Below are 126,685 nucleotides of genomic sequence, written 5' to 3'. Positions count from 1 at the left end.
ACTTATGTAAATGTCATATTTCAGTTTTATTTTTCACAAAATTAAAAAAATTCTAAAAACCTGTTTTTTGCTTTGTCATTATGGGGTATTATGTGCAGAATGATGGAGGGGGAAAAAACTATTTACTCCATTTTTAGAAAAAGGCTGTAAGGTAACAAAATGTGGAAAAAGTCAAGGGGTCTGAATACTTTCCGAATGCATTGGAACTATTTCTTCAGCTGTTTTTAAATGTACAGCGACAGAATTCAGAACATGGGCCTTTATTACAGTATTCTCCTTTCTAAGACAGTCGAAAGGCTACATGTGCACCACCAAGTCAGAACATTAGGCTAAGTTATGGACCAAATTATTAGGGTGAGGCACTTGGGCTACTAACAGCTTACCACACAACATAGACTAAATATTACTTTCTTAGCTACAATATACATATCTCCCTGGCATATTGCATAATTTATGCAGCAGCATACAGTAAATCTTTGGACTCACCTTGTTGTGCTACAGTATGCTCACATGAACAGGAAGGTTGGGCGGTGGTCCTTCGTGGGCAAATTTTGTCATCAAAGTCTGCCATTCTCTGCATTTATGATGCTTTCAATGCAACTGTGAAAGGTTGAATCATGACGTCAGTGATCTTCAGTTCGGAGTTCGAGAAAGAGGCCGAGTTCTCGTCTTGCAATTCCGAGTAGGATGACCGTTTAAAACTCAATTTCCGAGCCTCCCGGGTGGGAGTGCTAGCTGTGCCACTAGCTGTGCCACCAGAGATTCTGGGTTTGAGCCCAGGCTCTGTCACAGCTGGCCGAGACCGGGAGGTCCATGGGGCGATGCACAATTGGCCTAGCGTCGTCCGGGTTAGGGAGGGTTTGGCTGGCAGGGATATCCTTGTTTCATTGTGCACTAGTGACTCCTGTGGCAGGCTGGGTGCAGTGCATGGTGTCAAGAAGCAGTGTGGCTAGGTTGGGTTGTGTTTCGGAGGATGTATGGCTCTTGACCTTTCCCTCTTTCTAGTCCGTACGGGAGTTGCAGCGATGAGACAAGACTGTAACTACTACCATTGAACACCATGATATTGGGGAGAAAAAAGGAATTAAAAAAAATGTAATTTCCCAGCTGGAGCTAGTTTTTTTCCAAGTTCCCAGTTCTCTTGAACTCACTGAAGTCTGAGATTTTCCAGTTCCTAGTTTCCCGTTGTTTTGAGTGTGGCAGAAGTCATGCTGGATTGACAGTGTGGCCAATGTTGAATGTTTATCCCTTTAAGCTTGGAAAACAGACCCTTACACGTAGACCTGTACCACACACACAAACGCCACTGAATAGCAGGCTAGTGATTGCTGTTAGCCACTGATTCCTTCAAAACCACTCATTGTTGAATTTGCGAGTTCCAACTTGTGCAATGTTTATGTCCAATGGCCGATGAGCACCGCTACGTTATATTTATAATTTCTCTTCATTATTTCTCTTCATATGACAAGGATGAAAAGGATTTGCCAGTAGATTGACAACTTGATTCATGATGACTGCTAGCTTGCTAGCTAATATTTTGAAAATATGATGTTGACATGATCAGTCCAATCAAACCTACTGTAGATATAACGTGATTTCACGTCATTTTATCTGTGACCAATGACCTTGAGCCTTCTTGGATGGGCACTTCTAATGTAACTCTATGGCAGCACCCAAGGGGCTTGAATTTTCAAACTCTCCCTGTAGATTTTGCGTTGACGTAGTGTCCCCATGAGTGACAGAACACTGAGCCAACTAGAGAACATTACCATCCCCTACGCTCCATATTTTCTGCTGGCTACCCCACCACTACAGAAAGCATTGAGCTAGGCTGAAACACTTGCATTTTGGAGCTGCCTTACTCAAGAAAGCAAAAAGGTTTGTATGCAGCTTTATTAACTCAATAATATATATAATTTTTACATTGTTTGCAAAATTATATATGCCTAAATCACGTGAAACTTTCTCTTTGAGTTGGTTAAGGTAAAGTGATTTTGAAATAAAATGTACAATGTTTGCCATTAGTGTACACATTCAAGAGACAACACTGTGACACCTAAGGATACTCCCCAGCTCCTGGTTGGTCCTCTCCACCTGCCAGTTGGACTGAGGCTGGAACCCGGACGTGAGGCTGACCGTGGCCCCCATATTCTGATAGAAGGCTTTCCAAACCCGTAACGTGAATTTTATGCTCTCCATAACCACAACGTCCTCCGGAAGGCCATAGTGCCGGAAAACCTGCTGGAACCGTGCCCTTCAGTGACCTGGAGAGCTGTAGGGAGACCAGAGTCTGTCCACAACAACCATAACAGTGGTGAAACCATCAGACGGGGGAAGATCAGTAACAAAAATCTATGGACAGATGTGACCAAGGCCGCTGAGGCACGGGAAGGGGAAGTAGTTTCCCTGCTGGAGCGTGCCGGGGAGATTTGGATTGAGTACATATGGAGCATGAGTTGACATAGTGGGCGACGTCCTGCACCAAGCTGGGCCACCAGTACTTCTCTGAGAGGGATTGGATGGTGTGAAACCCAGGTCAACAGCCAATCTCTCACCTCCTTGGGGATGTAGATGCGCTCCGGAGGGCAGGTAGCAGGAGCAGGTTCCCTCTCCAGAGCCTGGCGTACGTCCACATATACATCCCAAAACATGGGGCCAACGATACAGAAGGACCAATTGATGAGCTGGTAGGCACTCAACCGGCGTGGAACCACAGGGTACGGGGAAGCAGGTCCGCTGCCATCCTGGTCCTCAGGCTGTGATTTTCCTGCTCGACCATAAGATGGTGGGGTTGTGATGTTGGAGCCACGGGAGGCAGAGGATTACCTTGTGTATGGGGGCGGTGGTAATGAAGAAGGGAAGGCTTTCCTGGTGCATGGGTCCCATGGTGAGGGTGAGTGGTGAGGTGATGTGCGTAATTGTGCCGGATCCCAATGGTTGTGTTTACAGGGGGCCGCCCCTCTGCTCTAGTGGACCCCAGGTTAGGGCGCACCAGACACCGCTGAAGCGCCATAAACCTCTCATAGGAACCCAGCTCCTCCTCTCTCCCAGATGGCCATAGCCTACTCCAACGGCCGTACAGTCAGCAGGAAAATGACCGTGGCAACCTTGGACCTCTCGGTGGTGGGTCTCCCGTGTGATAGGCGAAATAGAGGAAGCACTGGAGTAGGAAGCCATGGCATTTCGATGAAGTGGCGTCATATTTCTCCGGAAAGGACAGTTGGGTATCGCTGACCTGGGCGGGCAGCTGGATAGGCTGGGGGACTAGCTCCTAGTGACAACCCGTGGTAGGAGGCCTTCTGATAGGGGTATGGAGAGCCTCTCGGGTGGTGTCGAGGCAGTGGAGGACGAGGAGGACCTCCTCCATGGCCATACCAGTTTCGCCAGCTGGTCGTGGTGTTGATGGAGTAGATGACCTTGTTTGTTAACTGTCTGGAAGAGGGTTGAATCTTCTGCTGCTTCCATATTTTGAGGTGTTATTCTATAGTCAGGAAGCAGGTGCAGAGGGTGAGTTTAATACGGAACAGATACAAAATAACAAACATGGGAAGAGTACTGAACCTTGATAGAACACCAATAACACCTAAGGTTTGATGAGATGACAACTAAGGGCCAAATAACAGGGGAGTAATCAGGGTAGGGATAAAGTCCAGGCATAATGGTGGTTGCCAGGTGTGCGTAAAGATGGGTTGCCAGGACCGGTGGTTAGCAAACCGGTGACGTCGAGCACCGGCGGTGGAGCGGGAGTAGACGTGACACATATAATGTAGGAGCTAGAGACTGAAGTGCAAGTTAAGCACATTGATTAATAAGTTAAGCCATTAGTTAAGCCAGTATGATTGGTAACACTTTACAATGAGGGTACATGAATTAAAATGTCACGTTCTGACCTTTATTTCCTTTGTTTTGTATTTATTTAGTATGGTCAGGGTGTGAGTTGGGGTGGGCAGTCTATGTTTGTTTTTCTAGTTTGTTATATCTCTATGTTTCGGCCTAGTATGGTTCTCAATCAGAGGCAGGTGTCATTAGTTGTCTCTGATTGAGAATCATACTTAGGTAGCCTGGGTTTCACTGTTTGTTTGTGGGTGATTGTCTATGTTGATTGCTTGTGTCATCACAGTTCTCATTTAGCTTCATGGTCGTTATTTGTTTATTGTTTTGTATAGTGTGTTTCAGTGTTCAGTGTTTTCTTTATTAAATTTCATCATGAACACATACCACGCCGCATTTTGGTCCTCCGATCCTTCTCGCCCGTGACATAAAATGATTTAATGCATTAGTTTAACATTAATTCACTTTGAATAATAATTGTATGCATATTTACTAAGCTATCAGCAAATACAATAATCAATGATTGATAAAATCTGTACAATTAAACTAAATGGAATCGAAAATAGAATCTACGTAATCCCCAAAAGTAATTATTTATCACGAGAGAGCCATAAACCATAACTAGAAATGGTGCAAACCCCAAGAAAGGTTCAAATCTCACCTTCCTGGTAAAAATAGTTAGAAATTGCTGAGGTGTAGTCAATTTTGATGACTCAAACTCAAGTGCACAGTACAAACATTATACAAATATGATACAAATATAAAATATTTTGTATGATGTATTTCCTATTCAACAAAACTGTATGAATAAGACTTGAAATTACTTATACACTTTCTGAATATAGTATAAACAAATTATAAAATGAATGTCACCTTCCTTTTTACTGTAAAATACATATCTGTATGTTTAGTTAGAGAAAATGTGCTTATTTTGTAGAGGTCTCTCTAAAGGTCTCTCTCTTGATCAAAACACTTGACTACATTGCTGTAAACATCTCACAGAGCTCTCTCTTTCATCTCACATGTATCTTGCCCCTCTATGACAAACAGAAAGTGTTTTTTTAAATGAATTATTTTAGATTGCTGTCTATAACTCGACCTCTGAATGTGCTACAGGGACGAAGCCACTCTCTCCTGCTATCATGTAAGGTTTCATTTCACATTTCCATTCACATGCATTTTAAGTAGCTGTGACATAGGGTTCAGCCAGGAGTTGATGGACAGTCGGAAGATCAAATGAAATAGTAGGAGGGACATCCCAGCTGTGCTGTCAGAATTCACATCCTGCTTCACAGAGGCAAAAGAGACACAGAATAAAACAGACATCTACAGTTCAAACATACTTTGAAAATCAAGGATTAAAGTCACATTGTTGTATTGATTTACAAAGTGATGACATAATGGTGATAATTAATTTATCATATATTTAATCATTAGTTGGAAAACAGGGAAATGAAGATATTCACACTTTACTAACATGAACAACAACAGATTAGGCAGCACAGAGGTCAGCACAAATGAGGAAGTTCTCTCTGCAGACATCAAACATCTTAACCACATGTGCGGGGGAGGAGAATATGAGGACATTCACAAGAGAACCTTGTTCCCCCAATTATACAGTATGTCACCTCTGAGATGGGGCAGTATCAAAAACCTATGTGTTGGTGCTGTACATGTCCAATATACTGAATAATGTAAAACCAAATAATAACTCACCCATGAACTCTTATTATGAGTTGCAAGTGAGGTTTATACAGTACCAGTCAAAAGTGTGGTTTTTCTTTATTTGTACTATTGTCTACATTGTAGAATAATAGTGAAGACACCAAAACTATGAAATAATCATGAAGGAACCAAAAAAGTGTCAAAAATATTATCTTAAAGACAACCTTAACTTTGTTGACTGTAATGACATAAGTGTATGTACATTTCCGACTTCAACTGTATATACCTATATAAACTATTACTGCCCATTTTAATATGATTCAACAAGAATAAGATAAAAACTGAAGTCTGAGGTACAAAACGTAGAAACAATCTAAACAGTTTTGAAACGAAGTCAAGACTTGATTGAGCAGAGAATTCCACTCACTTGTCGCGCAAACATAGGTGAGATTCTACAGTCGTGGCCAAAAGTTTTGAGAATGACACAAATATTAATTTTCACAAAGTCTGCTGTCTCAGTTTGTTTGATGGCATTTTGCATATACTCCAGAACATTATGAAGAGTGATCAGATGAATTTCAATTCATTGCAAAGTCCCTCATTGCCATGCAAATTCACTGAATCCTCCAAAAACATTTCCACTGCATTTCAGCCCTGCCACAAAAGGACCAGCTGACATCATGTCAGTGATTCTCTCATTAACACAGGTGTGAGTGTTGACGAGGACAAGTCTGGAGATCGCTCTGTCATGCTGATTGAGTTCAAATAACAGACTGGAAGCTTCAAAAGGAGGGTGGTGCTTGGAATCATGGTTCTTCCTCTGTCAACCATTGTTACCTGCAAGGAAACACGTGCCGTCATCATTGCTTTGCACAAAAAGAGCTTCACAGGCAAGGATATTGCTGCCAGTAAGATTGCACCTAAATCAACCATTTATCGGATCATCAAGAACTTAAATTTAAGGAGAGCGGTTCAGTTGTTGTGAAGAACGCTTCAGGGCGCCTAAGAAAGTCCAGCAGGCACCAGGGCCGTCTCCTAAAGTTGATTCAGCAGCAGGATCAGGGCACCACCAGTACAGAGCTTGCTCAGGAATGGCAGCAGGCAGGTGTGAGTGGATCTGCACGTACAGTGAGGCGAAGACTTTTGGAGGATGGCCTGGTGTCAAGAAGGGTAGCAAAGAAGCCACTTCTCTCCAGGAAAAACATCAGAGACAGACTGATATTCTGCAAAAGGTACAGGGATTGGACTGCTGAGGACTGGGGTAAAGTAATTTTCTCTGATGAATCCCCTTTCCGATTGTTTGTGGCATCCGGAAAAAAGCTTGTCCGGAGAAGACAAGGTGAGCACTACCATCAGTCCTGTGTCATGCCAACTGTAAAGCATCCTGAGACCATTCATGTGTGGGGTTGCTTCTCAGCCAAGGAAGTGGGCTCACTCCTAAGAACACAGCCATTGAATAAAGAATGGTACCCCCCCAACACATCCTCTGAGAGCAACTTCTCCCAACCATCCAGGAACAGTTTGGTGACGGACAATGCCTTTTCCAGCATGATGGAGCACCTTGCCATAAGGCAAAAGCGATAACTAAGTGGCTCGGGGAACAAAACATCGATATTTTGGGTCCATGGCGGGGAAACTCCCCAGACCTTAAGCCCATTGAGAACTTGTGGTCAATCCTCAAGTGGCGGGTGGACAAACAAAACCCCACAAATTCTGACAAACTCCAAGCATTGATTATGCAAGAATTATGCACACGATCTTGAGTGTGTTTTTTATACATTTGTATTTCTGCTTTTCAGTGTTGTTTCTAGACCAAGGTCAATTGAACACAAGAATGTTGTATTTTAAAATAATTTTAAGATTAGCTACAGTAATAGGGACAACAAAAACTAGAGATGACTGAATGCCTACAGTACACTTCTTCTATGGTGATGTATCAAGAATATTCAAAAGGTAGGCAATTCAATATTGTGTTGTAGGATTTGACTCAGCTTCAAAGTTCAAATGGATTTAAGTCTGATTAGTGTCACCTTACCCACCACATGTGTAATACATGCTGCTTTGTAGTAACCTGAGAGGTCACACTATTCATTGTTAGATTACCAAGTTAGTAAAATGGAGCCTACACCTTCAGAATGTATTCATACCCCTTGACTTATACCACATTTTGTTAAGTTACAGCCTTATTCTAAAATGTATTGAATTGTTTTTTCCCCTCATCAATCCACACACATTACCCAATAATGACAAAGTGAAAAAATGTTTTTCGAAAATGTTTTAAATTGAATGAAAATTAAATACAAAAATATCTACACCCCTGAGTCAATACATGTTAGAATCACCTGTGACAGTGATTACAGCTGAGTCTTCCTGGGTAAGTACAATATTGTACATTATTCTTTAAAATAATATTCAAACTCTGACAAGTTGGTTGTTGATCATTGCTAGACATCCATTTTCAAGCCATGCCATAGATTTTCAAGCTGATTTAAATCCAAACTGTAACTAGGCCACTCAGACACACTCACTGCCGTCTTGGTGAGCATCTCCCATTTATATTTGGCCTTGTGTTTTAGATTATTGTCCTGCTGAGAGGTGAATTTGTCTCCCAGTGTCTGTTGGAAAGCAGTCTGAACCAGGTTTTGCTCTGGGATTCTGCCTGTGCTTCACTCTATTATTTTTATTCTAAAAAACTACCTACTGTAGTTCTTGCTGATGACAAGCATACTCATAACATGATGCTGCCCTCACCATGCTTGAAAATATGAAGAGTGGTGCTTAATGATGTGTTGTGTTAGATTTGCCCCAAACATAGCTCTTGGTATTCAGGACATAAAGTTCATTTCATTGTCACATGTTTTGCAGTTTTACTTTCATGCCTTATTGCAAACAGGATGCATGTTTCTGGAATTTTTTTTATTCTTTATAGGCTTTGTTTTTTAACTCTGTCATTTAGGTTCGTATTGTGGAGTTACTACAATGTTGTTGATCCATCCTCAGTTTTCTCCTATCACAGCCATTAAACTCTGTAACTGTTTTAAAGTTACCATTGGCCTCATGGTGAAATCTCCGGCAACTGAGTGAGGAAGGACGCCTATGTCTTCGTAGTGACTGGTGGTACAATTAGGTGCCCTTCTTTGCGAGGCATTGGAAAACCTCCTTGGTCTTTTTTTGTTCAATCTGTGTTTGAAATTCACTGCTCGAATGAGTGACCTCACAGATGCCAGCAGCATACCAGCCTGCATCCCACTGAAGTTGGAGAGCCAGTAGAAGGCACTCTTTCCTCCAGTCTAAAAATATATCCCAATGTCCCAGGACAGTGACTAGGCACCATTTTGCTGTGTAGGGTGCAGTCTTTCAGATGGGATGTTAAAACAGGTGTGGTCTTTAAATATCCTATGGTAGGGGTGTTAACCCTGGTGTCCTGGCTAAATTCCCAATTTGTCCCTCATACCATTATGGCCAGCTAATCATCCCCAACTTGCAATTGGCTCATTCCTCTCCCCTGGTTGTTGTTGTAAATGAGAATGTGTTCTCAGTCAACTTACCGGGTTAAATACAATTCAACAGATAATTGTATGTGTGGGGTACAGAGATGATGAAGACATAAAAGAAATAATCCATGCACTTGTTATGCACATTTTCATTCCTGAACGTATTTAGTCTTGCTACAACAAAGGAGTTGAATACATATTGACTCAAGACATACCAGCTTTTCGTTTTTTATTCATTTGATAAAATATTCTAAAAACATAATTCCACTTTGACATGAGGTATTGTGTGTGTAGGCCAGTGACATCTCAATTGAATTATTTTTAAATTCAGGCTGTAACACAATAAAATGTGGACAAGGCACTGTATTACAGAGAATTAGAAGACTCGCTATAGAGGAACTGCTGGGGTGTTTTGTTCTGGGGAGATGTATAGGCTTCTGCTATTTTCAAGTCTCTTCAGAGATCCTCGATCAGGTTATACTGTAGTACGGATAGTTACAACTTCACAATAAAAGGTAACCAAGACTCTTAAATAATACTTAGTTTATAGTGCATATAAAGTTCACACAAGCAGTATTAGTACTCTCTCACCTAATATAAATTAATAACATTGGCGAGTGTCCTTCATTCTCATCCTGTTTTAGGAGATGTCACCTGGACAAAGTTACACGCCCAAACGGAGAAAATACAAAATTCGACATTCCAAACATACGGTTCTTTGAATTCAAGTCATGTTGCTTTTTGTTAGGCTATTGGTCTATTGACGGGTTGTATGTGTTGATTTATACAGTGATGACAAATGGTATAGGTAGGCCTAGCTGGAGGGGGGAAAATCAAGATTATACCTCTCTCAACGTGATCTACCATCACAAAAAATCATGAATCAATGGGGTTGTACATAGTGTGATTGTACTTTGTAGTGCAAATGGCAAAGTTCTTTCTGCAGACATCAAACAGCTCTACCACATGGGCAGGGAAGAAGAATATGAGAACATTCACATGAGAATATTGGTTCCCTTATTATACGGTCCACAAACACAAGAAGGGTCTCTCTCTGTCACCTCTAAGATGGGACAGGACAGTATCAAGAACCTTGGTCTTGCTCCCTAGAATCATAGGTTTTGGAAAGTGTTCAGACCCCGGGATCTTTTTCACATTTTGTTACGTTACAGCTTTATTCTAAAATTGATAAAATAGTTTTTTTCCACCATCAATCTACACACAACACCCCATAATGACACAAGTATTTAGACATTTTTGCAAATTTATAAAATAAAATTAAAAAAAAACACTGAAATATCAGATTTACATAAGTATTCAGACCCTTTATTCAGTACTTTGTTGAAGCAACTTTGGCAGCGATTACAGCCTCAGGTCTTCTTGGGTACGACGCTACAAGCTTTGACACCTGTATTTGGTGAGTTTCTCCCATTCTTTTCTGCAGATGCTCTCAAGCTCTGTCAGGTAGGATGGGGAATATTGCTGTACAGCTATTTTCAGGTCTCTCCAGAGATGTTCGATCGGGTTCAAGTCCGGGCTCTGGCTGGGCCACTCAAGGACATTCAAAGACTTGTCCTGAAGCTACTCCTGCATCGTCTTGGCTGTGAACTTAGGGTCATTGTCCTGTTGGAAGGTGAGCCTTCGACCCAGCTCTGGAGCAGGTTTTCATCAAGGATCTCTCTGGACTTTGCTCTGTTAATCTTTTCCTCGATCCTGACTAGTCTCCCAATCCCTACCGCTGAAAAACTTAGGGATGGGATGGTGCCAGGTTTCCTCCAGACGTGACACTTGGTATTCAGGCCAAAGAGTTCAATCTTGGTTTCATCAGACCAGAGAATCTTGTTTCTCATGGTGAGAGTCCTTTAGGAGATGTGTCAGAGTGACAAGTGGATTCTTGGTCACCTCCCTGACCAAAGTCCTTCTCCCCCAATTGCTCAGTTTGGCAGGGTGGCCAGCTCTAGGAAGAGTCTTAATGGTTCCAAACTTTTTCCATTTAAGAATGATGGCCACTGTTCTTGGGGACCTTCAATGCTGCAGACGTTTTTTGGAACCCTTCCCCAGATATGTGCCACAATCCTGTCTCGGAGCTCTACGGACAATTCCTTCGACCTCATGGTTTGGTTTTTGCTCTGACATACACTGTCAACTGTGGGACCTTATAGACAGGTGTGTGCCTTTCCAAATCATCAAAGATGATCAATGGAAACAGGATGCACCTAAGCTCAATTTCGAGTCTCATAGCAAAGGGTCTTTCTGGGGGTTCAAAATGTGGAAAAAGGGAATGGGTCTGAATACTTTCTGAATGGACTTCGTCTGTCCTAGTTCGCTCCTTAATGTCTTAATCTAAATTACAGATTGTTTCTTATTCGATCGTCGTCCCCTTATGCCATAGTTTGTACATCTCAATTGTCAGAAGAAACCACATTTGTTTAAGCAAGTCAGCAATGTTTTTTTTAAAGGCAGTAAATGAGGCTGAATGAACTGTTTCGCTGCCAGACAAGGCTCCCTTAATAGCCAGGTGTAGCAGTGATAAGGTGTTGGGACTGCTTTATGTAGGCCCTAACAGTTTGTCACCGTTATAGTGCTATTTATGTATTGTTTAGTGGCTTTGCTGGCATGCATCTAAAAAAAACATGCTACATGCTATAATCACCACTGACCATGTATGAGGCTCCATTTCACCATCTTGGTAATCTAATAATGAATAGTGATCTCTCAGACTACTGTAAAGCAGCATGTAAATGTGGTGCGTATGGAGACACTAATAAATCCCTTTAATATACCTACTTTAAAGCTTTGTGTCAAACCTCAAATGACAATTCTTTATTTTCTACCTTTTGAATATTCATGATACACCACTAGAGAAGTGAACAGTAGGCATTCTGGCATCTTATTTTTCTAGCCCCTGAACTACTGTAGGTAAGACAACAAAGCTTCTTAATAAATATACTGCTGAAAAAAAAAATTTTTACTTTATTAATTCAATGGTTTGGATAGACACACACAATAATTTTCTCTCAAATGACTAGCCTAGATACAGCACTGTTAAGCAGAAATATACATGTACAAAACACACAGGATGATGTACAGGTGTAGGGTCTTCCTTTTATCACTCGTTGCTGAGAATTTTCCTGCACTGCAAAATGGAGATATGTTTCATGATTTACAAAAAATAATTGAAAACCCACACTAAACACACACACTTAATATTGTACTTTTCATGTAGCCTAAATTTGGCCAGGTAACAGCTTAACCACCTATCAAGCAACATATGATTGAAGGACTAAAGTTCAAATCCTGTTGCTATAACAATACTATGCAAATTAAGATCCAACACCTGTAGCCTACTGAGAAGTGAAGAGGCGTGAACTGAATATATCTGACAAGTTTTTCATTAGACTGTTTTACACCATAGCATAAAAAGCATTAAATTATATGCACAAAGAAAGATGTGAATATCAGCAGTAATCTCCTGTAAACCAGTCATAATACAGTTTCTCCTCACTTCTTATCAATGCCAGCAAAAAAATGATTGTTGTTCAGAGACATATTTAGGAACCTTTGAGTTTCTTAAAGATACTGTTTCACAAGGGGGGTTTTGTCTCACATATTCTTCTCTGAGTCTTATTACAGTTGACATCCAACCAACTCTTGACGTCTTTAGTACCACCCGGTTCCCCCATTCTAACACAGTCTTCACCGTCGGGATTCTCTCCTTTCCAGTCATCTGGCTCCCGGTCACCAAGCCAGAATCTATGGATTGAAGGATGATAATTCATAAGAGGTATGATCACAATAAGTTTTAATCTAGGGTGATTGTATTATGATATTGATTTAAACATGCATTCAAACCTTGTGCTTAGAGATGAATTGTCCACCCATAACCACTCATTCTCGTTTATACTGTCCGTCAGCCCAATCCAGAACTTGTCTTCAGGCTCCGTACTTATTTTTGTACCACTTTTCTGATCTAAGAACGTCTTCACCAGAAACATTGTTTGAAGACTTATGTCAAGATTTATTTTCATTTGTATGTTAGTAGAGGAAAGGAAAAATGTGCATCAAAACTACAGAGAGAATCAATAATAGAGTCATACCTGCTCCTCTAGGCTCCCTATGATGACAAGGTGTCCCCCCCTGGTGATACACTCATCCCGACTCTGAGCCCAGGTCAGTTTATCAGGGGAGAAGTAATAGCACTTCCCCCCATAATACTCCCAGCCTTCAGCACAGTTCATAGGCTGAGGACAGTCATTATTCCCTGTGGAGAGAACCAATAACCCAATGCCATTGTCAGTGCCCCGTGCACTACTCATCTCTATGCCTACCTATAGTCAAATGTCTTTTGTTTTTGTGTTACTGATAGTGTACAATCCATGTGTATATGAGACTGTATACTGCATGATCATCTCACAACTATTCAAGAATGCTATATTGTTGCATCAATGAATAAGGAGGGACTAAAACAGACTGCCCCTGAAGTTGACAACTTGATTTGAAGTAGTTTTGAGTTTAACTCAGGATTGCTATCTGAAACAGGTTTTTATCTTGGGTCATAATACAACCTACTACATCTATGAGTAAACACATTCCCTCATAGTATAATCTCCCCTGTGTTTGTAGGGCAAGAGGGTGGAGTTCTCTCCTTTCTCAATTCTTCATTTTGTTGCCAAACTGTTGTGAATAAAGATAATTATGCTTTTCGCAGGTTGAAGTTTATTGCCATGAATCCTGCCCTGAAGGCAGAACTGAGCGACTCCCGCTAGATGGGCCTCACAATGATTATGAAAACAAGAATGAGCTGTTTGGTCTTCATTTACGGTTTGGGCTAGCAGTGTGGTTAAGATTAGGGTTAGGTTTAAAATCAGATTTTATGACTGTGGCTGTGCCAGCTGATGACCACGCTGCAGAGCTGCCTCCAGGGCAAGATTCATGACAATAAATGCCAACCTGCATCGTTTTCACAGCGTGACATTGGAATCCATACTTTTTGGAATTAACCAACAATAACAAAAGCAGCACCTTTTTTCTAATATTTTATAAGGATGAACATTTCAATGGAAAGGCTGTATTAGTGGCAGACAGCACAATTTAATTGGAGGGTCATATCTGTGTCACTCACCTGCACGTTCCTTCTCCTGAAGATCTTTGTTCTTGTCTTGCAGTTCTTGAAGCTCTCTCTCTTTGATCATTAAAGCTAGTTGCCAAAAGATAACAACTCTGACTCAAGTTCCCTACATCCAGCTACATATAAACAACAGTTACATTAGAAAACCGATGTGAACATTTTCTTTGTGTGAACTAAACTCACCTGAGGTAAAAGCTTTTTCCAAACCTGTAAGATTTCGATTGTAAGCCGCTTGCAGAATTTGGAGCTCTGTGTTTTTGGTTGGCAGGTTGCTGATATCTGATTGCAAAAAGACATACATTTTAAATTGTAGGAATCTGACCCCAACATTCTTCTGCATAATAATGTAATATTAGTTGATTGTGAAAAGTATTACAAATAGCTATTCATTTCATTCACCAACATTTTTATATTGTATCAGTTATGTTGTCACAGAAATTAGACAATGACCTGGCATAAAACATTTATCCATTTGAAGCAGCACTGTGGGGATTTTCCAGCTCTTGCGCTAAAAAATGTGCCTAGATATTTCTCTATATTCATAGCTCTGGACAAGAGCCTCTATGAATCTGTCTCCAATATAGAGTCTGCTTTAGACTAGCCACCTCCACTATCTAGGTCACTCACACAGGAACCGAAGTCCAATGACCGTCCCCATCAGAAGAAAACAGAGAGTCACCAGGACCACTTTGACAGGGTCACATCCACCTGCTCTGACCTTTAACCCCTCCTGAGAATCAGGGTCACCAGCTGAGGAGACAGAGAGAATGAATTAAACTGACATATAAGACTCGCTACTTCATTTTATTGTATGTGAGACATGAACTCATCAAACATGAAGAAAACGTACAGCTGTGGGTGTTTCTCAAAATGCATACTACCGTACTCAGAGCACGCAAATTGGAACACGGGATGGTCAGAGAATGATTCCAAATCAAAGTAAGCAAAACGGAGCATTTAGGACACTTCAAATGTGTTCTCTGTTTTTACATACTTTGAAGCATCCATCGATACAAGCGTCAGAAAGTATGCAACAACATACCACAACATTTTTTGAGCTGAAGCGAGGGAAAATACACTCCGGCTAAATCATTCTGAGTCGACAAGTAATCCTTAGTGGGCGGAGAGGCGGTCGGGGTGTTGGGCGAAGGCCACGGTGGGGAAGATGGTGTAGAGGCGGTCGGGGTGTTGGGTGAAGGCCACGGTGGGGAAGATGGTGTAGAGGCGGTCGAGGTGTTGGGCGAAGGCCACGGTGGGGAAGATGGTGTAGAGGCGGTCGGGGTGTTGGGTGAAGGCCACGGTGGGGAAGATGGTGTAGAGGCGGTCGGGGTGTTGGGCGAAGGCCACGGTGGGGAAGATGGTGTAGAGGCGGTCGGGGTGTTGGGTGAAGGCCACGGTGGGGAAGATGGTGTAGAGGCGGTCGGGGTGTTGGGTGAAGGCCACGGTGGGGAAGATGGTGTAGAGGCGGTCGGGGTGTTGGGTGAAGGCCACGGTGGGGAAGATGGTGTAGAGGCGGTCGGGGTGTTGGGTGAAGGCCACGGTGGGGAAGATGGTGTAGAGGCGGTCGGGGTGTTGGGCGAAGGCCACGGTGGGGAAGATGGCAGAAAAGGAAATACTGAAGAAAGTGCAGCATATTATGAATAAACATGGAGTGGGGGATTACACAGGTCTTCTGAAAGATCTGGTGAAGGAGAAGATGGACAAGATAAAAAGGAGAGTTATGTAAGATTTTTTTTGTGAATATGGAATGAGGATTGCACAGAAGTTTTGGAAGAGCTTGAGGAGGAACTGGGACAGGAGGAGTGTGAGGATGAATTAAATGTGGCGGCAGGTGCAGTGATGACTGCTGCATATATGTTGAGTGTAGAGGGAAGTAGTGGTGAGGAAGGTGGGCGTCAAGTGCAAAAACAGGGATACGTGCTCCAGTAGTTCTGAGATGGAACTTGTTGAGTGAGGTACCTGTGGCGAAGATTGTCCCAAGGCTGATTTTGGCCCAGTTGGGGTGAGACATTTATTTAACTAGGCAAGTCCATTAAGAACGAATTCTTATTCACATTGACAGCCTACACCCGCTAAACCCTAACCAGGATGACACTGGGCCAATTGTGCGCCACCCTACGGGTCTCCTGATCACAGCCAGTTATGATACAGCCCGGAATTGAACCAGGGTCTGTAGTGACACCTCTAGCACTGATGCAGTGCCTTACACCTCTACGCCACTCGGGAGCCCGAAGGAAATGGATCCTTGTTGTTTGGTTGATCCACATGTGGTGTCAGGTTGGGTGGAGGAGAGGTTGGGAGCAGGGCTCCGTTCAAAGGAGTGATAACGAGAGAGGCATTAAGTGTTGAGGAGGAGCAGTTGAAATTGAAGATTCCCAGTGTCTGTGACACCTGCCACTTGATGAGACGTTGATACGGTGGGCAAACCGGAGAAGACATTATCTGTCATGCTGAGTTTTGATGCAGAGTCGTTACCAGATAAGGTCAAGCAGAAATGCAGCAGAAATTAATCGAAAGTCAGAAAATAGTTGTAGTGGCAGCGGCAGAGAAGTACCTGGGATTGCTCACCTGCTCTTTCTATGACATACTTACCAGGTGAAAGCTATGATCCCTTAATGATGTCACTTGTTAAATCCACCAATCAGTGTTGGTGAAGGGGAGGAGACAGGTTAAAGAAGGATTTTTAAGCCTTGAGACATTTGTGACATGGATTGTGTATGTGTGCCATTCAAAGGGTGAATGGGCAAGACAAAATATTTAAGTGCCTTTGAACGGGGTATGGTAGGTGCCAGGCACAATGGTTTGAGTGTGTCAAGAACTGTAGCACTGCTGGGTTTTTCAAGCTCAAGTTTCTTGCGTGTATCAAGAATGGCCCACCACCCAAATGACATTCAGCCAACTTGACACTAGATTTGTAGTCAACATGGGCCAGCATCCCTGTGGACATTTCGACACCTTGTAGAATCCATGTACCGACAAATTGAGGCAGTTCTGAAGGCAAAAGGGGGTGCAGCTCAATATTAGGTAGTTGTTCTTAATGTTTTGTACACTCAGTGTATGACTCGTAGGAACAAGGAACATGGTTTGACGAAAATGCTAAAAATACGTAGGAAACTTACTCATTGTTTTGCCGAGCTTGCACTGACTTCATCTGACCCACACAATCCCACGCATGCCCCTACACACACACACACACACACACATACCATTAGTGTCGGTAGATGGCTGGTTGCGTCCGGCTTTGGGAATTGAGATTTCAGAGTGCGTGGCATCATTCACTGTGGATGCTGTTGCTGAAATGTAACCATGAAAGTGTGAGTACAAGACAACTCCTCTCATCACATTGGCTGTTCCTGAACCAGCATTTTTAATACTCAGTTTATTTATTTTTAATTTTAGCACTTTGGTCCTGTTTTCACAAGAATGCGGTAAAAAAAATTACAAACTCAAAACAGATCATGAAAAAGTCTGTTTCAAAACTTTAAGCACATTTTCAAATGACAAAGTTCAACACACAAAACCACACAGTAACCTTTTCACCAAACCTGATCACGGTTTCATCTAGAAATACCTTTCATATAAAGTTATTGCCTTTCACAATGCAATGCTCACAATGCTTTTCAGTTGATTCTCTTCATTTGTTCAAATACATTCAACCATCACTTAATCCAACTGAGCTTAATGGTTAACCACTTAACCGTTTGGTAAATCTATGAATTTTAAACTGATTTGTCCACTATTTATGTATTTTGAGAAGTACAAAAATAAAGTGTGTTTGTAAAGTATAAACATCTAAATGACATGTATGATGCATGATAACCATCCATAATGACTACTAGTTGTTGCTAATTGATTTCAACATGGAGCAGGAAAGACCGCAAGGTAAAGGTGGAAATCAAAGAGCTCGTGGACAAGGGGCCTGTTAAGAGAGGTGGGCCTGGGCCCCATCAAAGAGGTCAAAGAGTTGGGCATGGGCCCCGTCAAAGAGGTGGACATCAGAGAGAGGGAGGCAGGGAACTGTTGTGTCTAATGAAATCAGGGCCATCGTTGTTGAACATGTGATAAACGGAGGCCTTACCATGGCAGAGGCTGACAGATTAGTTCACCCCAATCTGAAAAGATCAACTGTCAATTTGATCCTGAGAAAATGTCATCAAGAAAAGCGGTAAGTCTGGAGGACATGCACTATGCTTTACATCTACAGTAAATGACGTATTGTAATGCATGTACATTTACCAAACATGTTACAAGAGGCTTACAGTATGATCTATTGACAGTAGACTCTGTTCTACCCTCAGAATGGACAGAAGACCCCATGGTGGTGGCCGTGTGCTGACCAGAAGGAGTGGACAGTGGTGGAAATGGTGAGGGCCAGGAATGACATACGGCTGTCCAAAATAAAGCAGGCCATTGAGGAGAACGATGACACTGTTGCCAATGTGACATCCATCAGCCTACCAACAATGGCCCACCTTTTGAAGAGGCACAAGGTATCTATGAAACACATTTACCTGATGCCTTTTGAGAGAAACAACGACCGGGTGAAACAACTGCAGGCCACGTATGTTCAGGTACAGCACTATATACTGTATTACTGTGACTATTTGATGCACATGCTACATCACATTATCATATTGTAACTATACTGTAAAAATAACTAACCAAAATATAGTTTAGAGGGTGATGGTGCTTGATGCTGCTGTGAACCATCACAAATATATATTTGTTGATGAAGTGGGCTTCAACCTGGCCAAAACTCAGAGCCGTGGGTGGAAACTTATCGTCCAATGGGCAACCGTCCAAGGGCCTGGACAATGTGGGATAAACATCTCAATGTACACAGCTATTTCTGAGGATGGTGTGGCAGGATATAGGGCATTACTTGGATCCTACAACGCTGCACATCTCATTGTGTTTCTCAATGAAATTGAGTAGGCCTGTCAATGTGAACCATGCAATACTTATCTGTCCATCATCTTCTCCTTCACCAGATCTTTCAGCAGACCTGTGTAATCCCCCACTCCATGTTTATTCATAATATGCTGCACTTTCTTCCGTATTTCCATTTCTGCCATCTTCCCCACCGTGGCCTTCGCCCAACACCTCGACAAACTCTACACCATCTTCCCCACCGTGGCCTTCGCCCAACACCCTGACCGCCTCTCCGCCCACTAAGGATTACTTGTCGACTCAGAATGATTTAGCCGGAGTGTATTTTCCCTCGCTTCAGCTCAAAAAATGTTGTGGTATGTTGTTGCATACTTTCTGACGCTTGCATCGATGGATGCTTCAAAGTATGTACAAACAGAACCACCCTGCAGAGGTGGTTCAGGCATGGTTTTGGGCCCATCCCCAATTCGTGGCCCTATACTCTTCTTTCCTCAACCCTATTTGAGGAATCTTTTTCAGCATGGAGGTGGAGGCTGTACGATCGCCATCCCTATGAGCGTGCCATAGAATTTCTGTCAATTTTGTTGGGTCATTTAAGTGGATTGCCTAATATGAAAACCGTGTAATCTATAGGACTGTAGCATTTTACTTTCAGCACTTTAAGGATGATTTGAAACACGTATCTTGCATTGTTTTCTATTGGATTAACTGGTAGTTAAAATGACTAAATATAAAATATATTATGTTATGGTGATTAAACCAATGTTCATTACATTTCACAATAAACATATGTTGAATCAATGGTTGTGTGGTGAGAGATGTTTTACAATCCAAATGAATGCACAATGACAGGTTGAGTGAACGACTGGCTGAGTTACAAGTGTGACCAGTTGACAGTTTTGTACTAAGACTTGTGAAAATGCACCAGATACTTGTGAAAATGTGACCAAAGCGACAAAGTAAAACTGTAATGTAAAATGATCAGCACAGATCACTGATAAGGCATGGAGTATTGCATGCAAACCAGCTAACAAATATGTTTCCTGCAAACCCTTTGAATTGTAGTCTCTAAAATCTCTGTGATGCCAGTCATTTTTGTCCTCGCGAACATGTTTTGAAATAGGGTATCAATATGTGTAGTCAAATAAAGTCAGTTAAAGGGGCCATCTGGGTATTTTTTTGGTAAACTGCTGGGGGATGGGGCTGGAGGAATGTAACCACTCTCAAGTTCATAGACGGAGCTATGGGAGCGAGGACGGACCATCCATGACCATGAGATACAAATGATCATTTTAACCATGATTTAAAGCCAAACGGTGTTTGTTTACAATTACGTTGTATATAAACACCGTAAAACAAGCTTACATTTGTTCTGATGGGGTAATACAGTTGAACTAAGCTGATGAGGCGTTTATAAGTAATATTATTCAAGAATCAATGGCTATATAGCATTCATTTCAAAAATGGATCCTAGATTGCCCCTTAAAGATTATAGATATATATTGGCAGATAGAGGAAGCTTTTTGTTAAACATTCTGCACACCCTGAGCATACAGCATGATTATAAAAATAGATTTTAGTTTAGAACTTACCACCATCTTTTCCTTCAGTCTTTTGGTGCTTTTTGAACTTCACATCAGCGTAGACTATTCCTTCAGACATACTGATCTAAACACTCATACCAGACACTTATTACATCAGCCCAACTAGACACTTATTTTATATGACTGTGTGTTGAGAAAAAAAAACAGTTGCTCAATGACAGGACTTCTCTTTTCTCTTTGCGGCATTAATTTAATTAACCAACTAAATTCAGCTATTACTACAAGTACTAATTCATAAGTGGTAAAGACCCAACACCTTGTATTCCACACTGGAACTCACCAAGCTGCTGAAAGGCGTTATTGTTGTAAACCTACCATAACAGCAAGTGGTACACACAGCTGATAGAGCTTTCTTGTCTGACACTGAATTGGCGCTATAACTTTTCTCATCTATTGTTATTTCTCTGGTAGACAATCACACTCCTTTTAAACGCCTTAGAGTTCAAAATAGAACAAATAATTTGTTCCCTATAGAACTTTCAGATCTCATTATGATGAGAAATCAGGCCTGGGCCAAGGCTCGATTAACTGACTCCGTAACTGATTGGCAGTGTTTCGGGCTATTGTGAAATGCTGTAGATGTACTTCCTCAATGAAGAAAGATAACTCAAGCTACTTTCTAATTTCTATTTCGGAGTCTGCTGGTGATCCGTCAACATTTAGGAAAATAGTTAATGCGCTAAAGCGTGGAAATTCCTCTCATTTCCCTGCCTAAGCAAGTTGTGTCAGACTTTCTTTAAAGATAAAATCATGGTTAAAAGCCTGGGTAAAAGACTTGCTGGCACGAATGACCAGTTCCTGAAGGAAATTGAAGAACGGCGTGAAGTTCCGTAACCAATTTAAGGAAAATAGATTTAAAGGGAAACGCGTAGCTCTCGTCGTCGATAAACTGTATATTGATAACCAGATGTGCAGAGACAGACTACCCCATGGCTATTTAAAAAATTACAACGTTCTCAAAGGCGGCAAATAAGGAAACACAGAATTCTAGCCCGGTTATGGATTGTAATAGAAAAGCTTTTTTTTGTTTTTGTATCTTCAAAAATAACTCATTTCATGATGGAACAGTATTTTAAAATAAATTATACATCTAATTCATTTATTGTCCTATCGTGAGGAACTAAATGTTAAAAAATAAATTATACATCTCATTTATGATCCTATATTGATGGAACAGTCCACAACCCTATACCCTAGACACCCACCTGAACGACCCAGATACTAAGAAGTCCCCATCTGTTATATGGGCCTGCTGTTCACGGCCTGTATGCAGCGAAACGCGGTTAGAGAACTAGAGCAGCAACGCCCCCTCAAGGTTCTGAGCCTGCCTGCAAGGGTTGGTCCTGCAAAGCCAAAGCCCCCTTAAGGGTGAGCATAATATAAAAGGAAATTCTCAAAAGCTGCTAATGAGAACCTTGACGACCTTGTACCTAGCCGGTGGGGGGGGATTCCGGTGGGGTGCCCCCACCCAGGCAATGGCAGTGCTGGCAACACATGCTGCAGTAACCCCAGGGGGGAGGGCGTGCATATTATTGTGGCCATGGTGGCCCACAATCAAATGTCTGACTGCACAGAGCTTCTTGGGAATATCGTCAATACAGGGGACCATGTTGTGGGTGTTTCAGGGGGTACATCTGACCATGGTTAATAAAATCTCCCCATAGTTTTTGCACAGTTTCACAGGCCTTCTCATACAGCTGCAACTGTATATGCATTCGTAAATCAAGACCTTTCTTGAGTTGGGCTCTGGGATGGTGCAACTGTTGAGAATGTGAGTCTATGGTTGTTTGGGGGAAAAGGGGTTGAGTGTGTATGAGTGTGTATCCCACAACTGTTGCGAGGGAGTTAAAGAAGTTAGGATGATTCACAATAATTGTTTGCTAATATAATAATTGCTTGCCATAATGTCATTTTTGTAATGGTGAGAGGTAACAACCCTTTGCATAAATGGCCTACAGTACTACAAATATTAATAGTTCATTATGGAAAAGATAAATAAGATTTAAAATATATGGCTCCATATAATGCGAGGTGAGGGAAATGCATTTTACGGTTGGGGGGGGGGTATTTAGTATAGCCAGTTAGAATTGTAATGGCTTAGCAGATGACAAAAGAATATCAGTATTTACCTGGTATAAGGGCACAGGGAGGCAGATGGTTTGAGTCTCTGATATTTATAATCCAAGGGGCAGGCAAGAGATGATAAACAAGGTCAGAGTCCAGGAGGTACAGAGTGGCAGGCAGGCTCGAGGTCAGGGCAGGAAGTATGGTCAGGCAGGCAGGTTCAGAGCCAAGGCAGGCAAGGGAAAAAACCAGGAGGACTAGCAAATGAAAGATAAGAAAAAGCAGGCGCACAGAAAAACCCACTGGTTGACTTGACAAAAAATAGAAATAAATATGTTATTGGACAATCAACAGATATGGCTTATTAACCTATACAGTCCAAATAATGATGGTCCAAGCTTCTTTTATCAACTCTACAAGCAACACTAGACTAATATTATGGTGGGGGATTTTAATACGGTTTTAAATACCTCTATGGACCGTAAAGGAAATCACACTACAAACTATCACCCTCATGCAATTAAGGAAATCATGAAAGTCAAGGATATATTGGAATTAGTGGATATACCCTGCTTTAATACCCTGACCTAGTGAGATATACATGGCGGAGGCTTAATCAAGCTAGTCCTCTTGATTATTTTCTTATATCATTCTATCCGGCACCAAACGTTTTTAAAAGTGTTGATAGGGGACAGAATGCGGTGGGATCATCATATAATTGGCATATTGGAGGCCTCTTACGTATATTACTCTTACAGAATTTACACATGGGTGAGGATATTGGAAACGTAATCAAAGCCTACTGGACGATAACTTGTTTATAACTAGGACAGAAAAATTTACAACTGACTTTTTCCGACAGAACATAGCAGATCCCCTTATTGTATGGGACACTTTTAAATGTGCCTTTAGAAGCCATGCAATTCATCTATAAAACAAAAGCAATTTAGATCAAAATAATCCATATTAACAAAGGAAATTGAAGGACTAACAGTACAGTTAGACAGCAATAAAAACTGTACCATAGAGGCTCAGAATAAGTTGGGGGAAAAAAAGAAATGGAGGAACTCATTCAAGAAAGATCCAGTGTAATACATTATAAAAATAAAGCAAACTGGTTGGAATGTGGAAAAATGCAACAAATTATTTTTCAATCTTCAACATAGAAATGCTACCAAACAAAATGCATAGAAACTTGTTACAAATGATGAAGTTATGCATGATTCACCAAATTATATTTTGAAAGCGGAAGTATTTTAAGAATATGTTTTTGTTTCAGTCTCCTCCATCTCCACTAACTGAAGCTAATTGTATGGATGTTTTTCCTATTATAAATGTAAAATTAACATCTGTACAGAAAGACTCATGTGAAGGCCAAATTACAGAGGAACTTCTTGATGCAATTAAAGCCTTTAAGGTTGGGAAAACTCCAGGGTTGGATGGCATACCAGTGGAGGTATAACAAACTTGTTTTGATATACTCAGACAACCATTGTTAGCATGTTTTAATCTACCATTTATATAGGAGTGGTTATCAGACACGCAACAAGACGTCTGATTTCATTATTACTGAAACAGCATCAAGTGATATATATTAAGATCCAGTCCATAAAAAAAAATTGGAGGCCTCTTACACTTCAGTGTTGCGTTGCAAAAATTCTAGCTAAATGCTTGGCTTATAGAATTAAAAAAGGTATTGTCAGACATTCATCCTAGTCAGACAGTTTTTTTTACATGGATGATACATTGGAGATATAAGACAAGTACTGTAAACAATGGAATACTATGAAATATCGGGGAGACCAGGCCTGATTTTCATAGCTGATTTTGAAAAGGCTTTTGATCAAGTACAACTGGAGTTTATATATAAATACCTGGAATATTTCAATTTTGGAGAATCTCTTATAAAATGGGTTAAAGTTATGTATAGTAACCCTAGGTGTAAAATAGTCAATAATGGCTATCTCATAAAGTTTTAAACTCTCTAGAGGAGTAAAACAAGGTTGTCCACTATCGGTATATCTTTTAATTATTGCCAACAAAATGGTAACTGTTAAAATTAGATCCAACAATAATATTAAGGGATTAGAAATCCGTGGCTTAAAACCAAAAGGTGTCATAGTACGCTGATGATTGTTTTCTTTTAAGCAATTGGAATCCCTCCACAGCCTCATAGAGGTTCTAGATACTTTTGCTAACCTCTCTGGTGTACTATATTACGTATTGGCTCACTAAAAAATGCAACATTTACATTACTGTGTAGTTTACCAATAAAAATGGTCTGACGGGGATATGGACATACTCGGTATACAAGAAATGATCTCACTCCAATACATTTTTATAGAAAGTTAACAAAAGATTGCTACCATGGAAAGGAAAATACCTGTCTATTTGTGTGTGTGGGGGGGGGGGGGGGGGGGGGGAAATCACCCTAATTAACTCTTTATTCATGTCAGTTACCTATTTGCTTATGGTTTTGCCTACACCTAGTGACCTGCTTTCTCAATTATATGAACAAAAAACAATTTTATTTGGAATGGGAAGTCAGAAAATTAAAAGGGCCTATTTATATAATGAATAGGAATTTGGAGGGCAGAAATGTTTAAATATCAAAGCATTAGACCTCTTACTAAAGGCATCAGTCATACAAAAGTTATACTTAAATCCGAAATGGTTCTCTAGTAAATTGGTAGGAATGTATCACCCCATGTTCAAGAATGGCCTTTTCCCTTTATTCAGATTACAATTGCTCACTTATGGTTGTTTGAAAACAAAATAATCTCCAATATACCGTAATTTTTTAAACAAGCCATAGAAAGTTGGTTTCATCTTTCAGTTTAATCCACCTGAAAAGACAGAACAAATTATACAACAAATAGTGGTTAAACTCAGATATACTAATTGATTAAAAAAAAACATATTTTTTTGTAAATTATACCATAAATAGGACTGGTGGAGTTGTATCACACATGCAGCTAACACAGACATATGGAAATGTCTGCTCTACCCAAAATCACAACCAACTAATTGCAGCATTACCACAAAAATGGAAGAGGCAAGTAGAAGGGGGAAAAGTAAGGAACCTGTCTGTTGGCCCTGCATTAAAGTAGCAGCAATCGACTGACATCCAACATTTCTAAATTTGAGGATTACCACATTAAACCGATGGTTGAGAATCACCCATTTTATGTTAAAGACACTAGTCACATGATCTCATTGATAGAGGGCTTAGGAAGGATACCAGAGGACGCTCTGCTGTCCACTTTTGATGTGGAGAGCTTGTACACTAACATCCCACACACTGGAGGCTTGCAGGTGCTGCAGAACTTCCTTCAGCAGAGAGACTCTATCCTTGCTCCATCCATCTTACTGAACTGGTATTATCCAATAACTACTTTGTCTTTGAGTCAGACTTTATCCTTCAAATTCAGGGTGTAGAAATGGCTCCCCCCTCCCAACTATGCAAACCTGTATGTGGGACAATTTGAAGAAGCATTCCTTTCTAAAAACAGAGACGCACCCCTTACTTTCTAAAATACTCATATGGAAGAGATACTGTACATAGATGATGTCTTTGTGCTCTGGGAAGGAAGTCAGCAGGAACTAAATGAATTCCAAACTACTAAACAAGAGCTCTGAATACCTCAAATTCACCATGCAGACTGATGAGAGAAAAATAAACTACCTGGACCTATGGATCATCAAAGAGAATGATGGATTACACACAAAGTCCACAGATCGCAATACCTTGCTATGTGCGCATAGTATGCATCCCCTTCCCCTCAAGAATGGTCTACCATATAGCCAGTTATGCAGGGTTAAAATAATCTGTGGCCACCAGACAGATTTTGACAGCAATGCTAAAAAAATGACAGATAAATTCAAAGGATAAAACTCTTGAAGCTGCAATGATGAAAATATCTCAAAAACCATGAGAGGAATTACTAAAAACTCAACTTAAGAAGGACGGTTACGTTGTTTTGCACTAAGTACACCGAGGGTTCAGAGAAAATGAAATTAATCCTGAAAAAGCACCGGCATATTCTGCAATCAGACAACAAAAAAATAAAGATAAAAAAAATATTTAAAAAAAACGCACACCTCTTCAAGGAACCCCCACTATCAACGTGGTCACAATATTGTAGATAGCTTGGTGAGATCTGACATGCCCCCTGAGCCCACTCAGACACTCTTGACACCTAACCCAAATGGGAACTACAGATATGGCTCATGCAATAGCATAATTAAAACATATTTCTTCAGACACACACACATACAGGTCGAGAATAATAAAAAAATAATAATAATAAAAAAAAACACTGTTAGGGATATCATCTCATGCAAGACCAAGGGAGTAATCTATCTCATCACCTGTTCATGTGGAAAAGCCTACGTACGACAAACGAAAAGACGATTAAAACTACGCATAGCTGAACACCACAGCTCAATCAGGTGTAAGAACATTGACAATCCAGTAGCAGCTCACTTTGTTGAAGCTAACTATCCAATTTCCTCCCTCAAATACACAGGCATTGAGCATGTTGCTCTACCAAGGAGAGGAGGTAACATCGAGATCCTACGACTACAAAGGGAGTCTTACTAGATATCCTATCCAAAAACATTGACCCCTAGTGGTCTGTATGTTGACTTTGAGCGCAGGCCCTTAGGAACAAATCTTTCTTTTCATGGGCAACGGTCACGAGAATTTTCAATCCCAATGATAATTACGAACAATCAATAGCTTTGACTAATCCCCGAGGTTTGTAAGACCATGGGTATAATAATAATTAGGCAAAGACTCAGCTTATGCAAAAGTCTAGTACAGTTTATTCAGAGAACGTTCTAAAGTCAAGAATACAAAAACATCCATTTTATAGCTGTGCACATACTTCCACACAAACAGTAGGTATCCTACACACATACTTCCACACAAACAGTAGGTATCCTACGCACATACATACACACAAACAGTAGGCATCCTATGTACATACTTCCACACAAACAGTAGATATCCTACGCACATACTTCCACACAAACAGTAGGTATCCTACGCACATACACACACACAAACAGTAGGTGAGTTGTATCCTTCTCCATAGTTCTCACCACTGTGTATCACTTCCCAGCCGACAGTTCCATTCCCCCAAGATTAGGGAGACCTTGAGAAGTACTCCCTGTCCTCTCCCAAGTCTCTCGGAGGCCTAGCCAGGTCGGTCCAAACACAGTTTTAGTTGTTCGGTATTTTACTAGGCACACACAAGTTCAAATCCTAAACTACACCTTGCTCAGACATTCTGTGTTTTTCCACTATACATTGTTTAACCTAATTCTGACTAAAACTACACAGATTATAATTTTATGATTCTAATCAATTTCATACAGTTATAAGGTTTCAGAGTGGAATTATTTTATCATTATCTTTCAACATATACATTATTTTATCAGCAACCTTAGCTAGTTAACATTAACCTTCTACATCTAGCTATTGCACTTCCATCCTCTAAAGCCAGGGCCACAACAATGTATTAATTAATGGTTGGATCAGATTCCCTGTTATAATCATTGGCCAGTACGGTGAATTAAGTAAAACCACAAGTCCAAATCCCTGTCTCCATCCATGGCTTACTTAGGAAAGGGACAATTTTAGCTAGTTAGCCACCGGAGGATAACAACACAACCAGATGCAACAATTTTTTGTCAATGACGTCTGCTCTCAATGGAATTTGATAGGAGTGAAGCTAAATCCAAGCTGGCTTCGGTTGACACTTGTTTTTTGGTGCGCCAGGACCATTCACAGTTGAGGGTGCTCATTTTAGCTCAACACTGATTGACCATTTTTTTTAAATATTTATTTTATCAAGGGAGGCCAGATGCTCGCTGCCTTCCCTTGCCTTCAATTATACGAGCCTCAACAATGTCATACTCGTTTGGACCAGACAGCATCAGATAGTTGGCCTGCACATAGAGACAGAGGGGCACTGTTTCACGGTCGGATGCTTTCTCCTGTGAGATACATTCAGCGTCTTGCGAATTGAAGGAAAATGTATTATTTTATGTGAAGCCTGGCTTCCCTTGGCATCCATGAATACACACCACTGCTTCTGGAAGGTTCTCCCATCTCCACAGAGGAACTCTGTCAGAGTGACCATCAGTGTTCTTGGTCAACTCCATGACCAAGGCCCTTCTCCCCCAATTGCTCAGTTTGGACAGGTGGCCAGCTCTAGAAAGAGTCTTGGTGGTTCTAAACTTCTTCCATTTAAGAATGATGGAGGCCATTGTGTTTTTGGGGAGCTTCAATGCTGCAGACATGTTTTGGTACCTTTCCCCAAATCCGTGCCTCGACACAATCCTGTCTCGGAGCTCTACCAACAATTCCTTCTTGGCTTGGTTTTGGTTTTAGCGCTGACATGCATTGTCAACTGAGAGACCTTATATAGAAAGGTGTGTGCCTTTCAAAATCATGTCCAATCAATTGAATTGACCATAAGTGGACTCCAATCAAGTTGTAGAAACATCTCAAGAATGATCAATGGAAACAGGATGCACCTGAGCTCAATTACTTAACAAAATGTGGAAAAGAGGAAGGGGTCTGAATTCTTTCCGAATGCACTGTATGTCAAACCAAATAATAAATCCCCTTTAGGTTGGTGGTAGTCTAATTCATCATATGAATTATCTGTCTCCTCAGCTGGTGACCCTGATTCCCAACATCAAGTGGGGTCAAAGGTCAGAGCATGTGGATGGGACTCTGTGAAAGTGGTTCCGGCGACTCTCGGTGTTCTTCTGATGCGTGCCGCCATTGTTCTGAGAATTGTCTGTGAGCATTGACCCTTCGGGAGGAGCTGGCTAGTGAGATGTAGAGAATTGACAAGTGAGCACTATTTTATCACAGGAGCTTCATGGGACAAAATATTGTCATTTATTTCCTAAAATAAGTGCTTTTGACAATGCATCTGGATGTAGAGAAAATGGGCCAAGCTCCTGTATATTTCTGATGGACTGTATGTATTTTTGCAACTAGCTTTAACTATCAATAATGGTGAGCCACAAGATACGCAAGCCGAGAACAGAGCTCTAAAAGAATCTCAAAGACTTCATGTAAAATCTAACAGCAGGTGAGCAATCAGCGTTCTATACAAGTATGCTCTGCTATGGTAAACAAATAGTATTGTCTGTCATCAATAGAGCATTTCAATTGAACTCAGTGGCATTTTCATTCCTAAAGTGTATTAGAAAACGGTGCTACCATGTTATGGCCTTAACCGCTTCAGTGTTTTGAGGAAATGGTGATTTCACACTGTACAAATGAAGAGAAAAGGGGAAGGTACTTTATTGCTTCATTCTCCACCCGTTTGAAATCAAATGAAGAATTGAGAATTCTACCCATTTGCTGCACAAACACGGGTGAGTGAGATTCTAGTACGCACAAATGTTTCATATTTCCATGTTATATTCCCTTTTGATATGGGCCTTTCCACAATATATTGATTCAGGAAACTGAAACTAACATTTAGGGGTATTTAATTTCCCAATCACACAGGGAGTGAACATCATCGGAAATGTGCGGTTGGCTGGGAAAGTACCATTTCTTCTTTATTGACAGTGGCCTGGACTCATAGTCGTGATAACTGTGTCTTTATGTGGGGGGAGGGGTCTGTTCATCGCAAACAGGACAAGTATGACTTGACAGACCATGTAATACAGGACAGTAGTCCAATATAGCCCATTTCACTACAGCCTCAAAGGGGCGTAACATTGTATGAGAGCTCTGCTCAAGAATCCCGGTGGTTTGAATCTGTATTTCAGCACCATATTCTCAAGCCTCATATCTATATTTATGATAGAGGGGTTTGTGACTGCCCATAGTGTACAAGGTAACATGTGAGCTATGCGAAAATCATGATACTGTACATTTTCTACAATCATTCAAGGAACCATTGCATGTTTTCTACTTAAAACATAGTAGCATTCAGAAATTGTTTTTTTAAAGACATTTTTAGATGAGCAAGTTGGTGCTGGATTGGGTTAACAGATGAACAAGAGGGAGCGTGGTTATAGGTGGACAACACATCCCAAGCTCCAAATAAAAGGACAGAATATTGTAGTGATTCATTCACTTTAGATGTAAACTATAAAGCATGATCATTCAGTCACAATGCTTCAATTAAAGTATATTGTGAAGTTTTTACATGACCCCCCCCCCAAAACAAATGGAAATCAAAAGGTTTATCCAAACAATGTAGTTTGTTTGAGGACATGGATCGTATGAATTGTCATTCCTCTGATTATGCGTTACCCAGCCTTCTACTCTAGCTTCCAGTGGGGTAATCATGAGCCTGATATGTGGAGAGGAGTCCAAAGACAATATCCCAATGGTGAAGACTGTGCTAGAATGGGAGAAAAGTACCTCGTAAGTTGGAAATACCCAAGAGTTGGTTTGATGTCAGCTGGGTTTTACCAGACAGACAAAATGTGACTGTCAAGCGCATGACACAGTATCTTTATAAAACTCCCGTGTCTTGAAATGTGCTCATAAAGCCAAAGTACATTTCAAGTACCAAAGTATCAAGCACTTATTTTCTTCCTAACATTGATAAATGAGGAGTTAAGGGGTTTCTGAGCTGATTACTGACGTCTTGGTGTATGTGAAGTTTTACACTTACTGTTTTATACCCTGCTAGGGTGTGAATCTAGCCACCTTCAACTGGCAAACAGAATTGATCAGAGATCTTCACGCCTAAAACATATGACCACAAGAAATGTATTATTTTAAAACAATCTGGAATTAACTGGATAAATAAGTCTTCAAAAACTAAACGTTAGTTTTTCGGCATTTATTTAAAAATAATATTTGGATACAAAAGTTTCTCAGAACAAAGTCGAAGAGACGCACCTCTGAGAACCATTAATGGGGGGCACTTAATGTAAAATTGCTCGTCTTTGCAGATAAACTGTCAATATGGCCTCAAACTACAGCATACTCATTTCTAATTCCACTTTGAGGATTCAGGGTTCACTCCTTATTCCTGATATCACACCAAATCACAAGTGTTTGGATATTCTACATAGGGAAACACAGGATGACAATGCCCCCCCCCCCCCCCCAAAACAACAGTACACATGCGTTCTTGTGTATGCATGTGGGAGCACTAATGTGTCAAAGCATTTTGGCAAATGACTCCAAATATAACGCAATAGACAATTAAATGGCATGGGTCTGCCTCCCACCAATTTTAGTAGGCAATGGACTTGGACAACACTATTGACAGCTAGTTATATCCCTCGGCGTTTGGTCAATGTTCTCATTCCCGTAAACAACAGCAAACACCAGAAATAGTCATATATCCTTTAACATACAAAATCACTAAAACAACGTTGTTGACATCTGTAATATTAAAAAAAAAAACATTTTCAAAGCGTCCTCATATTTGTAGTGATCCCAGAAATAAGAACTCTGCATTAGAAAGGACTTGGTCAGATTGACTTATGCTCCATGTGATAGGCAACTTCTTAAAAGCGTCTTCCCAATCAGAGTACATATTGATTAGGGCTGGAGAGCATTGCATCGTATTGTGAAGTGAAAGAACTTGAAAAGATCTTGTTAACCAAACTCATTTCTTTCTATGACCACAATTATGCTCACCAGGGTTGGGGTCAAGTCCATTTCAATTCAGGAAGTACACTAAAATTCAAAGTCTCTTTAATGCTTTTCAATTGGTAACATGTTGAATGGGAGTTTGGTTCACTTTCTTAATTGACTGGAATGTAAATGGTATTGACCCCAACCACGCTCACAAATGCAGTAATGTGATTCTTCTTAAAGTGATTCCTTCTGTTTACTCCACTTGATTTTGAAAGACCAGACAGCATGAACAGGGTCTCTCTTCAGTCCCAGTTGTGTGTTTGAGCGTCAGTTCATAATTGCGTTTACACACATTCCCTATACATTTTGTGTACACGACACATTCTCAGTCCATACCTTGGACACCATGTGCGAACACACAACTCTTCACACATGGCTGGAGTCCTTACGGATCAACACGTAGTTTGTGTGTGTGTGTGTGTGTGTGTATGTATGCAAACAAGAGCTTCTAACTGTGTGTGTGTGTGTGGGCACCATTCCTCATAGTCAATCAGTCTCGTCACTGTCTTGGTCAGGGGTCCACTCAGGGTCCTTGGATTGGGGCTTGTTTCTTTGGGGGTCTCCCAAATGGATCTCCCTGACGGTGAGGATGCGAGTCAGCATGGTGTCCAGGGTGTGGTCATCCAGGCCCTGGGAGGAGAACCACATGGGGCTGTTGGGGACGCACGAGCGCTCCGGGAGCAGGAAGAACACGTTGGTGCGCTGCTTTACCGAGTCCGAACTGGAGGAGAGAAGAGGGCGAGGAGGAGAGCTCTGTGTTAGAGGGGGCTAGTTTTTAAATGAGATGAGGAAAGATTTCAGAAAAGCACTTTCAAGAACAAGATATTAGGTTATGGTACTTGGTTAGATTGTCCTGCAGAATGGGGAGAATAAAGGCATGCATTATTTGTGTCACTCACCACTTGGAGAGGTAGAACTCGTACAATCGGACAGGACAGCGGAGGGGATTCTCACTGTTCTCCATCATCTCCAGCACCTCCTCTTTCTCCTCGTCCTCCCTCTTCCTCTTCGCTGCCACACCGTCTGCATCAGCTACACAAACACAGGTCCATGATTACATCGGAATCAAATGTGATCTATATTGTACTTTCTCCATTAGCAAAAACAGCAGCTCACACTCAAGGCTCAATGTTTCTAGCTTGCTAAATAAATAGCTAGCTACATAAATAGATAGCCCAAAGGTGTCAAACTCAATCAGGCCGTATTGGAAAAACAACAACAACGAATTTGCGGACCAGACAACCTATTTGTTTTGACCAACAACAACAAACTGCGACAAACTGGCCATGGTTTTATTAGGAAAAAATACACGTCTCTTTATAATGTCCACTCATGTACATAGGATGTTGTATATAGCATTTCAACAGATTCAAACTAAAAGAGATAAATAGTATTTGTCCAGCCTTTGCTGCTATGCTTGCAAATGCGCATAATATGCTTAAAGTAGCCACCCTTTGCCTTGATGACAGCTTTGCACACTCTTGGCATTCTCTCAACCAGATTGCATTTCAATTAACAGGTGTGCCTTGTTAAAAGTTCATTTATGAAACTTAATGCGTTTGAACCAATTAGTTGTGTTTTGACAAGGTAGGGGTGGTATAAAGAAGATAGCCCTATTTGATAAAATACCAAGTCCATATTATGACAAGAACAGCTCAAATAAGCAAAGGGAAACGACAGACCATTACTTTAATACATGGTCAGTCAATGCGGAACATTTCAAGTACTTAACGTTTCTTCTAGGTGCAGTCGCAAAAACCATCAAGCGCTATGATGAAACTGGCTCTCATGAGAACAGCCACACTAAAGGAAGACTCAGAGTTGCCTCTGCTACAGAGGATAAGTTCATTAGTTACCAGCCTCCAAAATTTTAGCCCAAATAAATGCTTCAGAGTTGAATTAACAGACACATCTCAACATCAACTGTTCAGACACTGCGTGAATCAGGCCTTCATGGTCGAATTGCTGCAAAGAAACCACTACTAAAGGACACCAATAAGAAGAAGAAACTTGCTTGGGCCAAGAAACACGAGCAATGGACATTAGACCGGTCAGATGAGTCCAAATATGAGATTATTGGTTCCAACCACCGTGTCTTTGTGAGATGCAGAGTAGGTGAACGGATGATCTCCGCATGTGTGGTTTCCACCGTGAAGCATGGAGGAGGAGGTGTGATGGTGCTTTGCTGGTGACGCTGTTGGTGATTTATTTAGAATTCAAGGCACACTTAACCAGCATGGCTACCACTGCATTCTGCAGCGATACGCCAGCCCATCTGGTTTGCGCTTAGTGGGACTATATTTGTTTTTCAACAGGACAATGACCAAACACACCTCCAGGCTGTGTAAGGGCCATTTGACCAAGAAGGAGAGCGATCGAGTGCTGCATCAGATTACCTGGCCTCCAATATCACCCAAGCTCAACCCAATTGAAATGGTTTGGGATGAGTTGGACCGCAGAGTGAAGGAAAAGCAACCAACAAGTGCTCAGCATATGTGGGAACTCCTTCTAGACTGTTGGAAAAGCATTCCAGGTGAAGCTGGTAGAGAATGCCAAGAGTGTGCAAAAGGTTGGCTACTTTGAAGAATCTCAAATATAAAATATTTTGAGATTTGTTTAACTCTTGGTTACTACATGATTCCCATATGTGTTATTTCATCGTTTTGATGTCGTCACTATTATTCTACAATGTAGAAAACAGTAAAAATAAAGAAAAACCCTGCAATGAGTAGGTGTCCAAACTTTCGTACAGCAAAACGGATAACACCACCGCGTTCGTGAGAGTCTCATCTTTCCATAAAGGGGTAGTTGTACGTTCGGACGCTACAGAAGTTTTTGTGAGAAGACCGATTTTCGGGATGTCTCATGGTCTGACAAAAACCTCTCTAGCTCTGTCCACAGATGCAGAAGTGCGACAGATGGATGGATGTGAGACGCATCCTATGCAAAAAATGAGATCTCTCGCTTATTTTTTTAAATTATTATTATGCCAATTAGATTAGTTGGCAAAACCAAATTGCTGTTTTTGTAACAGTCCTAACGCATCCTGCACGTTCTGTGAGCATCAGAGGGGAATTCCAGAGAATCTTAGCTTAGCCCAAACGATTCAAACGCAAGAGTGAAATTCATAGAAGACAATAAATGTCACATGCCACATTGGCTTCAGAAACTGCCAGAGACCCAGAGACCTGTTATCACAGATAGTTTGAATCTAGCCATTCTCTTCTACCATTCCTTGCAGGAAAAGTAGCAGGATTTTGTCTGTGATTTTGAATCAATCTAGAGAACTGAATCTGAACGCATCTGAGAAATTTAAAATTAAACTTTCGAAAACTTGAAATTAGTTTATGAACTTGATACAGAATATATAAGTAGTATATTTGAAAATGTAATTACATATACATTTTATGCACTATTCATCTAATTCATTTTCAAATCGTGAAATACAAGGTACATTTATGAATTCAATGATTCAATTTGTGCGTTTAAAATAAAAAAACATATTGAATTCAAATACAGTTTCTGTTGCAACTGAACTTGCTCCATAGAGCGAAGGAGAATAGGCAAAGCACCTGCTGTCTCAGTTGCGAGGTCCTTCTTCGGGATGGGCGGGTAGAAGCGCAGGAAGTTGGACTTGGTGTTGTCGTGGATGGACTTAGTGCAGCGCATGACGTGGGCGAAGGAGAGCTGGCGGTGCTGGGCCACCGTCTTGAACTGGAAGAACTTGGTGCAGAAGAAGAGCAGCGTGTTGAGCAGCACGATGGGAGAGTAGGCCCCCAGCTGTTTACAGTCCCACAGGTACTCCTCCTCCACCCGCGAGTGCAGGTAGCCTGGGAGAGAGAGGTTCCAACATTAAAGCCCTTTCAATAAGCATACTAATAAACACAGACCACAAACCCAACGCCCTCAAATACATGAAAGGAACACAAGAGAGGGGGAGAACGTGAGTTAAGGTGAAGGATGACAGACGACAAGTGGGAGGTCATTCACAACAGTGGAGTAAGCAAAAGGCCTTATTACAACCTTTGAGTTATACACGGTGTGTTTGTGCAGTCTTACCACTGGCAGTTATGGTAGGTTTGAAGTCTTTCAGCAGCTTGGTGATCTCCAGGGTGAACTTGCCATAGAAGAGATCAGTGAATATGTTCTCCATGCGCCCATTCTGAAATAAGTACTGCAGAAGGAGAGGCAATCAACAGAATGATATTATCAGAAGTGAGTGTTTGAATGTGTGTGTGTGTGTGTGTGTCCTACCTGCTGGACGCCGAGGCAGAGATAGAAAAGACTGTCCTGGCTGTAGGACTCGCCGTTGGGTCGTTTAACTTCACAAATAAACCGACAGAGACCGTAGCTCAGCTCTGCTGTTGTGCACTTCAAAACATCCTCCTTTATCTCCATTGGCCGCGCTGTAACAGGGGGAACAGAACGTTATTCACTGTACAGAGTTATATGATTCCCGTAAGCAATTAAGGAGGCAGGTTTAATCCTAGAAAGAGGCAGTAAATTAAGAAGCAAAGCAACAAAATGTGTGATATCAGGGTTTTCAGGAAATTAACAGTTATAATATAGTCATGTTTGCCTGTGCGCGAGTGTGATATGGTCAGGGCAGTGGGTTGGGTGTTCGTGCATGCACATGTGTATCAGTGAGCAGACCCACAGCCAAATCGAGGCTTCTCCAGGTCAGGCTGGGTCTTGCTCCATTGGACCCATCTCTTCCAGGCGTCCACCCCGTACATGTGCTGCAGTTTGGGGGGCTCGCCGGGCACCACGTCACTCTTGGCCGCAGCCAGCGAAGGCACTGCTGACGCAGTCTCTGCTGCTCTCGACTTACGCTTCTGTGGGGTCAAGGGAGGGAGAGCAAGAGAGCGAGAGAGAGACACACCCACAGACAAAATATTTACAAAGCATTTTAAAAAAGGAGCACTGCTGGGAGTTGAAATATGGAAATAAATGGCTGAAGGCGCTCTTTGAAAAAGGTCTTATTTAAACTACCGTTTTGGGCTCGTACCTTTTTCTTCTGTGGCAAGCCATCCCGAGCTTTCCTTCTGGCTCTTCGTCGTGGAGGAGAAGGAGGTGGACTGGGACTTCTATCCCTCTCCTGATCCCGCCAATGGGCCATCAGCTCCAGGGTTTCTGACAAAACCGATGCAGATATTTGAAAACAAACTGACGACAATGAGAGCGAGGCCAGCTGAATTGTAGTGTGTTGAATGAAAGAAGCGTTTGACTTACTGCTGCTTGTTACATGTTGAAAACATAACAGGACAGAACAACACAGAGCTAGAAGCCATTCACTATAAAGTCTCAATATGTTTTGACCATATAATTACCTTAAAATAAAAGATTGACAGCCTTCAACCAGAGTATAAGTATTCTACAAGTTATAACTTATACAAGTTATACTTCAGGAAAAAAAGTCTAAAAACTCTTAACAGATAAACATGGCTCAAATCAGGAATCCCTAATAACTGTGGAGGTGTAAAAGTCAAGCATCACTCACGGACTGGGAAGTCAGCCTCTATGTCCATGATGGGGGGTGGGGGGGTGGCGGGGACATTGATGTCCACGATGGGTCGGAGCGTCTCGTGGGCGTAGGGTCGACTGTGCCGCGATGAGACGCCAGGGGTGGGGGGTGGCTCGTCATCCCAAGTGGTGAGGAAGTTGCTCAGTTCGTCTGTGTCCAGGTCTCCACTGTAGGTGCTGACCTGGTCTGGTCCCCGGAGAGAGAAAAAAACAAAAGCATTTAAGTTATGGGACAGTCATAATGCAGAATTCAAATTAATAATAGCTTTTTATACTCTCATAAATTGCATTTAAAAGAGACTTGGTGGAAGAGCAAAGAAACAAGCTCTCAAAGCTGTAGCTTGGCCTATGAAGCCATAGAGAGGGTCTCACAGGTTCAAAGACAGTGCTTACTGTTTGTAACTCTGATTACCAAAATAGCTTAAACACCTCCAATTATATAAGGCTACGCAACAGAACATGTTTCGCAAGTCCAGGTTATCCCTTTCATGTTTTCTTCCATTTGGCGCCTAATGAACATGACCCAGAACTCATTCCAATCCCTGTCTCCCTCCCCTGGTTACCGTCTTGTACTACTGGGGCTGGAGGCCTTTCAGGGGGTCGCTCAGGGGACTTCTCCCTCCCCTCATCAGCCACCATCTCAGCCATGAGGATGAGGTCGGCCTCGAAAGGGTCAGAGGGGATCTTTTCCTTGATGTCCTGGATAGTCTCCACAATGCGCTCTGCGTTATCCAGGGTCACCGGCAGAAACATGGGCACGGGCAGCTGGAAACAGGACAAATAAAGGATTATTTTCTGTATTTTACCTTAATTTAAATAGGCAAGTCAGTTAAGAACTAATTCTTATTTTCAATAACGTCCTAGGAACAGTGGGTTAACTAATGACGAATCCCCCAACCTTGTCAGCTGGCGGATTCGAACATGCAACCTTTCGGTTACTAGTCCAACGCTCCAACCACTAGGCTACCCTGCCGCCCCATGGAGGCTATGAGGGATGTAATTATTTGTTCATGTTGCTATTCTGGTCTGCAAGAGCATGTACCAGCCAACCACTATTCAATGGTAGTTGGTTTCAAATTAGTCCAGAGCACACAGCTCTTAAAGAGAATTTGAGGAGAAATCTGTGTGACTATGTGACTGACCGAGGTGAAGGGTAGGTAGTGCTAGATGTGGGGTGTTAACATACCGGGATGGGAAGTCCAACAGGCTGGGGGGTGTACTGGGTGTACAGGTTCATGGGGACTGGGACATACACTGGAACTGGGACAGGCACTATGATCACCTTGGGGAAATCATCATCTGTGGACCAACAAACAATTTCAAGATAAATAGAGTAGAAATAGAGAGTCTCTGAATATCTATATACAGGCTACACGTGTGCGTGTGTATTCAATGGCCTGTATCATAAAGCATTCATTTTTATCATGCATTTTAATAACACTTTTTTTATTTTATTTTTTATAAATGCTTGTTTTGTTTTACAACCATTTGAAAGGGGGAGGTGCCTTAAGCCTTTTGTTTGACCTTTCCCGCATGTGTTATTTTTGTATTGTATTTTCTTGTACAAATAAATACAAATATAAAGAATAAAAAACTGTGTGGTATAAAGGCTACATGCGTGTATGATATTGTACCTGTCTGGCACCCTGTGGTAGTGAAGTTGGGTTTACACATGATGCCCTTGTTCTGGACCATGGGTTTGCAGAGCAGGGCCTTGTTCTTCTGAGCCCTGGGTGGAGGTGCCCGGGGGGCCTGTGTCTGGGTGCTGGCCTGCCACACAATGAAGACAGACCGTTAAGTAACCTTAGGCCAAACCTAATTTATGCTCATTCAAGGGTTTTTCATAATTTTTTACTATTTTCTACATTGTAGAATAATAGTGTCAGACATCAAAACTATGAAATAACACATGGAGTAATGTAGTAACCAAAAAAAGTGATCAACAAATCAAAATATATTTCAGATTCTTTAAATTAGCCACCCTTTGCCTTGTCAAAAGCTTTGTACACTCTTGGCATTCTCTCAACCAGCTTCACCTGGAATGCTTTTCCAACAGTCTAGAAGGAGTTCCCACATATGCTGAGCACTTGTTGGATGCTTTTCCTTCACACTGCGGTCCAACTCATCCCAAACCATCTCAATTGGGTTGTGGTCGGGTGATTGTGGAGGCCAGGTCATCTGATGCAGCACTCAATCACTCTCCTTCTTGGTCAAATGGCCCTTACACAGCCTGGAGATGTGTTGGGTCATTGTCCTGTTGAAAAACAAATATAGTCCCACTAAGCACAAACCAGATGGAATGGCGTATCGCTGCAGAATGCTGTGCTAGCCATGCTGGTTAAGTGTACCTTGAATTCTAAATAAATCAGTGTCCCCAGCAAAGCACCATCACACCACCTCCTCCATGCTTCACAGTGGGAACCACACATGCAGAGATCATCCGTTCACCTACTCTGCGTCTCACAACGACAAGGCGGTTGGAAGCAAAACATTCTTACAAAAGGAATGATTTCCACTGGTCTAATGTCCATTGCTCCTGTTTCTTGGCACAAGCAAGTCTCCTCTTCTTATTGGTGTCCTGTAGGAGTGGTTTCTTTGCAGTAATTCGACCATGGAGGCCTGATTCACGCAGTCTCCTCTGAACAGTTGATGTTGAGATGTGTCTTACTTCAACTCCTAGAAGCATTTATTTGGGATGAAAATTCTGAGTCTGGTAACTCTAATGAACTTATCTTCTGCAGCAGAGGTAACTCTGGGTCTTCCTTTAGTGTGGCGGTCCTCATGAGAGCCAGTCATCATAGCACTTGATGGTTTTTGTGATTGCACTTGAAGAAACTAAGAATTCTTGAAATGTTCCACATTGACTGACCATGTCTTAAAGTAATGATGGACTGTCGTTTCTCTTTGCTTATTTGAGCTCTTCTTGCCAAAATATAGACTTGGTATTTTACCAAATAGGGCTATCTTCTGTATACCACCCCTACCTTGTCAAAACACAACTGATTGGCTAAAACGCATAAAAAAACTAATCAAGGCAAAGGGTGGCTACTTTGAAGAATCTAAAATATTTTGTTTTGATGTCATCACTATTATTCTACAATGTAGAAAATATAAATAGTAAAAATCAAGAAAAACCTGTCATGAGTAGGTGTTTCAACTTTTGACTGATACTGTAAATCTGGCGGTTTAGAGCGACATAAGTGGATAAGTGCATAAGAGGAATCCAAGACCGCTCTCAAGACAGGCCTGGTTGTAGCTAGATATGTTTGAGTCACGTCAGGGACAAGTGTTGCATTTTAGCTAACCCTTTTCCTAACCTTAACCTAATTATCCTGACCTGCCAATTTAATTCTCCTAACTTTTAATGAAAAGTCACTTCTGCTCATCCAAACTGGCAGACCTGCCATGTGAGCAGTCTGAGTATCCACAACCTCGATAGTGCGCTCTCCGTGCGAGAAGCCAAAGCAACTGCTCCGTTTGGCTGCTGCTCAGCGCTCACGAGACAGCTGCCTGCACAGTGCCACACACAGCTGATGACAACCACATTACGAGAATTTGGTAATCAAGGCAGCCCTTCTACTTAGCCAGAGTCGGATGAACTCATGATATGGACATTTGTGTCTGTCTCCACGTGCATCGGAGGTAAAGTCAAAGGGTAAAGTAGTGACTAGCTACAACTGGAGCAAGGCACAGAAGACTGGATGGAAGGGGAGGGGGAAATGACCTTGTAACATATATAGATTTGTATTTTATTTTCTTAACTATATTAGCCTAGACAGTTTTTTTTTTTTTACAGAATGCTCCACACATTCCATATTTCTACAACCTATGTTTATAACTATTCCAGTACTGCCCGCTCCTGTGGACTGTCGATCCTGTCCTGAACTTGATTCTAGAACTTCACTCCCATCCCTGCCGGAATCCCGTGAGGTCAAATAGATTTCAGTTCCCCTGCATTAAAGTCAAATTAAGTGGAAGTTACAATTCAGCCCCATACGCATAATACATAAACATATAGACAAAAGAACACATATGCACAACTTACATTTCCAACATACTTCACATGTCTGCTGGGAACAGTCCCTGTCATGAAGCAACAGAGCACGAGTCAGTAGAAAAACACCACAGGCCTGCTAAGTAGATCATTTTTCAATCTAAATCAGCTATACTTAACCTGTAGCTTAATGGACGTCAACAGGCTATGCTATTAGCAACGACAACTCAAACCTACTCAAAGAGATGATTAAGGATGGTTTAACCCCTCTGTGGTTGAACCCCTCTGTGGTTGAACTTGATAGTGTTTAAGGCCTGTGTGTATTGAGTAACTGATAACTGTGTGTGTGTGTATACCTTGCAGGGAAGTGTTGGCGTAGTTGGGCTGGCCAGTGGGGGAGCTGGCTAGTGAGATTACATTGGCGATGACCGGATCAGACACACTCGTAGCAGTGGTAGTATTGGAGGGGGATGGAGCGATTGAGATGGCCACTAGAAGGATGTGTGGAAGAGAAAGAAAGAGAATGAGATAAATGTTGCAGTCATTATTATACAGTGCCTATGGAAAGTCTACACGCCAATTGGATTTCCTCACATTTTATTACATTTAGTTACAAAGTAGGATTAAAATGTATTTCATTGTCATTTTTTGTCAGCGATCTACACAAAATACTTTGTCAAAGCGAAATAAAAATTCTAACATTTTTTAAGAAAATAATTTGATGAAAAATAAAACACAATACCTTGATTAGACAAGTATTCGCCCCCCTGAGTAAATACATGTTAGAAACACCTTTGGCTAAGATTACAGCTGTGAGTCTTCTTGGGGGGACAGAGGAAGGGGTAGTCAACCCCTATAATTTCACAGAGTGAGTCCTTATAACTTATGTCAATTGTTAAGCCAAATTTGACTTCTGAACAAATTTAGGCTTGACTAAGCAAAGAGGGTGAATACTTATGCAACAACTATATATTTTAGTTATTTAATATTTATTATTTTAAAAATAAAACTCATATTTTTTAACTTTGACATTATGGAGTATTTTGTGTAGATCAATGACGAAAAATGACAATTAAAAATATTTCATTAACACTTTAATGCAACAAAACGTGATAAAAATTCAAGGGGGTGTAGACTGGCTTTACTGTGATATACAGCGGATGTAGACTAGTCAGAACAGAAAGTTGCAGTTGAGTTTAATTCTATACTTTTACATAGTTGTGATAAAACAAAGAAATTATCTTCTTACACAATCTCAAGTAATTATTATTTTACCACAAATTGTTAAAGGGACTCCAAGTCTTTATGACAATTTGTGTACCTCTCAAGCATGAGCTTTGACAGGCAACATAATGACATGTAATAACCCATGATGACACATTACAATGTCCTATAACACACTACATAAATCCTACCCTTTTGTCCCTGGGGTTTGCCCTGGTTCTGGGTCTGCAGGCTGCAGAAGTCGAGCAGACACTGGAGGTTGCAGAAGTGCTTCACCTCGCCCAGCATCGGCAGGGTCTCAATCAGCTTCCCCTGGCGCTCGCACGCGTCACACTTAGCCACCTGAGTGAGGAGACAAGCATGATGTAGAAATACCAGATAGAGCATATCTCGTAGAATAAGAACTCACATAGCAGCTATTGCACTTGCCACACTGGATGTAACATTTAATTCACTCATAAAATGAAAGTGGTTTCCTATCCCCACCTTTCTCCCTCCTGCACTAATATGAGAGAACTGTACAGTAATCAAAGCAGAATGTATTTTCTAGAAAAGTAAGTATTTTCAGATCAGTGTTAAAGACGAAAAAGACATGCACAGGAGACGAGTCCTAAGTATTGAGCCTCATTGAGCCCTAGGTGTCTTGCTCATTTCCTTAGCGTGGTTCCTTCTCTTACCTGGCAGAAGAGCAGGGTGTAGTGGGACTTGCACTCGTCCGAGCAGAAGTCCTCCAGCTTTCCCCCGTACTGGCCTGTGACGGCCTTCTGCGCAGTGGAGGCGCAGTAGGCACAGATTTTGCAGTGTTTCCCCCAGCGCTTGGTCAGGTCGTGCTTGTAGAGCAGCTTACAGCCTGGGTATGGAGGAGAGAAGGGAGAAAGACAGGGAAGTTGAGCTTTGTACACCAAGTCAAAATTCTTATCAGTTCGACTATGATGATCACAATAGTCTTTCAAATGAAAAAAGTCATGCTTATTACTGATAGCCATGACATGACTAGGGAATCGCCAGGGACCTCACAATACAATATCACGATACTTAGGTGCAGATACGATATGCATTGCGATTCTCACGATTCTGTATGTATTGCGATTTGATACTGTGATTTCATTGCGATTCGATGTTCCAAATATATTGCTCACTATACTATGTCTGCTGCAGAGAGACCAGAGAAAGCATGAGAACATTTGTTTTGATCAGTCACGGAGAAGAAAAAAAAGAAGAGAAAGTGTTGAAAACACCTTGGCTCAACTTAAAAAGATGGACAACGAGCTATAGGATGAAAAACAGTTTTGGCGCAGGTACAGCCGACTAGTGCTAGCTAACGCTACTTGGGGGGAAAAAAAATATATATATATAAATACATCTCTGTTATGATCGGTATGGTCTTTTTTTGCCATCTGTCGGTGCTATCAACCACTCAACGCTCCCACCGCTCTAGGTCCCCACTCTCTGCTCGCCTTGTCACGCTCCGCTTCATGACACAGGTTCAACACAGTCAGACTGCAACACCTCAAGGGGCTATAGTCTTCCAAATAAAGACTTCCAAATAAATAATACCCATTTCTGACAGACATAAGTCGTGATGATAAAAGTAGAAAAAAGGTGATTTGTTGGGGCTGTCAACTTATTTCATGTTATGATGGCAAAGGAAACCAATAAATAAATAAAAATGTTATACCTTGAGGCAGCAGACCTATTAAAACCATTTCCTGCTGTCAAATTAATAAATCGCCCTCTAGTGGCTTCAAAAACTTTTTTTTTTAAATTAAACCTGCAGAAAATCTGGTGTTTCAATGTCGAACGGGTTTGTTATATTTCAGTCTTCTGTGATGTATATAAAGTGTAATATTGGGATGCAAACTCAAAATGGAATTCATATAAACTCTATATCTGACATGGTACAGGTGTCTCCTTTTTTTAAGCACTTAACCATGTGTGTGAGGTGTTTGTTTTGTTTAAGACTTACCAAGAAACACTGTGACACTGACTTAGCCCACTGCAGTAAAAGGTTAAAGACCATGTTTTCAATCACCCTCCTAACCTTCGCTGCAGAAGGTGTAGTCCCTCTTATTGATTCTCTTGACCTCCTTGGCTGGCTTCTCAATCTTGCAGTACTCGCAGCGTGCCATCTCGTAGTTGATCTTCCTGTACTCCTCAGAGCAATTTACCGAACAGAGGAATACCATCTTATCCTGTAGGGTTGCGCAGACACACATTCAATCAATTCTATAGCAGTTTTAACAGGGAGTTGTGTCTACCTAAATAGAGTGGAGGTGTGTTTGTGAGGGAGTTCAACAAAATGGACAAAGAGGGAAAGGCAAAGAGGAAAGAGAGAGTCAGAATGAGAGATGGGATAGAGGCAGAGAAAGAAAACACCATTTAAGTACCTTGAACTGAATGAGCTCGGGCTTGGAGGAGAAGAGGCGGTGGCACTGGAAGCAGGGCAGACGGGTCCCTTGGGATACCTTGTCCCTGGTCTGGGCCGCGGGCGGAGCTGTGGACCCTGTGCTGGGGGCCACATTAATCTGGCTCTGGGAGTTGCTCTTATTGAACTGATCCTACAGGTCCCAGAAACATAACATTGTGGTGTCAGTGCAGGACAACAAAGAGTAGAGTGCAGGGTAAAAGAGGTGTAAAATATCAAAAGTGTTCGAGCCGCAGTGAATGATTAAATTGCCGTCTTTTCAATATTTATATTCTAATTCAAATGAGCTAATGGATTAACCCAGAGGTGGTGTTACCTGAAAGGTGACGACACAGTTCATGGTGCAGAAGTTCCGGATGGAGCCGTCCGACATGGCCAGGTGGAAGGAGGGCACCACCTTTTGACCACAGGTGTTGCATTCTACCCGAGCACCTGGGTTGAAATGAAGGAAGGAGAGTGACTTATGAATGAGTGCGTGAAACAAAGAGTGTGTAAGTGAGTGAATAAATGATAGAGAGTGAATGAGTGTGTGTTTGTGACAGTGAGGTATGTTGCTGAGGTGGTTAGCCTAACTATACCCGAGGAGCTGACAGTCTGTACTTTGTGGGCTGTAACACAGCCAGTAGAGCAGAACATCTCCAGCTTGCCCTCAGAGTCGGCGCTGTCGACCATATCCACCGGTGAGCGGAAGTTGCGGCACATAGTACATGCCACAGGCTTCTTAGCTTTCTGAAAAACCAGACCGAACACAAAAGGGAGTGAGGGTGACTGCTTTTGCTTGCTTCAACTTACAGGTAGATGGTTCTTACGTACTGGAGGAGAAGATCCAAGGTCCCTCCCTCGGACCTCCTCTGAGTTTTGAGAGCAATTGAGAAAACAAGAGAGGTGGAAAGCAAGGATTTCGCTTTTTCTGACTGCGTGAACTGCATCTCAGGGATCCCATTCTTACCTGTTTGAAGGTGGCGACACAGCCGTCGCTGCAGAAGGTCTTATTGACCCCCTGCACGACCAGCACGGTGACCTTGCCGTAGCAGTAGTTGTTGCAGCTCTGGCAGCTGTTCATGGACAGCTTGTTGGTGGAGCGGAAGCGTGTGAAGCACACCTCGCTGCACAGCTTGTGCATACTGCCCTGGAAGATCACCTCGTGTTTACTCTGTGGGGGAAAAGAACAAGGAGCAGATGTTGAGACGAGACGCCAATGGAAGAGGTGCAGGAAAAAGACGAAAGGCAAAAGTACAGTTTTATACTTAATTATGTCAAGTATGTCTCTGTGGCGTCGGCCCACTATAAAAGTGTAATTCATCCAAAATGTTCACTTCCTTGTCAGCTCTGACATCAATTTTATATTGCCAATTTTGATACTTCAGGCGACTCCCACACTGAAATGCGCAAAGATCTTAAGCCCCTTACAACGCAGGCCTTCTTGCACATGCTGCACTTGACGGCCCCTGTCATGGTGGACAGGGAGGAGGAGAGAGTGGAGACGGCAGAGTTCCTCTTGAAGTTGAAGGAGGAGAGGCAGGTCTGGCTACAGAAGTCCTTCACTGTGCCCATGGTGTCCACAGGAGTTGTGATCACGTCCTTGGGGTTAGCAATCTCCCTGGGGGGGGGGGGGGGTGGTGATAAGCTCATTAAAACATAATTTATACACAATACATTAAAGCTTGGCAATGTCAGAAGTCTTTTATCTTATCTTTATTCATTATCTGCATACGCCATCGGCACGACAACAGCAGGACTCACTTGAGGCAGTAGTGGCAGGGTTTCTTGGCTGGGCCAGTCATCTTGACGGGCGGGGGGCTGTAGGAGGTGAGGCAGGACGTGGAGCAGAAGAGGTCCGAGGAGCCCTTCCTCTGGTAGGCCGTCTGGCCCTTCAGCAGCACCTTCTTACAGGCCGAGCAGGCCACCCGCATAGCCATGGGGATCAGCGGAGGGATGGAGGAAGAGGCTGGGGCAGGTATTACAGTCTTAGGCAGGGCAGCCACTGGCGTGGATACGGCTAATAGTGGAGAGAGGGATGGCGAGGATGGGTGGAGATTGAGGGAAGGGGGGGGGAGAAATGCATAACCTGTAAGGTGGTAGTCAGTCATCTTTTGCTCCTGGAGAGCTTGCGGTAGACTATAAAAATACACTCCAAAGCCCAGGGACATTTCTGGCATTGGAAATAATTGGGCGGGCTTGCATAATCTTTTTTTTTTTTTATACATATTGGGGATGTTAAAAACGCTTTCAGTGTAAACGACTGATACCAGAAATAAAAGCATGTAGAATAGATAATGGCCCTATATATTTTTATAACAATCTTTGAGAACTAACAATTACCAAAATAAGAGCTAGAAAGTGAAGGAGAATTTAAAATAACAAATACAATTTATTTAGCAGTATTCATTTTTGTTATTATGTTTGAGAAAAAGAACACAGCATTAGCCATGGCAAAATGCATAGAATTGTAGGAAATTAGATTTAAAACTGCAAAGTTCTCACATCCATGGCAGAATATGTATATTCACAAGAAATTAGCTTTCTCCCATGGAGAAAATTGTAGAATTGCAGGAAATGTAATAAAAAATTAAACAATCTACACCGCCAAGATAATGGCCTTTAAAATGTTCTCCTGAATTCAGCTGCGTCTACAGGCTGACCTCACCCATTGGCGCTCCCCCTGTCACGCCCACCACCTAAACCCCTTTCTGATTCAGAAAAGAAATCTGCAGCTAGGTTAAGACATAGCTTAGGGCTTGACCGACCACTAATGGGTCCTGTTGTGTACAAATATTAAAGTCCCCTGCTCACCGTTCGTAGTTGGGCAGCCGCCCACAGAGAAGACGTTGCTGATTTTCAACTCCTGTAAATAACAACGGTGACATACATTTAACATGCACACAGGATTTGGGATTAAAACACACACACACACAGCTTAAACTATACGCATTGATATCAACTAGAGGTCGACCGATTAATCGGAATGGCCGATTTCAAGTTTTCATAACAATCGGAAATCTGTATTTTTGGGCGCCGATTATCGTTTTTTTGTAATTATTATTCTTTTTTATACCTTTATTTAACTAGGCAAGTCAGTTAAGAACACATTCTTATTTTCAATGACTGCCTAGGAACTGTGGGTTAACTGCCATGTTCAGGGGCAGAACGACAGATTTTCACCTTGACAGCTCAGGGGTTCCAATCTAGCACTGCACTCCACGAGTAGCCTACCTGTTACGCGAATGCAGTAGAAGCCAGGGTAAAATGCTAGCTAGCATTAAACTTATCTTATATAAAACAATCAATCATAATCACTATAACTACTAATCCAGTTTAGCAGGCAATATTAACCAGGTGAAATTGTGTAATTTCTCTTGCGTTCATTGCACGCAGAGTCAGGGTATATGCAACCGTTTGGGCTGCCTGGCTCATTGCAAACTAATTTGCCAGAATTGTACGTAATTATGACATACATTGAAGGTTGTGCAATGTAACAAGAATATTTAGACTTAGGGATGCCACCCGTTAGATAAAATACAGAACGGTTCCGTATTTCACTGAAATAATTAACGTTTTGTTTTCGAAATGATAGTTTCCGGATTCTATCATATTAATGACCAAAGGCTCGTATTTCTGTGTGTTATTATGTTATAATTATATCTGATTTGATAGAGCAGTCTGACTGAGCAGCAGCAGGCCCGTAATCATTCATTCAAACAGCACTTTCGTGCGTTTTGCCAGCAGCTCTTCGCAAGCACAGCGCTGTTTATGACTTCAAGCCTATCAGCCTAATGGCTGGTGTAACCAATGTGAAATGGCTAGCTAGTTAGCTGGGTGTGCGCTAATACTGTTTCAAACGTCACTCGCTTTTAGATTTGGAGTAGTTATTCCCCTTGCGCTGCAAGGGCCGCGGCTTTTGTGGAGCGATGGGTAACGATGCTTCGAGTGTGACTGTTGTCGATGTGTTCCTGGTTCGAGCCCAGGTAGGGGCGAGGAGGGGGACGGAAGCTATACTGTTACACTGGCAATACTATAGTGCCTATAAGAACATCCAATAGTCAAAGGTATATGAAATACAAATGGTATAGAAATAGTCCTATAAATACTATATTAACTACAACCTAAAACCTCTTACCTTGGAATATTGAAGTCTCATGTTAAAAGGAACTGCCAACTTTCATATGTTCTCATGTTCTGAGCAAGGAACTTAAACGTGAGCTTTTTTACATGGCACATATTTTACATGGCACACATTACTTTCTTCTCCAACACTTTGTTTTTGCATTATTTAAACAAAAATTGAACATTCATTATTTATTTGAGGCTAAATTGATTTTTATTGATGTTTTATATTAAGTTAAAATAAGTGTTAATTCAGTATTGTTGTAATTGTCATTATTACAAATTTAAAATAAAAATTGTCAGATTAATCGGTATCGGCTTTTTTGGTCCTCCAATAATCGGTACCGGCGTTGAAAAATCATAATCGGTCGACCTCTAATTTCAACGGACGACTTCCATGTAACTCACAACAGAAATGTCCAGTTAAGACTTGGCCGTTGCTGAGGACCAGTGAGTTTAGAGATGCCGTACCTCTGCTGCGTCTGGTTCATCCTTGACGCCCTCTGAGAGGACTGCTGGAGCCAGGGCCTGATCATACTCCTCGTCCACGGGCTCATCCTTCACCTTGACCATGGAGATGGTTTCCACGCTGGTGGACACAGGCTCAGCTGCCAACTGGGCAGACTGGGTCGACCGCAGAGAACATTCAACAACAGACGACAAATTACAGAGGTATTCTGACAAAGCCTTCACAACACCTGAAAACCTTTAACACTCATAAGCAGTGACCAGATTTCTGCCACGCTTAAGCTCGTCTAGTCTCTTGGGCGGAAATGAATTCACTATCGTTTGTGACGGAGAGAGGATACTCACAGCCACAACTTTGACTGGCTGTCCTGCCACTCCATTCTCCAGCCCTGCAGGACAGTCGATGCCTGCAAAACAATAGGTCATTCAGCGTGTGAATTTAAAAACCAAAACAAACTGTAAAACCATTACTGAGGAAGTGCACTCATTAGCATCTGAATATTGTGAAGGACCACACTAACATTCAGGTATTCGGGTCATGTGGGAACATTATGTAGCCAAAGACCGTATATTCCAAAGACAGACCCTTGTGGCCTCTCACCTTCACTGTTCTGTGGGTGAATAGCTTCGCTAGAGGTGGTGGGACTGGGGTGAAACGGTTTGACATCTTCAGATTGGTCCTCCTCCATAGGCAGAGACGAGCCGCTAGCCTTCACAACGCTGGTCTCCTCAGCAGGTTGCTCTGTGTCTCCTGTCATGGAGACTTCATGTTTGAAGTAGTGTGTGTAAGATGACATGTTTAAACTCTGAGGACTTTCGACACTGGGGCATTCCAGTAGCAACGGAGTAGAGCAGCCTTTCTTAAAGTATGGGTTGCGACCCACCTGTTAATGGTGAATCGCGACGTGTCAGAGTAAATGTATAATTATTTGACTCCAGGGTGGCGCAGTGGTCTAAGGCATCACAGTGCTAGCTGTGACACCAGAGACTCTGGGTTGGGAGAGACGGAGGTCGAGAGCCATGCGTCCTCCGAAACACAACCCAACCAAGCCGCACTGCTTCTTGACAAAACGCACATCCAACCCGGAAGCCAGCCGCACCAATGTGTCGGAGGAAACACTGTACACCTAGCGACCTGGTCAGCGTGCACTGCGCCCGACCCGCCACAGGAGTCTCTAGTGCGCGATGAGACAAGGATATCCCAGCCGGCCAAACCCTCCGTAACCCGGACGACGCTGGGCCAATTGTGCTTCGCCCCATGAGCCTCCCGGTCACGGCCAGCTGCGGCAGTGCCTGGGCTCGAACCCAGAATCTCTGGTGGCACAGCTAGCACTGCAGGTCCGTTAAACCACTGCGCCACCCGGGAGCCTTATTTATTGTATTTTAATAGCAACCGTTCCAAACCTAGACAGATACGTGAGTGTTTTTAATAAGTGGAAATAAACAGATATTCATATGGATATTTCATTTCATTATTTGTTTTTGTCTATATTTCTTTTGTTTTTGGCATAACGGCAATGAAAGGAACCAATATTTATGTATAGTTTTCATAAGCTTGGGTCCCAGGAAAACACAACATTTCTAATTTGGGTCCCAGGCTGAATAAGTTTAAGAACCCCTGGAGTAGAGTGCCAAGCAAGACATCAAAGTGTTTAGGGTAGCAACACACATAAAACACAAACAAATCCAACCTGAAGAAATGAATTCAGCAAACTATGGAAACAATTGACAATCCAGATCCTAAGGTCATATAGCCAACAAAAAGCTGCAGGCAGCAGTCTCTTCTTACCTGTATCCATGATAGAAGGCATGGAATTAGTCTTCTCCACTTGCCCGGTCTTGCTGGGTTCCTCTACCTCGTTCTCTGTCAGTGAGTCTGTCCCCGTGTCCATCTTCTCCACCTCATCCCCATGATCCAGGGAGTTGCTGCTAAAAGCAACCATTTTGCCTTCCTCTTCCACAGCTGTTATCACAGGCATCCCCTCCAAGTTGTCTTCCTCCTGCATCTGGTCATCCTCCACTTTGATAGCATTAACCTCCATCTCATCGTCAGCATCCACTACTCCCATGTCCAGGGGTATGTCTGTTTCTCCATTAGTCTGTGAACCACTTGTACTGCCTATTTTTTCCACAGTCTGGGGTGCATCTGTCCCAATTTTCTCTCTGACTGTCTGAGAGGCACCCGCACGGGCTGTTTCCGTCTGAGAGGCATCCGCACGGGCTGTCTCCGTCTGAGAGGCATCCGCACGGGCAGTCTCCGTCTGAGAGGCATCCGCACGGGCAGTCTCCGTCTGAGAGGCATCCGCACGGGCTGTCTCCGTCTGAGAGGCATCCGCACGGGCTGTCTCCGTCTGAGAGGCATCCGCGCGGGCTGTCTCCGTCTGAGAGGCATCCGCGCGGGCTGTTTCTCTGTCCGTCTGTGAGGCATCCGCGCGGGCTGTTTCTCTGTCCGTCTGTGAGGCATCCGCGCGGGCTGTTTCTCTGTCCGTCTGTGAGGCATCCTCGCGGGCTGTTTCTCTGTCCGTCTGTGAGGCATCCGCGCGGGCTGTTTCTCTGTCCGTCTGTGAGGCATCCGCGCGGGCTGTTTCTCTGTCCGTCTGTGAGGCATCCCCACGGGCTGTTTCTCTGTCCGTCTGTGAGGCTTCCGCACTGAGTGTTTCTCTTTCCGTCTGTGAGGCATCCGCGCGGGCTGTTTCTCTGTCCGTCTGTGAGGCATCCCCGCAGGCTGTTTCTCTGTCCGTCTGTGAGGCATCCGCACGGGCTGTTTCTCTGTCCATCTGTGAGGCATCCGCACGGGCTGTTTCTCTGTCCGTCTGTGAGGCATCCGCACGGGCTGTTTCTCTGTCCGTCTGTGAGGCATCCGCACGGGCTGTTTCTCTGTCCGTCTGTGAGGCATCCGCACGGGCTGTTTCTCTGTCCGTCTGTGAGGCATCCGCACGGGCTGTTTCTCTGTCCGTCTGTGAGGCATCCGCACGGGCTGTTTCTCTGTCCGTCTGTGAGGCATCCGCACGGGCTGTTTCTCTGTCTGTCTGTGAGGCATCCGCACGGGCTGTTTCTCTGTCCGTCTGTGAGGCATCCGCACGGGCTGTTTCTCTGTCCGTCTGTGAGGCATCCGCACGGGCTGTTTCTCTGTCCGTCTGTGAGGCATCCGCACGGGCTGTTTCTCTGTCTGTCTGTGAGGCATCCGCACGGGCTGTTTCTCTGTCCGTCTGTGAGGCATCCGCACATGCTGTTTCTCTGTCCATCTGTGAGGCATTCGCACGGGCTGTTTCTCTTTCCGTCTGTGAGGCATCCGCACTGGCCGTTTCTCTTTCCGTCTGTGAGGCATCCGCACAGGCTGTTTCTCTTTCCGTCTGTGAGGCATCCGCACTGGCTGTTTCTCTTTCCGTCTGTGAGGCTTCCGCACTGAGTGTTTCTCTTTCCGTCTGTGAGGCATCCGCACTGAGTGTTTCTCTTTCCGTCTGTGAAACATCCGCACTGGCTGTTTCCCTGTCCGTCTGTGGAACATCCACACTGGCTGTTTCTCTTTCCATCTGTGGAACATCCACACTGGCTGTTTCTCTTTCAGTCTGTGAATCCTCTTTACTGTCCATTTCTACCACAGTCAGCAAGGCATCTGTTTTTACTGTTTCTTCCACCATCTGTGAATCCTCTGCATCGGTTTCCCTCGCATGTCCTGAATTACCAGTATCCCCTGCCCCGTCTATAATTGAGGAGAAACATGCACTGACTGCATTGGTAGCATCATCCCCATTGTTCCCATCTGCCGAGGCTGTATTGCTGTGTGAGGCTCCAGGGTCCACTGAATCCATTGATGCTCCAGCCTGAGATGGCTGCTCTGTCTCGCCTTTATGCTGAGGAAAGTCAATATTCTATTAGTAATAGTCCTACAAGTAGTGTCCTGAGTTTTTCCTTTCTACGTGACCTGACCAGGAAAAAGTAAAGACCCCAGTTTACAGATTAATCAAGTGTCATGGCTATTGAGGGAAAAGTCTAACTCATGCTTGCAATCAAATACCAACTTTGGGAGAACCAAATAGAACCAAGTTGGAGCGTACAGTGTTTGTTTTAGATTGTTGATTTGCTCACGCTAACTAAATCTGCGCGGGAAATGAAGGGGAGGGTCGACAATAATTAGCTAGCTTGTTAACTAGCAGAATAGGTCATCGCTAGCTAACGTTAGTATTCATTCAAAAACGTAAATTACCTCTGAATGGTCAGCTTTCTGGGATTCAGCCATGGCTTGCTTATTACGGCGAAAGTCGGCTAGCTCTTATTGTCACTCACTCACAATATAGGTTAACCAATGTCCACCAAACTATACTAAAAACGGAACTGAGGCTTACCAGCTAGCTACCATGCATTAGCTACTTCCGCCCGCCTCCTTGTTGTGGAGAAAGCTAGCTAGCTAAATAGCAACGATATGTAGCCTACTAAAACGAGTCTTAATTTGAATTACCGAATAAGGTTCTTAAGCTTTTCCATGCATAAGACATTAACTTCGATTATACCAATGCCGGTGAGTTATAACTTTACAGAAGTCAAGTCCTTTGCATTTTCACTCTGCAGAGCTCATCAAAGAAACTCGCACAACACACGCCCGTCGCCTGCGTAAACATGGCAGACCTGGCTATGTCATTTCCTGTTTGACATCTAGCAAGCTACAACAGAGTTTCTAAACCATACTGTACTGCAGGGCTATTAAACTGTTCCGTTTATCAATTTTAAAAGGCACGTTGATCACTTCCCCGCAAAAACCCGATGTCAAAAGTAGCCGTTGTTAATATTCTCCAATGGGAGAATTTGTTTTCCTGTAGTCCCGCCCATTAACTGCTGTCAATCAATATCACCCAAAGTCCCAGTTACAGCCAATCAGAGCTGCTAACAGGAGTACAGGGTCTGCCTGCCCGCCTATCCGCTTTTTCACAGCATATTAGATCGCTCCACTGCCTGATACACCAGTATCCTTTGCATGGTCATTCTGAAATTTGAAGTGGTGGTACAGCATTCACTGTTGATGGTGCCTTAGCAGACGTCAGACCTTTCATACTTGCGTTTATACGGATGTACCACGCCAATCATGTCAATGCGGAGCCCTCCACATTATTACAACATTTGAGAGGAGCACTGCGATGTGGTATAGAGCTGATCTGGCCTCTGCATACCTCCGGAGGCTCTGAAAATTGCGTCACACCCTCCGACCACATTTTCAGTTCAAGTTTAATTTAAGAATTAGCCACTTTTTTTCAATTTTCGCCTAAAATGACATACCCAAATCTAACTGTCCGTAGCTCAGGCCCTGAAGCAAGGATATACATATTCTTGGTACCATTTCAAAGGAAACACTTTGAAGTTTATGGAAACGTGAAAGGAATGTAGTATAATATAACACAATAGATCTGGTAAAAGATAATACAAAGAAAAAATCAACCATTCTTTTGTATTTTTTTGTACCATCATCTTTGAAATGAAAGAGAAAGGCCATAATGTATTATTCCAGCCCAGGTGCAATTCAGATTTTGGCCAATAGATGGCATCAGAGTATGTGCAAACTTTTAGACTGATCCAATGAACCATTACATTTCTGTTCAAAATGTTGTATCAAGACTGCCCAAATGTACCTAATTTGTTTATTAAAAACTTTTCATGTTCAAAATTGTGCACTCTCCTCAAACAATAGCATGGTATTATTTCACTTTAATAGCTACTGTAAATTGGACAGTGCAGTTAGATTAACAAGAATGTAAGCTTTCTGCCAATATCAGATATGTCTATGTCCTGGGAAATTTTCTTGTTACTTACAACCTCATGCTAATCGCATTAGCCTACATTAGCTCAACCATCCCGTGGAAGGGACACCAATCCCGAAGATGTTTTAAATTGGCTATAACTCAGCAGCAAGTTAAAAAAAACACAAAGGACTCCGCTATGGCTATCATAAACTTGATCAGATCAACATCTAGCCTGCAACATCCCTTGTTTGGCAACCACTCACATGCTAACCACACTGCTCGCAAGCGTCTGCGTAGCCGGGTGCTAAAATAGAACTTGGTTCTATTTGTGACGCTCAACTTCTGCAAGTCCTGCCTCTGAAATCTCCTCATTGGTTTTTAGGAACATATACCCATGTCCCATCTCCTCATTGGTTTTTAGGAGCATATATCCATGTGGGTGATTGAAAGATGAACTGAGATCCACACTCCAGTCGCACCCATGCTGTCTGGTCAGCATGTCAGGTGTTTGTACTGTGGTTCTTCCTGTCTCGTCATCATTCGATATGTCATTGTCATCAAAGCTGTATTTATTTATCACCTCTAAGTTTGCGGACAAACTGTACCACATTTGTTTTGTTCTGGCCCGTGACAGACTAGTTGCTTCAGCACTCCTAATGGAGAGAGTAGGGTGCCCGCTTTAGTTAAGACAAGAACCAGTCTGCTCCAGCCATAGAGGTCTCATCCCATGACTGAGAATGCTTGCAACCAGATTGTACAGCGAGTTGGTATGCACATTTTCTGACCTGTAACAATAGAATAAAATGTTAAATACTTCCCCCAATACTTAATTTACATGAGTACCCCCTCCCTTGACCTTAATTGCCACCAACATTAACTGCTAACTTAGCAATGACTTACTACTCACTAATTCCTATCAAGTGCTTACCTCACGGGGAGACAATCCATAATATAAATCAGCTACCCTCAAGAGATATTCTAACAACTTCTGCTCCTGCTCATTAATGAAAACCCTGTTTCCACGACGTTAGCCAACATGAGGAAGCTCTCTCAACCCCTTCTCCAGTAGCTTCTTTCTCGCTTTACAGAATATGCACAGCGACATATGCCATACAACCGATCTGATTGACTTCCCATGCTCTGCTACATAATTTGACCCTCTTTTCAAAGTGTGGAGAGGTCGGTCTGTCTTTCTTTTCCATGATCTAGGCTAGAGGTCGACCGATTATGATTTTTCAACGCCGATACCGATTAAATCGGCCAATTTTTAATTTTTTTTTATTTGTAATAATGACAATTACAACAATACTGAATGAACACTTATTTTAACTTAATATAATACATCAATAAAATCAATTTAGCCTCAAATAAATAATGAAACGTGTTCAATTTGGTTTAAATAATGCAAAAACAAAGTGTTGGAGAAGAAAGTAAAAGTGCAATATGTGCTATGTAAGAAAGCTAACGTTTAAGTTCCTTGCTCAGAACATGAGAACATATGAAAGCTGGTGGTTCCTTTTAACATTGAGTCTTTAATATTCCCAGGTAAGAAGTTTTAGGTTGTAGTTATTACAGGAATTATAGGACTATTTCCCTCTATACATTTCCTGTAAATACATTTCCAAAAACCTGTTTACATTTTGAACATTTTTGTCAAAATTGCTCAAGTTCATTAAATTTAGTTGGAAATCATTGATGGACAACAATATTCAAACCTTGTCTCTGATTATCAAGCAAATTTAAGTAAGGACTGAGACTAGACCACTCAACACCTCTAGGAAAACCATTCTGGTGTGTGTTTGGCATTGACATTTTGCAATTGTCTTGCTGAAAAATAAAACTATATCGCAGGGTTAGGTTTTCAGAAGACTGAGGCAGGTTTTCCTCTAACATATTTCCTCTTCCATTAATATTTATTTAGATCTTTACAGGTTTTTTTAACGAATTGCTTTCACTTTGAAAATGTGGAGTATGTTGTTTTGCTCTGTGGTAAAAACATTGAATTAAATCCCCTTTTAGATTGAATTTTAATGCAGCAAAATGTAAAAGCAAGTTCAATGGAGTGCAGACTTTCTATAGGCACTGTAATATTCCCCAAGAACAACTGCAAAAATAATTTATTGAAACTGCTATTGAACAACAGGAAACCTTACATATTGTACCTTTTAATATAGATTCATAGATTAGATAGATTCATTGAAGGAATATACATAACTAACAAGTATTTACAGGTACTGCACATAAAAAAACGTAAGAAGTTGTTGGATTTATTTATTCTTCTGTGACAAAATACCAGTGGAGGGCTTCATGCATTTTTAGAATCCCTCTATTCTGAGCCGACACATTTCACAGAAAAAGGACTAGTGTTCCCATCACAATAATTTGGAGCCTTTTAAACCTACAGATAACTGAGCAGTCATCATTTAAGACCTGTTGTTCCTAAAACGTGAAACCCAGTCAACTTGCTCAGTGGGTTGTGGAAAGTCACTTCATTTTTCCAGGGACCTTATCAGGGTATGTGTGAATCTTGGCCTTCCCCTGCTGGAGTTTTAGGGAAGTGATCTTACTATCCAGCTCGTCCATAAACCCTTCATCCACAGATTCACTGTCCCCCTCCTCCCTCCCTCCAACTCCTTCCGTGGGCAAGAATATGTGAAGCTGTGTGCGTGCTGGCATAGAAGCGGCGGGAGGCGAAGATTGGCTGGGGAGGCTCAGGCAGGGCTTTCCTCTCACTGTTAGACCCTCCCAGTGTGACGACTGGCAGTGCTGCATCACCGGAGGACGGAGCTCGCCTTGCTCCTTGGCCAGGGTCAGACTTTGTGATCTGGGCTTCCCCAGCTTTGGGTTGGGTCTGATGGGGTAGGAGAAGTGGCTGTACACTGGTCTGTTACTCTGGTTCAGGTTCTTTCCTACTATTGTGTCACGGGACTTGCAGAGAGGCAGAGGTCGTTTCCGCAGAGGGCGGCGGTTAGGGGAAAAACCCTCGAACACGGCTCGTTCTCCCGGGGTGAATAGGGAGGGCTCGCTAATGCTGTGTGGAGAGGAATCAGACAGGTGGAGGTGGGATAGGGGCAAAGATAAGACACTGTGAAGGTGTGAAATGATATGAAATATTGACACTTTAAACATCCTGTAATCATTTGCGTATCAAGGGCCTAAACAGAAACAAAACAATTGCGTTCAAGCAAGCATTTTAGTCCTACACGGTCTCTTTCAATGAGACTCGATACTGTACTTCCTCAATGAAAATAACAGATGTACAGTATGAATGTCAACAATTACTGGTCAACAGCTTCCTTTGACAGGGAGTGTATTTAATATTTTTTTGGTTATTCAAAATCTGCATTCTAACTGACTGCAGCGGTGTGGTATCAGGGGGAGTGTTCCCAGTCGTGAGGGGTTTTAGTGCCTCACTCAGGTTTCTCCTCCAATCCCCCAAGACACAAACTCAGCATTGTTCTTGCACTACATTGTAGTTACACAGCGTCCCAAACAGAAATATATCCTCGTACACCTGAGATTTATAGAGGAAGACTTCTGTTATCAAAACATGTTGTGTATATATTGCCTAATTTGATAACTAATTGCTGGGAACTATACAATTTGCCTACAGAAGTTAAATCGGGGCAATTAAATAAAATTTTCAGACAAATCAGGAAATAATCTTTCCTTTCCTCATTATCTAATCAATTCACTGTATGATGAAACTAGATTATGAATCAATATCAGGATATATTTCAGATACATAGGCAACAGTTTATTACAAAGGATTCTTACACAATGTATCTTTTGAAAATTGCACCAATAAGAATACAGCACAAAACTCATTTATAGAGGTCCTCCATTATATCTGGTTTGCAAACACTTACGCAATTAAGTCCTCCAATAACAATAATGCATTCATGGGCCCCAGGCTGGTCCTAGTATGAGTATCAGCTTACCTGAGTGGAGTCGTGGTTGTCTGCCTGTGCGAGGCTTTAAAGGCAGCTAGGGAAGGCAGTCGGACACTGTCCCTTTGTCGTGTTCCATTGGGCTGAGGCAGTGCGAGCACAGAGTTGGACTTGAGGTAGGTTCGGACAAGAGCTCTGCTCCTTTGCATGGCTCTCCAGTGCCACAGCCTACCGCTGTCCAGGCTGAGGACAGGACCATCGGCGGTGCTCATGTCTCCCCCAGAAACAGCAGACTGTACAAGCCCGTCTGTGTACGCACTGGCGCACCTGGGGGTGCATGCAGCCAGGTGAGGCTGATCAATAATTCATGCCCATTAAAGATGTATCGATGAGGCAGCCCAGGTGGACACCACCTACTTTATACCCTCTCCCCATTTCCCTCTTCCAGAGGTCAACTTACACAGATAGCAGGGAACAGGCAGGGGCATTGGACGAAATGTAATGTAGCTTCAATATATCCCATTATTGCTGTTGCCGATTTAGCAATCAGGGTTGGTAAGACTCATCAATCCTTCACCCTAACACCATTCCAAAGCTGCTTTTGTTAATATTCATAACATTAAATAGTCTATTGTGAAACTGGGTACTGGGCTGCAGAAGGATCCGATGATCCACTCATAACTTTGTGCATATTAAGCAACAAAAAAAGTATGTGTGCGCCATACTTCATCTCTATTCAAACTTGAAAGTAGTCAAAAATTGTAGGGCAGCGTGATAAAAATACCTATTATTTTTCCAATTAATGTTTTTGTTCAGATTTGAGAAACTTGGAAGCATTCAAGTCGGAGCATTGACTAATTAAGTCTTATTCAGATTCAACATGAAGCAGAGTCCTAAACCACTGCTTTTAGGTTCTTTAAATTAATGGTCATGCAGCACATTCAGGAAGTAATCAGACACCTCTTTTTCCACATTGTTACGTTAAAGCCTTATTCTAAAATGTATTAAGTAAAAAAAGCAATCCTCAATTGACACACAAAACCTCATGACAAAGTGAACAGGTTCAGACATTTTAGCAAATGTATTAAAAAAAAAAGTAATACCTTATTTACATAATTTAAATACATTAGCCGTTTTCTAAAATGTGGAAAAAGGGTTCTGAATACTTTCTAAACGCCCCATGTAAGAATGATTAGTATTTCCTGCTCTTAGTGTACAGTTGATCTTTATGAAAGCAACAGGTCTTCGTGAGATATACCGAGAACATTTCTTCGATCATCTTGAAATGTCTACTATAAATGATAACGTTCAAATCATTTCTAGCTCATGGGCTTTGGGGAAATTTCAGGCACACATTCTCCATGCCTTCTGTTTCCTCGGTTTCAGCTTCCAGCACGGTGCCCCTTTCGCTGGACCATCTCCAGCAGTGACAGCCAACCCACAGGATACAAGCGTGATCCAGCACAGGGAAACATTGTACCTTGCCCTTAACTGTAACCGGACAAGAGGCTTCCGAGACAGGTCAGAATAGGAGTGTCTCAGCGAGTTTAAAAGCTTTGAGACACACAGAACAAGCTAAATAGGTATACAAAAATATATTCATGGCAGATCAATAAACATGTTAACTTTCACACTTGTTGATAATGGTAGGAGGATTTCCATGTTAAACCTGCACATTTAAGTTCAATCAGTTCTATTCAACTGTTGAATGAGGCAAGGGGAATACCAGAGGCAGTACTTTATTTTACATTGACACTTAATGGCACCTGAATTATGGTAATTTAACAAGCACCACTAGGCACAATTTAGTACCAATTGTGTTGAATTGTAAGAATATTGAATTTGTGTGGTAAACTCCAGTGGAAACCGTGCCATAAAATGAAGTGTTACCAGTGCTATTAGATAGCCATAACATCCCTGTGGATAGTTGTCAGATCTCTAGAGCTGCACTAGGACAATTACAGGTTTAATCAAAACAAAAAAAAAATGGACAAATCTCCAAGTTGAACCTTTTATTGCAATTTTGTGTAGAAAAATACATTTAAAATTTTTTTTTTTAAGAGTCTCCTGTTGAACTTCTAGCTTTTCTGCTGGTTGGATGCTGGGGCGGCATCACACTTCACGTCCGCCTGGTTCTTATGGGAGAAAAAATGTAACATATATTGAGTCGCTACAAATAACGTCATCCATTGGAAATGATCGACAAACATGAAATCAAGCAATAACAGCGCAACCACCTAGTTTTCCAAGGCCGTCTCCCGTCCCAGCACTAACCAGGCCCGTCCATGGCCACAAGCAAAAATAAAATAACTGGGTTAAACATTTTCTTTCTCCCCGAATTACCTCCCTTGGCTCATCTCTGCAACTTCTCAATGGGCTCGGAAGAGGCAAAGGTCGAGCCATGCGTCCTCCGAGACATGACCCGCCCGGCCCCCTACTTAACACACTGCTCGCTTAACCCAGATGTCAGCCTCAATGTGTGGGAGGAAAAACTGTTAGACTGAAAACCAGAGTCAGCTTGTCACTAGAGCACAATGAGTCAAGGAGAACCCCACCATCCAAACCCTCCCCTACCACGGACGGCGTTGGGCCAATTGTGCGCAGTCCTATGGGGCTCCCGGTCACAGCCGGTTGTGACACAGCATGAGATCAAACCTCAGGCTGTAGAGTGGTGCCTCAGCACTGCGGTGCAGTGCTTTTGACCACTGCGCCATTCAAGAACAAGCAACCACACTATTTAAACTAATGTGTTTGAGAATAGTTCAACCAACCTGCAGATCCATTTCCTTGCTTTAGGATAGACCATATCCTTGTTTTAGGATGGACCAGAGGCGCCCCTGCACAGGTTTGAACAGACATCAGTCTCTTCAGTTAACCTGCAACAACAAAAGAAAAACTTAAGTCAACAACTTCCACTAAGAATGAAGCAACTTTGTCAAAAATCAGGGGGGGTCCAGGAGTGCATGCTCCCCCCAAAAACATTTCCATTTGTTTAATATGAGCACTTAAGAGACTTAAGGCTTCAAAAAGGTAAACAATGTCTTAGCAACATGACATCAATTCAGACTAGTGCCCTTTGGTGTAATGACTAAAAGGCTTCCATCTAGCCCCTCTGCAGGTAGCTTACCATATGTTAAACCAGAAGCAGCTCCTCAGCCTCCTACAATCACTCGAGGCACCTGCAGTAAGAGAAAAACAATGAGCTCAAAGCTATGAATTACACTAGTGTAATTAGTGTACACTAGTACACAAATAACTGTAGATATGAGTGCTAAACTACAGGGATGTAGAGGACTTGAAAGTGGATTAGGCTTTTTGGAATTTAAATTACAAAAACTACAGTACATGCATGCACTAGATGTAAATGACAGATTGTTTAAAATGTTAAAATAACTTGTGCCAATTAATGTCAGACATTAAATCTTGACATACAGCGGGGAGAACAAGTATTCGATAACCTGCAATATCGGCAGTGTTTCCTACTTACAAAGCATGTAGAGGTCTGTAATTTTTATCATAGGTACACTTCAACTGTGAGAGATTGAATCTAAAACAACAATCCAGATAATCACATTGTATGATTTTTAAGCAATTCATTTGCATTTTATTGCATGACATAAGTATTTGATCACCTACCAACCAGTAAGAATTCCAGATCTCAGAGACCTGTTAGTTTTTCTTTAAGAAGCCCTCCTGTTCTCCACTCATAACCTGTATTAACTGCACCTGTTTGAACTCGCTACCTGTATAAAAGACACCTGTCCACACACTCAATCAAACAGACTCCAACCTCTCCACAATGGCCAAGACCAGAGAGCTGTGTAAGGACATCAGGGATAAAATTGTAGACCTGCACAAGGCTGGGATGGGCTACAGGACAATAGGCAAGCAGCTTGGTGAGAAGGCAACAACTGTTGGCGCAATTATTAGAAAATGGATGATGTTCAAGATGACAGTCAATCACCCTCGGTCTGGGGCTCCATGCAAGATCTCACCTCGTGGGGCATCAATGATCATGAGGAAGGTGAGGGATCAGCCCAGAACTACACGGCAGGACCTGGTTAATGACCTGAAGAGAGCTGGGACCACAGTCTCAAAGAAAACCATTAGTAACACACTACGCCGTCATGGATTAAAATGCTGCAGCGCACGCAAGGTCCCCCTGCTCAAGCCAGCGCATGTCCAGGCCCGTCTGAAATTTGCCAATGACCATCTGGATGATCCAGAGGAAGAATTTGAGAAGGTCATGTGGTCTGATGAGACAAAAATAGAGCTTTTGGGTCTAAACTCCACTTGCCGTGTTTGGAGGAAGAAGGATGAGTACAACCCCAAGAACACCATCCCAACCGTGAAGCATGGAGGTGGAAACATCATTGGGGATGCTTTTCTACAAAGGGGACAGGACAACTGCACCGTATTGAGGGGAGGATGGATGGGGCCATGTATCGCGAGATCTTGGCCAACAACCTCCTTCCCTCAGTAAGCGCATTGAAGATGGGTCGTGTCTGGGTCTTCAAGCATGACAACGACCCGAAACACACAGCCAGGGCAACTAAGGAGTGGCTCCGTAAGAAGCATCTCAAGGTCCTGGAGTGACCTAGCCAGTCTCCAGACCTGAACCCAATAGAACATCTTTGGAGGGAGCTGACAGTCCGTATTGCCCAGCGACAGCCCCGAAACCTGAAGGATCTGGAGAAGGTCTGCATGGAGGAGTGGGCTAAAAAACCTGGTCAAGAACTACAGGAAACGTATGATCTCTGTAATTGAAAACAAAGGTTTCTGTATCAAATATTAAGTTCTGCTTTTCTGATGTATCAAATACTTGTCATGCAATAAAATGCAAATTAATTACTTAAAAATCATACAATGTGATTTGCTGGAATTTTGTTTTAGATTCTGTCTCTCACAGTTGAAGTGTACGTATGATAAAAATGATAGAACTCTACATGCTTTGTAAGTAACAAAACCTGCAGAATCGGCAGTGTATCAAATACTTGTTCTCCCCACTGTAGTTAGGTATGTAGGCTACGTCACTTTATAGCAACATTTTTTGTAACTCCAGAGGGAACAGGCAAATGCATAAGAGCCATAACACCAATCATGCAAAAACATGAGGACTGAAAACAGTTACAAAGCAAGGTAAGCTTGACTTGGTTGACAGTGGAAAAGTATTGTTATTGCAAACCCCCCAAAACGTCAGGAGTTGCACCTAATGAAGACGCTTTCACCTTAAACATCATGATGGGCATTTGCGACGTCGGTCTTGCAGAACGAGTTTGGATAAAGGCATTGCCCTTTCCAGTAGAGGCCCTGAGGCCATGGAGGGTAGTTCTGGCATCACACTCTGAAGGGGATACGGAGAAGCAGACTGGCCACTCAAAGAGGAGACTCCCGAGGGGAAATGGATCACAGTGCAGACAGACACACTAGACAGCCCTAGGGCTGATTTCACTGCTCATGGTAGTTCTCTACACAAGACGCTTACAGTCCAAGATAACCAACACTAAGTTTGCTGCATGAGACACCGTTTACATACAAACTGCTACACCAAGGAGGTTGGCACAGTCCTTGTGAACTGAACCCTTTACAATTGGCTGGCTGGTCACTGGCTTGAGAATGTCACTGATATAAGACAGGAGGATTGATGATACCTCGAAGCATGAAATGCACTAGGGCTGTCCCCGACAAAAAAAATATATATAGGTCAACCGAGAGTAGTCTGTTCTTTCGACTAATCAATAGGTCAAAATGGAAAAAAAATGTGTATTTTCCCATATATAGACTTTGCGTGTTTTAATCAAATCAACTATATGCACTGAGCTTGTTTGATGCTTTAAGCACACTGTTGGATGAAATAATTACGACAAATGACTAGAGGGACTCCGACCACAATTGATTTGTGCCGGGCAGGGCTCAGACCTGCTGCTACCAAAAAAATAAATATAAGACAGCGTTTGACTTGTACCCGTTGTGTCCTCCTCCCTGCTGCAGCGACCACCACAGAACAGTTTATCGTCCGTGTTGCTGAAGCAGCAACATAAGAGCTATTTCTGAATGTAAATTTCAGTTACCCAAATGTTTAGGTTAAAACAATCCCTAAACCCTTGCTCTCTTTACGTGACACATGTAGGCCTATGCACTTGACCAATGGGGCATGACCTATACAATATCATAACCACATCAATAAATTGGTTAGAAACTACTAACTCCGTAACATGTGACAGCAAAATGGATGCAGAGCATGTGACAAATTAAGTCAGAACATGAATGTTTACTGGTTGCTCAGGTAAAAGGGGAAGTCAGATGTGTGGAATAACTGAATAGTTGTGGAAAATCTTGGAGATCAAGAAAAAAAAGACATACATACATACATACATACATACATACATACATACATACATACATACATACATACATACATACATACATACATACATACATACATACATACATACATACATACATACATACATACATACATACATACATACCATACATACCATACATACATACATACATACATACATACATACATACATACATACAATGGTGTGCCAAACTGCTGCGGTTAGATTTCAAACATTTCTGACCGTTTGGAAAAACATAAACACTAACCAAATATGCATACCAGAAAGTATTTTTTTGTAAAGCCTTTTACAGCAAGACTAAAAACAGTCGCATGCATTTGTGAATGCAATTGCAGAAATAGAGCAGTTTATTTACTGTTTAGGCTAATTATTCAATGGTTGCTTTATTATTATATATATATATTTTTTGAATGCTTCATTGCATTTAAAATCCAAATGACTCGTACGCTGTGTGATGACGAACAAATTAATTATCGCTACAATGGCGTACAATGATATATATATTGAAATACAGGCCCAAGTAAATTACAGTATTAAGACTAAACAGGATGCGCTCTTAGGCCTTACAGCTCAATGTTGGTTATACAAGGCTGTTATACTAAGCCTAATGATAATGACATCACTTATTATAATGATCATAATAATATCAAGATCGAGGGTTATTATACATCCTTTCTGATCATTTGGAACAGTGTACACACTAAATAAATAATACCAGAGGCTGTTCTAACAAAAAGTGTAACGCCTTTATTACAGCATATAGCAAAGACTAAAAACAGCCGAATTTGTGAAATTGTTTATTCCACGTGGTTGCATGGGAATAAGTAGGCTATTAATAAAACAGGCAACAGAAGCATGATCTGTCACGCACGTATACTACCGTTTGAGGCCGCTTAGAGAATTTATATATATGGCACATTTAGGCTATTGATTAAAGACATTAATTAAGTTGGGATTTCCTCACTTTTCCTAGACAAATATGTCAAGGGCTGTTTTCTTGTCACCTGCCTCCGCTGCATTTCTCTCAACACCAATGCGTTTAACATTTCTATTATGCACATAACATGGTCTGGGAAAAGGTGGCAATTCAACATTTGCACACACTGTATATAGACTTTTCTGATGTGTTATTGACTGTACGTTTGTTTATTTCATGTGTAACTGTTGTTTGTGTGTCGCACCACTTTGCTTTATCTTGGCCAGGTTGCAGTTGCAAATGAGAACTTGTTCTCAACTGGCCTACCTGGTTAAATAAAAGGTTAAATAAATAAAATTAAATGAACAGAGGACTGATATTTCAAAACCGCTGACAGCGACCGCTTGCAAACGAGGGAGAAAGCGCATGTTAAAAAAATATTATTTTAGTGTTGCACCATTGTCCTTAACAGTACACAATCAGTAGAACATGTCTGAGAGTGATGGACATGGCCATCCCCACAGGGCCTCCACAATGGATTTGTCCACGAAGACAGGCACGAACCAGACAGGTGTCTTGTACACCATTGACTTATTTTTTTTGCTGCTGCTCAACCAAGGAAATCTTGGTCAACATACACGGTCTATCGACCAAACAATCAACTAAATGGGGTCAGCCCTAAAATACAAAAGGGGGGGGAACAGGCTGCCATTTTTGGACAGAGTCACAGGTCTTTCCAAGGTACAGGAGAGAGAAAGAGAAAGTGCCTTCTTGTGTATGGTAGTTGCCACACTATAGTATCAAGTGAAGTGACCAAGTGCTCTTTATGAATAGCTAGGCTGTGAATGACCCAGATAGACCCAAACCCAGTCCCACAACGGTCCACCCACCCAAGAATAGCCCAGTGGATTAACACTTGAAAATGACACATTCTAGTTGATCTTAGCAATACACCAAAGTCACATTCTACAAACTTAGAGGCTGTTCCCAGCCTACTCAGTTGTCAAGTATAAAATTAAAATCAACAAGCTCATGTTTGCCATTTCCATTACAATCTCAGAGTACATAAATGAAAGCTGGGTGTAACAAAAGTCATAAGTCAAACTAAAACCTTCCTAAATGACCTAGGGGAGCAACTGAGAAAGTGTAAGAACCCATAATGATGAACCACACAACCAAGCAAATCTGGAAATTGGAGGTTGCCGATCACATATGCCCCCCCCCCACCCATGGCTGCACCCCTGCCCAGTCATGTGAAATCCATAGATTATTGCCTAATTAATTTATTTCCTTATATGAAATGTAACTCAGTAAAATCATTTAAATTGACACACACACACAGAGATCTCACAGCCCTTTGGTTTCACTATAAAATATGTTATGGCTTATAGTATAGGTCAAATGTGGTAGTCTGCCTATAACCATCCCGAGTAGGCATATTATGCCATTCCTATTCAGAGATTAGAGAAATGTATCAAAAATGTGCTATTATCAGGCTGGAAAAACCCACCCGCACTCGGCCCCGTCCCACCTACTCAGCCAGTCACGAGCCACTATTGCGTTGCGACTGTGGCATACTTATTACTAAAAGGTACGTGCTAAATAGTATGCAGTTTAAGCACAGAGTACGCTAGTATGGGTATTCGGAACATTGCAAATCTGAACCGCTGATAAAATACATTGACAATTACTCGTTAGGGGTCTTTAAGGAGTTTCTTTGCCGTAACATTGAATCGACTGGGCAAATATCACTTGCCAGTCCACTTAGAGCACACGTCAAGTCGAAATGAACATGGTCACCAGGTTGATTCTCACATCCCTAGACACACACAAAAAGTCTAGTGCTGAATATTGCTTGAGTCGAGCTATCGTTTCTGTATTGAAAATAACTAGTCCGACTTGAGTCGGAGTCCTGTGCTCGAGTACTACGATACACCTTAGCGGCTACATTTTGGCCTTGGTCTACATGATTTACGAAGGTTTGCAATAAAGGCAAAATAAATGATGTTTTAATATTAGGCAAACATTGGACAATGGACAGGCTTCACAAAATGCTTCCTCTATTACTTGATTAAACAGGAGGTCAAGATCAACAATAAAGATCCCGACCAACAACCAAAAGTCCCTTCTACAGGGCCAAGGAACCAGATAATTCAATGTCAAAAATACAATTGCCAGTAACACCCCCCCCCCTCCCATTGCACTTGTCATTACAGCTTGAAAGAAGTCTCAACAAAAGGAGTTGTGTTGATTGAACCAAAGTCAAGTTGTGGGTATACACCATCACACACTATTTGTTGAGCCAGTGACACAGCAGTCCATATACAGTTTGTTTCATACAGAGACCAGCTTCAGTCAGAAATGAAGGAAAAATACCAGATACTGCACAGGCTAAAAACACATTGCCACACGTTCACATACGGAGGGAAGAACGAGTACTGCACTGTGATTCCATTTTTCAGAAGTGTGATGCCAGAACCCCTGTACTGTCACATCACGTCAGGTGACAGAGGAAGTTAGAGCAGTACATGTTTGGCATTTAAACAAATCATTAACAGGAACACTTACCTTTTCAGTGGCTCTGTAAGCATACCTCTCGCTGCACACAAGTCCAGGCTCTACTGTCCACTGACTTCTGCAGAACTACTCATCCTCAACGTAACCAACTGCCGGAGCCTTTACTTGGAGCCTCTACTGTGGAATGGGGCAGGCTGGCTGTTGGATTTTATTGCACAGCTACTACACGCCCATGCACTCAAGACACTTGACAAAGACAAGCTTCTCGCTCCTGATTAGGTACGCAGGTCTCCTCAGTCTGCTGAAGGGTGACGGGGAATAAGGGGAAGTTCTACTATAGACTTCCATCGGTTATACAAGTCTGGCAACTATTTCAGAATACTTCAATAATCCATATAAAGCCAGGACAACAAATATATATATATATATATATATATATATATATATATATATATATATATATATATATATATATATATATATATATATATATAATAAATAAAACTAACTAAGGGGTGATCTACATTCCCACTACAGGTGCATAAACAAAGCTAGCTACATTTATTTTAACCATTAGTTTGTGTCCAGATCTGTGATTCCATCTGCAAACAGTATGACATGGCTGAGTTTAGGCAGGCAGCCCAATTCTTAAACTGTATCACCCACTAATTAGTCTTCTGACCAATCAGATCAGCTCTGAAAAGATCTGATGTGATTGGTCGAAAGAGCAATTAGTGGTGAAAATACCAGAACTGAGCTGCCTGTAAAAACAACCCAAAGCAACTGTGGTCATTGCCTTTGTTAACATAAGATCACCACAGATGGAGTTGAAATGTAATTTTAAAATGAGTCTGATCTTTCTTTCCCAGTACATTGCTACTTCTAGGCCTACATCCCACCGAGTTGACTGTAGGTCAACATTACTATAGCAAGTTGACCAACATGGTGAGTAGTCCAGGAAGAGCTGACTAAGAGTTCACCTAGAAACATACACCCTATGAAACACAGCCAGATCCAGCCTTCTTGTTATTCAGCCATTCTGGCAAACTGGCTTCATTCATTGTCTTCCAAATCACCTAGACACGTTGACAACACCCAGTTAGAATTTTAGATGGGGTGTCAGTTCCGATTTCAGTCACAGTGGGTTGCTATTTACTGTTCTGTTAATCAAACAACCATTTCCCCAACTGGTATCCCTGTTACATCACTGAAAACTGCTGAAAACTCTTCACTAAGGCAAGACTCTTCATCAGGTTGGTCTGTGTAAGACAAGTCACGGGAGTAAACTGTATTAAGTGCGACTCAGTTAGGCCTAGGACTTCTTGTTTTAGAAATGTCTCCTTACACACTGCAACCTTTAAAGTGGCCAAACCTGTCAAAGAAGAAATGTACACAAAAACAAACATACAGGAATAACATTGAATGTTTTATGGTATACATTACTTGTGTTAAGGTATCCAATCAGATTTGTTTAGACAACTGTTTGTAGTCATTTGAGTAACATTGAGCACAACCAATCAATATTTGTGCTGTAATTGTTTGAAATTGACAAAATTCTAAGAGCCTATTGAGTTCAAGTACACAGTGACTAGTGCAATTTCAACAGCGATGTAAAAAATATGGATGAGATTATTTTTAAACTTCTCGTAGGAGCACAAGTTTGATCTTCAATAAATAAAAATGTAACTACACGGACAATGTTCTCCATTCTCTGTAGCTTTCTTTGTAATTATATATCTACTTTTTTTGTTGTTGCTTACATCGCTGACATATCTACCCTTTGGTGTGCTGTGTCTTAAGTCTCAGATTTAGAGGTCCAATCGAGCAGTCTTAAAAATCAAGAACATTTATCGCAAGGGGCTGGTGTTTTCTTATCTCAACATCTCCATAAATGCGTGAAAGATAATGTTGACAGTTTTTAAACAATGTGCCCTAATCCTAAAAGGGATAGCTTGGGGTTTTAGCAATGAAGTCAGACGTAAAATGGTGGTCACAAGTCCGTCTCTGCGTCCAGTATAAGAGGTCATTTTGGGAGGAAATGCTAACTAGCTTAGCGCAAGGACTGGAAGTCCAGGTACAGCTAGCATCCTCAAGAATTCGTCTTTGCACTAAGCTGGCACTAGTTAGCACTGGCTTACGAAACTACCTCTAACTTTATTCTTAATGGAAGTAAAATGGTAGGCAGAAATTAATCAGACCCTTTGGAAGTGGATAAAGGTCTTCATTGCTAAAACCCCAAGCTATCCCTTTAATGATGTTTCAGACCTAGCTGTCCAATCTGTTCATGTGAAACTTCAAAGTGACTATAGTCTCTGGAATGAATCCGTTCACATCCCTGTTGGTTTATCAGTACTTAGGCTATGAAAGACACTAAAGAAATTCAGCAAAGGAGCCATGGACAAAGTGGAAGGCTGAAAAGTTCTACGATAGCTTGAAGGGTACCACTTCTCTCACAGTTCCCGTTTCTCATAATAACATGGCCATTTGAATTATGACCTAAGAACATCTGTCAGACAGTGGCTGAAACTGGAATTATTTAGGGTAACATTCTTAAATCGTTTTCATACATTCCCATGTATGATATACATTCCAATTAAACAGACTGAATGATGCAATATCAAGAGACAGTGGATGAATCAAGTGCTGCTTTGAGATGTTAAATGTGGTCAGAGGACTTTCAACCTCTGTTCAATAATATGTAGCCGACTTGGGAACAATACACGAGCCAAACATACTACCTTTTTGTCAACGCAAAGAAAGCAGCACAGTTGTCAAAAACCATAACACTTCAATTAGAGCTAGACAAATGATACTTTTAAAACAATTCTTAATGTAAGTCGCAAAAATCAAAGGGAATACATTTTTTTTACAAATCTGGAATTTTTATAAACAAACAATTCTAGAAGCATTAATTGCGTTTGACAACAGCACTGCTCATTTCCATTGTCAAAATTGGGCCCCAAAAGTACAATTTCTACCAGGCCTAATTGTGCTCTAAAATGTCAACTTTCTTTATCAATACTGTCCAGTATGCATATGTTGTTCCATTTAGTTCACATGGTGATAATTTACATTATAAAGTTGCTGTTCACCCCCGGCGCCCAACATAATAAACCTCTAGGGAAAAAGGCTTGTCAACTCTTGCTGGGCTTATTTAGGACTCAAAATTGGGTTCAAATAAACTTTAAGAAGGTTTGGAAAGAACCAAATTAGGTCTTTATTGTAAAGTTACATGTTTTTAGTTCAAATCTTAAATGGCACAAAACACAGCCATAGAAAGGTGAGAAAAGTTGACACTTATCACCATTTACGACACGGGCACGATACAACTGGAAAGAAAGTTATACATAGGTGGGATAGCGCTATGTGATTACTGAGGGTGACCAATTCATCAATTTCACACTACAAATACAAAAGAAAAAAAGAAAAACCTAACTTGCCATAAAATGAATGAGTCCTCAGGCTAAAGTGCAAGAACACTTTCAACTGAAATATAACAATGACTCAATGTGAAGATGTTCAGAGAACCTACACAAAAACACTGCTATGAGGGACACTGAAAATATTTAAAAGCGGGGCTTCTTGGCAGGCCCATCAAACTCCTCACGGACCCTGCCAAACCCTTGGTTGTTAGGACCCATTGCCCCCCGGCCTCCCTGAGGGAAGTTCCGCTCGTTGCGCTATAGGGATCAACAACCATACCAAGGAAGCAGATTGAGGGGGTGAGGGGAAGGCAGTGCGATGGCACGCAGTTCAAGTCCATATTCAGGGGAGAAGTAAGGGGGGGTAGAAAGAGAGTTGGTTTTGTTTGAGAGCCATGACAAAATAAACAGCAGAAGACATGTCCAAGGGAAACGTTCGTTGAAATAGTTCCAATACGTAGATCCACAGGTGCCACAGGTAACATACGGAGAAGGAAGAAAGGGTAATGTTTTCGTTAGTTATGTCCTACCATAGTTTGCTGTGCATGCCAAAGGCTGGGCTACATCACTCACTACTGGCATCATATGGAGCATTGAGGGGAAGCCTGCCAGTTTGCTATGGCCCGAAGGCTCAAAGATTAAGTATAATGCCAAAATGTACAGGTTGGCCAGACTGGTCTGTTGATAAATGCACTTCAGTGCTATACTTCCACTTTCTTAAACGCTTAAAAAAAAAGACATATCAGGCCTATTTTCAGATATAGCTGTAACCCCATTGTTGCTCATCTTGCCTCTATTGCTTAATTACACAAGTAATACTGAACAACTACAGTATTGCTGGCCTGCCAAACAGCAATAAAAATGGGAAATATATGATTTTAATCAATGAGCCTACATCAAGTCTTGCCCAGTTGTTAAACTTAACTTTCATAGCCTTAGTAAAAAAACAACTTAAGGCAGGAATGAATTTCACATTACAAACTACAAGCTTGAGTCTACTGGCTCACCATAGACTAGGCCTAATTCAAATAGCTGTTCATTGGCCTAATCCTGCCATGTTATTCGGTTGGTCAATGCTTTATAGTGCTATTTCTCCAACCATACCTTCTACAATTTACTATGCATCACATATGTGTAAATATGCCGTCAGTTGGGCAAATGATGCCAACACTGGTTAAGACTCTTTTCACTGAAGTTCCACAGCGTTTGTGGCAAACTGATCTAAGTTCCTGGACCAAAAAGACCTTGGTTCATTTTGTATACACACACACAAAACGGTCACCCTGCTCCTGCACAACACAATCTTATCATTCTTAAGTGCTAAATTTTTTATGTAAATGGCATGTTATAGGGTCTACACACTTTAGTGATTTGGCTTGTTTTTGAAAATAGTGCAGCAGCCGCAATTCACTTCCTCATTGCTCAGTCTCAGGGCATGCAAAAGACACGAACAAAAACAAAAGAAATTACCCAAAATGTCCTTTTAGAAACACACTCCAAGTATAGGGATGTAGGTCTTTAGATGTTGTATACATGACATGGTATCATTCCCAACTTTATATTACTTTTTTTTGGAACTCAAGACCTACCAGCGGTGCTGCGCTGTCTATGCCCATGTACTACAGGGACACGCTCTGCATTGCACAGCTGCATGGGGAACTAAACCAAAACGGATTAGAAACCATGGGTTGGAAATAGAGGTTGACCGATTAATCGGAATGGCAGATTAATTAGGGCCGATTTCAAGTTTTCATAACAAATCGGAAATCGTAAATTGATTTTTTTTTTTTATACCTTTATTTAACTAGGCATGTCAGTTAAGAACACATTCTTATTTTCAATGACGGCCTAGGAACTGTGGGTTAACTGCCTCGTTCAGGGGCAGAATGACAGATTTTCACCTTGTCAGCTCGGGGGACTCAATCTTGCAACCTTACAGTTAACTAGTCTAACACAATAACGACCTGCCTCTCTCTCGTTGCACTCCACAAGGAGACTGCCTGTTACGCGAATTCAGTAAGCCAAGGTAAGTTGCTAGCTAGCATTAAACTTACCAATCAATCATCATTAAACAATCAATCATAATCACAAGTTAACTACACATGGTTGATGATATTACTAGATATTATCTAGCGTGTCCTGCGTTGCATATAATCTGACTGAGCATACAAGCATCTAAGTATCTGACTGAGCGGTGGTAGGCAGAAGCAGGCGCGTAAACATTCATTCAAACAGCACTTGTGCGTTTTGCCAGCAGCTCTTCGTTGTGCGTCAAGCATTGCACTGTTTATGACTTCAAGCCTATCAACTCCCGAGATGAGGCTGGTGTAACCGAAATGAAATGGCTAGCTAGTTAGTGCGCGCTAAACGTCACTCGCTCCGAGCCTTCTAGTAGTTGTTCCCCTTGCTCTGCATGGGTAACGCTGCTTCGATGGTGGCTGTTGTCATTGTGTTGCTGGTTCGAGCCCAGGCAGGGGCGAGGAGAGGGACGGAAGCTATACTGTTACACTGGCAATACTAAAGTGCCTATAAGAACATCCAATAGTCAAAGGTATATGAAATACAAATGGTATTGAGGGAAATAGTCCTATAATAACCACAACCTAAAACTTCTTACCTGGGAATATTGAAGACTCATGTTAAAAAGAACCACCAGCTTCATATGTTCTCATGTTCTGACCAAGGAACTTAAACGTTAGCTTTCTTACATGGCACATATTGCACTTTTACTTTCTTCTCCAACACTTTGTTTTTGCATTATTTAAACCAAATTGAACATGTTTCATTATTTGAGGCTAAATTGATTGTATTGATGTATTATATTAAGTTAAAATAAGTGTTCATTCAGTATTGTTGTAATTGTCATTATTACAAATAAAATAAGTCGATTAAATCGGTATCGGCTCAATTGGGCCTCCAATAATCGACATCGCCGTTGAAAAATCATAATCGGTCGACCTCTAGTTGGAACCAAAATTATTTCCCCAATTGTTTCCTTCTGAATATATCATTTTCTCTCTTTGTTCCATTTCACTGCTCCAACCAGCAAAACCATAAACAATTGCAGGTTAATTTACTTATTTTTTTGTTCCTTTTTGAAACCTTCTAGATGTAAAGTCCCCTGATTAGGGGACCTGCAAGGTTCTGGTACCGACCAAAACGTTTACGCTTATTAATCAATCTGTGAACGTACATTTTAAAAGGTGAGATTTAAACCTTTGAGTATGTAGCATTACTAGTTATTGTTTTAATTTGGATCACATTGATTACACTTAATTGGTTAAACCCCTGGAATGTTTTAAATTTAGTGCGACAAACTACTTCACCAATCAGTGCGGATAGAGCAGCGTGCTATTGAACGGGTCAGCGAGTTAATCTGTATAGTAAAGTCGTTAAGATCTAATTCTATTTTGCCGTAAACAGCATGGTTTAATCATAATTAAAGAAACACACTGTGCCAGTCACAGTGAGGGTGCGAGATGCAACTTAAATGAGAAAGCGTGCCTTGAAGCGCTGGGCATCTTATCACATGCATGATCTGAATTAATCCCACAATTATACATACGGAGGAGTGGCTTCTATGGAAGGACTTTGAATGTCTGAACTTCTGAGTTGGTTTAACGTTGGACAAGAGCAAACATTAGCTCGCAAGCTTTGGTGCGCAGTGCAGCACTATAAAAACACATCTTACCTTACTGTAGTTAAAGACACCCTACACTCCACCATTTCCTGGTTGCTAAAAGCCTCATTTCAGTTTGTGACAAAACAAGCAAGTACAGCTAACCATTGTACCATCTAAACCGCTGCGAAAAATGCTCTAGAAGCAAAAATATTGTTTTCAAGCTGGTGTACAAACCCTAAAGTAAAAGACGCAAAAACAAAACTTAAGAACGAGAAGCATAGAAAGTGCACATAAAACAGATCTACCGCTTCTTAGACAAACTTTCAATGAGAATGACAACTCTACAACACATTTCTATGTTCATTTGGTAATGTCACCCAAACGGTTAATTACTGCAGCTTTAATAAATACAATGTGAAACATCATATAGTATCGAACTTAACTAGCATTGAAAAAGCAAATCCATTCTTTTAAACATCTCCCTAATTTCCAAATCATGCATCAGTAGGCTACAGTAACTAACCTATTCTTCAGAGGGGAAACACACACGCACAGATTTCCAGCTGGCAGGCAGAGGCTGGAATAAGTTTCAGTGAAGGCTTTGCATAGGAGCTTTGTTCTAATTATTGTGGGACCGATTTTTTTTTATAGCCCAGAACGTAAAATTACATTATTAACCGGTTCCCATGCTTTTAGAATAATGGTTCTGTTCCGGAACAGTATAGATCACATTTGGTTCCAGTTTGCAGTCTGTTCCCTGAACCGATTCCAAACCTGGATTAGAATGTTGTGGAAAAAAGTTCGGAATAACACAATTTCATGTGTACACATCTGAAGACCTATACAACTACACTGAGAGCGTGTCCATTTCTTAAAATACATATTTGAGTACTTTTGTTACCATCTTTTGTGCGACCCGATATGGCACAACGAGCAATCAAGAAGTGTATCGCAGCTTAGGTAAGTGTCAAAAACAAGCCAAAATGCACAAAATAAAAAAAGGTTTTCTGGACCCTTCTAGAACATTCCATTTACATCAGAAATAGAGATTGACTTTAGAAATAGGAAAATCCTCCTTTCAGGTGTTCTACAAATTTGTAGACAGAGCCCCCCACACTTTAAAATGCCAAAACTCAAAATGAGTTATCACATACAGGTATGTTGATCTAGGCACATGGTGTAAAAAGTGTATGTATTAATTGTTCATTCTATTTGGAAGGTAGTCGCAGCCGTACCAGCTCTTTTGTTCAAACTAATAAATACTTGGCCGTGAAGTGAACTTGACTAAATGGATCCTGATTAGTCATAGCTTCCATGTGTGTAGCGGCAAGAACAGCTAGTCAAGCCAGTAACATGTCTACTAGCCATCTTACATTCTGGGTAAGAGGATCTCTGCGATCACTGCACTAAAAGTTAGGTTCATACTGCATTGCTTGCAGTGAAGAACAGAAAAATGGATGTGGTGCTATCAGTAAGAAATACACTAGATACGTTGTCGAACTGTACAATCCATTATTGAATACCAATAACTGCTCACCCATTGCAAAAGCAGCCGACCAGCTGTGTTGTTTTTCTATCAGATCGTTTGCCACCCTTACGTCAAAATAGCTGTGTTCCATTACATTAATTGATATATCCTTGACAGTATACCAACTTATACAAAGCACAAGTTGTATCCATTTTAATGGACTTGAACAGCTTTGCGTCAGACCATTTCTAAGTTACCAACCAGACATCTAACTGGTCAACTTACTAATTGTATGTAACCTATAACACAAAAGGACATTAATACACCTGCCTGCCATAGGCCTAATGTGGATGCCTTAATCACATTCTGGGCATTATTTCACTCACAGGGTACAAATAGTACAGGTATCCAGCAAGCAGTCCCAGGGCAATGCCTGTCACCATCAGTTCTTCGTATTGTGTTTTGCAAGTTGCACTAAAAGAGCTTACTCATTAGCTTAATGTTATGTCAAAAGACATGTTTGCTTCAAAAAGCAACCTGCACTAAAAAACCCATCATTTGAATTGCTTGGACATGGTGGTGGCTGGGAAAATGTTAAAACAACTGCCATGCCACAAGAGAACATTGCAGGAAGTTCACTTTTCACACTGAAGCCCCTAAAAAAATACTTCCAGGTTACACCGAGACACCATCTATACCATTTCATGTGATCGCTTGAAGTTCAATGACAGTATGGGAAAGTGTTTCAACTAAAAAGGTTTTCCACCCAAAAAAATGCTGTCAGGTGACATCTTTCCACTTGCCAAGAAAATGTGCCTGTCTGGCTCACACAAGACAGGGCTTGCAATAGGTCTATTACACGAAGTAGGAGCTTTAAGAAAGCAATTCACTGGGTTTAGTACAGGTTGATTATTTTCAGCTGAAAAACAGGCTGTAAGAGTGGAGGAACTGAGGGGACATGCTGCTGCTGAAAGCTGCTACGTACAAATTTAATATCGACATGGTATTGACGCCTATGAAGACACTACACTGTCAGCACACAAGCTTCGAACCTGGGCCGACCGGCGCAAAACCATCCACTTCACTCTCCCAGATGACAACTACAGCAACCAGTGGAGGAAACCACCCCCAATTTGTCTTCTACTCCATTTGGAATACATTACCATTTCATTGGGCATCATGGCTCCCCCAGCGTTAGGTCCACCCATGCCTTGGAGTCCCATGGGGAACTTCTGGTTGGGTGAGCCAAATTGATTGTCTAGTTGGGACAACATGTCAAACATTACAATGAGTCATGGCAGCCCTCAGGGGGAAATGTTGTCATATATGTTTATAAAGCAGTCTCAAACTTCTTACTCTCATTTCAAAACAACAAGCTGAAAATAAATCTATTTTTTATTTTACAAATCATTAAAAAATATAAAGATTCACTACTCACCAGCCATGCCCATGGCACCACCCTGAGTCAATCTCATATCCCTCTGTAAAATCAATACCGTAAGAACACGCATTTTCCTCAAATGCAAATGTAAAGGTCTGAATGGTGATATGGCACTCTGCTCAGCTTACATTGTCCATGAAGTTCCCACTTCTGTAGGCCTCCTCCCGCTTGCGCCGGATTTGCTCCTCAATCTCCCTCTGGCGGAGCGTCTCCTCCTCACGTATGCGACGTTCCTCCTCCTGCCTGTAAAGCACACTGCCACGTTTTAGTAACACTCCAATAAATTGTGTGTTAAACAGTTATTCAAACCAGTTTCAATACCTGAGCTGCATCTCTTTCCTCTTCTGCATCTCCGCACTGTGCATCTCCTCCATGCGTCGTAGCTCCTCCTCACGCCTCAGCAGATCTAAACAGTGTACGAACATACATGTAAGACACAGCAACATCTAACTAGCCTTCCATTTTGAGAAGGGGTTGTCTCTGGTCCAGTTAAGCTTGCCTTGGCGGATCATGTTGGCCTGGTGCACATGGAAAGCATCGTCCATCTCGCCCTCCAGTTTCTCACGGGCTTCGCGGATGTTCTTCTCCACTTGCTGGCGCTGCTGCTTCTCCATGTCGTCCAGGGACTTCCAACGCTTAGAGTACTCAAACTCAAAAGTGCCAGGACGGGCAAACCTGGGAGGCTCCTCCCGCTCCCTGCAGGTGTTAGAATAGAAACCAACTTGTAATCAAGACATACAACAAAAAGTGGTACTCAAGAGGGGTAATCATTCTCTGAAAAATCAACCGCAATGGGTCTTTAACTGTGTGGTATCTGCTAACCCAACCCCCGACCTCTGGTAAACACTACCCAGTGACTTTAGCCCAATGAGTACCCACTGTACTGCAGGCACATTTGGACTTTTTTGGGGAGGATACTTTTTACCCCACTCTCTCCCCAACTTCGTAATATCCACTTCGGCACTTAGTCATGTCCTGTTGCTGCAACTCCCGTACAGACTCGGGAGAGTTGAAGCTAGAGAGTCATTGGTTCTCCAAAACACGACCCTGCCACTGCCACGACCCGACCGCTATGCATCTGGCAACCGTGTCAGCGTGCATGCGCCCAGCCCGCCACAGGAGTCGCTACAGCAATGGGACAAGGACATCCCGGCCAGCTAAACCCTCCCCTAACTCGGACGACGCTGGGCCATTTGTGCATCGCCTCATGGGTCTCCCGGTCGAGGGCCGGGCTGTTACAGCCCGGCTTTGAACCGGGATCTGTAATGACACCTCAAGCACTGGGATGCAGTGCCTTAGACTGCTGTGCCACTCGGGAGGAGTGCTTTGACTTCTAACCCCCATTAAACATTGTGTTTTTGAGCTACAAACTTTTGGATTCGTCCATTTCTTCTGAATCCATGGATAGTAGGCATGCGTAATTAACGGGGGGCTGAGCTAGAGTGGTGTTGGTGAGACAAGGGCAGATCCTGAAGAGGCCCAGGCCGGGTCTTTTATACAAACTTAAAAGCCATCTATGAAAAGCAGACACTCTTACAAACATGTAACATGTTTTGCTCTATGGCACTCACAAACTACAAAAGAGTTGTTTGAAGTTGTTTTTTTTCTACATAGAATATCATTGGAAGACATTGTGTCCATAATATATAGTGCATTCGTAAAGTACAGACACCTTCACTTTTTCCACTTTGTTAAATTATAGCCTTATTCTAAAATGTATTAAATAGTTATGTCCCCCTCAATCTACACACAATATCCCATATTGACAAAGCATAAACAGGTTTAAGACATTTTTGCAAGTAAAAAAATGATCATACATTTGAAGTATTCAGACCATTTACTCAGTACTTTGTTGAAGCACCTCTGGCAGCGCTTACAGCCTTGAGTCTTCATTGGGTATGATGTTACAAGCTTGACATCTTAGCTTGGCACACCACAGTTCTCTGCAGATCCTCTCAAGATCTGTCAGGTTGGACGAGGAAGCGTCGCTGCGCCGCTATCTTCCGGTCGCTCCAGAGATGTTTGATCAGGTTCAAGTGCGGGCTCTGGCTGGGCCACTCAAGGACATTCAGAGACTTGTCCTGAACCCACACCTGCATCGTCTTGGCTGTGTGCTTACAGTCGTTGTCCTGTTGGAAGGCGAACCTTCACCCCAGACGGAGGTCCTGAGCGCTCTGGAGTTCTCTGTACTTTGCTCCTTTCATCTTTTCCTCGATCCTGACTAGTCTCCTAGTCCCTGAAAAACATCCCCACAGAATGATGCTGCAACCCCCATGCTTCACAGTAGGGATGGTGCCAGGTTTCCTCCTGAAGTGACACTTGTCATTTAGGCCAAAGCGTTCAATCTTGGTGTAATCATACCAGAAGATCTTGTTTAAGTCTTTTAGTTGCCTTTTGGCAAACTCCAAGCTGGCTGTCATGTGCTTTTTACTAAGGAGTGGCATCCTTCTGGCCACTACCATAAAGGCCTGATTGGTGGAATGCTACAGAAATGCTTGTCCTTCTGGAAGGTTATCCCATCTCCACAGAGGAACTCCGGAGCTGTGTCAGTGACCATAGGGTTCTTGGTCACCTCGCCGACTAAGGCCCTTCTCCCCCAATAGCTCAGTTTGGCCATGCAGCCAGCTCCAGGAAGAGTCTTGGTGGTTCCAAACTTATTCCACTTAAGAATGATGGAGGCCACTGCATTCTTGGGGACCTTCAATGCTGCAGACACAATCCTGTCTCAGAGCTCTGCGGACAATTCCGTCGACCTCATGGCATGGTTTTGGCTCTAACATGCACTGTCAACCGTGGAATCTTATATAGGACAGGTGTGTGCCTTTCCATCATGTCCAATCAATTTAATTTACCACAGTTGGACTCCAATCAAGTTGTGGAAACATCATGAAACAGGATGCACCTGAGCCCAATTTCAATTATCATGATTGCTAATCTGCAATCAATGGCAAATAAAATTGATAATCTTAGGTCATCCTACCAACCGGGGGATAGAAGCTGTAAGGTCATTAGCAAAGATGAAAATGCTGACCAAGAAGCGGCGCTCCTAGTGGCCGGGGACTTTAATGCAGGCAAACTTTAATCAGTGTCACCACATTTTGTGCAACCTTGGGGGGGAAAAAAAATCATACACCACCTTTACTCCACACACGGAGATGCATACAAAGGTCTCCCCCACCCTCCATTTGGCAAATCTGACAATTGCATCCTCCTGATTCTTCAACTGTCTTCACTTTGTCATTATGGAGTATTGTGTTTAGGTGGAAGATAAATTATTTCATCCATTTTAGAATAAGGCTGTAACGTAACAAAATGTTGATAAGGTCAAGGGGTCTAAATACTTTCCGAATGCACTGTATAAGCGCACATAGTTGCTATCACAAATGCCAAACAGTTGTCACTGACTAGTTGGATATTAGTTTCCCAGTGAGCATTCGCATAAATTCATTATTTATGCTTTGGCGGACCTCATTTGACATTCATCAATTAAACTCATAAAATCAACTTGTAGCCCTGGTTGTACTGCAAATGAAATTGTAAAACACTTCATTTTGATGCTAGATATTAGGATAGGACATGTATATAAATTAAAGTTAGCAGATTTTTGCTCGGATCTCGGGACTGATGGTGTTAGTGTAATTTTCATGCTCTGTGGAAAGCACCTAGCTACAATAGCTACAGTTCCATACCTTTGGGGGCAGGGTGGCAGGTAGTCTAGTGGTTAGAGCATTGGGCCAGTAACCGAAAGGTTGCTAGATTGAATCCCCCGAGGTGACAAGGTAAAAATCTGCCGTTCTGCTCCTGAACAAGGCAGTTCACCCACTGTTCCATTGTAAATAAGAATTTGTTCTTAACTGACTTGCTAGTGAAAAAGGTTGAATACATTTTTTTCAATGTAAAAAATAAATACCTCAATATGAACATCAAAGGAATGCTGGGGGGGGGGGGGGGGGGGGGGGAGAGATAAGAAAATACAAAAAGCCATATGCTATTGATTTAAGGCTATTTAGTTATATGAGGTGAGGGTTACTTATGATAGTTGTGATTCTTCTGTGCCAGTTTTTCTGGCAGACCATCCTCATCATCGTATTGTTCAAGGGGCTCAACGACAATTGGACGAGGTGACCTAAGACATCAAAAGTACCAATTAATTACAGCATGTGAGCCTTTAGGGGAAAGATTCATTTGTATTTCATGTTCTACTGAATGGTACCAAATTCATGTAAATCACTTACGTGGTGAGCAAGAAGACTCCATCATTGCAACGATCTAGTGCCTTTCGTGCAGCAGGTTTAGAGGCAAATTCGACAATGCCCTTGCCAGTGGAGCGCCCGCGATCATCTACAATTACCACAGCCCTCTCCACCACTCCAAACTGGGAAAAGGCCTCCTCCAGTAGCTCATTGGAAACAAAAGGTGATAAATTCTTCACAGACAGTGCAGCCGAGTGAGTTGCAAAGCGCACCCGAAGCGGTCTGCCTTTCATGGGTACATCATCCAGCTCAGCTTTAGCTATCTCAGCCAATGCACGGGATTCCTGGAATGGTAGAAATTTGGCTTTTAATTTGATTGAGTTGTTAGTGGGTAGTTTTAAGATTAAATGGTTAAAAAGTACTCAAAAGCGACAACATTCATCCTAATTGTCCGGTTTACCCTAGACAAGGCATTAAAGACCAAAAATTACAACATTTATAACTACCAAAAGGACAATGTTTATGTTAACTAGTGTAGTGCACTTACAAGGCGTATGAAGCCAAAGCCTTTGTTTTTGTTGATGAAAATCTCACTGGGCTCGCCATACTTTGCAAACAGCTTCTTGAATGTGTCATCTGAGATATCGTTGGGAAGGTTTCCAATGAAAAGGCGGCATCGTTGAGTGTATGTCTTCTCGCCAGGTCTGCGCAACGAGGACAATGTCGCTCTCAACTCCTACAGACAGATACAACGTTCAGTTCAGATTCCAAAACTACAATGTTTAGCCTGACAAATGCCCTTGATATTATGTTACTAGAACATAACTAATTAGGTGATTATGTCGCTCCTGATGACTCGCTTTTCAAATGTCTAGAAATGTACACATTTCGTGCTCTTGTTGGAAGCAATCACTCCCCTATTGCTGACTATCAATGATCTATAACTGGGCTAATAACTCACTAACTAGCAAAGGATATGCACAAAATGTGCAAATGGCTATATGCAGCTCTTGCTTTGATCTCAAAACAAGTTTATCTACTCACTACCACAGCTGTAAACACAGTCCAGTTCAAAGTAAATGGCAATGGTCTATTTGCATACAGGCCTACAGCAGCTCTGATTGGTTATGCTGCACAGGTCTGGGTCGAGAATGGCCGGAGTAGTGCGTGTCAATACAATAGAATCCTACTACGACGTGTTCTGCCTACAACAAAATCTATTGCATAGTTTGTTTTGGTCTGTTGCATTGAGAAAGTGTCTAATATTGTTTTGATTCGATCACAATTGCCACAGTAAAGGGAAACGTTAATAGTGTTATTAACAGGGAAAAACTCTAGAAAGTTGAGTTAAGTTCAATAACTAATTAATATTAATAACTAAATACACTTTCACTGTATCAACCTCATCTATCAGAAGGCGACTTCGATTCCTTTTTTGATAAACTCTGTTAAGCCTAGAGCAGATTCTGATAGTGAACGAAAATAAACAACGTGCAACAATTGAAACAATTTCACTTAGTCAATTTAAATAAATAAATTAGAACAGTTCATAGAAGATGGAGTTATACTGTTTTTAAGGGCCTTTGACACTTTAGAGCACAACTTTATTTAGAACTCTACTTTTGGGTTCGGGGAGAATTTTTTAAACCTCTCTGCGCACCGAACCCATTAGCGGGATTAAATTCGACAACATACGGTGATCCCTACATAAATAGTTATATTAAACATTAATGAAAATACAAGTGTCTCACATGGTTCGAAAGCCTAGAATCTTAATAATCCAACTGTGTTGTCAGATTTAAAAAAGGATTTACAGCGAAAGAATACGATGCGATTATCTGAGGACAGAGTGAACTATTTCAACCAATCACAAATTTCAATAAAATAAATTGTTTACCTTTGACAATCTTCCTGTTTGCAATCCCAATGCTCATTGTTACACAATGAATGGTCTTTTGTTTGATAAAAACAATTTTTTTAGCCTAACACAAAACATTTTGTGTACTGCTTGTGTCGTGAATTCCGCCTCATTCAATTTGACGACACATTCGATGTAAATACACACACAAAACGTGACTTTATCCAGTCATGTTTGGTTTCATTGCAATCAACTGGTTTATTTGTAACAACCAAACTTGATGGGTCATTTCGCGGGACGTATTGACTGAAAGAAACCGATTTGAAGACAACAAGTAATGACATCATTGTGCACCAATGATATGACCGCTGTTTCGTTGATTGACTATTTTAACCCAATGACCGCTGATCATCTTGAAATCTAGCTGGGTAGATAGCCAATGAGCCGAGGTAAACGGTAATATGTAATGGTTGTGTTGGAAGACCAACCCATGTAGTAAACTCCTGCGTAAAGACGGTCATTCGCCATTGAAGATTCATACTGGAAGGAGCCAAGCTTGTTACGCACAGCACTATTTCAATAACGCGCATCTTCAGCTGTTTATATATCGAACATCATGGCGAATCAGAAAGCTCAATCTAAGACTAGATATACGAGTGTAGACAAAATTATAGAGGAAATTGATCGTGATAGAGAAACAGATCTGCTTTTGGAAGACGATTCAGTTAGCGACCATAGCTATGACTCCAAAATGGAAGCATATTTGTTGAACAGAGAGGACATTGTTTTGGACTGGTAAGTTCTTCTCAGGCTAATGTCGTTGTTTGAAATTAATAATATAAAATATTGTTTGTGATTTTTTAAAACATTTTATTTGCAATATATAAAAATGTAATGAAATGTGTAAAGTACACATTGGCTATGCGTTGTGGGTGGGGGTATGTTTGTATGTATGTGAATGACCCATAGCCTGTGTGTGTGTGTGTGTGTGTGTATATATATATATAAAAATGGAATAGAATGTAACACCAAACCCACACAGCGACCATGCGTCCTCCATAGTCTACATATTATGGATTAGAGGGAGCATGGTCGAGATGCGTGTCTGCCGCTCCACCCCACCCCTACATGAAATAGCCTATTTGAGGCAGGCCCACAACAATGGCCAAAGTGAAATGGAACAGCACGTTATGATACAAGGCTGATATGTGAAACTATTCTAACTGAAAATTTTCTTTCAGTTACACTGACTCCGAATGCGAGCCCCCAGTGCCAACCTGTTGTCTCCGGCTCCACACCTCCCGGGCCATCTAGAGGTGTGAAGGCACTGACAAAGCGTAGGAGGGGAAGTGTGCCACCTGCTAACGAAGGGACAGAAGGGCGTTGGCACACTGCCCTAGAAGATGATGTGGAGCCACCTCAACCAACATTTAGACCAAAAAGGAAGCCAGGACCTCAGCTGAACATGACTGCAACGTACAGCCCCCTTCAGCTTTTTCAGCTGTTTTTCACCCAATCCGTTGTGGATTCGCTCGTGTCTAACACGAATAAGTATGGGGAGAAGAAGTAAGCAGGCAAAAGGGTAGCATGGAAGCCCATATCCATGTCAGACTTTTTCTGCTACCTTTCACTGGTTGTCTACATGGGGCTGGTGAAGCTGAAAAGCCTGAGGGACTACTGGAAAACAATCTCTCTACCAACTGCCTTTCCACATGACTTATGTCCTGCAAAACGTTTCTGGTTCTCTCACAGGCGCTTCACATCAGTGACCCAAAGGTTGATGAAGCAAATGACAAGAAGAGAGGCACAGCAACATTTGATAGACTGTGCAAAATAAAACCTTTCTACTACTACAGCATTGTTGAGGCCTGCAAAACCTACTTTCAGCCAGCCCAGAATGTGTCAATAGATGAGAGGATGGTAGCCGCAAAGGCCAGAATTGGCCTCAAACAATACACGAGGAACAAACCAACCAAGTGGGGTTACAAGCTGTATGTGTTGGCTGATTGTGTGTGGCTACACATGCAATTTTTTTGTCTATGAGGGGAAGAACAGTTTTGCTACCGGTAAGGGACTTAGCTTTGACTCTAATGGAGTTATTCGATTTTCAACTGCTAGGGAAGGGCTACAAACTGTTTGTGGATAACTTCTACACAAGCCCTACCCTGTTGGCAGACCGTAGGAAGCTGGAAGTGTGGGCTTGTGGCACCATTTGTACCAACAGGGTTGGCTTTCCGAAGGTGAACGACATGCCTAAGCGGGCTGAGCGGGGGACCATGCAATGGATCGGTGAAGATGGCCTGCTGTTTGTAAAGTGGATGGATACCAGAGAGGTGGTGATGTGCACAACAATCCACAAGTCCTTCAGTGGGGATCATGTCCTCAGACTTGTGAAGGACGGTGCCGGGGCGTGGACCAACAAAAATGTCCCCAATCCAACTGCAGTAAAAGACTACAACAAGAGCATGGGAGGTGTGGACCTATCAAGCCTTCAGAGAGCTGCTCATCAAGGAGCTTGCTGGCTACAGCACCACTGCACCACGTTCTGGCCACTCTACCTCTGTCCCTTCTGCTCCAGTTAGAATACCATTTTGGTATTTTGTATGTAGTTATTTGTTTCAAAATGTATACCTTCACCAATTTGGCCACTTGGGCTACTTGTGTGGGACACCTGGGTGACTTCATGATACATGACATAACCCTAACCCATTTGGGAAGTTGTCTTTCTGAAACTCTGCACAAGTACTGTTGCCCTCTTATGTTTTTCACTGAAATTGTCCCCACCATGTCATCTGAATGTTTTTTATCTTGTTTTTATTTAAGTCAGCTGTAATTTTAACTGGAATCATTTACCCAAGTCAGTCCTTTTTCACCTTCTAACATCAAAAAGGTCAATTCTGTTATATTTATTTTGAGGAATAAAACACATTATATTCAGAAACATCCATTAGTGAAAAGACTATGATCATGGAAGTTTATAGGCTATTGATTGAGTTGTTAGTGGGTAGTTAAGATTAAATGGTTAAAAAGTAGTCAAAAGAGACACCCTTCACCCTAACTGTCCGGTTACCCAAAAGATAAAGCGCTCAATTTGATCAGTTTCCTCCACCTGCCCAGTTTACGATTTCTTGCACAAAAGGTTAAAAAACATATTCTGATTGAGAATCTATTGAGCATTTATGCCACCATTCTAGGAAACTATGACTTGAGTCATGAATGGTCGTATATAAATACTCCCAACATATCCATCTTCACCTTTGATGATATTAAATGGCATTATGCCCATCCTTGTAATTCACAACTAGCATATTAACATAATTATTTTCCTGGCCAAATATACTAACGAATGAAAATGGGCTTGGAAAATAACATGAGCGTTTTTCCCGTATTGAACTGCAACAACTATATAAATCCCACAAACTTGTTAAACTTTAATTATTATAAGTAATGTTTCTGAATGTCTGTTAATGTCTCATCGCCTTGTTTCTTATTCCTTTGTTTTTTTTCATCCGGTTGCCTGTCTCACTGTGTAACAGCAATGGCCATGTATTGATGTGTAATTTTGTTGCAAACAAATGATTCCCCGCGGCACCACAAATATGTTACATTTGTGTCTCCACCGTGGCTTTCCTCGAAACTTTGCGTAGTGTGGATGCATATCTATTAATCCGCTTTCAGTAACATTGTGGAAATGTACCCGATTCTCACAAAATGGCCGACGTGCCTCCCATGTAGCCAACTAGCCTAGCTAGTTACGTTAGCAGGCTAACTCCGCAGCGTGTGAATGGACCGCTTAACTAGCCCAATGCCATGGACCACTTTTATTTCACATAATACATTTGCATATCTAACGTTAGATATAATAACTAAGTAGGGAATGTACGAATTACGGAATGTTAGCTAGCATGGCTGGCTAACGTCGTTACTCACATTGGGGGGGTGGGCTTCCTCGGCCTCATTTGAAGTGTTCTTCTGCGTTTGAGGTTCAGGTTTTTTGTTCGCGGGTGCAGATTTATTCCCATTCCCATTGGCGTTGCCGGGTCCTGGTCTTTGCTGGTTCCTATTCATCTGGTTTGGTGGGGGAGATGAGAGAGCGGGTTTTTTAATTTGGTTTGGTGGGGGAGATGAAAGTGCGGGTTTCGGAGGAACAGGCTTCGGAGGTGGGGACTGCATTTTTTGTTGAGCCGCAGGCGCTGTTGCTGCGGCCGCGGGAGGTGCGGGCATCGGTGTTGCTGCTGCTGCGGCCTTCGGAGTTGCTGCTGCTGCGGCCGTCGGAGTTGCTGCCGCGGCCGGAGCTACTGTGGCAGCGGCCTGCTGTTGCTGTATGGGGCCCTTCATGGTTAGCGCAGGGCCAGGAGTAGGTGGTGGCCGAATCGCTTGAGCGCCTGGCTGGGAAAGAGTTGGTGCGGGTGGCTTCTGAGGGGTTATCTGAGGTATCTGGTTGGGTGGTTTTCCAAAGTTACCGGGATGAGGCCCTCTTTGAAAAGGGTGTTGGTTTTGTCTGAAATTATTCATGTTACCCATTCCACCTCGCATCGGGCCAGCACCTCCCCGGCGTTGAAATCCAACTCCACGATTATTTCCTCTAACGTTAAGGTTAAATCTGTCCCGAGACATTTCTGCGTTGTAGGAACACTGGATAAAATAAAAATATGTACTATAACGTTGAAGCACGTAGCTAACTGACTGCTGTTGTTCCAAACAGCTCTCCTTCTTTCTAAAATGGCGATTCAATAACGTCGACGTATCTCCCGATTTAGACAGGAATAGCACCTGCGCATGCGTATCTCCGCCCAGAAGTATTTACATATCGGGAATCTCCGGATGTGATTTTTTGTAAACAAGCATTTCTTTGTGTTTTTTTAAAACTATTTTTTTATGTAAGTCATAGTCATTTCACATTAACGGTCCGTGTAATCCTTATCAGTCTAATAATCTCATACACTCATTCAAATTGAATATTGGGCTCCCAAGTAGTGCTGCAGTCTAAGGTTTAAAAAATGTGTCCCTGACCAAAAGGCACCTGAACAGCTTCTACCCCCAAGCCATGAGACTGCCTACCCACTTTATTATTTATTTCATTATCTTAATTGTTTTTGCACTGGCATCACACTCACTGGACTCCATTCCATTTCTTAAATTCCAGCCATTACAATGAGCCCATCCTCCTACAGTTTCCGCTGCCAGTGCCACATGTACATGCTGAATTACCTCAATTACCTCATACCCATGCACATTTACACAGTACTGGTACTCCTTGTATATACAGTGCATTCGGAAAGTATTCAGACCCCTTCCCTTTTTCTACAATTTGTTACGTTACAGCCTTATTCTAAAATGGATTACATTTTTTAAAATCCTCATCAACCTACACACAATATCCCATAACGACAAAGTGAAAATAAGTTTAGAAATTTTAGCAAATGTATTTAAAAAAAACAGAAATACATTATTTGCATAAGTATTCAGACCCTTTTCTATGAGACTCGAATTTGAGCTCAGGTGCATCCTGTTTCCATTCATCATCCTTGAGATGTTTCAACAACTTGATTGGAGTCCACCTGTGGTAAATTCAATTGATTGAACATGATTTGGAAAGGCAGACTCCTGTCTATATAAAGTCCCAGAGTTGACAGTGCATGTCAGAGCAAAAACCAAGCCAAAACAATTCTGCAGCATTGAAGGTCCCGAAGAATACAGTGGCATCCATCATTCTTAAATGAAATAAGCTGGCATCCATCATTCATTCGGTCAATCTGAGCAATCGGGAGAGAAAAGCCTTGGTCAGGGAGGTGCCCAAAAACCCGATGGTCACTCTGACAGAGCTCCAGAGTTCCTCTGTGGAGATGGGAGAACCTTCCAGAAGAAAAACCATCTCTGCAGCACTCCACCAATCAGGCTTTTATAAAAGAGTGGCCAGACGAAAGCTACTCTTCAGTAAAAGGTACATGACAGCCAACTTGGAGTTCGACAAAAGGCACTTAAAGGACTCTCAGACCATGAGAAACAACCCTTTGGCCTGAATGCCAAGCGTCATGTCTGGAGGAAAACTGGCACCATCCCTACGGTGAAACATGATGGTGGCAGCATCATACTATGGGGATGTTTTTCAGTGGCAAGGGCTGGTAAACTACTCAGGATTGAGGGAAAGATGAATGGAGCAAAGTACAGAGAGATCCTTGATGAAAACCTGCTCCAGAGTGCTCAAGACTTCAGCCTGGGGGTGAGGTTCACCTTCCAACAGGACAACGAGTGGCTTCGGGAAAAGTCTCTGAATGTCCTTGAGTGGCCCAGCCAGAGCCCGGACTTGAACCCAATCAAACATCTCTGGAGAGACCTGAAAAGAGCTGTGCAGCGATGCTTCCCATCCTTCCTGACAGAGCTTGAGAGGATCTGCAGAGAAGAATAGGAGAAACTCCCCAAATACAGGTCTGACAAGCGTATAGTGTCATACCCAAGAATAGTCAAGGCTGTAATCGCTGCCAAAGGTTCTTCAACATAGTACTGAGTAAAGGGTTTGAATACTTAGGTAAATGTGATATTTCAGTTTTAAACATTTTATAAATTTGCAAACATTTATAAAAACCTGTTTTTGCTTTGTCATTATGGGGTACTTTGTGTAGATTGATGAGGGGGGAAACTATTTAATCATTTTTAGAATAAGGCTGTAACGTAACAAAATGTGGAAAAAGTAAAGGGGTCTGAATACTTTCCGAATGCACTGTATATGAAGATGGCGATAGTGTGCGAGATCAGGGGCGAAGAAGACTGGTGGCAAGTACAAACAGAGTGAGCAGTACAGCAGGTCAAATTCTAGAGGTGAAATGGAAGTGAATGAGTGGGCGTTAAGCAAAGTAGAAGGAAGGTGTGGTGAAGAGCTTGGAGCCCGAACCTTGCATCAATGGATATGATATAGAAAAATCTGGTCCAGTAGGAGTGACATTTTTGGAGAAAGTGGATCCTTGCCTTTTGGCGGATCCATTTGTGGTTTCAGTGTGGGTGGGAAAGGAGTTGTGGACAGTTGAGTCAGTGAAGGTAACCCGTAGTGGACTTGTGATATTTGTGTGTGTTTATTTTGCCCAGCAGGAGCGGGCGCTCCGTGTCATGCAACTCGGGGCAAGATCGGTTTCTTGCTTTGCTCTGAGGAACACGGCACCATTGAAGGAGTGATTTCTGGGGTAGCATTAAGTGCGAAAGTGGAGCAATTGAAGGTCAAGATTTCCAGTGTTTGTGACGCCTGTCGTTTAGTGTGTCGCAGGCCTGGTGGTGAGCATGGGGAAGTAGAGGAGTCACTATCTGTCATTTAGAATTTTTCCGGTACGGACGGCGGTCCACCACTAGGACCAAAGAACGCTCCTTAGGACCGTTTCCCCCCCAGTCCACCAGGTACCGGAGCCCGACCCCCACGATGTCAGGAGTCCAGGATGGACCTAACGGCATAGGCAGCAGTCCCATCGATGTCCAGGGGAGGCGGACGGGTGTCGCGGGTGACAGCATCAGCCAGGGAACCAGGAACTGTCGGCCTGAGGAGGGAAACATGAAAGGAGGGTGAGATCCGGCAGTTGGTGGGGAGTTTTAGACAATAGGTTACTTCATTGACCATCCGGAGGACCTTCAAGGGCCCCACAAACCGGGGGCTCTGCTTCCGTCAGGATAGGCGGAGTGGTAGGTTCCTGGTGGAGAGCCAGACGAGATCACCAGGATGGCACACAGGAGCCTCACTGCGGTGGTGGTGGATGTCATCCCGACACGCCAACTCCGTTTGGACCTCTTTGCACAGTCCTCCCCAGAATAGAGTGTGGAGCGCCGGCTCATTCCATCCGCTGGAGGCTGCCACAATCTGAAAGGTGAGGGCGTACTCCGCAGCGGTACGGGCACCCTGCTGGAGTTGGAGAAGTTGCTCACCTCCCTGTCTGACCTCTGGAGGATAGTCAAAGACCACCCTGAACAGAACCATGAACCTCTTATAGGAACCAAGCTCCTCCTTTCCTCTCTCCATGACGGCCGTAGCCCACTCCAACGCCCGTCGGGTCAGCAGGGTAATAACCGTGGCAACCTTGGACCTCTCAATGGTGGGGGCTCCCGTCTGATAGGGTATGGAGGGAGCACTGGAGTAGAAAGCCACAGCATTTCGATGGAGTACCATCATACTTCTCCGGAAGGGACAGTCGGGCATCGCTGACCTGGGCAGATGGCTGGGTAAGCTGGGGGACTGGCTCACTGTGACAACCTGTGGTAGGAGACCCTCTGATAGAGGTATGGAGAGCCTCGCTGGTGGTGTTGAGATAGTGGAGGACGCTGAGGACGTCCTCCATGGCCATACCCAGTTGCGCCAGCTGGTCGTGGTGTTGGTGGAGTAGTTGACCCTGTTTGGGCGATAGGGCAATGTATGGGTTGGAGTAAATACAGCTACTACTATACCAGCATGGAAATCTTGAGGCACCAGTTACAGAAAGAGAGAGAAGAGCTAGATGAGATTATGAATGACATACAAAACAAGCAAGACATATTAAAGAGGGAGAAGGATCAAATGGAAAAGATAAGGGTTGAGGTTCAGAGAGAAAAGGATACAGAAGGTTACTGGATTACTCAACTTAAAGAATAGAAGGGGAGGAAAATGGAAACCCTGGAGTGGTCTTCAGCAGAGACAGACACCCTTAGCTCAGGAGCAGACAATATAATGGCAGTAGGCAGTAGAGAGATGGACGGGGAGAATGAAATATGACCTACGGCAGAGACAAAACAAGAAAGGGGAGACATGGAGGAAGTCAAACTGGTAAAGCAAGGAACAGAAAAAGATGTAAGCAAAAGCAATCGTAAAGACAAAAGGAGCTATACGAATGCTGTGACACAAACGCATTCAGAAGAGATTGAAAAAGAGCACAAAGGTCTGGAGCAGGTGAATTCTGCAACACAAACCTCACCAGAGAAGATGGAGAGAGAATCGATTGAGGAAGTAGGACAGTTGAAAAAGGAGGATGAGGAGAATGAGCTTGCTCTACTGATGGCTGAAGTAGACAAACAGAGAAAGGAGATTGAAAACAACATGGTGGAAATAGATAGAGAGAAGAACAGACCAGAGCTGAGATACAGACAGCCCCACAAAAAACTGGTGGAGACTGAGATGCAGAGACAGATCAAAGATTCCACTCAACCTAAAGAGGAAACTGAGAACAAACTCAGACAGAAGACAACTACAATGCAAATTGAGCTGGATCTGACAACAGATGAAAAAGCGCTTCCAAAGAGAAAATATTATGAGAAAATCCGTGAGATTGAGAAGATTAAGTGCAGGTTTCATGAAATGAAAGAACATATAGAGGAAAGACAAGTGGTCATTCAGAGACATGAGTTGGTACAGAGAACAAGAAAACAAAGAGAGAAAGAAGTGTTAAAGAAGATGAAGACGGAGTTGGAGAAACATCATCCCACTCTGCAAAGAGAGTGGGAAAGAGGTAGGAGGAAACATCAAGAGAAAGACCGGGAGCTTGAGATGCTAAATGTGGAGATGTTCAGAGAGATTGAGAGACTGTAGGGTAATATGGACAAAGAGACGGAAACACTCAAGTCAAGTGACAAAGGTATCCAAACCTCAGACATGGTATTAACCATAGAGGAAATGAGACTGTGGTTGATGGAGGAGCACACAGTGATGGAGGATGCTCAGATGGGCGTAGTAGGAGCAGAAGCTGCTCCACCCGGATTCAGCGGAGTGCTACGGTGGCATTGGCGCTTCTGCTGTTGCAGAAGAGGAGAAAAACATAGTATAGTCCCAACTCCCAAGTCAGCAAAATTGTGTTTTATAGAAATGTAGAGAGTACATAAAATTGAACAACTCTGCTATCATTGATCGGGTGTCAATGTAAATAGTCTGTGCGGCCATTTGATTAATTGTTCTGCAGTCGTATGGCTTGAGGGTAGAAGCTGTTAAGGAGCCTTTTGGTCCTCAACTTGGGGCTCTGGGATCGCTTGCCGTGCGGTAGCAGAGAGAACAGTTTATGACTTGGGTGACTGGAGTCTTTGCCAATTTTTTGGGGCCTTCCTCTGACACCGCCTAGTATATAGGCCCTGGATGGCAGGAAGCTTGACCCCAGTGATGTACTAGGCCGTACGCACTACCCTCTGTAACGCCTTATGGTCAGATGCCGAGTAGTTGCCATAGCAGGCGGTGATGCAACCGGTCAGGATGCTCTCGATGGTGCAGCTGTATAACGTTTTGAGGATCTGGGGACCTCCTGAGTGGGAAAAGGTGTTGTCGTGCCCTTTTCAGAACTATCTTGGTGTGTTTGGACCATGATAGTTAATTGGTGATGAGAACACCATGGAACTTGAAACTCTCTACCTGCTCCGCTACAGCCCTGTCAATGTTAATGGGGGCCTGTTTGGCCCGCCATTTCCTGTAGTCCACGATCAGCTCCTTTGTCTTGCTACGTTGAGGGAGAGGTTGTTGTCCTGGCACCACACTGCCAGTTCTCTGACCTCCTCCCAAAAGCTGTCTCATTGTTGTCGGCTATCAGGCCTACCACTGTTGTGTCATCGGCAAACTTAATGATGGTGGTGGAGTCGTGTTTGGCCACGCAGTCGTGGTTGAACAGGGAGTACAGGAGGGAACTAAGTACGCAACCCTGAGGGGCCCCAGTGTTGAGGATCAGTGTGGCAGATGTGTTGTTGCCTACCCTTATCACCTGGGGGCAGCCTGTCAGGATGTCCAGGATCCAGTTGCAGAGGGAGGTGTTTAGTCCCAGGGTCCTTAGCTTAGTGATGAGATTTGTGGGCACTATTGTTTCGAACGTTGAGCTGTAGTCAATGAACAACATTCTCACATAGCTGTTTCTTTTGCCTGTTGGGAGAGGGCAGTCGGTGTGCCATGACCAGCCTTTCAAACAATTCATGGCTCCTGATGTGATTAATCATTCAATTATTAATCATTCAGTTTCATCGTGTATGATGTGTATTATATTATGCCCCAGTGATAAGAAATCATGTTGAGATGATGATATGCAATAACCTGATTTATATGGCTAAATTGCAGTGTTGTAAGAGTTGTTATGTATTTATTGCAGTGTTGTGTATTTACTATTATGATGAGCTAAGTTTGCACTGAATAATAGATCTTGAGAGAGCAAAATGTACCTTTATTTAGTTATTATATCTATAATTAAATATTTATTTATTATATATTTTTGGACTGGTTCCTTGATGGATTCTTATCAAGATTTGTCGTAATAAGATAATTCTATGAATTATTAACTTTTTTATTTATTCATACTGAATTTGCTAAAAAATAAAGTGCTATTCTATATTTGTTTCGGTACAATTGTTGTTCTTTAATCCTGTATTTTGAAAGTGTACAAGCCTTGTAATTAATTTATAAGCGTGATTTGAACGTATCGAATTTGGTTATTTCTGCATCTCTTCCTCAAAACATTTCTTTGTCTATACAGGGCTCCCGAGTGGCGCAGTGGTCTAAGACGCTGCATCTCATTGCAAGAGGCGAATCCAGGCTGCATCACATCCGGCCGTGATTGGGAGTCCCATAGGATGGAGTACAATTGGCCCAGCGTCGTCTGGGTTTGACCGGGGTAGGCCGTCATTGTAAATAATAATTTGTTCTTAACTGATTTGTCTGGTTAAATATATATATATATATATATATATATATATATATATATATATATATATATATATATATATATATATATATATATATATATATATATATATTTTAAATACATCCAAAATTACAACAAACATTTGTTATTATTTTCTGACATGGGATGACTTTTACAGTGAAGTAATCAATACTACCAACAGGTCCACTTGACTATTTTGAACTATTTTGTGCTCTGTGATTCACTCAGTCAGTCTTAATTTAAAAGCATTGCCATTTCAAGGTTGGGCCAATAATCAGAAATGACAATAACCCAGACACGGAGGGTTAGATTGGCCTCAGTTGACCTAAACCATTGTTGTCAGAGGCAGTTGAAAGGGGACACTAATAAAGTAGTCATTACCCAGGAAATTGCATATGACCTGTCCCTTGTCCTGAATGGCAATGAAAGTTACTCAAAGTTCGCACAGGAAGTTGCCAGTGGGACATGCCCAGAACAGTGTTCTGTGAGAGTTGAGTTTGAAGCATTGCGAAAGGTTCATGTCTTGTCAAAAGAATCAGTGCACTCTCTGCCGGTTTCCTGGACCCAGATTTACCCACTGGACTAAAAAGGATACTCTATGGAGAATATCCATACTTTTGCTTTTTAGCCCAGGAATAGGTTTAAATAGATTATTGTCTCAAGTTTTTTTTAATTACCCAAAGACTCATGGTGGAGATGCAGGATTAAAAACAATTCCCATTCATAACAGACTACCAAAGGTGCAAGAATATGCAAATAAAAAATCTAGGTTTCTGTTATTGAAGGGAACAGTCATGTAAAAGCACAGCTGCAATGCACTTACAATTTTAGTCAAATCACTGTTTGCCTATAGTCTAATAATGACACCATTAATACATGTTTTCTGTTGTCATTCCCTCACATCATTAGCTTATCTGTTAATTTATAACAATGTATTAGTCTTGTAATTTTTTGATGTAATTATTACTGACTTTTTTACCAGGCAAGTCAGTTAAGAACAAATTCTTATTTTCAATGACGGCCTAGTGGGTTAACTGCCTGTTCAGGGGCAGAACGACAGATTTGTACCTTGTCAGCTCGGGGGTTTGAACTTGCAACCTTCCGGTTACTAGTCCAACACTCTCACCACTAGGCTACCCTGAAACAAGGATATGCATATTATTGATACCATTTGAAAGGAAACACTTTGAAGTTTGTGGAAATGTGGAATTAATGTAGGGGAATAGAACACATTCGATCTGGTAAAAGATAATACAAGATGGGAAAAAATTATTATCTTTTAAATGCAAGAGAAAGGTCACAATGTATTATTTCAGGTTAGGTTCGATTTCGTCTCTAGGTGGCAGCAGTGTAGGTGCCAAAGATTTAGACTGACCCAATGAACATTTGCATTTCTGTTCAAAATGTTGTATCAAGTCTGCCCAAATGTGCCTTATTGGTTTATTGATACATCTTCAAGTTCAGAACTGTGCACTCTCCTCAAACAATAGCATGGTATTCTTTCACTAATAGCTACTATAAATTGGAAGGGTGCAGAATTTAAGCTTTCTGCCCATATCACACGTCTTTGTCTTGGGAAATGTTCTTGTTACTTACAACCTCATGCTAATCACATTAGCTTGCGTTAGCTCAACCGTCCCGCAGGGGGGGGGGGACCAATCCTGTAGAGGTTAAACCACCCGAATTCATACATATTTCAGTGTCTGCACCATAGAGATAGAGGACTCATCTTTATATCTGTCCTAATGTAACGTCTGTGACAGCATGGGCAGCGCCATTGAGGCTACAACTCATAAGGCTACAAATTGAGGCTACAACTCACCCAGGTGACTACTTTGATGACTTTAAGAGGGGCAGAAGCATGATGGAAGACCTCAATGGCTCTGCCCATTCTAAAATGGCCACTAGAGGCCTCTATCATTCTCTATGGTCTGCAGATGTCCGCAACAAAGAATTGCACCCTTTGTCTGTCCGTATTTTCTTGAACAATATGGCGTACAGTTCACAGACCAGACACATTAATACTGTGATCATGTTCGACAAAAACTGTTCAAATGCACTGTTATTTGCATCATTTATTCCACATACAGGTGTCTTAGAAAGTAAAATAACCTGAGGGACCAGCAGTCGCTCAACATATTTTTGCCAATCAGATTAACAGACACAATGATGAGATGACAAAGTGACAATACACATTGAGACCAAATGAAAAATCTAAATGAGCCACATAAAAAAAATTCTAACAATGACAAAGTACAACTCAAGAGAACAGACATGAGACACTTTATTCAACCTTGTCCCACAGGGAATTAGGTGACAGGATGGGACTAGAAGGCAAAAAAAAAAAAAAAGGGATGGAAGAGAGAAAAGCATACAAAATGGCATCCACTAATACAAGTGAAAAGTAAACGTGCTGGGTCAAGGAAGATGACATGGGGGAAAGATGTAATAAGACAAAGAGGGAGTAAGAGACATTCATTAAATAGCAGAACAATTAATACAGTTGTTTTATTCTCCAATGTCTACCATTTTAAATTAGGTTTCAGTAATACAGAATAGGTCATCATAAAGAGAAAACATTGACAAAAGGAAAAATACAGAACACCTGATTTTAGCACAACGACTCAGTTAAAGTCCTACACCCAAGCTCCGCAAGTGGCTCAAGACTAATGCTTTTTTTTGTTTTTTTTTAATCACCCTTCAATTAATAAAAGGAACAGCTTTTTTTCCCTCAGCCTTCCCACCGCATACCAATTTTAAGAGTCAAATAAGACCTGGTTAAAGTTAACTCTGACCTTTCACACTGTATTAGTGGGTGAAGGTAAGTTGTCAAATGAGTGAATAGTTTTGCTTTGACAGTAAAAATGACCTTGGTCAGTGAGAGAGCGGAAACTTATTTGTGCTGGACATGGATGGAATAGAACATGGCTCACTGGGTCAAATGCCAGATGCTAAGAGGGAACGGCTAGGAAGAGCTGCAGTCAAATGAGTCAAGTTGTGTGAACTACATGTTATGTTCTGGTCTGGTTCTGGTACCATCTGGAGCAACACATGATCTATTTTATCTTTGCTGACCATCTCTTTTGTGCAATAGACAAATACTTGGAGCAAAAACAATTATGATTTTAAGCCCTAAGCCCTTTAAGGTGTATGAAATTAATCATTTCAATATTTCAGTCAATACATTTAATTCAATCCCGCCACAATCATTTTGGATTCAGGCAATGGAAATGTTTGATTTTATACATTTAGTTTTATCATGGCCCACTTATGGCAAACAAAATAAATCACAAATGTACACATCAATAACCCTAAATTGTGGTAAAGAATAGAACATTGTGGCAAAAGTAATGATCCATTGGTTTCCTTTATTTCAATTGGGTTTTTATAACGTCAGCACAAGTACGGGCACCCATGGGTAGCTGTGGCGTGACCACAACCCCACCAGTGGCCGTGAACCCGTTGGGAACAGCATACACAGCAGCATGGCACCAGAGTCACTCCAGACGGCACCAGACTTCGGGGCCTGAGGTCCAGAACCACAGGCTGCTGAACCTGCCATCTCCTCAGCTGGGTCAGGCTCTGACACTGGGTGGCATCTAAGAACAGGAGGAGCCCCCCTGCCCACTTACTGCTTCACTCACTGACACACACAGTAATGGAGGGAAACAGGAGTGGCGGTTCAGAGAAAGAAAGAAGGGATAATGGTGGGTTGGGTAAGATAAAAGAATCCCAGGGGTATGTACTGTGTTTATCAGTGATTCTCCCTCAAAGCGAAGACTTGTTTGCCCACTTCAGTGTGTTCAAAACTGTGCGTTTATAAAAAGGTGTGTCCAGTATGATGTGCGTTGGATTTTTATGGAATGAGGCATGTATTATGATGTTATGTGAAAGTACGTGTTACTGTGTTTGTGTGTGTGTGTGTGGAGGGGGAGGTGCTCATGGCTGTTTCCTGTGAGAGAATGGCAGGTCAGAGGTGAGAGGTCAGCGTCTAAGAGTCACAGTGGGGTTGAGGTGAGGTCAGATTCGGGGCAACTGCTTCTCAATGAATTCCTTCACTGCTGCCATCTCCTGTAAGATCAAAATAAAGAAGCATATAAGAAACCGAACATCGTGAATACTTCCACGCTGATACTCATAGAAAACCATTAGCACACATAGAACAATATGGATACTCATGCATGTTACAATCAAAAAAAACTTTTACTTGAGGACAGGAGCTGTGCATGAGTCCCGGGTAGGTCCGGAAGGTGATTTTCTGAGGGTTGACGATGACCTTGAGCTTCTCGGCTGTCATGGCCCCAAACTGCACTGGGATCATGGGGTCCATTTCCCCATGACACTGCAGTATGGGCATGTCCCTATTCCCACTGGTGCTCGCCGCCTAATGGACACAACAGACCATTACATTCAATTATTAAAAGCAAAAAGTGAAGACCAAGACCAGGTCCTAACGTCAAATAACCTATTCAGTTTATTCATATCTATACAGCAAAATCATTAAGAGCAATGGACAGAAGAACATTTCCCAGTTTGGAATCTAGCCCAGTAATAAAAGAAACAGCTCTGGGGAATGTTCAGGGGACTGAGTACCGGAAATTGTAGAGAAACAAGTAAGCTGTGTAAATGTACCTGTGGGAAACTCTTGTGAAGCGGCAGCCAGCAACTGAGGGCAACCACACCTGCCAATTGCTGCTGACAGGTGAGGGCGGTATACAAGGACAGAGCCCCACCCTGGGAGACAGTGAAAAATAGAGGGAAAGTAAAAAGGTAGAATGTGTTTAGACCTATGGAGATGTTCATGGTTCACATAGTTTACACAGTTTCAACAGCAAATGTTGAAAAATCACTGATAATCAGGAAATGGAAAATTTTATTTTATTTTATTTTTTTTATTTTTTTATTTTTTTGCACAACACCTTCAGAGCGATTGACATTGAGTAACCTCACCTGAGAGAACCCTCCAAGCATCACACGATTGGCGGGTATCCCATTCTTTACCTCATGGTCGATTATGGCTTTGACTGTGGAGAAGTAGGGTGAAATCAGAGGCTGAACATATACCCAATGTCTAGTTTTGATGGGCACAGTTTTAGCTATCATGGTTATGTTAATAGATCTTGGCATGATATCTATGTGCATCTACAGTGCATTCGAAAAGTATTCAGACCCTTTCCCACATTGTTACCTAACAGCCTTATTCTAAAATTGATAAAATTAACTCTCAATCTACACACAATACCACATAATGACAAAGTGAAAATAGTTGTATTTATTTACAATGTTTACATTTTATTTTTTTAAATACCTTATTTACATAAGTATTCAGACCCTATGAGACTTTGATCATCAATGAGATGTTTCTAGAACTTGATTGAAGTCCACTTGCTCTAAATTAAATTGATTGTACATGGTTTGGAAAGGCAATCTATATAAGGTCCCACAGTTGACAGCGCATTTCAGAGCATAAACCAGGCCATGGGGTCGAAGTAATAGTCCGTAGAGCTCCGAGACCGGATTGTGTCGATGCGCAGATCTAGGGAAGGGTACCAAAAGATGGCTGCAGCATTGCAGGTCCCCAAGAACACAGTGGCCTCCATCATTATTAAATGGAAGAAGTTTGGAAGCACCAAGAATCTTCCTAGAGCTGGCCGCCCGGCGAAACTGAGCAATCAAGGGAGAAGGGCCTTGGTCAGGGAGGTGACCAAGTACCCGATGGTCACTGACAGAGCTCTAGAAGGACAACCATCTCTGCAGCACTCCACCAATCAGGCCTTTATGGTTGTGTCCAGACAGAAGCAACTTCTCAGTAAATGGCACATGACAGCCCACTTGGAGTTTGACAAAAGGCACCTAAAGGATTCTCAGACCATGAGAAACAAGATTCTTTGCTCTGATGAAACCAAGATTGAACTCTTTGGCCTGAATGCCAAGCGTCACACCTGGATTAAACCAGGCACTGCTCATCACCTGGCCAATACCATCCCTACGGTGAAGCATGGTGGTGGCAGCATCATTCTGTGGGTTTTTTTTCAGCGGCAGGGAGACCAGTCAATATCGAGGCACAGATAAACAGGGATCCTTGATGAAAACCTGTTCCAGAGCACTCAGGACCTCAGACTGGGGTGAAGATTCACCTTCAAAACAGGACAACGACCCTAAGCACACAGCCAAGACAATGCAGGAGTGGCTTAAGTCTCTGAATGTGCTTGATTGGCCCTGCCAGGGCCCAGGCTTGAACCCGATTCAACATCTCTGGAAAGACCTGAAAATAGCTGTGCAGTGACACGCCCCATCCAACCTAACAGAGCTTGAGAGGATCTGCAGAGAACAATGGGAGAAACTCCCCTAATAGTGGTGCGCCGAGCTTCTAGCGTCATACAGCCATTAAGACTCAAGGCTTTAAAGTTTTTTTTATTTTTTATTATACATTGGCAAATATTTCTAAATACCTGTTTTTGTTGTGTCAGTATGGGGTATTGTAAGTAGAATGAAGAGGGGGAAAATGAGTTCATCCATTTTAAAATAAAGGCTGTAACGAAACGTGGAAAAATTAAAGGGGTCTGAACACAGTCTTTATAACATGCATAACACTTGTGCCACACTGAATGACTTACTGTTCTCCGCTGCCCTCTTGATGCCAGCCTCGTCCTCTGGAGAATCTGGGCTGAGACCCATCAGGTCAAACCTACAGAAACACACAGATCCATGTTCAGACGATGTCATACTCATCTCAAACAGTGAGCTCCAAATGCATTGGAACAGTGACATTTGTTGTTGTTTTGGCTTTGTACTCATGATAGCATCCACTTTAATGTAGAAGTGTTTAGAAACTTGTTTTAATCTTATTTACAATAAAAGTTACTCCAAAATGACACATGATTTACCATTCATTTATATGGTGCACAAAATAATCTGAAACCACCAAAACAAACAGCAAATGCATCCAACAAGTTTGTAGAGTCACAATCTTCATGTAATCATTGCGTGCTAGGAATATGAGACCAAATACCAAACTTGACGACTTTAATACACATAAGTGAATTTGTCCCAATACCTTGGGTCCCCTAAAATGGGGGGACCATGTACAAAAAGTGCTGTAATTTCGAAACGTTTCACCCGATATGGATGAAAATAACCTCAAATTAAGGTGCACTGTCAGCTTTAATCTCAGTCATAGTATCATTTCAAATCTAAAGTGCTGGAGTACAGAGCCAAAACAACAAAAATGTTGCTGTCCCAATACGTTTGGCGCTCACTGTACATCTTATGTGCCCCTGGTATCCTGGTAGTGTGCGTGTCTTTGAAGGAATTTCATGTTCACAAAATCTCTTACCAAAAGGAAATCTCTTTTCCACTGAAGTGTAGTTTACAGTCAAGCCATTGGCCAATGGCAAATGTTTTAGATCAGTGCAAACATGACTCACCATGAAGGCATGGTCATCTTCATATTAAGAGTGACAGGGATTCTGGGCCTGTGGAGAAACAAATGAATCAATGGACACATGCTATACTAGGTTAGAGGACTAAATGGTTGTGTAGAAAGATAAGAGACGACCAAAGACAAGATTTGACTCTGACTGCAACACTCCAGAAACTGAGGCACTCAAGAAGAGGAATAAACGTGTCAGAAAATATGGAAAAGAATACAAAGACTTACGCGTGAGGGCAGATATACTTTACATGTGGCAGTCGGATAGCAGTCATGGTGTCTGCCCAGCCATGTCTGAAAAGAGGAAGAGCAATTTAGAGAGAGAAAGTGGTACTCTGTACAGATGAGGCTATTAGATTTATACAGAGAATAAAGGCGCAGCATACTAGGTTGGGCTTGCTCCGAGCAGAACTTGGCTAGGCGATGCGAACATCTGTGCATCGCACACTCCGTTAAAAGACCTTCGCTTGAAAGGCAATTATTTTTTAAATTAAATTGTACTGTTTGTCCCCCTTGAGACGCTGTAGCAACATGGGCAGTATACATCAATGACAATAGAAGTGTTGATATACACTTCCTCAAAAGTCTGAATTAGTCGAAAATAAATCAGGAAATCTGCAATTCATTTTGACGCTTTTGCCGGTGAGGTCTTAGTCACGCCATTTTACATCTAACTAAAATGTTTGGTGCAGTATTTCTCTAGTGAAAACATTTGCATGAAAACAAACAGTTTTTTGTTGAATGACAAACAGTTCATTGAAGAATCCCGTCCATGGTTCCCAAACCTAATAGGAGTTGTACTGTTGTCAAATCACCGACGAAGCAGCTTCGACTTCAGCTACTGAACTTCGAATTGCCTCAAGAAATAAAAGTGTGAAATGCTGGGAAGCCTGAGACAGGCTTAAGACAGGAAACTCACCCTGAGTCACCCAAACCATGAAGGAAGATCACCTGTGGTAGAGATAGGGAGGGAGATCGACAGTTTTACATTGGGTAATGGTGCATTATGAACATCAAAGAGCATGCCAGTTTACTGGCTACTGCACTGTATTTGCATATGAACACCAGGTTCTAGTGAATCATGCCCAACAGCAAAAAAAAAAAAGGGAACATTTCTGCTGTTGCCAAGACGACTCTCAGTTTAGATTACTGCTTGTCAACTCCAAAGAAAAGCATTTATCAGAGGCATCATAAGAGAACATCTGAATTTGGTGAGCCATATAGATTTTTTTGTACACTACATAAACATCGAATACACACCTTCAAATTAATGGAGTTGGTTTTGACCTAACAAGTGCTTGCAGACCCACAACTTTGATGTAATCGGTTTGTTATCCCTTTCAGCGACAATATTTTAACATAGCACAGTTCAACGTTTTTTATTTACATTTGGTGGAGTTGTCAACTAACGTGAATTCAATGTGAAATCAACGAAAATGTCACGTCATCAAATCAAAGTTTGTCACGTGGGCCTAACACCTTACAGTGAAATGCTTACTTACAGGCTCTAACCAATGGTGCAGGAAAAAAAAGGTGTGTGTGTAGGTAAAGTAAAGAAATAAAACAGTAAAAAGACATTTGAAAATAACAGTAGCAAGGCTATATACAGACACCGGTTAGTCAGGCTTATTGAGGTAGTATGTACATGTAGATATAGGTTAAAGTGACTATGCATTTATGATGAACAGAGAGTAGCAGTAGCGTAAAAAAAAGGGGGTTGGCGGGGGGGTGGGACAATGCAGAAAGCCCGGTTAGCCAATGTGCGGGAGCACTGGTTGGTCGGGCCAATTGAGGTAGTATGTACATGAATGTATAGTTAAAGTGACTACGCATATATGATAAACAGAGAGTAGCAGCAGCGTAAGAGGGGGGTGGCACACAATGTAAATAGTCTGGGTAACCATTTGGTTACTTGTTCAGGAGTCTTACGGCTTGGGGGTAAAAACTGTTGAAGCCTTTTTGTCCTAGACTTGGCACTCCGGTACCACATGCCATTCGGTAGTAGAGAGAACATTCTATGACTGGGGTGGCTGGGGTCTTGGACAATATTTAGGGCCTTCCTCTGACACCGCCTGGTGTTGAGGTCCTGGGTGGCAGGCAGCTTAGCCCCAGTGATGTACTGTGCCGTACGCACTGCCCTCTGAAGTGCCTTGCTGTCGGAGGCTGAGCAATGGCCGTACCAGGCAGTGATGCTCTCGATGTTGCAGCTGTAGAACCTTGAGGATCTCAGGACCAATGCCAAATCTTTTCAGTTTCCTGAGGGGGAATAGGCTTTGTCGTGCCCTCTTCATGACTGTCTTGGTGTGTTTGGACCATTCTAGTTTGTTGTTGATGTGGACACCAAGGAACTTGAAGCTCTCAACCTGCTCCACTACAGCCCCGCCGATGAGCATGGGGGCGTGCTCAGTGTTCCTTTTCCTGTAGACCACAATCATCTCCTTAGTCTTGGTTACATTGAGGGATAGGTTGTTATTCTGGCACCACCCGGCTAGGTCTCTGACTTCCTCCCTATAGGCTGTCTCGTCATTGATCAGGCCTACCACTGTTGTGTCATCTGCAAACTTAATGGTGGTGTTGGAGTCGTGCCTGGCCATGCAGTCGTGGGTGAACAGGGAGTACAGGAGGGGACTGAGCACGCACCCCTGGGGAGCTCCAGTGTTGAGGATCAGCGTGGCAGATGTGTTGCTACCTACCCTCACCACCTGGGTGCAGCCCGTCAGGAAGTCCAGGATCCAGTTGCAGAGGGAGGTGTTTGAACGCTGAGCTGTGGTCAATGAATAGCATTCTCACATAGGTGTTCCTTTTGTCCAGGTGGGAAAGGGCAGTGCAATAGAGATTACATAATCTGTGGATCTGTTTGGGCGGTATGAAAATTGGAGTGTGTCTAGGGTTTCTGGGATAATGGTGTTGATGTGAGCCATTACCAGCCTTTCGTTGGACATAGGTAAAAAGTTGAGTGAAAAAAAAAATAACTAAATTTTTGCAAATTCAATCAGTCTTCCACGTTGATTCATCATCGCATAGATACTTTTTTGACGTTGAAACAACTGTGATTCAACCAGTTTTTGCCCAGTGGGTTCACAGTAGGGCCGGGACCATAACAGTACCGCGATACTCGTTAGTATCGTGGCAAGTAAATAAAACAAAGCGGCTCTAACTTAAAGAAAATGCCCTAATGTTAGAAACAAACATCCTTACGATGTCATCCAGAGTCACATTTATTTTCCAAATCAAAGCAGACAATATTTTATATACACCACGTTTTTATAGGACTATTGTGATACTGGTATCGTTCCTGCCCTAGTTCACAGAACCTCTGAACAACAAATTAGCTTCAGTATGGCAAGCTTTGCAAGAAGTGGCCAAATTTGCTGATGGATGCCCTAAGTTACACTATGGTGTTGGTGTGCTCTCTCACCGCAGCGGTCTCCTTCTCTGTCCCAGACACCGTCACAGCCTCGGCGAGCAGCGGCACAGACATGTTGTTGCCACACATACACTGTAAGGAGTGCTAGAGGGGGAAGGGCATATCAATGATGTGGCTGGTTATCAATGCTGCTATTCATCACAGGGACAGACATGATGACTAAAGACCTGAACATGCCGCAGTTTATGGCTGCTATGAACCAATGAGACAGGCTGAGAACTGAGAGTATTCTCCTCAGTCAGGATGTACTGAAACTCATCAAATAAATGCACTCCTAACTGCAAATCTGTTATTAACCAAAATGCAAATAAGCTAGTATCAGCGCCACTGCCTATACACTGAAAACGGATATCGGCTAGCTAGAGCATATTGTTTTCAAAGTCAACATTTAATACCCTCATAGCGTCAGGTTGAGCGACATATGAAAAAAGATTGAGGCAAGCAAAAAACAAAAAAACAATGAGAGGAGAAATGAAAAGGAAAAGTGAGTAGGTTAATGTATAAACCTTCAGGGAGATTAAACACAGAGTTAGTTACAATTCCACCCACCTAATGACCTGTAGTTAGTGAAAGCAAAGGGAGACAGAGAAAGAGCCAAATCAGGGGAATGATAATGACAGGCTCAATAGGGAGAAAGAACAGGACCGTGGCTCACGCATCACAATAACTTTCTGCACTGCAATGACACGCATGCTCATTATGCCTTTGCCCCATTTCCTTGTCACTGTCAGCTACTGTACACTTTAATAGGCTTAGTGCCTACCTTTAAAAAAAGGTTGTACCTTCAAGAGGTGATGAATAGCTAATATTTGTTTAGTTAATTGTGGCCCACTCCAAAACAACCAAGCTATATGATTCCCCCATGCAGGATGGCCTACAGCACTCTGTCCTTGCAACCCGGGATCCTTGGGACATCCCGACCCCATTGAAGTTAACATTTAAAATGGTTAAAGTAAGGGTTAGGCTTGGGCTATGTAAAGGTTAGGGACGTCCCAAGTATCCCGTATAGCACTAACCAACGCTGGTGAATTGGATACTAGTATCAATGACAGTGAAGGCTTTGTTCCTGCATGCCTGTATAATCTTTGACTTTATGCCGTCACTTAACGTTAGCCTGCCTGTAATTGTATTTGCAAGGCACAAATCCTCAGTTCCTTCAAATATAAAGGCAAAATCGCTGCTTGTCCTGCACAGCCCTGTCAGCAGTTGTTAAATAGCTAAGCATGGACGGAAGGAAATGCACCGATTTCACGGTCAGCTCTATCAGCAAGCCTTCTATGAACGACACAAACAATGCCGTCCATGCACCGCTACAACATCACGAGTTCGCATCTGACTTGCATCAAACTGAGAAACCAAACTTTGACTGGTTCAGCGGATGGCGTAAAAACAATGTGCCGCCTTTATTTATTTACTTGCATACACAGCAGATAATGGCTCCATTTTCTCAGTAGTCAAGCGCAATTGTTACTGGGAATAAAAACCCTGTAAGGTTTACCCGGTGCGTAAATTCTAGCCACCAGGCAAACATCGAGTAATATGCGGCAGTCAGTATAGCCAGCTAGCACCAGCAACACTGGGTTGTATTAATTCCGCTGATTCTGTTGCAAAATGTTTCTTAAAAACGAATCGGGGAGGGACATACCTGGAATTTTCCAATATAAAATATCGTTTTAGTTGCCAAATTAAACGATTTGGATTTATGATTTTACACACCTGATTTTATTAGTAAGCCAAGTTACGCATGCTAGCTAACGCATTAGCTGGTGTGGCTACTTGCAACACGTCAGTTATATTTTTTATATATTAGCTAGTTTAGTTAAATTATTTGACGTAGACATATGTGGCAATACATTGACAACTAGCGATCGAGGGTACGGATATGTTGTTAATTAGCTACTGTAGCTAGCTAAAGGAAGGGGGTGGGTATGAAGAAACAATGGGGGCTGAGAGATGCAATTTAGCTCGCTGCTAGCTAACAGCCGTTGCGTTGTGCAACCCGGTGGGGAAATTCAGGAGAGGTTAAGTGCAAATCCGCTAGCTAGATTGTTTCAAAACGTTGATAATCGTGCCAACTACATCCAAGCAGTCAGCTTAATCCTGTTTAACTAGCTACACATCCTCAAAGATGACCAGCAAGCTAATCACACAGCAGCAATCTGTAGTACAATGCCCTCCGGTATCTTTCGAGCTTGGTTCGATTGACATGTGGGCTAAATTCGACCAGGTATTTGAAAACATCACATTCCCCATGCCCTTCAACCAAAGCGGTAACCAAAAGGCCCATATGGGTTCGGTTCGGATGGGGTAAAGGAGTATTGTAAAACCGCGGCCCGCTAATACAAATTCATACACTCACCACTTGCTGTCCCAGAATCTCAACGGAACTTCCGCTACTGGTGTAGAAGGGCGGGATTCTTTTTAGTGACGTCATCATGTCCACACCCTTTCTCCTGCTTGCGCTGTACACCCCGCTATCAATTGATCCATTGATATAAAATATTTGCTTAGTGCAAATTGCACTACCAAATCCAAAGAGCATCTTTTCAATACAAATAACAATTCTGTAGCCTTTTATCACTCCAAAATCTACATTTCAATACGATTCTATACTCACAATAAAAAAAAATACTATTATTCTCTTATGTATAACATCTTTATTCTTCAAATAATTACATCACACACAACAGCAGAGGGCATTTTCTATTCCTTACACTAGGCATACAGCATTTTCCTCAAATTCCCAACATGTCGCACAAAGCAATCACATTCAGCCATTGGCAGCAATGTGACAGCTCATTAATAATGCAATGAAATCAGAGTTAACAGCTTTTGTGTTTGGTGAGTGTCAAAGGAAGCTGTGTGGTATAGTGAGCAAGTCACTTGGGTATATGGGTCAAATCTAAACTATTCAAATGAAAACCTTATGCTGATCTACTTTGGTTGTGTCAAAATGTTCACATTATTGCTAAGCCATTCAGAGCTTGGATGAGAAAGAATATGAGTGCTCTCCCACTGCAGGTGACATTGGAGTCGTTCCAGTTTTGCTGAGACAAGTTGTCATATTACAACAAACCACTAGGCGGCACAGTATCCAGATATATTTTAGATAAAGCATCAAAAGCTTCAGTGCTTTTATCACAGGGTTGCCAGTGAGTTGCGTTAAATGTAGTCATTACCCAAATGAAAACTGACTCACTTCTTTCAGCCTCCACTGTTTGTGGTACAATAAGTGCAACAACTGAGCAAATCCAGATTAGACACTGATATTCAGTATTAGTCATACCTGACCTCCAATAAGAAAGTTCACCCACCAGGCCTAAGTATCCATCACCACTTCCTTTTGACCCATATCTGTCAATGCAACTTTCCCACCCCTCCTTTCTCTCAGGAGATGAAATTTGTTTGTGGGATGATGCTGTCGACTTTATGGTCTGCAGGGTTAGCGGACGCCTCGTAGTTGCAGATAGTCACTTCATGTCTGTGAGCCTGGGAGGAAGAAAGCAAAACAGATGAGACAGTGGTGAGGGGTTTTGCCATTTCACAAATGGACAACATGGAACAGTCAAAGTAAAGCCTGATACAAAAGTGAAACATAATTCTGCAAATCAATAGAACGATAACAAATAAAACATTCAGCGCCTCAGATAATTTACTGGAGGTGGGTCTAATTTGTTCTCACCTGGGAGTACTCCCCTCTCAGCCCAATGTAGTAGACCCGTGTGGACTCTGTCCCAAAGTTCCGTGATATGTGAATGGACAAGTGATTAACGTTGGAGAAACGGGCAATCCTGGAAAGAATGATCATTTATGGTTGATTCGTTTAGTGGGTTTTTAGGTTGGGTGGGTACTTAGGCACAGTAAACTGAAATGTGATTTTTATTTTTTTACAAATGTTTTGTTATCTTGCCTCTGAAATAGTCTATGGGTGAGCAGTGACCAAACCAATTTGTTTTATGGGAAAACAATACTATTGCTCTTACTTAGTTGGGTATTCCAGCTGAGCCAGTGGATCTCTATTGAGACGGAAGGCTTGTTCAGGTTCTCTGCCTGTGTCATCAAAGGACATTTGGGGTATGTTCTTGTACCTACATGGACAATGCAACAACACAAAGTGACAAACAGTTATCAAAACCACACATGGTGACAATAAACACATGTAGTTCCATGCCAATGTAGCAGAACATAGCTAATTGTCACTAGCTGTCTTGTCTCACCGTGTGAAGAGTGAGTCAAATGTCACTGACAGAGCAATACGTTAGCTACTTGCTCTTTCAGTTTGCCCAGAGCTGGGGGTGTATTCACTATGAACCAAACAGAACAAAACGACCTGAATCTGTCCAATAGAAACTCATTGCAAATCATTTTCTGTTGTGACCCGCTTTGCAAAAAATGAATACTCCCCTGGTTGAGTCGTGAGTAATAAGCATCATATCAAATCTCAGAGTGAGTTGATACATGCTACACTGGCTCAATGCAATCCCATAGTCAGGACCAGAGGTGTTTCTGAAAGGCAGAAACAGTACTCACAGTCTCATTTCAGCAGGATGCGATTCATCGTCTTCACCGGCGAGGATTATCCCTTTCAGCTTGACACTTCCAGTGAACCTGAGAAAAATATGATTTGTGACAGAATGCATAAAACACAAAATAATGAAACAAGTTTTAAGTTAAAATGACAAGATAAGAAAGGGTGAAAAGGGGGTTGAGGGGTGGGGTTCTTACGGGATGTTGAACAGGAGCTCTTCATCAGCATCACTCTCAACAAACTACAGAGGTTAGAGACCATTTCCAGAGAATTAATGAGAGAAAAAGTTTCACATAACAGGTATGAGAAAGTTAACAGTGGGCCTTCATCAAATCTAAAATAAAATGCATTTATATTGCCCTTATTACATCAGCTGATATATCAAAGTGCTGTACAGAAACCCAGCCTAAACCCATCACATTAGAAAGGTTATGAGAAATTGGCTTTTACTAATGGAAGAGGTCCAGATCAGCTCTAAAGAAAAGTTCACTGACACCAAAATGTTCCACCACCTGTGTAAGTTACATATTTCGTTCAGTGTACAAAACAAGTCAACATGGGTTTTTAATATTACAAGTGAATGTGTATCATGGACTTCTGGAAGGGCGCATCATATCATCCAGTCTGGCCTTTACTGACAACTGCAGTATCGCTGCATACCAATTTCCCTTGACAATTACGCGATACATTTTTGCAACGTTTTGTTTTACCGAGGAGCCAAAATGGCAGCTGCCACAGCTGAGTTTCATAATTTCAGATGAAATTCAGGGCTTCTACACCCTCAAAAATGGTTACATTGAGATGTACTATACACGCAAGGAGTCGACAACATTACCTTCTCCCTGTCAGTCCGTTGATCCCATGGTTTAAACACGAGTTTCCCATCGCCTTCTCTTGTTTCGTTGAGACACTGCAGTTTCTCGATGTCAATGCGCTGATACAGTGCATACTCCAGGCCCCGTTCCGCTGGCTCATGCTCGTCTTCACAGCAGCCGTGGCTGTGCCCACCATGGCCGTGACCAGACATCACAGGTACTAAATATCGCACTTTAGAGAAATGTACGTCCTAGCTGGTGATGATAGGAGCTGTCGAACTAGCTAAGTTGTTTGTTTCAGACTGACCTGGCTGGTTTCACTTTTCCACAACATTCTGGAGAGGAAACCTTTCAAAACCACATGTACGTTAATAGCCAATCAAGATGGACGTACAGATGCAGAACATTAACGTGCTCTCTGATTGGCCTGGCCAACACCAATGAACAAGCACAGGGTTTCCACTAGCTATTTGTTTACTAGCTTTCACACCCAAAAAATCAGATTCCACAGTCAAAATTGTCTACAAAAATGTGGTTTTTGATATTTAAGGTTAGGCATAAGGTTAGCAGTGTGGTTAAGGTTATGTTTAAAAATCACATTTTAAGATTGTAGAAATTGACAGGGTTTATGCCATGACCCAAGCACACAAACCTGTAAAACTCATAACTGGTATTTGATCCTTGTCTAGTGGAAAGCTGCTCTCACTTGTTTTGCACCCAACATCCATCGCATGTTTCTTTCAGTAGTCATTATTACAGTCAGTGATACAATATTAAGTTGAACAATTACATATTCTCTATGTTCTCAATAGTGCTGGGAATACAGAATGTACCCTACTACATACAGCAACTTATTCAGTGCACTGTGGACAGGCTCCCTTGCTAGATTTGAGCAGTGTTTTTCTCTTTCATTTCAACATCAACACAAGACACAATAGAACATGAATACATTTGAGGGCAAAACGTCAATTTTATTGAAAATGTCAATATAACATTTATTAAAATCTATTAAAATTACTATTTCATCCACGTCCATTTGGATCCAGGTTCAGGGGGAGCCAGGGGTCCCAGAGATGAAAATAAATACATAAGAGTGAAGCTGCAGGGTCCTATCACTTCCTCTCTCCTCTTTCTCCCTTTTTGTGTTTTCCTCTTTCTGCGCTCACTTCATTCCTCACTCATCACAGTGAACCAGATAAAAGTAGGGATGCACATGTGGTTCAACACTGAACACAGTAAGAAAACATGGTGTGGATGCACTGGAATAAAATGGGTCTATTCAATTGTACGTAAAAACATGCTGCCTGTAACAGCACTGTCATTTGATGTCTTAACTTATGCGTACCATAATAAAGCATAGTTCTGTCTGTGTCAGAGTTCCTCTGTAGTGTATGAACTTGTAACAAATGACTAGTTTCGCATTTGAAATATTTTGTCTGCGTGTTTGTTTGCCAGGGACTATCTGGGAACATTTCAAAATGGAGGACATAATTGTGTGTGTATTTAAGAAATGCTAAAATAATGGAGAAAATCTGTGTGTGTGTGTGTGTACAGTCGTGGCCAAAATCCCCAAAAAACATTTCCACTGCATTTCAGCCCTGCCACAAAAGGACCAGCTGACATCATGTCAGTGATTCTCTCGTTAACACAGGTGTGAGTGTTGACGAGGACAAGGCTGGAGATCACTCTGTCATGCTGATTGAGTTCGAATAACAGACTGGAAGCTTCAAAAGGAGGGTGGTGCTTGGAATCATTGTTCTTGCTCTGTCAACCATGGTTACCAGCAAGGAAACATGTGCCGTCATCATTGCTTTGCACAAAATGGGCTTCACAGGCAAGGATATTGCTACCAGTAAGATTGCACCTAAATCAACCATTTATCGGATCATCAAGAACTTCAATTGTTGTGAAGAAGGCTTCAGGACGCCCAAGAAAGTCCAGCAAGAGCCAGGACCGTCTCCTAAAGTTGATTCAGCTGCAGGATCAGGGCACCACCAGTACAGAGCTTGCTCAGGAATGGCAGCAGGCAGGTGTGAGTGCATCTGCACGCAGTGAGGCGAAGACTTTTGGAGGATGGCCTGGTGTCAAGAAAGGCAGCAAAGAAGCCACTTCTCTCCAGGAAAAACATCAGGAACAGACTGATATTCTGCAAAAGGTACAGGGATTGGACTGCTGAGGACTGAGGCAAAGTCATTTTCTCTGATGAATCCCCTTTTCGATTTTTTGGGGCATCCCAAAAAAGCTTGTCTGGAGAAGACAAGGTGAGCGCTACCATCAGTCCTGTGTCATGCCAACAGTAAAGCATCCTGAGACCATTCATGTGTGGGGATGCTTCTCAACCAAGGGAGTGGGCTCACTCACAATTTTGCCTAAGAACATAGCCATGAATAAAGAATGGTACCAACACATCCTCTGAGAGCAACTTCTCCCAACCATCAAGGAGCAGTTTGGTGATGAACAATGCCTTTTCCAGCATGATGGAGCACCTTGCCATAAGGTAAAAGTGATAACTAAGTGGCCCAGGGAACAAAACCGATACTTTGGGTCCATGGCCAGGAAACTCCCCAGACCTTATTAATCCCATTGAGAACTTGTGGTCAATCCTAAAGAGGCGGGTGGACAAACAAAACCCCACAAATTCTGACAAACTCCAAGCATTGATTATGCAAGAATGGGCTGCCATCAGTCAGGATGTGTCCCAGAAGATAATTGACAGCATGCCAGGGCAGATTGCAGAGGTCTTGAAAAAGAAGGCTCATCACTTCAAATATTGACTCATTGCATCAACTTCATGTAATTGTCAATAAAAGCCTTTGACACTTATGAAATTATTGTAATTATACTTCAGTATTCCATAGTAACATCTGACAAAAATATCTAAAGACACTGAAGCAGCAAACTTTGAAAATGTATATTCATTTTCAAAACTTTTGGCCACGACTGTATGTGTGTGCACATGTCTGGTGGGCATTTGTAGATTACCCATAATTCATTGAATTAAAAAGATCTTAGCTCCTACAATCTCTTCCTCTCCTCTCAATCACGTCATACATTCATCTCTCTCTAGCTCTATCGGCGGGAGAATCTGTTCTTGAAAGCTTTGATAGTTTTGGCCATCATGGGGGCGATTTCTGCAAGACAAACAGACGTGACATTTTAAAACAGAAAAGTTAACTACGCAGACATGTCCTCTCAGAGATTAAAGCCAACACGTTTTAAAATCAGGAAAGTACTTTTGTTTTACATGCATGTTGGGTCTAATAGAAATATCTGAACCTATTTTCTCACACACACACACACACACACGATACTGACTTTTGACCTGTGGTTTGTTGTCTCTGGCGCTGGGGCCAACGCTGGGGCCTGAGGAGCGAGAGGTCTCAGGGGGACTGTCGTGAGAGGAGGAGTGGCTGGGCTCATCCGAGTGAGAGCTATACGACAAGGCTGGCCTTATTCTAAAAAAATAAAATAAAAACAGGAAGGTAAATCCAATCAGTGTACAGAAAAATAAAAAATAAACAGTATAGTTTTAATAGTGTTTTTCAAATCTGGGGGGCATTATATGCGCCATCTCTGAATACTCAGAAAACTAGTAAGCAATGCGATGAACATTTCAAGAACGTTTCTATGCGCTCTTTTTTAACTCATGTAGCATAGCTGCTATATCCTCAGATTGAACAACTGCCTCGTTTTATTTTCCCCATCTAGCTTTCACAATGTCATCCTGCAAGGTCGGAACGTCCAGAACACGTCAGAATGTCTCTTCCATTTCATCCTCCATTGTGTTGAACCTTTTTAATATCTTATGACTGTTCATTCCTCAAACAAAACATATGTGGATCAAATTTGATACAAATATGATGTAGTGCATATCATCTTAAATTAGCAATCAGCCAAGCATTTCTGTGTATATGAAAATGTAAGTGGCAATATAACAAAGTGTTTGATGGTGGTGGGGACATAAAAGAAATTCCAGAATGTTTGTATGTGCTCTTCTAGCCTCACCCCGTTGTCAGATTGAACACTGGAAAATCTGTGGCTTCTCTCTCTTGCCCTTTCTGTTTAACAAAATCTCTGGCATCCCTGAAGCTATGTGTCATCCTGCAAGGTCGGATAGTCCAGAACAGGTCAGGGCGAGTTTCGCATTTTAATTCAATGTACATTAGGAATCGTAACCCCTCTGCGTGAACTTAGTTCCCCATGATGACATTGCAACAATTCACATAGAATCATAACGGTCCATTTGTAGATTAAAATATGATTTAGTGGACCTTTGAGAATAAGTCTGAGAGTCTGAATTACGTGTTAGCAAATAAAGTTACCACTCAGCCAATCATGTCTTCCTATATGGAAATGTAAGTAGGAAAAAATAAACATGGAAGTGCCAACATGAAGGGTGTGCACTACTATGCAGTGTGTGATAGTGATATGCACACTAGTGTCCACATACTTGATCGGAGCTGCAGCTGCGGTGGAGCTGGCAGTGGAGGTGCTTGTGGTGCCAAACTTCTCCTGTCGCCGGCGGACATCACGCGGAGGTTTGGCGACAGAGTTCACAAATGCCATTTTAACCTGTCGACCTGCCAGGAGAAATACACACACATAAAACACATGCTTACTCAAAATCAACACCCTCTGTACACTTTCATTGATGATAACAATAACTCCTAGTAATAACTACGCTATAGTAGAATTCAGCTCATAGATAGGATGTAGAGAAAGAACCTTTGGGCTTGTTGGCATGGGCCGAACTGATGTTCTGGGTGAGCTTGCGAAGGCGCTCCTCCCGCTCGTCGTGCTTCCGCAGGTACATCTCCCGCCACGACTCGTACTCCTGGGGCGTCTCACGCTTGAAGTCCCGCTGGCAGTGGCGATGCCAAAGCTCATCAGAGTCCTCCATAAAACACTGAGGGGAAAAGAAAAAGGGTTCAAATTGATCACGTTTTTACATTAAATATATCCTACAATTTAGTAGGGAGAGTAAACACCATTCATTGTTCAAAGCCTAACAGTTAGGAGTCATGTTTTTGTTTGTACACTTCACCTAGGTTGTTCCTGGTATACAGTGTGTCTTGGCAGAGTATGACAGCTTGTGTACTACATGCTCACTGACCATCTCGTACTGGGTGACGGTTTGTGCGTTCATGTGTGAGACTCTACTTTGATTGTGGGTGTGTGTTACCTGATTGCACTGCTCAATGCGGTAAAGCTGTTCTGGGGTGCATCGCTCTAGTACTGGTTCCAGAATCTCAAATGGCACACCTCCCACCTCATCAATTGCTGGAAAAAAACATACAGTAAGCATCTCATTATACAGAGACTCACACAATCAGCAGGGTGTTAAGTATCTTGCAGATAAAGAATGATAGCGTGGATATAGCATGGACAGCACTGTGGTTAGAATACATAACAGTCACACTAACAGTCAGTGTTCAATGTGGGTGTAATGTTAAAGAGGAAGTCACGTGTTGCTCTTAGTTTTGGTTTAAATTATTTTAAAACCGTGAGAAAGTGGATCGAAGTGGACCAGCAGCCACAAGAATCCACAAGACAATTAAGTTGGTGGTGTTTGAACAACAGCCCCATTATAAAATGGGTTCAGTGATCCATGCCTTTGCCTTCTCTCTTTTGAGAAATGTTAGGTGTACTTCATTAACAAAAAATGTACACTTGACTAAACTAACCAAATGTGGTAACAGAAACTGAAATAAAACCTAAGCATTATGATAACGACGCCATTACATGGCATTCACAGTGTCGCTAGGAGACAACACTCACAGTCAATGTTGTTTTGAAGCACCCGGATGCACTGCTCGTACAGACTCATCATCTTGGGCAGATAGGACGTCTTTGAACCCGAGTAGACCGTCATTTTAGAGTTAAAGCGTCTCCCAGTGAAGCCGGTGTCCTCCTCGGCGTCATTTGACACAGGACCTGCAGGAAAGAAGCCAAAAGTTAAACATGAAAAATTGCTGACAATCACAACAAAATTTATTAGGCCTAGAGAATAAACGCAAATGTACAATTGTCCCCAAAGCGCAGACAAGTCCAACACCCAAACTGTACTTACACTCTAGCATACTACATAGAATGAACCAATGCATTCTCAGTTGTACACTTGTATGGACATTAGAACGCACCCACACAGTGTGAAAGAACCAACATTAAAAAACAATAAGTACCTTTACGCCGCTGAGGAGACAACGGTGTGAGATCAATGGAAGGCAGAGGTCTGTAGAAAGGCTGGATGGCTGGCAGAGAGATATCAGGAAGCGTGGACACAACCTCGACCACCTGAGGTAAAAGAAAGAGTTCAGTCAAGAACCTGAGAACAAGGACTCTCATAATGAGAACATCAGGGTCAGGGCACCTGGTTAATACAAACATACAGAAAGGTGGATTGTAAGGACTTACTGTCCCGCAGCCCAAAAATATGACAGTAAATATAACATTCTCCAATTGAACATACGCATCTTGCGAGAAGAAAAGGTCAATGTAGGTCTGTTCTTACCTTCCGGCGTTTCTCAGGCACCGGAGTCGTTGCTGTCGGGTTCTGGGCTGGATCAGCCCTTTTACTGCGGCTCCCGTTGGCCTTGCTGGGCTTGGACTCCTTGGAGGAGGAAGGAGCAGCAGGCGAGGGCAGGACAGGCGGACGAGGAGGTGTGTGGTGGTGGGAGGAGGGCCGACTGCTGCTGCCGGGCTTCTTCTTCTTCTTAGTGGGCGTAGGGGCGTCATATGTGAGGAAGGATTCAAACGACATGGTGGGGGTATCAAATGCCTCTTCTGCCTGCTCCTCAGTCACTTGGACTAATACAGGGGAGTCCCTAGGCTCACGTGACCTCCCTAGAGATTAAGGAGAACAAGGAGGGAATGATGTTAATGGGATGTAGTTTTTTAAAAGAGATAAGTGGGTGAGAGACAACCCACATCTTTAGGAAACAGGTTAATGGGAAAATGGTTCTCATTATCCAACATGGTTAAATAAATAATACATGACTGGAAAACCATTTATTAACAAGCCAGCAACCCAACACTGACTCAAAGCTTGAAAGAGGCATCTATGGAATAGGCTGTCATTTGAGAACCACCCTCTCTGTAAATGTCATAATGAGACAGAAGTCACAGCAAAATTCTCAGCCAAGTCAGTTGGCAGCACACTCACCATCACTTCCACCTCTCTTGTCCCTCTTACTCTCGTGCGGGGTGGAGTGCCGACTGTGCTTGGAGGCCTTGCCAGTGTGCTGCGGTTCCCTCTCCGCGCTGCGCTTCTTCCCTTCGCCACCGCCACCACCGCCCGCCTGGACATGACGTCGCCGCCTCTCCTCGTCCCGGTCGCCGTGGGAACCGTGATGCTCCCTGCCAGGCTCTTTGTGTGGTTTGGTGTGTCGGACCTCTTTGTGAAGGAGGCTGGGCGCGGGCTCTGGCTCTTCCTCCATGGGGCTCTCGTAGCCCTCAGACTGGTATCCCACTCGTTGGCCACCGTGGCTGAGCTGTGGGGGGCTGTAGTGGTGCTGAGGGGGGGAGGGGGAGTAGTTGGTGCGGTAGCCTCTTTCCTCTTCCTCCTCTATCATCATCTCCTCCTCTTCATCCTCCTCCTCTACATGAGGAGGCTCCTCTGGGGATAGTTCCCGGACACGTTTGTGGCTTACGTCCCTTCCCTCAGAGCTGTGAGGGTGCGCATGTGTCCGTACGTCCTTGGCGTTGCCGGGTCTGTGAGGAAGAACAAAAACAAAGCTACACCTCAGTAGAATTCAGATGACGATACGCTGAGAAAAAGATGAAGAAGACAAATCAGAAGAAGTCCCCCAATCCCTCAGTAATAACGTACCTTTCAGCAGACGGGGTGGGAACCAGTTTCTTCCACTTGGCCACAAGGCTCTTCGCAAGATCTCCAGCAAGATCATGTTTCCGGAACGAATTCACAGTTTTTCCTACTCCAGTTTCCTGCACCGGCGAGAATAAAATATAAGCATGCCATAGATAGTAGTCGGGTGTCCTCATTATCAGTACATTATGTTTTTGACACTGGTGTCGTGTGGGTCATGTTTGGAGAGCAACGTGGGTGATTCAGGCACTCTAATGGTTAAGTGAGCAGGCCTGTACACTTAGTAGTGCACATAAAACAGCCCATATTAGCGCTATTGCCCATCATAAAAAGGAAGTGAGCATGCTCTGAAGGTTGCGTGACAATATTGAACAGCACAATCAACTCCTGTAGAGCAGAGGGTCACATCATCCTGCTGCAAAAACCAGAGCCTGTACTTAGATTCCTCTTCTAAATAACACTGCGGTGAGTGAAGAACTATGGTGCAATGCAATCAATGTGTGCAGTCTTGGAGACTAAAGAAAGAGATACGATCACTTTTGCACTAACGAAAGAATAAGCATGACATGAGCATACACTGTTTCCAAAATCTTACCACAAGGATATCCACAGTCATAGGCAGCTCCCCCAGCCGTTTGAGGGTCTTCTGGAGCTAGATAGCACAAATACAGAAGATTTACAGAGTGCTTACTACATCCTCTGCACTGATCGACCTAGCTTGCCTGATTCTGAGAAGAGCCAAACAGTCTGCACATTAGCAAAGTGCACACAATTCAGGTATGCCAAAGGGAAGGATATAGTTTGTGAAAGGTAACGGGGTCAGGTTAATTCAAGGTTGTTGATCATTGAATGAATGGAAATATAAAGACACATAACAATATTTACATAATCACAGTATTGATGACATTTGTCTACTGTGTAAAAGTGTGCGCTGTATGTGTAAAAGTGTAGGCTTACGGGTAGTTTGACTTTGTAGGCTGTCAAACTGTGTAGTACTTTCAGACTTTGCTTGATTCATATTTGTGTAGTCCAATTTTGCCTAAATTGCACAGTCATGGAGTCATCAGGATTTGCCATGGCCTATTTGAAGGGGGTAGGCTAACTACACATATATGGAGAGGTGGTTGTGTTTACTAAAGTTGATCAGCTGACAAAAACCCACCACGACATGGAAGTGTGTGCAGGGATTGCTTTGTTCAATGAGACAACAGCCGATATCACAGTAAGGCACTACGAACAAATGTATTGTTGTTGTCCTTAAACTTGGACTGATCCATTGAGTGAAGTGCAACAATCTAATAACTAGGCCCGTGCTGCTGTTGCACAATTGTGGAGTTTATACAATCGCTGTGGGGTCATGTCTAGAAATAATCCATCTTTTGTCAAATTAACGTCAAAAGTTGAAATGTTTTACATTTAAACTCACTCTAAACCCATTTTCCAGACAACATAATCCGCCTAACCTACTACGTCAATTCTAACCTGCTGCGTAAATTCTCATAACCTGCTACGAAAAATCAAATCTGACGTTAATTTGACAAAAGCTGGATCCCTTTTAGCCATGCCCGCTCTTCGCTTTCGCTTTTTGTGGTTGTTTCTTTAACACTAGCTAGCTGGCTACATTATTAGCACTTTATTAGCAGTGGCAATGTCCGTTAGCTACAATAACTCCATGGCATAAAGTACAGTTCTGCGGACTCGGCAGGTAGCTCGAGGACTAGGTTAAACTTAACATGAACTATGGTTAAGAAACCCAGTTAGTTGGCTAGGCTACATATCGTGACGTGCTCTTAGAAAAAGCAGCAACTACCTACATTAGCGGAACTACCTCCCATGCGACAATATTTCAAAACATTTTAGTGGGCGCAAGTTATCCGCTTCAACCTTGCCATTTCATTCTGGGCCTTTCGATTATTACCTTGCGAGGCTCTAAATTCTCGCAGAGCCGAGACTGAAGTCTCTCCACCGCTTCCAACAGCTCCTCCGCCATGTTTACTGCTGGTGCCCTGTGCCCGGAAGCTGCTTCATTACAGCAGAATAGGGTCAGTGCCATCCTCTCCACAGCTTCACTCAGCCTACTGTTGACTTGGAGATTGGCGGAACTACGTAATAAAACAGCTGACAAAGTATTAACCAGACACCTCTTTGAGGATTAAAGAGCCAATGCAGCCGTTTTCATCTCAATATCAAATCATTTCGGCCAAACAATTATTCGTAGAGAAGGTGGAAGGTTTTAAGTTCCTCGGCGTACACATCACGGACAAACTGAAATGGTCCACCCACACAGACAGCGTGGTGAACCTCAGGAGGCTGAAGATATTTGGCTTGTCACCGAAAACACTCACAAACTTTTACAGATGCACAATTGTCGGGCTGTATCACCGCCTGATACGGCATCTGCTCCGCCAACAACAACCGGCTCTCCAGAGGGTGGTGCGGTCTGCACAAAGCATCACCGGGAGCAAACTACATGCTATCCAGGACACCGACACCACCCAATGTCACAGGAAGGCCAAAAAGATCATCAAGGACAACAATCACCCGAGCGAGCCACTGCCTGTTCACACCGCTACCATCCAGAAGGCAAGGTCAGTACAGGTGCATCAAAGCTGGGCCCGAGAGACTGAAAAACAGCTTCTATCTCAAGGCCAGACTGTTACAGCCATCACCAACATTGAGTGGCTGCTGCCAACATACTGACTCAAATCTCTAGTCACTTTAATAATTAAAATGTGTATTGTAATAAATGTATCACTAGTCACTTTAAACAATGGCACTTTATATAATGTTTACATACCCTACATTACTCATCTCATATGTATATACTGTACTCTATACCATCTACTGCATACTGCATCTTACCTTACCGCACGGCCATCGCTCATCCATATATTTATATGTACATATTCTTATTAATTCCTTTACACTTGTGTGTGTATAAGGTAGTTGTTGTGAAATAGATTACTTGTTTGATATTACTGCACGGCACGAACTAGATGTACAAGCATTTCACTACACTCGCATTAACATCTGCTAACCATGTGTATGTGACCAATACAATTTGATCTGATTAACTAATTTACAGCATGGTGATGACACCAGGTTGGCCAAACACCATCCCACCAAAACAGGCTGAACGTTCAGGCAGTCTTTTCAAATAGCTCTTACACTAAAAGGGCATTATCATAATTTTCACAATTAAACAGTATTATTCCAACCGCATAGTATGGAAATATACAGTTGAAGTCGGAAGTTTATATACACCTTAGCCAAACACATTTAAACACAGTTTTTCACTATTCCTGACATTTAATCCTAGTAAAAATTCCCTGTTTTAGGTCAGTTAGGATCACCACTTTATTTTAAGAATGTGAAATGTCAGAATAATAGTAGAGAGAATGATTTCTTTCAGCTTTTATTTCTTTGGTCACATTCCCAGTGGGTCAGAAGTTAACATACACTCAATTAGTATTTGGTAGCATTGCCTTTAAATTGTTTAACTTGGGTCAAACATTTTGGGTAGCCTTCCACAAGCTTCCCACAATAAGTTGTGTGAGTTTTGGCCCATTCCTCCTGACAGAGCTAGTGTAACTGAATCGGGTTTGTATGTCTCCTTGCTCGCACACGCTTTTTCAGTTCTGCTCACAAATTTTCAATGGGATTGAGGTCAGGGCTCTGTGATAGCCACTCCAATACCTTGACTTTGTAATAAAATGTTTTTATTATAAAAATAAAATAAAAAAGCCCCATTTTCTCCCCAACTTCGTGGTATCCAATTGTTGTCTCATCGCTACAACTCCCGTACGGGCTCGGGAGAGACGAAGGTCGAGAGCCATGCGTCCTCTGAAACACAACCCAACCAAGCCACACTGCTTCTTAACACAGCGCGCATCCAACCCGGAAGTCAGCCGCACCAATGTGTCGGAGGAAACACCGTACACCTAGCGACCTGGTCAGCGTGCACTGCGCCCGGCCCGCCACAGGAGTCGCTAGTGCGCAATGAGACAATGATATCCCAACCTGCCAAACCCTCCCTAACCCAGACGATGCTAGGCCAATTGTGCGTCGCCCCATGGACCTCCTGGTCACAGCTGGCTGCGACAGAGCCTGGGCTCCAACCCAGAGTCTCTGGTGGCACAGCTTCCTTAAGCCATTTTGCCACAACTTTGGAAGTATGCCTGAGGTCATTGTCCATTTGGAAGACCCATTTGCGACCAAGCTTTAACTTCCTCACTGATGTCTTGAGATGTTGCTTCAATATATCCACATCATTTTCCTCCCTCATGCCATCTATTTGTATGATATGCACTAGTCCCTCCAGCAGCAAAGCACCCCCACAACATGATGCTGCCACCCCTTTGCTTCATGGTTGGGATGATGTTCTTTGGCTTGCAAGCCGCCCCCTTTTTCCTCCAAACATAACTATGGTCATTATGGCCAAACAGTTCTATTTTTGTTTCATCAGACCAGAGGACATTTCTCCAAAAAGTACAATATTTGTCCCCATGTGCAGTTGCAAACTGTAGTCTGGCTTTTTTTATGGCAGTTTTGGAGCAGTGGCTTCTTCCTTGCTGAGCGGCCTTTCAGGTTATGTCGATATAGGACTCGTTTTAATGTGGATGTAGATACTTTTGTGCCTGTTTCCTCCAGCACCATCACAAGGTCCTTTGCTGTTGTTCTGGGATTGATTTTCACTTTTCGCACCAACGTACGTTCATCTCTAGGACACAGAACGCGTCTCCTTCCTGAGCAGAATGACGGCTGCGTGATCCCATGGTGTTTATACTTGCATACTATTGTTTGTACAGATGAACGTGGTACCTTCAGGCGTTTGGAAATTGCTCCCATCCCAAGGATGAACCAGACTTGTGGAGGTCTACATATTTTTTTTCCTGAGGTCTTGGCTGATTTCTTATGATTTTCCTATGAAGTCAAGAAAAGAGGCACTGAGTTTGAAGGTAGGCCTTGAAATACATAAACAGGTACACCTCCAATTGACTCAGGCTAATTGACATCATTTATCAGAAGCTTCTAAAGCCATGACATAATTTTCTGGAATTTCCAACCTGTTTAAAGGCACAGCCAAATTAGTGTATGTAAACTTCTGACCAACTGGAATTGTGATACAGTGAAATAATCTGTCTGTAAACAATTGTTGGAAAAATGACTTGCAGAAAGTAGATGTCCTAACCGACTTGCCAAAACTATAGTTTGATAACAAGCAATTTGTGGAGTGGTTGAAAAACTAGTTTTAATGACTCCAATCTATGTGTATGAAAACTTCCGACTTCAACTGTATATAAAGCACAGGAAATCATGTTTTTACTGCGTTGGGTCTTTAATAATCTTTGTGTCATCATAATGATATTGGTGATAATGTACTGTTATGGTCCTATAGAAATGTTACATGAAATTAATTTGACCATCATAAATTATTACCCTTACAATACTGGTATTGAGATGTATCCATAATGTGTTCATAATCAATACAAATAAAATAATATTGTTGTCAGTGTCATAGTGCATGTATCCTTTCTTGTT

The 126,685-nt window shown here is 42.3% G+C and overlaps 6 protein-coding genes across 11 annotated transcripts; all 6 read right to left on the bottom strand.

The window, feature by feature from the left end:
* Positions 1–11,940: 11,940 nt before the first annotated feature.
* Positions 11,941–20,736, bottom strand: LOC110496153 (C-type lectin domain family 4 member F). Of its 2 annotated transcripts, XM_036952671.1 has the most exons (9): positions 20,601–20,736; positions 17,325–17,411; positions 14,746–14,868; positions 14,302–14,397; positions 14,113–14,187; positions 13,602–13,664; positions 13,088–13,251; positions 12,843–12,970; positions 11,941–12,743 (listed from the first exon to the last, which is right to left on the bottom strand). In XM_036952671.1, exons 1-9 carry the CDS (start codon positions 20,668–20,670, stop codon positions 12,575–12,577), a joined length of 975 nt encoding a protein of 324 aa, XP_036808566.1. In that variant the 5' UTR covers positions 20,671–20,736; the 3' UTR covers positions 11,941–12,574. The 2 variants fall into 2 exon arrangements, with proteins under 2 accessions (XP_036808566.1, XP_021427556.2); XM_021571881.2 differs by lacking the exon at positions 13,602–13,664.
* A 10,759-nt stretch (positions 20,737–31,495) lies between these two features.
* Positions 31,496–54,829, bottom strand: LOC110496152 (zinc finger MYM-type protein 4). Of its 2 annotated transcripts, none has more exons than XM_036952670.1 (28): positions 54,265–54,829; positions 51,847–53,911; positions 50,659–50,808; positions 50,403–50,464; positions 50,061–50,213; positions 48,279–48,330; positions 47,229–47,484; positions 46,896–47,085; positions 46,435–46,638; positions 46,064–46,214; positions 45,802–45,917; positions 45,448–45,618; positions 45,102–45,252; positions 43,738–43,910; positions 43,252–43,402; positions 42,193–42,327; positions 41,888–41,925; positions 39,477–39,612; positions 39,029–39,141; positions 38,406–38,607; positions 37,820–38,029; positions 37,328–37,452; positions 36,977–37,154; positions 36,574–36,725; positions 36,379–36,493; positions 35,892–36,149; positions 33,219–33,351; positions 31,496–33,040 (listed from the first exon to the last, which is right to left on the bottom strand). In XM_036952670.1, the coding sequence occupies exons 1-28, from the start codon at positions 54,295–54,297 to the stop codon at positions 32,806–32,808; spliced, it is 6,108 nt and encodes a 2,035-aa protein (XP_036808565.1). In that variant the 5' UTR covers positions 54,298–54,829; the 3' UTR covers positions 31,496–32,805. The 2 variants fall into 2 exon arrangements, with proteins under 2 accessions (XP_036808565.1, XP_036808564.1); XM_036952669.1 differs by having other exon boundaries at positions 50,659–50,820; positions 54,265–54,828.
* Positions 54,830–61,676: 6,847 nt separating this feature from the next.
* LOC110496149 (splicing factor, proline- and glutamine-rich) lies at positions 61,677–90,226 on the bottom strand. 3 transcript variants are annotated; one of them, XR_002469521.2, is made up of 12 exons: positions 89,415–90,226; positions 84,174–84,362; positions 83,669–83,970; positions 83,464–83,559; positions 79,933–80,129; positions 79,755–79,839; positions 79,562–79,676; positions 79,431–79,473; positions 79,156–79,250; positions 62,807–62,858; positions 62,451–62,555; positions 61,677–61,814 (listed from the first exon to the last, which is right to left on the bottom strand). XR_002469521.2 is itself a non-coding variant. In XM_036952667.1 (11 exons), exons 1-10 carry the CDS (start codon positions 90,099–90,101, stop codon positions 62,832–62,834), a joined length of 1,836 nt encoding a protein of 611 aa, XP_036808562.1. In that variant the 5' UTR covers positions 90,102–90,226; the 3' UTR covers positions 61,677–62,555; positions 62,807–62,831. The 3 variants fall into 3 exon arrangements, 2 of the variants coding, with proteins under 2 accessions (XP_036808562.1, XP_021427551.1); XM_036952667.1 differs by having other exon boundaries at positions 61,677–62,555; XM_021571876.2 differs by lacking the exons at positions 61,677–61,814; positions 62,451–62,555; positions 62,807–62,858 and adding an exon at positions 72,670–73,160 and having other exon boundaries at positions 89,415–90,101.
* An 8,948-nt stretch (positions 90,227–99,174) lies between these two features.
* Positions 99,175–110,451, bottom strand: LOC110496147 (acyl-protein thioesterase 2). Of its 2 annotated transcripts, XM_021571874.2 has the most exons (11): positions 110,336–110,368; positions 108,526–108,533; positions 107,968–108,060; positions 105,469–105,500; positions 104,778–104,843; positions 104,545–104,592; positions 103,735–103,805; positions 102,068–102,141; positions 101,750–101,851; positions 101,325–101,501; positions 101,022–101,188 (listed from the first exon to the last, which is right to left on the bottom strand). In XM_021571874.2, exons 3-11 carry the CDS (start codon positions 108,043–108,045, stop codon positions 101,138–101,140), a joined length of 699 nt encoding a protein of 232 aa, XP_021427549.1. In that variant the 5' UTR covers positions 108,046–108,060; positions 108,526–108,533; positions 110,336–110,368; the 3' UTR covers positions 101,022–101,137. The 2 variants fall into 2 exon arrangements, with proteins under 2 accessions (XP_021427548.1, XP_021427549.1); XM_021571873.2 differs by lacking the exon at positions 108,526–108,533 and having other exon boundaries at positions 99,175–101,188; positions 110,336–110,451.
* Positions 110,452–110,616: 165 nt separating this feature from the next.
* On the bottom strand, positions 110,617–113,708 carry pithd1 (PITH (C-terminal proteasome-interacting domain of thioredoxin-like) domain containing 1). The gene is made up of 6 exons (XM_021571875.2): positions 113,340–113,708; positions 112,702–112,745; positions 112,507–112,584; positions 111,960–112,064; positions 111,659–111,767; positions 110,617–111,465 (listed from the first exon to the last, which is right to left on the bottom strand). The coding sequence occupies exons 1-6, from the start codon at positions 113,529–113,531 to the stop codon at positions 111,364–111,366; spliced, it is 630 nt and encodes a 209-aa protein (XP_021427550.1). The 5' UTR covers positions 113,532–113,708; the 3' UTR covers positions 110,617–111,363.
* Positions 113,709–115,409: 1,701 nt separating this feature from the next.
* On the bottom strand, positions 115,410–123,436 carry LOC110496146 (elongin-A). The gene is made up of 12 exons (XM_021571871.2): positions 123,063–123,436; positions 121,740–121,796; positions 121,148–121,263; positions 120,482–121,029; positions 119,831–120,162; positions 119,502–119,613; positions 119,098–119,253; positions 118,502–118,599; positions 118,045–118,225; positions 117,770–117,899; positions 116,635–116,774; positions 115,410–116,450 (listed from the first exon to the last, which is right to left on the bottom strand). The coding sequence occupies exons 1-12, from the start codon at positions 123,195–123,197 to the stop codon at positions 116,389–116,391; spliced, it is 2,067 nt and encodes a 688-aa protein (XP_021427546.1). The 5' UTR covers positions 123,198–123,436; the 3' UTR covers positions 115,410–116,388.
* Between the last annotated feature and the right edge of the window lie 3,249 nt (positions 123,437–126,685).

This window comes from Oncorhynchus mykiss, chromosome 18 (genome assembly GCF_013265735.2).
Source record: "Oncorhynchus mykiss isolate Arlee chromosome 18, USDA_OmykA_1.1, whole genome shotgun sequence".
Taxonomy (NCBI): domain Eukaryota; kingdom Metazoa; phylum Chordata; class Actinopteri; order Salmoniformes; family Salmonidae; genus Oncorhynchus; species Oncorhynchus mykiss.
The sequence above is the reverse complement of the archived record's forward strand: the minus strand, read 5'-3'. Positions and strand labels throughout refer to the sequence as shown.

What these genes read in the sequence shown, in the direction of transcription:
- LOC110496153 (XM_036952671.1), bottom strand. Translation starts at nt 20,670, where the DNA reads ATGTCTGAAGGAATAGTCTACGCTGATGTGAAGTTCAAAAAGCACCAA. An exon ending in GCCATCTACCGACACTAATG is followed by an intron (nt 14,869 to 17,324) that starts GTATGTGTGTGT and finishes CTGTCTCCTCAG; the next exon opens with CTGGTGACCCTGATTCTCAG. An exon ending in GGAAAAAGCTTTTACCTCAG is followed by an intron (nt 14,188 to 14,301) that starts GTGAGTTTAGTT and finishes TTTGGCAACTAG; the next exon opens with CTTTAATGATCAAAGAGAGA.
- LOC110496152 (XM_036952669.1), bottom strand. Translation starts at nt 54,297, where the DNA reads ATGGCTGAATCCCAGAAAGCTGACCATTCAGAG. An exon ending in TGTGCAAGAAGGCCTGCGTT is followed by an intron (nt 46,639 to 46,895) that starts GTAAGGGGCTTA and finishes TTTCCCCCACAG; the next exon opens with AGTAAACACGAGGTGATCTT. An exon ending in AGCCCCAGTAGTACAAGACG is followed by an intron (nt 38,030 to 38,405) that starts GTAACCAGGGGA and finishes TCCGGGGACCAG; the next exon opens with ACCAGGTCAGCACCTACAGT.
- LOC110496149 (XM_021571876.2), bottom strand. Translation starts at nt 90,101, where the DNA reads ATGTCTCGGGACAGATTTAACCTTAACGTTAGAGGAAATAATCGTGGA. An exon ending in AGGAAAGAGATGCAGCTCAG is followed by an intron (nt 79,677 to 79,754) that starts GTATTGAAACTG and finishes TGTGCTTTACAG; the next exon opens with GCAGGAGGAGGAACGTCGCA. An exon ending in GTGGGAACTTCATGGACAAT is followed by an intron (nt 79,474 to 79,561) that starts GTAAGCTGAGCA and finishes TTGATTTTACAG; the next exon opens with AGGGATATGAGATTGACTCA.
- LOC110496147 (XM_021571873.2), bottom strand. Translation starts at nt 110,413, where the DNA reads ATGATGACGTCACTAAAAAGAATCCCGCCCTTCTACACCAGTAGCGGA. An exon ending in CATGGTTTGGGTGACTCAGG is followed by an intron (nt 104,844 to 105,468) that starts GTGAGTTTCCTG and finishes TCCTCTTTTCAG; the next exon opens with ACATGGCTGGGCAGACACCA. An exon ending in AAGATGACCATGCCTTCATG is followed by an intron (nt 103,806 to 104,544) that starts GTGAGTCATGTT and finishes GTGTTTCTGTAG; the next exon opens with GTTTGACCTGATGGGTCTCA.
- pithd1 (XM_021571875.2), bottom strand. Translation starts at nt 113,531, where the DNA reads ATGTCTGGTCACGGCCATGGTGGGCACAGCCACGGCTGCTGTGAAGAC. An exon ending in GAGCTCCTGTTCAACATCCC is followed by an intron (nt 112,585 to 112,701) that starts GTAAGAACCCCA and finishes TATTTTTCTCAG; the next exon opens with GTTCACTGGAAGTGTCAAGC. An exon ending in CAGCTGGAATACCCAACTAA is followed by an intron (nt 111,768 to 111,959) that starts GTAAGAGCAATA and finishes CATTCTTTCCAG; the next exon opens with GATTGCCCGTTTCTCCAACG.
- LOC110496146 (XM_021571871.2), bottom strand. Translation starts at nt 123,197, where the DNA reads ATGGCACTGACCCTATTCTGCTGTAATGAAGCAGCTTCCGGGCACAGG. An exon ending in AGAATTTAGAGCCTCGCAAG is followed by an intron (nt 121,797 to 123,062) that starts GTAATAATCGAA and finishes TGTGCTATCTAG; the next exon opens with CTCCAGAAGACCCTCAAACG. An exon ending in CAAGAGAGGTGGAAGTGATG is followed by an intron (nt 120,163 to 120,481) that starts GTGAGTGTGCTG and finishes CTTAATCTCTAG; the next exon opens with GGAGGTCACGTGAGCCTAGG.